We start from the raw sequence: 144,179 nt of genomic DNA, 5'->3' as shown, positions 1-144,179 counted from the left end.
AAAGCATGTAAACAGTGTCACCCACATGTTATAGGCCTTTTTTTAAAGAAAGTCAGTGAGGCAGGCTGTCCCTAATGTCTTTGTAGGCCCTTTCTGGACCTCCTTCCAGGACCAATGACTCCTAAGGGCAACCACCCCCTGAATGCTGCTCCTGTGGCCCAAGTGAACTGGTGGTGTGGCCATGCTGAGGCTCAAGAGCAAGGGGTGCTCTGCAGGAGAGGTGTAAGGATGCAAATTCATGGTGTGAGTAAGGGGACATCAACCCTGATGTTGGTAGACTCAGACCACCTCAGATATGGAAGAAGTGACAGCAACTGGAGGACCCCTGGAGATGCACTGTGGGGAGTGCAGATACTCAGGGCTCGTCCCCTGGTGTACCCAGGCTTCCTAACATGGCTGGATGGAACAGGCAGTGACCTGAGCCCCCACAGGGACATTGGCATCAATCTCGTTAGGCAGGTGGCCAAAAACACTGCTTTACCCCCAGCTGAAGACATTTCAGAAACAAGCATAAAAAATCACAAGGCAGCACCTCCCACTCCTATCCCCCAAAGACTATTCCTAATCTCTTCCTTACAATTCAGATGTTACTATCTTTAATTGTGCAACGTCTAGCTATCAGAAATCTGGAGAGCCTTGTTACTAGACAGAAATCTTTCCCTTCTCCAATCCCACTGAGTGCCTGACCTCCCCAGCACCTTGCAGCAGAGAGTTCCATGGTTTTATTATCTCCTGTGTGAGAAAGGTTTTATTTGATCAGTCTGGAAATTGCTGCTTTTCAATTACTTGAGTATTTTTAGCCAGCAATGCTACAATAGACAGGATTTAATATATCTTTATCATACTCACCTTCATTGGTTCCCTTTCTAAGATGAACAGTCCTAGTACAAACTTTTTCATATGAAAGGTTTTCCAGGCCCCCAATCACTTTCATTGTCCCTCTGTGAATCTTGCCTAGTTTTCCTTAAGATAGAGTAGCTATTACTGTTCATACATTTGAGGTAAGGCTGCATTATTTTTTCTTGTTATTATCTTTTTATTCCTCATCTATCATGTAACATCTTGTTTGTTTTTCTGGGCTTCAGTGGCATACTAGCAAGGTCTAAGTGAGCAGTATATGGGGTACGAGCTCCCACCTCTAACCTTCTGTGGCTGATTTAAAACACTGTAAACCGTATAAACTTTAAAGAGTGTCTGAATTATCACAGCATTGTGAAGCTCCCATTTGATACCAATGATTAGAACAAATCTTTTTGCAGTTTCTAAGTGCACTTTGCTCTTTTGGGGGTATTTCTGCAGCCCATCACTCTTGAGGTGTGTAAAACATTTCCAGGTGTGGAACAGGCCAAATGGGAGACATGTGGAAGGAAAGGTAGGCTCTCTAATGCAAAGAACGCAGTATAAAGAAACGGTAGCTTCCCATGACATAGGTATGTTTGGGCAGTGGTGGTGTAGCCAGGTACATCTGCATATACTTGGGACAACAAGAAGAGTTGTCCCCACTCAACAAGCTACTGTTATTAATTATTGTTATTATCTTTGTTATTATTGTTATTAAGAAAAGTAAAGTAAAATAAGATAAAATAATAAATGAAGTGCTTTAAAAAGCCATAGAATTCACTGTGTGCACTGCCCTAGTCTTACCTGTTGTTATCAAAATTCTGGTAATCACCATACTATGTTTGCCCCAGGTTCTTTTGTATCCCCTGGAGCAAGAGCCAGGGAATAAACGGGCAGGCTGCTCAATAAACTTGCAGGTGACTGCATTATTATGCTGCCCATGGCCACAGAAATGAAGTCCAGAGCCCACAGCTTTGTATTCAGGACACTAACCCTTCCCAAGTGATACTCACATAGCTCACATATTTTGTATGAAGACATGAATGAAACAAATGTGTTGCCACCACAATCTAACGTGTCTGGGAGAGTATGAGACAAAAGGAAAAATGTAGGTTGGATATTTTTGTATAACTCCAAACAGTAGCCATCTGGGAGAAATAATGAGGGTTTTTCCCAGCAACTCATCTCCTCCAGAACTAGTTTGACTCTCAGCTAGCTGATAAATGAGAACAAAGTTATTTATAGCTCAGTCATAAATGAGGTTCAAATTCATATCTGCTGCCAGTTTATAAGCCATGTACTAACACTATCCTTGTGTTCCACAAGCTAAAAAGTCTGGTTTTGTTTCAAATTACCCATATTCCTGAAGTAGCAACCAGATCATCAATGGAACACCAGGTAACATTTTCCTTCGAGCCAAGAGTAAACCTGAATTAAGAAATTTCAGGGAGACCTAGGCTAAGTATCTCCACAGTCAGTGCATTAGGGTAAGTTCCATGGCTTTACAACTGCCAACATGATGCCAGCACTTAACAATATCTGGTGGAAACAGAGGGATAACTGGAGCTGAAAGGAGAGCGTATGGGCATCTGCTTAATTCTTTGTTCACAGACCAGTCCTGATAACTGCCTTCTGCCCTTTCAGCTCAAGTTGTAGGGGAAAGGAAGGAGGCTGTCTGTCTGTCAGACATCTATTTGGCCATTCTTTGTCTTGACTCCCTTTTCTTTCTCCATCTTTTTCTTTTCTCAGGCAGTTGTGAGGATTTCTATCAGTACATGATAATCTCTTGGCAGCTGGTAATGAGCTGGGCTGGAACCAAACAATGTCAACAAGGTGAGAAGAAGAAAAATAGGAGGATTGTAGATTACATATGTGCAGTACCATAAAATGGTGCTCTGCACTCCCACAAAGACACATATACACCCACATTGAGGAAGCTCACCATAAGAGGAGGCTGGTTTTGCTCAAGAGGGAGGCTCGAAGGTCAGAAAGTCACAGAGCCAATCACCTGAGAGTGAAAATGGACTAAAAGTATTGCACAGAAGTTGGGAAGTCACTTGCATCATCTTTTCCATCCCTTTGCCAATACTTAAGGGTACGAAAAACATTATTCCACTGCTTGCTACTCCCGCTGAAGGGAACTCCACATCCTCCTTGGGATTTCCTTGTAGAGGAACTACGGTGGCCTAAACATCCTTGTGCTGAGCCATATGTAGTCCTTACCTGGCTGTGCAGGGAGAGAGAAGCACAAGAAAACTCTGAAAATGAGCCAGTCCAGGAAAACTGGCCTCTCACCATCACTGCTGCTAATGCTGGGATTCAAACAGTGCCCTGAAGAGAGGAGAGGAAATGAATTTTGGAGCTACTGTTTCTTCCTCATCTCTTCACTCTTTACTATTTGTATTGTGTCCAGGTTGTCTTCCACAGACCAAACTGGACCTTGTGTCTGCCACTGGCATGTAATAGTGTATGTACACCACCTCTGAAAGGCAGGCTTCAGGAGATCAGAGGCCTTTGCAGGCCCAGGTTGAGTTCAGACACTGCAAGTCCTACCAGCTCTTGCAGCAAGAGATACCACGAAGGTGAACTGATATCTTAGTTTCTCTTGGGCAGCTCCAGGGTTGAAGTCCCTTGACTATGTGTCAAAAGAAATCCTCTGACATGTTATTTTGTCCCTGAGTTTAGAAAGAGTATTACAGAACATACAATATCTCTGTGTACATTGCGCTGGGGAGGTGCCATTTCCCAGTCTTCCACACTGAAGCCACAGCCTTCCTGAGGAACCTGATGAGCATGAGGCTAGGAGGTACGGGGCGTGGATTCAGTATCTGAATAGGTCTGTCAGGTAACCTGATGTGTGAAGAAGGGAACAACCTGTCACAGTCTCACATGGGGATCATGTATTCTGAGTACATACTCTGCAGTATTTCCACCAGGGCATTTGAAGAGATGTGCAAGACACCATTTCTCTGTGCCTGGTATGAAGTTCAGGGCCTGTCCACCTATGGAGAAGTACATTTTTGGGATCTCCAAAATGCACCTATAACGTTAGCCCATGTTTTTCTACTCCTTCTGAACAGCCAGGTATATTGTCTACCAACAATATGTCTACCAACAACGGACTACCCAACAGCCACCTCTGTTTTTTTGTTTGTTTGTTTGTTTGTTTGTTTGTTTGTTTTTTTCCTGCAGGTGAACTTTGGCAGTGGCCCTAAATCCATCCTGGAGGCCACTTCAGAGGAGGTGGTTATAGCAATGGAAGTGGAGCAACTTGGCAGTGCAAAGACAAACCCATCTGGGCTGCTGCATTGCAGAAAGGTATTTCTGCCCAGGTAGAGAACCTGGTTGTAAAAGTACATCATGTAGATGTTCATATACCCAAAAGTCAGGCCACTGAAGAACACTGAAACAACCAGCAAGTGGATCTCAGGCTGCTAGAATTGAAGTGGCTCAGGTGGATCTGGACTGGTAAGTTATTTTTAGCTCACTGGTCCCATGACACCTCAGGCCATCAAGGAAGAGATGCAACATATAGAGGTCTCATGGTGGACTTGACCATGGAAACTATGGCACTTGTTACCCATGATTGTGAAACATGCTGCACTTAGGCAAGCCAAGCAGTTAAAGCCTCTCTGGTATAGAGGATGATGGCTAAAATATAAATATAAGGAGGCCTGAAAGATAGATTATATCACACTCAACAAAGCCCTACAATGGCAAGTGCCATGTGCTTACAATAGTGGAAGCAGACATTGGCTGTCTGAAAACATATACCATGACCCATGCCACCACCTGGGACACTATCCTGGACCTTGAAAAACAAGTCTTACAGTGACACGGCACCCGGGAAAGAATTGAGTCAGACAACAGGACTTATTCCCAAAAAAACCTCATAGATACCTGGGCCAAAGAGCATGGCATTGAATGGATATATCACATGCCCTCTCATGCACCAGCCCCTGAGAAAAACTGAATGATACCATATGGACTGTTAAACACTACACTGAGAGCAATGGGTGCTGGGTCATTCAAACACTGGGATACACAATGCAAAAGCAAGCTGGTTAGTCAACATTAGGGGATCTGCCGATTGAGCTGCCTCTCCCCTGTCAAAACTGTTATATACTGTAGCAGAGGATAAAGTCCCTGTAGTGCACAAAGAGCACAAAGGGGAACAATGCTTAGGGTCTGGCTTTGCATCAGTCAGCAGGTGGTGAGCAACTGTATTGCTCATCACTTGATTTGTATATTCCTTAATAATAATAATAACAATAATAACAATAATTTCCCCACTTTTTTCTGTCCTATTAAACCATCATTATCTCAACCCAAGTGTTACTTTTTTTTTTTTTTTTTTTCAGTGTGGAGGGGTGAGTGAATGAATGGCTGAGTGATGCTCTACAGGCTGTCTGCTGGGTTAAACCATGACAGCACAGCTCTGCAGAACTGCCTATCTGGCCCTAAAAATCTGTAAGACCTGAATCAATATGACAGGGTCAGGTGGATCTGACATTGAGGTATCCCATGTTCATATTTCCAGGAGCATAAGCTTACACCAAAAGCCAAACTTTCAGAGCCCAGAGCCCAGAACAGAGCCCATATTTCAACAGTTTCCTACCTACTGTCTGAGCACATTTCAGGATCCTCTCACAATCTGTTTTTACTCATTACAGAATGATTTACAACATCACTGCAGTGTGTTTCAGAGGATTTCCTCAAAGCTTCATGCCTTTGGTTGCCAGATACTCAGCTGTACAATGTTCAGAGTTTAAATGGTTTCCTGCTCTCAGTTTTGGGAGTTCTTTATTGTGATCTGTGTCTGAAAGTCAGGTGCAGAAAAGATAGGCACTACTGCTAATTCAGAGAGTGTGACACTTTTTTTTTTTTATTTCCTCCCTGCCCTCCATAACCTTTGCCATTTACCATACTTCACTCCTACATGCTATTATCCAAATTGAACTGCTTTAGGTTCAGTCATAAAGTACCACCTGTCTGATGGTTTTCAGTATAGGGTGTCTCTCGGTGCATGTTCTGTTGGCTTTTCATGTTGTAAAATAATTGTGCACAATGATATTAGGGCCCAGATGGCCGTGATAGATAACTAGTTGTTAGTTCAAGTTTTCCCAGCTAATTTAGCTCCTCCAGCAACATAAAGAAAAATGCTTCGAAAGACCATATTCCAAACAACCAGTGTCCCCTGTTGGCTTTCTTCAGTGCTGCAGAGATATTTATTACCTTTTCCTAGAACAAAATACAGTGTTAAGTATAAAAGCAATGGTTCAAAAGGCCATAAAATGTATTGGGGCATAGTATGGATTCAATTGATTTCAGAGCTTAGATTTAGGGAAAGTTTATGGTCAGGGACTTTATTTTTTTCAAAAGCTTGGCTTAGTTATTTAATATTGATCTTAAGATTACTATAAAATATATTTCTATTGATTTCTGGGGGGAAAAATTAATCACTGTGGGAATTTCTGGCTCTATATATTGGGTGGGTGAAGCTCTTTCAAGTCTTTACACACTGCAGTTACAAAGTACTATAGGAAAGTGGGCTATGAGAGGGTGGAGCAAACCCACTGACATCACATAATTCCACATCTCAAGATGAAGCCAAGTGACCCAGGAAAAAAGGTAGATATCATTCTGGTGTGGCCTTTCTTGATAAAATTGGATTGAATGATCTTCATATTAGAACACAGAATAATAACCTTTGCATGTATTTTCATCAGCCATCTTACCAATCTATTTTTAGCAAATGGAAAATCCTACCTTAAATATGCACTGTTGCAAGGTTAAAAATAGTCCTATGAAAGGGTTGTCATTTAAGGAAGTTCCTCTGAACAAGGCTGTAATACTCTATATATTCACTCAAGTTTTTACTTAATATAAATTAGGATGTCAAGTTCCTGCATTTCCACTTCTTTAATAATACTTTCCACTGGATGCCAATTAAATCTGGATTCTTACTGGGTAACACCTGGCTATGGAAATTATTTTTATTTTATTGATAGACTGGCAAATGCAACTCAACATGACTTAAAATTTGTTTTTCTTTCTTGACAAAAACAAGTGTAAAGTGAATTAAACAGAGAGTACAATTCAGCAGTGTTAGGCTAAGCCTAGTGAGGAGGGCATTCTGACTTTGAAAGCCAAATATATAGATGTATAGATGTAGAGTTGTGTTTGCTTTAAAAGAAGCCAAAACACTAAAGGGGTGGCAGTGCCCAGATTATACGTTCACAGAATCACATAATCACAGATCCTGCAGGTTCATCCCTCTTATGCATGAGATAGAAAGAGAAAGGAAGAAATATTAGAAAAGATGAATTATAAAGTCATGCAGTTGCTGAGCATATTAGTACATTATGTTTTGTTTTGTTTATCCCATTCATTCCTTAAGGAAAAGATTCAAAGTACACACTTGCAGACTTAGTCTGACTTCTACTGACTTTCTAGTCCTAGAACTATTCACAAAATAAAATAAATAAATAAATAAATAAATAAATAAATAAATAAATAAATAAATAAAAGGACTGAGTGGACACTACTCACATTAAATTCACCTGTTGCCTTTGAAGACTGCAGTCACAGCATTATTTCCCAGTGTACACATAGGCTGCAAAATAAAATCAATGTATTACCTTGTGGCATGTTGTCTTGGGTATACGTGTAATGCAGTGCTTTTCTACATGCAATATGCTCAAGTCTACCATAATTCCTCCTGGTAGATAGTAGATAGTTAATGAAACAGTTTCATTGACTTATGATGTCCAAGTCGGAGTTCTGCGGACTTTGCTTTTCTGCTTTACAGGCTCTGTGTGGCTATTTGACAACTGGAGGAAGTGTACATTACATGCAATATCAGAGCACTGATCGTTAGCACTGGTGTGTCCTCAAAAGGTTTTGTTTAAAATTACCTGCTCTTCTGTGCTTTCAAGTAAATATTGCTGTTACTGATATTGATTTCAGATGTCATAGAAATCTAGTCTATGACTCTTTTAAGATCTGAAGGTTAAACTTTATGCCAATGCCTAGAAATCATGATAGCAGTAGCACAAGCATGAGCAGAATGAGTTAAGACCATCAGGGACTCCAGAGCAAATCAGCAAGGAAGGGAGGCTCCAAGGGCACTCAGCACGTGGACAAGGAAAGGCTTAAAGAAGCACTATTCTCCCATAGCTGTAATTCACTTAAAAGGCTTATTGGTAATCAAAAAGCAAGATTATCCACAGAGCTGAGAAAATCTTAAAGCTTTACTAATTTCTAGCAGAGTAGCCTGATCCAAAGCCTGTTGTAGCTGAGGAAGGAATCCCACCAACCTCCATGAGCTCTGGTTCACACTGCGCATGACTTGAGGACTCCAGAACATTAACTGCTAGGTGGAAATATCAGTCTGTTAAAAGTCTGCCCTTGCAAATCCAGAAAATACCAACCAATCTACTGGTAGCTAATATCTCAGCATATCCCTCAAAATCCAATTAGTGGCTGCAACCTTCAATTTTACCCTTGTCCGAAAATACATCTTGTTCCTTTTCACAGTGGGTTTGCACTCCAGTCCCTCCCCAGCACACACACTTCAGTAGATGACTTTTCCCATCCATGCCAAATTGCAGACTCTTTTCCATGAAGTAATTTTGTCTGAATTGCCTGTGCAACCACCCATCCCTTCCCAATTTTAGTCCAAGGCATCTTGTTTTCAAATTAGTTGCTATCTTAAACAGCTTACTCCCTTCAATCTGTTCCTCTCAGGATTTCGTTTACCTCTCTGACAATCTCCCATTTTACCTCATTTCTTCCTCAGGCTGAAGAGGCCAGCACAGGCTAATCCCTCCTCATAACTCAAAGTCCAAAACTCTGGAGTATTTAAGATTTTCCTTCATAACACCTTTTCAATTTCAAACCTCTAAGCAATTTTACCGGTGCCCAGAATAGTATATAATATTAATATTTCTCAAGTTCCAGTACAACAAAATAACCTTTACACATTTATTGTAATACCACTCACATGGACTCCTTGAGCAGTACAAATTTGGGGTGCTTCCTTTGTAGCTGCAGCTCTGTTACTCTGGACAAAATACACACAGGTACCCTTTTGCTGCCTGCATTCCAATAGCAGAGCTTCTTCTTGCCATTGCAATGGGAAAAAATCAGTTCACAGAACACTTCCTCCCCCATCCCTTTTTCATCCTGTTTTTCACGTTTTATGTACAAACGTCTATAGCTCTTTCCAAGATACCAAGACAACCCTGCTTTGTCCTTTACAAGCACCAGAGACAATAAGTGCTGATTGCAAGTGGGTTGCCTAGTTGAAATGAATCATGCATCCTACTCGTTTAGTCGTTTTCTCTTCTTAGGTGAAAAATCAAAGTCCTCTCACATGTAATTCACAGTGGATGAAATTCACTGCTGAACAGAAGGCCAAACCAAAGTCTGTGCAATGCTGAATTGCTTTTAAAACTCTGTTTTGAAGGTTTTTGAAAGAAGAGAGAAGAGAAATATTTCTGTGCCAGCCCCTGTCTGGGGATGAATTTCACTCTTCGTGAACTGTCTAGGAGAAGAGTTGATTTTTATTCATGTGCTTATTGTTTGAAATTATTTGAAACATGGTTCATGCTTATGCATTTCCTAGATGCTTTGCTGCATCACTAGTAAAAACATGCAGAGATGCCATTATGCAGTGGGTTATAGAAACAAAGGACTCAGTTATTGATTTACTCATTGATGGTTATCAGAGATAGTGATTTAAGATTTAATTGCTGCATTTTGCTGTGGGAGCAATAGATGCAGGTCATTCTCCTGTTTCTCTTTTCTGATAGGAAGATTCCCAAATCTACTGAGAGTTTTAAAACTGAATCATTTGAGAACGACATGCAGGGCAGAAATGTTGTTTGGCATTATTGTTGTTCCTATCATTTTTCAAACAAAGATGGAATTTTTGGGTGGAATTTTGAACACATGAAAGTAATACTGGTGGATAACCCTGAAGCTGACAGTCTGTGGTGGTTTTACACAGCTGGACAGCTGAACTCCACCACAACCTATCTCTCGAATAATCGCCATGTAAACGCAATACACAGTCACAGCTCAGTCCACAAGTGGAAGGAGAGAGCCCTCAGGGATCAGTAAGCCTAAGGTTTTTCTTGTTCTTCCCATGCAAATGTACAGACAGCAGGCATTGTTCTTTGGGATAATATTACAGGATAAAATCCAAACTGGGACAACTTTGCAGTTTTTCTGCTTCCAGCTCCCCTATCAATGTTTGCTAAATATTTGCATCCATAAAACAGCCATCAGGAGCACTACGCAGTTTACATCATTATTGTCTGTTAAGGCACCTTTCATAAATCAAGATGGACTTTAACCACGTCCATCTGAAACACTGCAAGGTCTCTTGGTAATTTCTCCACCCATTGCTCCATTGGCCATGAAGATGCTCTTTACTGGGGTGAGTGCTCCCTTTGGTTATTCAGTTCAGTGCCTCCTCCCTTTTGACTGCTGGCTGATATATTAAATCTTGCTGCAGTGTTACAGAGTATCAAGCACCATCCCAAATAGTTTGTTTATACAAGCAATGTCCCTTCATCTTTAGTTTTCTAGTTTTATTTTTTAGTTTTCATTTGTTATCTTCAGAAAAATAAAAAATAAAAAAGCAACATAGCAATGGTGCAAGGTCATAGGGAAGAAATTTGATGTAGAGACTGAAATTCAGCAAATTCGAATCCTAAAATGCCATTGATTCTTAACACTTGAGAAGCTCATTTTGCAAATCTTTTTGTAACCAAAACCAGACAGGGCCATGCCACTTCATCACAATTTGCTCTGCCAGGTCACAGATCCCCCATTTCTGTGGCACAGGAGGCTACCCTCATGTTGCAGAGGGTTCAAAGACAATGAGATAAGGAACACTACTGCAAGAAACCAGCCAAGGAAAAGGCCCCTGCTTTCATTCCTGTTTACAGCACATAGCAGAAACCCACATGCACACATACCACTCTGCACACAATTTTCAGGCTGTCAAGAGAAGTTAGCTTCTCCAGTCAAAGGCAGGCACAAGAAAGTCTGTCTGGCAAATCTGGATGAGGACAGGAAGAGACTAGGAAGAAAAAGGAAAGTGGTAATTTCTCTGAGGTAAAATCAGAATAAAAATTGAGGTTTAGTACTCATTTTGTTAATACAGATTGGTCAAAGTTTTCTTCACAACAGACAATAAATGAGCTATAGCAGCCTCCCTGAGCCAGTGTATTCTGTGAAACTTCTAGACCAAATGTGGAGAGATGGCAGAATGGAGCAAAAGTTTCCATTTTTATTTGCAATTTTTAATCGATTTCCCATCTCTTGTGATTTCAGGGTATTTTCGTCGTCCTAGAGACAAAAAATAGCCCTTCTGAAACTATCACTGAGACATAAAAATGAGCTGGACATTTGCTCCTCTCTTTATTTATTTATTTGTTTGTTTGTTTATTTCCCATGCATCAGATATTACCAATCAGCATACTCCTGTTCCTGGCCTAGACTGTTGTTTGGTCTGCTCTGATACGTCACTTTCTTGTTAGCAGCTGCAAATAAAACAATTTAAGTACAATCATATATTTGAAGCTAGAACTTGATCAAGTGTCCTTGGAAAACCAACAGAGACTGGTTTTAGACTTTAGCTGGCATTGGGTCAAGTTAGCATTCCTCTTAGTGTTCATTTTATAGTAAATATTGCATATTTAAAACCATCTGGTATGTTGCTCCTAGGTTAAATATGTATTGCTTTTTGCAGTACAAGCATTACAACATTCCTTGAGGTTTTGATACACACTACTTTTAGACACTGGTGGGGATGGCAGGAAGAATGCTGAAAATATTTGTTTGTTTGTTGTATTGATTTCTGCAATAAATGAGTCACTAAAAGCAGATGAAGGAATACATATAGGATATGTATGAGTTATAGACATTTCCAGCATTCTTCTTTATAATTCACACCTCAATAATATTGGAGAAAATATATTGTGTCAGTTTCATTAGTCTTTGCCTTCTCCTTGCAGAAATATGAGGCATATATTGATTTTACCAAATTAAAATATAATCAAAATCTTAGGCAATACAAATTTATCTAGATTTTTTTTTTTTTTTGAGTGCACTGATTCTAGCTATTATCAATTTTCTTTCCTGACCTGTATTTCATACACAAATATATTAAAACAATCTCCTCGTTTCTTATGGTAGTGATTGTTCATAGATATGCTATTGTCTCTAGAGTCTGGAACTTGGTTAACTTTCTCTTTAGGTTGGCTATGCCTCAGCTCCATAAGTCTGCTGTTTAAAGGGGGTTGTTCATTTTCTGGCAGTAAATAATGAAATGAAACAAATACAATCTGTAATAGAATCAAATGTGAGTACAATGAGTCTACAATTCAATTTGGATTTAATATAGTAGTTTAATCCTATTAAGGGGTGCCCTCATGAGAAAGATTCTTTAGCAGCCTGGAGCAGAGCTTGATATGTGGGGAGAGGCAGTTAAAGCTAGCTTCATGGTACACTAGAGGGTGAGAAGGGACAATATGCTTTCACACCATGCCGCCGAGCTAAGTCTGATGACACCTTTCTGGATGGGCTAGAGAGAGCAACTGGAGGGATTATTTCCTCTTCTCTCTGGGTATCCTGAACAAGCTGAGGGGCAGGAGAAGTATTGCATCTCTCTGGCTGGATATACGTAACCATTTTTTTTGTTTTGCTGTGATGGGAGTCTCTCAAAAGAAGCCAGACTCGTCATCACACAGAGCAAAGGAAGCTTCATCTGTGGCAACAAGAAGGGAGAAACACTAAAAATTAATTGTCACTGCACAGAAGTTGAAAATGTCCTTAATTTTTGTGGAGCCATTGTTTCATCTAGAAATAATTAAGTCCTGCAAGAGACAAAAAGAAACCTATGAAGCTTTGTCATAAAGTAAATTCTATTTTGCAAAACAGTCCTCAAACATAAATCCCACTTTTCCTGCAGTAACTTTATTACCAATAAAAGGCTCCAGCTATTCTTGCCCTGTTTGTTTCCACTCTGTTGGGATAATAGTTTCCAATATTTATTTATTTTTATGTACTGAACTCTAAAACACTCCCCAGGGGTGTCCAGCCTTTTTCTATAGTGATCACAAATCCATTGACAATGTCCTGTTTTTTACTTATTTTTTTGTTGGCCTCTTGAACCTTCACGTGCCCAGAATTTCAATGGACCATGCACTGGAAATCACTGAGCTACATTGATTTCTAAATCTGGCTTTCTTTATGGGACAGTACTTATCTGGGGTGAATATAATGTGGAGCAGAAGTTCACTCCCTGCTTGTTAATATCCAAAATAGGAAAAACTACTTCCTCACCATGCAAGTACAGGTAAGTACTGATGAGCAGAGCATTAGTTAAACAACAGGTATGGTCCATGAGTATATTGGGGTCTCCCTTACCTGTGCACTAGCCTTCTGAACAGCCTCAATCAGTTTGTGTCCAGTGCCATAAATGTTCAGTGTGCAATTGTTGCATGGTGTGTAACACTAACCATGACAAAACTGATCATTTTACTCAATGCTGCTTGGACAAATTGCCTGGCCAAGGACAGGGGTGAACTCCTACCTCGTGTGCTGCTATTGGAGAGCTCTAAAGGCTCCTGACTTCCAATTTAGACACTTAAACTAGATGCCTAATGTTAGCCTGTGTGAATACCTTGTCCACTTCCACTGCACAAGTCAGAAAAACTTTGCTAAAGGTCAGGTCTGCTTTTGCACTACCCTTATTTTTCACACGTCTTTCATTTTATTTGTGGATGATGGTGCCGTATATCTAGAGTAGAAGACAACAAAGTGTATCAGCAGAATTGCAGGTTAGTTACCAGGAAAGTCATGCACTTATGATGATTTTTTCCCCCCAGTTATACACTGAGCAATCTGAAAGGGTATTCACTGAGGTAGAATTAACATCAAGCTGCAAGCTGCCACTTCTGCAATGTCAGTTTTCAGAGCAAAGTCACTTGTCAATGCCACTTCATTTTAAACTTTGTATTGGTGAGAAGGTACACGTGAAAGAAACTGCATCCTTCAGCCTGGAGAGGTCATGGTAGAGCTGTATTTTTGTACCTTTTATACTCAGGTGACCTGATCCTCAACCAAGTTAAAAGCTCCATAGAAATACAACTTGACATTATCATTACATTTAGGCACCTAGACAGCACCATAAATATACACACTGCTTAAAAGAATACAGATAGACATGTTCTCTGCACTAAAGACCTTGCAATCTGAATAATGAAGTAAAATTATAACTAGCATTTAAACTACCAAGTATCTCCCATTGCATTGCAGACCCTCAACTACTTTAAGCACAGGGTTGAATCTCATTAGCTCAGGTTTTGAATATTTAGCGTGAAGTTAAAGAATTATAGGTACTTACTTGTTAATACATTTTCCTGTGCTTCTTCAGACTTTTTTTTTTTAACCTAGCTGCTGACTACATACAGCCCTATTGACCTTGTCAGATCATGGCCCAGGCTCCCAGCTGAGTGGAAATGATATTTTAATCCATGTTGCCAATTGTCCAGGGTGGGGGGAAGTGAATTTATCTAGCTTCTCTGGACCCTTTGTTAGAGCTATTTTATATCTGATTGATTCTAAGAATGTATTCTATTACTGAGCAAACAGCCTGTTTACTTTCCTACATGTCATTCAGTATCACCATTAGAAGAGGGTTAAACAGAAGGAAACAGATTGTAGGAAGCCAGAGATTTCAACATGTTTAATCTGAGAGAATATCAGGAAACTACCACTTGCTTTTTAATTTTTATGTCCTATATACACTTAGATCATTCCAACATGTACTACTGGACTAAGAAATATACTTAAAATCAGATTTCCAAGTACAGTTTTCTTTGTTATTATGCACAACATACAAGTATTGAGAAATACATGCAAAATATTGGTGCTGTAACCAAAGAAAGATGTTTGTGGTTTTAAGACTGACAGAAAACAGGGAACAGCTTCTTCCTGGCTCTTGTCTTGCCATCCGTGGGAGCAAAACACAATTCATCTGTTCTGAGCAACAGGACTGAGATCCTGTCCTACCCCCCAGTATCAGACCTCCAGCAGAGAACACCAAACCTCCCCAAAGAGTCTCTTCCTCTGGGGTGAAAAAGCCAGTTCTGTTGCCAGCTCAGATGTTGCCTTTAGGAGAGAAAATAATGCTGTTTCTGTCTGACTCCAGATTGCTGAAACTACTAATTGTGCTCCAGTCAGCATCCATTAAAAATACAACTACATCTTTTAAGGAGGATATAATTAGAGTTGAAATGAAAGTGTTATACTTAGCCTACCTTAAAGGAAGAATCCTAGACCACTCCATTCCTTGTTACCACTGCCATTAATGTAACAATAGAGAACAGCTGTTGTCCCAGCTTGGATGTGATTATTCTGCTAAGAATGTACTTTCTGGTGGGCATGCTCCACCCCTTTGAATTTAGTTTCTTGACTTGAGTTGATGGAAACATGTAATGTCTAATGAATTTCTCCTGGGAGAAGAGTTTGGGTGATTTTGTTCTGCATCCCCAGTCCTTGGCAATGATAAGTTTCTATCCCAAATCAATTGTATTATTTAATGTCACTTCCCCATCATAATTGGATTGTCAATTCAGCCGGAAAAAATGAGTTCATCAGAGGTGCTTCAGGTATTTATTTATTTTTTTTTTTCTCTCCATGATTTTCACCTCTTTTTTGGGAAACAGAAAGTAGCTTGGACTGTCTCTGAAAAGGAGAAAGAGGCAATCACTTTTCTGAAGTAGCTAGTTAATCATCATTATCTCCACTCTTTGACAGCATGTTTGTGGAGATACAGTAGGTAGCCCCATATGTATTGACAGCGACATAAAATCATGGAAAAATGGTTTAAACTATATTAGATCTCTCTCTCATCCCATGCCTCATCCTCCCACTAGGATAGAACTGTAGCAGAGCAGTTCCCCTGGAAAAAAAAAAAAAAATTAAAGGCCACATTGTCCTGATTCAGTTATCTTCCCTTCCCGGAATATTCCTCACTAGAATTAATTTCTGAGAAGGTGTTTTTGGCCCATTTCAAATATGCCTATTATAGAATTTCTGTTTGGAGAGTATTATGAGTCTCAGAATAACCAAAATCTTGTTGTGATGGTTTAGTGTTTCCTAGAGTCAGAGAATATTGCTCATCAGTTTTCTGATGATGAGTTTTATCTGTTGGATGGAACTACTTCATGAAACAAAATAATGAGCAATATCAGTTCCCTCACTAGTCTTTGATATCTTGATGGAAAATTTCTCAATTCCTGGTATTCAGGAATGTATAAACATATCCTGAAGGGCAGGTCCTTCAGACTTTTCTCCAAAAAACACTGTATCCTGAAGATATGCTAATTTGTGACTGTAGTGTGTGATAGGGTAGTGTTTATTGCTTTCCAGGGATACGAACAAAAGAAATGTTTAATGATAAAACAGAACAAAATTGTATTAAGATAACAAGTAAAAAACAAAAACAAAAAAAAAAAAAAAAAAAAAAAAGTGATCACTCTATAGCTAAAAACTGGAAATCATTTTTGGTTTGTTAACATCTCTTCCTAAAAATTCTTGTTATCTTTAGATTTCAGAGAGTAAGGATGGCTGAAGTTTTGCAGGAATGCCCTCTCCTTTTTCTTTTATTTTTCAGGAAGTTAAGTTAGTTAGGATGCATTTTTATGGCTCTTTTCCAGCTGTGATGTGACTAGGGAGTTACTTCTCCTTAAGCAGTCAAGGGGAATATGAACTATGTATATGCTCTTTTGCAAGTTAACTGGCTCTTTCTGGCACCCATATGTAAGATATTTAAAACATAGGCCTTGTTCATTCTTACTCAGCCTTTTAACCTTGCCCCTAGTCCATTTAAAAGTGTTCCTTATTAAATATCGTACAATATTATATATCATATATTGATTATACTTACTTTCTATTAAGTTTATGGCTGCTGGCAAGAACAGGGTTTCTCTGGGGACAATGTCTGGTACAAAATTAACAAGGTGATTACTTATAGCTGCTTCTGGTGATCTTAATACCCACTGGGATGTGGGAGAAGGCAGGACATCAAGGTCTTCTGCTGCTTGTAGGAGTTCCCTAGTCACACTGGACTATTCTGCCACTGGCAGCCACTTGTCCACTCCTAATTAAAAAAACGTCAGAAGATCTTTTATTCCCTTCAAGCATATATATATATATATGTTCCTGTCTTAGGTCTGAATTCACCTCACTTTAATACATTTCACTGAACATAGAGCCTACTGACTCATACAGAGGATCTGGGGACAATCTGACATGAAGGAAGGTACCTCTGTCAGATACATAAAGTTAAGAAGGAGTGGGGAATCCAAGCTCTGTATTGAGACCTACTGCGAACATACCGCTGTGTAATGTAAGTTCCTACATAGCCAGGACCCAGCTTCTCCTGGTCCCTGTTACAGGAGCAAAAGAATATGCCTTTACTTTACCCTTGCAATTTCTACTATGTTAGGGTCTGCTTTCACAAATCAATTCAGAACTCTAAAAATGCTGTGATGGTACCATGTCTACCTGGCTCAACCAAAACCAAGTGTCTCTGCTTCTGTTTAAGTAGAAATGCAGGCAAGAGGAGGAAGAAAGTGACACAAATGCGTATTCCAGTAACGAGGACACTACACAAGTGTGTCAGGGAGCATGTGAGGGTAGCCTTACTACCGTCTCCTGCTATCCCATCTGAAAAATAGAGGCTCAGTACATATGTCATAGCGCTGGCTAAATAGTTGCAATTCCACCCAGAGGAAAGCACGGGAGTTCAGCTTTTTGCCAATGTTGGAAGCTTGCCAACCTCTTTGGTATTTAAGCAGTCATGACTTTGTCTTCATCTGAACAGATTAAATATGGATGTGTATATTAATTATGTAAATGTGAAACTGCAGATCTCAATCAAGTAGAGCCAAGGATACACTATCCTTTGCAAGTGCTGATTGATGCCATACATGCAAGAGAAACAGAGACCATTCAGCTCATTGCTGTGTATACTGGAGAGGAGAGGGAAGGAAGAAAGGAAATTTGGAAGTAAATAGTGTTTTATAATTGGAGTGAAACTATAAATGCTGTAACTTTCTATAATACCTAATAGCTTCTACTCAGCAAAACAAAATGCTTACTTAGCAAGAGACAGCTCTAGAAGATGGTGAAAACAGATATTTAGAGTGAGATGAATGCTATCAGCTGTAATCAAGACACTCGTAATATTTTTAATCAAGGGCTGAAACTGGTCTTTGATGCAACACAGTAGAAGTATCTGATTTTTCTCTAATTCCATGTAAATCACAAACAAGTGCATGGAAAGCAGTGGTACTATGTCAGTGTAAACTTTATGTTCTGGGGCAGAGGGTGGATAAAACTTCCAGGTTTGGATTTGTAAGTAGGTAACATCAAAAATTTTATCTATTTGTCTGGATATTTTGTTTCAAGTAAATGAACAGGACACAGGCTTTCAAGGAAGCTGAACTGGATTGTAAATATGAAATTTCCAGATTACTCTCAATGCATACACAAAAAATTATGTGTTGTCAGAGAAACCTCACCCTGCAGCCTGTGCCTAGTACCGACCTCCATTCTTCCCGCCAAACTCAACAGCTGAATGCTCCAGCATCCACTCCTGGTCTGTCAGCAGGATATTGTTAAAATGCTAGAAAATTAATTTCTCTGCAAGTCTGACAAGATCCATAAAAGGGAGAAGTAACCTATCCATTTGTCAGAGCTAAGGAAGACAGAATAAAGAAGAAGAGGTGTCAGAAAGAGCAGATGGCCAAGTTGGCCAGTAGAAGGGGAGGGATGGACAAGAAGATAGCAGGGCAAGGCAGAAACCAAACACTCAGTCATCATCCAAATTCACTCACAAGAAAAATTAGAAGAGCCAATCCTCATCACTTCCACATGACATGGGCATCATTTTCACATCTGCGCTGCCGTCATCAAAGACAAATATTGAATGCTCCCCAGCTCAGCATCACTCAACACAGGAAGTTGAAAGACAACTTCCCCTACAGGGACAGGTAGTTTTAACTCCTATTTATCTAGCACTTCCTTCCAAGGGCTTGGAATAATTTAATTTCAAGATATCTTTGCACTGTTTATGAAGGGTTGTTGTGGTTTAACCTGGCAGGCAGCTAAACACCACAGAGCCATTCGCTCAGCCCCCTTACTAATTCATGGGTTGAGATAAAGACACTTTAATAGGAAAGAAAATGAAAAAAAGAATACACAAAACAAGTGATGCCCAACACAATTTTTCACTGCCAGCCAACTGATGTCCAGCCAGTTCATGAGCAATGGTAGGCCCCCTGACCAACTCTTCCCTGTTTTATTGTTCAGCATGACACCATAAGGTATGGGATATCCTTTTTGTCAGTTGGATCAGCTGTACTGGTTCTGCCCCTTCCCAGCTTCCTGTGTGCCCCAGCATACAAGTGTGAGAAACTGAAAAGTCCTTGACTCTATGCAAGCCCTGCTCAGCAACAACTGAACTATCAGTGTGTTATCAACATTATTCTGCATGTCAATTCAAAACATGGCACCGTATCAGACACTATGAAGAAAATTAACAGTATCCTAGCCGAAACCAGGGCAAAGGTGTATTGAAATGGTTCCAATTTGGTAATGGAATTCTAAATCTGTCAGTAATTCTTATCTGTCTTTTTCAAACTGACTATGAGTTTGGTACATTTTGACTGTTGGCATTAAGGTGGCTGTCATTTTTATTAGTGAGTTGTATTGGGGTTTTCTGGTGGTATGAATTAAGAGTGATGTGTATGTGAGGTGAGTGTAACGTATTCAGAACAGATTACTCAGGCATGGGAGGGAACTTCAGGTGGTGTTCGTTTCATCAGTTAGGATCAGCGTCCAGGCCTCTGCTGGTCTTGTGCTGCTTCCATTTGCCCATTAAATCCAAGCCTGGAAGATGAGGCTACCCTGCCCCAGCTGGCTGTGACGACCATGGGAGCTGCTATGGGGATGTTCTGCCATGTCACATGAGGTTGTACAGTTCTGTGTGCAATTATGATACTCAGAAAGCCCAGGAATATCTGAGCAGACTGATAGCAAGTAATGACAGGTAACAACTGATCTTGCACATGGAGACCACCTTTCTACACACACATCCTATTTTTCAAGTCTACCTTAGCTGGCTTTATGTCAGACAGCTGAACTTCTGCCATGAATGGGTACATGTCACTCCAGGAAATAGGTTTCCCTATTGTACTAGCCTGGGGACTGACGGACAGCAGGTATCTTTACAAGTTTTCTGTCCTCAAAACGTGTGAGCTTTCTCTGTTTCTAATTCAAAATTTTTTTCCAGGGCGCATGTGAGAGTGGAGCTGGAGAGATAGCAGTCCCTAGAAAAAGAGTGGGAATAGAAAAACTGCATCTACTGACTGCTTGGTACCCAAACAGCCATGCATACCGGTGTGGAAAGTGCCCTGTCAGAGCAACTCAGGGCCAGCTAATGCTGGATATGTCATGCTGGATAAACGCATGACAACTTAGTGTGTGATGCTGAACTAACTTTTCAAAAGCTAATCACTAACTGTGCTGAACAAATTTTGGAAGATTTCCTGAGGTGAAAGAGTATGTCTAAGTAGTTAATTAGTGCACTTATTTCATTAACAAGAGAACTCATAGAAAATAGCAAATGCTGTCCCTCTGCACTTACCAGATAGCCCACACCCTGTCATTACATTGAACAGCTCTTGAAGACCAATCTACATTTGGTAGACTTCTTGAAAAAAATGCTCATTTTTATTAGGTTAAAAGTGGGCTATCTTACGATTTACAGTGGTATTTGCACGCTTTCAACCAGATAAATTAAGTTATTATTCCTCTTCTGAGCCCTTGACAGCTATATTCCCCTGCAGTGATGTCAGGTATTCACTTGGCCCTAGAAATTCTACTTCAACTCACACTCAGTGCCATCAGCATTCCTGGCTTATAGGATTCAGACCACACCTATTTACCTAATGCAAGTCCTCTCCATGCTTGGTTTCTGTTATGAATTACTGATGGCTACTTACTTATAAAACTTTAGCTACTTACCTTGAAAAAGCTACATTCTGAAATACAGATCTCTGCTCTTGGAATTAACTTTCTATTGATTTAAACCTGCCCCCATATACTGCTAACTGGGGTTTCAGTTTCATAACTACAGAAAGTGGTTCTCTACACCAGGAGCTCCAACCTTCGTTTGATTCTGTATCACTACCAGAGCCTGCACTGGCAGTTCCCACATACATTTTTGTCTAGCAGTTGGCATTTGGATGCTCAAGCCTCCAGCTGCACGCTTCAGGAATCTTTGCCCTGGATTAAATTTCTGCTTTTGTTGTGCTAGGTCAAATATATGTGCACTCACCCATTCATTCCCTTGCAATTCTCTTATTCATTCACATTCTTATAACAGAAACTTGGCTGTCTTTCATTTGGCTAAAATGAAAATTAAATTCTGACAAGGAGATAAAACAACATGAAATAGAGAGGTATGGATTACTACTAAAGATCTAAGGCTTTAGCATTGGCATTTTCACAGAATCACAGAATTTTAAAGTGTTCCTAAATCTGAATATATTCCTTTTAAAATAATCTGAATTTAGCAATGATGTTTGGACTGTAGCAGAAGCAAGCCCTTCAAGGAAACAGAAAGCAAGTTACATATATATGTGTGCTTATATATTCATATACCTTTAAATTCACCTCTAATTTATTTGGACCACAAGCTTTAGCTTAACTGTTACTCCTAGAGTGTGCAAAACTTTATTCAAAGGTCAACATAAAAAATCATTAGAAAATTACAAGTCCTCTCTTCTGATCCTATGATAACCTTGCAAGTATCTGAATAGTGTATCTCTTTGACCTCTGCCCATGTTCCCCGCAAACTTTGAAACATCAAGTCAGGATTGAGATGCAAATGTACATTGAGTGAAGTGACAGTCAGTGATGAAGAAAAGTGTGACAGGCTTCCTTATCAGTGGACAGCATAACAGATGAAGGCTTTTAGCAATCAGGTTTCCTCAAGAAAGGACAAGCTTGTTTAGTGTGTTAACCAAAAGCACATTGTGGGGTCTCAGCTCTTTTTTGATATGTCATAACCAATTCACTGATGACAGGCTAGGCAGGGCTCTCTAGATTAAAGTGGCCTGGTCACATCTACTGTGTTTTTCATATAATCAAATTCTGCCTTCTCACTTTGGCTTTCCTGATGTAGATGTGATGTTTTGTGTTATATTTTGACTGGAAATTATAGGGAAAACTTGAGAGCAGAAATGATTAGATCAGGAGTAACTTTAAGTAATTTTCTGCTCCCACATCCTGCCTAAAAGGGTTTTGAATTTTAAAACTGAAACTTTAAATTTCAATTACCAGCCTGAAGAGTCCATGTTGTATGAGTGTCCAGCTTCCCACACTGGGCCATTAGCTCTCTGTTTTGGATCTATAGTCTACTCTTTTAGGGGCAGACTCTTGTTAACAAAACATGAGCAAGAAACAAACCATTTTGATTAGAGCACTGGGGCCCTCATTCACAGTGCTGATAGAGAACACAGAACATGGGTAGAGAAAAATCAAACTCTTTCCTCTTCCTGTCTTTTCCTCCCAGGCCAAACTGTCTTAGGTGGCAGATGCTGGGGAGAAGTTATGTCTGCTGCTACCTCTGTTCTTCACATCTTCTAAGGAAACAACATTTCAACTTTCTGTGCTGTTAGTCCGCAAAGCAGCTGAAGATTTTTTCCATGAAAATGTTTGGGAAAAATGGAATCTCACAAGATCTACTTTATATGTTTTAACATATATTACATGTCGGTGTGTAATATAGCTTGAAACTACAATATTAAATATTATAGCACTAAGAAAGTCCGAGTTGTGTTAGGAAACCACACATACACACACAGAGAGACCTGACTGGAATCCACATCACAAGAAAGTTTAAAACATTTACCTAGGAATCCTGGAGAAAAAAATGAGACATGGTTGTTTTGTTTGTTTGTCTGTTTATTGCCATGGAGATATAATCATTTTTTAAAGCTTTCATTTAGCCCTGTATGTAACGAGCAGGGGACAGGTCAGACAGCGAGAGAAAAGAGAGAGAAAAAACTGTAAAGCATGTGAAGAGTAATAAATGCTCTGAAAAAAAAAATAATAATAATAAAATATTGAATACAGTGATTTTGTTTTCATATAATAAACAGTAAAAAAGTGGAAATGGAAACCCAAAACCCACTAGTGTTCCTGAACATATCTGAACAGTATCATTGTTTTTCCTTAGAGAATTGTAAAAACTAAAATTTGTTTAACACATGGAAGTAAAAGAGAATGATTATAGGAAATATACAAACAAATAGGTAATATTGATAACGGATATCTGAATAGGTGAATAAATTATAGACATCTTGACATGTCCTGGCAAAGGCACATATGAAAGTGACTGGAAATCTTGTATATCAAGGTTACCACTGCATTTCAGTACTCAGTTTGAAAGGTATGTCTACAACTTCACATTCATATTTTGCACATATATTTTATAAAAGTATCCTGGGAAGCTTGGAATTTCCCCTCAGGTACATTTGTGAAAATCTTTACAGGGACTTAAATTAAATTGTCATTGGGAAAATCAAGTTAATCAAAGATAAAATTCAATCAAGATTTTGTGTTCTTGGAGGGTGTATCTTGAATTACGCAGTTACACTTGGGAGGGTATTTTTTATATCAATAGCTGTTTCATTGCCAAGTAAACCATACAAAACATGCAAACAAAAGACGTTCTTAAACAATGTGATATTGTTTCATCGCATGTCATCACATAAATTGAAAATAAATGTGAAATAGTAGGTAACATCATAGGAAATACAGGAACATCACCTCCAAGTAATGAAATACCTTTCTTCTGATGCGTTTAAGTTATAAATCACATCTATTTCATTTGCTTAAGGTCATATAATGAAAACAAAAAAATGTCAGAAACTTTTGCTATGTGGAACTCAAACCTAAAGTCTGTTAAATGCAATTGCTGTTATTTATGTCGACTTGTTGATTTCAAATCTACAGTTCTTGATGTAGAGTTAACTTTTCAGAAACAATTCATAAAACCTTGATCACCTGTCTGTGGTTGTGTTCTGCTATTTTCACATGGCTTCTCTTTGTAGAAATGGGACCAGAAGAACATTTGCACCATGTAAATCACATAATGGAGAAAAAAAAAAAAAAAAAAAAAAAAAGAAAAGAAAAAAAAAAAAAAAGAGAGAGAGAGGGAGATACCACAATGTATCCCACTTTTATAGGAACTGTTATCTCTTATGACCACAACTAAATCAAGGACTTTTTTTTTTTTTTTTTTTAAACTTTGCTCCTAAGAATCCTCTATGTTGGATTTCATTCTGTAGTCCCAACATCTCCTAGAAATAATACTTACAAATTTCATTATTTTGTCTTATTCAGACAGACTAGTTTGACCTTCTCCTCTACTGCCACATAGAATCATGGAATTGTAGAACCATTTAGGTTGGAAAAGACCTTTAAGGTCATCAGGCCCAATCATCTGCCTACATAGCACTAAACCATGTCTCTAAGCACTGCATCCACACATCTCTCAAATACCTCCAGTGATGGCATCTCCACCACTTTACTGGGCAGCCCATTCCAATGCCTAACCACCACTTCCATGAAGAAATTCCTCCTGGTATTCAATCTTAACCTCCTCTGGAACAACTTCAGGATATTTCCTTATATCCTATCACTTGCCACCTGAGAAGAGACCAATACTCACCTCGCTATAACTTCCTTTCAGGTGGTGGTAGAGAGTGATGAGGTCTCCCCTCAGTCTTCTTTTCTCCAGACTAAACAGCTCCACTTTTCTCAGCTACTCCTCGAATGTCTTCTTTTCTAGACCCTTCACCAGCTTTGTTGCTCTTCTCTGAACATTCCAGTAACTCAGTATCTTTCTTGTAGCCAGGAGCCCTAAATTAACCCAATATTGGAGGTGTGGTGTCACCAGTGCTAAGTACTGAGGGACAATTGCTTCCTTAGTCTTGCTGGCCATGGTACTTGTGATGAAGGCAAGGATGCCATTGGCCTTCTTGGCCACCTGGGCACACTGCTTGTTCATGTTCGAAGGTCTGTAGATCAGAACTACCCCCAGGTCCTTTTCTGCTAGGCAACTTTACAGCCACTCTTCCCCAAGCCTATACCACTGCATGGGGTTGTTACAACTAAAGTGCAGCACCTGGCATTTAGCCTCGTTGAATGCCAATACAATTGGATGCAGCCCATGGATCTAACCTATTTAGATCACTCTGCAAAGCCTTCCTACCTTCAAGCAGATCAATACTCTCACCCAACTTAAATGTCCTCTGAAAACATACTGAGGGGGCACTTGATCCCCTCATCAAGGTCATTGATAAAAATATCAAACAAAATTGACCCCAGTACTGAGCCCTGGGGACCACCAACAGATTTCAATCCATTCCCAATGACCCTTTGGGCTCAGCCACACAGCCAGTTTTTCACCTATTGGAAAACACATCCATCCAAGCCATGAACAGCCAGTATCTCTAGGAAAACACTGTGCAAAACAGTGGCAAATGCTTTGTGAATGTCCAAGTAAACAATATCCACAGCCTTTCCCTTGTCTGCTAAGCAAGTTATCTTCTTGTAGAAGGAAAACAGATTAGTCAATCAGAAGTGCCTTTCACAAACCCACGCTGACTGGTCTGATAATCCTACTATCATACAGTTTGGGGTCCGTAAGAAGTTGCTTTATCTTTGTCAGATTATTCCCCAACCTGTGAAGTAAATAGTTTCAGTTCATATGTTCTCATCCACACTGAGGCAACAATGATTGCTATGATTTTCAAGTTTCTAATCATTGGTTAATTATTCAGATTACCTTGAAAGATTGAAGTGTTATTTGTGCTCTTCTAAATTATCATAGCAACTGCAGGTTTGAAAGTGTGTTTGTATACGGAGTCATGTGAACTTCAAGTGACTATTGCTTTAGAAAGTGTCTGTTGGTCGCTTGTGAGGAACATCACTTTTACCAAACTGATAGAACATCAGTACTTCATAGCAGGGCTTTGTATTTTCTCCTCTGTTCAGACATTAGTAGGTTTTAAAAGACTGGATTTTCTTGCTCTACCACTACCTAACTCTGTGAAACTAGCTGTGTACAATCTTAAATCCTCTGTAAATATAGCTTAGCTCAGTGGGACTAATAAATTCACATCTATTGTCAGATGTAATGTGCTTGAAGTTCAGGCATGCTATTAAATGCAATGCAACTTCAACCAGGATTTCACTTCTGAGGGCATAAAGACACAGCACCTTGTTAAGATATTTCCAATATACTATTAGGTAATTGAGATCTCCATCTCTGCTTGTTTGCATGCTGATGAGATTAATTTGAACATCTGCAATTAGTTCATTAAAAGACAGAAGTTTTACCTTGCTTCTTTCTCTTTTATTTTTTAATGTGGTCTGAAAGCACTCTTACTGGTAAGCTCCATATAAACTGAGATATGCTATGATAATATCTCTGGAGTTATTCTCATATAATACTTGGTTTTAAATCATTCTCCATTTCAATGAGGCTTTCATGTCTGATGTCAAGGTATGCTCTGTGCAAAGGTGATAGGTGATAAAGCTCATCCCAATGAATATAGTATTTTACAGAATCACAGAATTTCTAGGTTGGAAGAGACCTCAAGATCATCGAGTCCAACCTCTGGCCTAACGCTAACAGTCCCCACTAAACCATATCCCTAAGCTCTACACCTAAACGTCTTTTGAAGACTTCCAGGGATGGTGACTCCACCACTTCCCTGGGCAGCCTGTTCCAGTGTCCAACAACCCTTTCGGTAAAGAAGTTCTTCCTAACATCTAACCTAAAACTCCCCTGGCGCAACTTAAGCCCATTCCCCCTCGTCCTGTCACCAGGCACGTGGGAGAACAGACCAACCCCCACCTCGCTACAGCCTCCCTTGAGGTACCTATAGAGAGCGATAAGGTCGCCCCTGAGCCTCCTCTTCTCCAGGCTGAATAAGCCCAGCTCCCTCAGCCGCTCCTCGTAGGACTTGTTCTCCAGGCCCCTCACCAGCTTCATCGCCCTTCTCTGCACCCGCTCAAGCACCTCCATGTCCTTCTTGTAGCGAGGGGCCCAAAACTGAACACAGTACTCGAGGTGCGGCCTCACCAGAGCTGAGTACAGGGGGACGATCACCTCCCTAGCCCTGCTGGTCACACTGTTTCTGATACAAGCCAGGATGCCGTTGGCCTTCTTGGCCACCTGAGCACACTGCTGGCTCATATTCAGCCGACTATCCACCATCACTCCCAGGTCCTTCTCTGCCTGGCAGCTCTCCAACCATTCCTCTCCCAGCCTGTAGCTCTGCTTGGGGTTATTGCGCCCCAGGTGCAGGACCCAGCACTTGGCCTTGTTGAACTTCATGCAGTTGACCTCAGCCCATCGGTGCAGCCTATCCAGATCCTCCTGCAGAGCTTTCCTACCCTCAAGCAGATCGACACACGCACCTAACTTGGTGTCATCTGCGAACTTACTGAGGGTGCACTTGATGCCCTCGTCCAGATCATCAATGAAGATATTAAAGAGGACTGGCCCCAGCACCGAGCCCTGGGGGACGCCACTAGTGACTGGCCTCCAACTGGACTTGGCTCCATTCACCACGACTCTTTGGGCCTGGCTATCCAGCCAGTTTCTAACACAATGAAGTGTGCGCCAGTCCAAGCCAAGAGCAGCCAGTTTCTTGAGGAGAATGCTGTGGGAAATGGTGTCAAAAGCCTTGCTGAAGTCAAGGTAGACCACATCCACAGCCTTTCCCTCATCCACCCAGCACGTCACTTTGTCATAGAAGGAGATCAGGTTCGTCAAGCAGGACCTGCCTTTCATAAACCCATGCTGACTGGGCCTGATCGCCTGCTTGTCCTGCAAGTGCCACGTGATGACACTCAAGATAATCTGCTCCATGAGCTTCCCTGACACTGAGGTCAAACTGACAGGCCTGTAGTTCCCCGGGTCTGCCCTCCAGCCCTTCTTGTAGATGGGCATCACATTTGCTAGCCGCCAGTCAACTGGGACCTCCCCCAATCGCCAGGACTGCTGATAAATGATGGACAGTGGCTTGGCCAGCTCCTCTGCCAGTTCTCTCAGTACCGTTGGGTGGATCCCATCCGGCCCCATCGACTTGTGCACATCCAAGTGCCGTAGCAGGTCACCAACCTGTTCTTCATGGATAGTGAGGGCCACATCCTGCTCCCCATCCCCTTCCACCAGCTCAGGGTACTGGGTATCCAGAGAACAACCGGTATTGCCGCTAAAGACTGAGGCAAAGAAGGCATTGAGCACCTCCGCCTTTTCCTCATCTTTTGTAACTAGGTTTCCCCCCGCATCCAGTAAAGGATGGAGATTCTCCTTAGTCCTCCTTTTTGTGTTGATGTATTTATAGAAACGTTTTTTGTTATCTTTAACGGCAGTAGCCAGATTGAGCTCCAGATGAGCTTTGGCCTTCCTAATTTTGTCCCTGCACAGCCTCGCAACATCCTTAAAGTCCTCCCTAGTGGCCTGCCCACTTTTCCAAAGATTATAAACCCTCTTTTTTCTCCTAAGATCAAGCCACAATTCTCTGTTGAGCCAGGCTGGTCTTCTTCCCCGCCAGCTCGTCTTTGGGCACGTGGGGACAGACCGTTCCTGCGCCAATAAGATTTCCCTCTTGAAGAGCACCCAGCCTTCCTGGACCCCTCTGCCCTTCAGAACCGCCTCCCAAGGGACTCCACCAACTAGTGTCCTGAGCAGCTCAAAGTCAGCCCTCCGAAAGTCCAATACAGCAGTTTTACTGGTCCCCTTCCTGGCCTCGCCTAGAATAGTGAACTCCACCATTTCGTGGTCACTCTGCCCAAGACAGCTCCCGACAATCACATCCTCCACCAGTCCTTCTCTGTTTGTGAAGAGAAGGTCTAGCAGGGCACCACCCCTGGTAGGTTCACTAACCAGCTGCGTCAGGAAGCTATCTTCCACGCTCTCCAGAAACCTCCTAGACTGCTTTCTCAGGGCTGTGTTGTGCTTCCAGGATATGTCAGGGAAGTTGAAGTCCCCCATGAGAACAAGCGCTGAAGATTTCGCAACTTCTGTCAGCTGCCTGTAGAATTCCTCATCCGTCTCCTCATCCTGGTTCTATAGCAGACCCCGACCAGGACACTAGCCTTGTTGTCCCTGCTGAACCTAACCCAAAGGGACTCGACCTTGTCATTCCCAGCCTCGAGTTCTACAACCTCGAAAGACTCTCTAATATAGAGAGCCACACCACCACCCCTTCTGTGCTGCCTGTCCCTTCTGAAGAGCTTATAGTCAGGCATTGCAGCACTCCAGTCATGAGACTGGTCCCACCACGTCTCCGTGATGGCAACCAAGTCATAGCCTGCCTGCTGCACGATGGCTTCCAGCTCCTCCTGTTTGTTACCCATGTTACGTGCATTGGTGTAGATGCACTTCAGCTGGGCCATTGCCTTATCCTCCGGCCTTGCCATCGTTCCCCCTGGCACAGCCCCAACAATCCTAGCTTCAGCCCCATCCCCCTTCCTACCTAGTTTAAAGCCCTCTCAATGAGCCCTGCCAGCTCCTGGCCCAGGATCCTTTTTCCCCTAAAAGATAGGGACCCGTCTGCGGCCATCAGGCCAGGTGCCGAGTAAAGTGCCCTATGATTGAAAAACCCAAGATTTCTGCATTGGCACCAGCCCCGGAGCCACGTGTTTAACAGGTGGGCTTTCCGTGTCCTCTCTGTACCCCTCCCTGCCACCGTAGGGATGGATGAAAACACCACCTGCACTCCTGCTCCATCCACTAACCGACCCAGCCCCCTAAAGTCTCGTTTGATAGCCTTCAGGCTTCTCTCTTCAATGTTGTCACTGCCCGCCTGGACTATCAAAAGAGGATAATAGTCAGAGGGGCGTACCAGGTTGGGAAGCTTCCTGGCAACGTCCCTGACCCTGGCCCCAGGGAGGCAGCAGACTTCCCTACGGGTAGGGTCAGGCCGACAAATAGGGCCCTCTGTTCCCCTAAGAAGAGAGTCTCCAACAACAATAACCCTCCTGTCTTTCTTGATGGAGGCAGTCCTGAGGCGTGGAGTCGACCTCCTCGCCCTAGGCATCCTCCTGGGAACACTTGCTACCTCTTCCTCAGCTACTGGTCTGTCGAGCTCCAGGGCCTCGAACCTGTTGTGTAAGGGCACCTGGGAATGCGGGGCCGGAAGGGGAGGGCGTCACCTGCGATGTCGAGCAGGGACCTGTTTCCATTCCTCCTCAACTCCCAGATCCCCTCCCTCTGCCCGACGGCTACAGGGCAGGGGGTCCACCCCCATTTGAGGAGTCTCACCTCGGTACCTCCCTTTGAGGCCCTGCAGGGAGTAGCTCCACAAGTCTATCTCTCGCTCACACTCCCTGATGGCCCTCAACCTCTCCACCTCCTCCTTGAGCTCCGCCACCATGCGGACCAGGTCATCCACCTGCTCACACCTCACGCACGCAGTTTCTCTGCCTCCCACCGATGGCAGGAACAGGCTCAGACACTCCCTGCACCCAGTGACCTGAGCTGCTGTATTTTTGAATGGGTAGTCGGTCTGGGTGTGTACTGTCTTTCTGGAGAGCACACTGTGCCTGGTGGAAACCATTGCAGCCTAGCTAACAGGAGGCTGTCATTACAGGGGGTGTTTGTATGGGAGGGGGAAAGCGCTCTGCCCTGCCTGTGCGAACTGCTGTGCTAACCGCCGCACCACTCCCTTCTGACGCGCCATGCCCTGTTTGCCCGCCCTGTTCGCCGTGCTCCCTAGGGGCTGCTTTTGAATGGTTGGGGAGGGGGCGCTGCTGGCTCCGCCTTCGCCTCATCAGCCTCCCTCACGAGGGCTGCTGGGTCCTGGCGGCTCCCTCAAGTAGGCTCGATGCCGGAAAAAATTAGCCCTGCCTGGCCCGATCCCCCGCTCCGCTGCAGAACGCGTCTGCCCCGGAGCCGATCGCCTTTTTATTTTCTAACGCTCTTAATGACTAGAGTTTGTACCCTATATAAATTTCAGATCTCCTGAGCTGTAGTAGATCTAGTACTTTTTAGTTGAGAGGAACCTCAAAAGAAAGTTTTGCAGTAGGTGTGTGCAATTTATTTGTGTTTTTCTGTAGAAAGTAACAGAATTTTAAAAGAATTTTCTACCAAAGAACAATGTAGGTTATTCATTTTCAAGTAAATACTAAAAGAGGAGAATGCTCAGCTGTAAAACAGTAAAGGCTTCTTTTCTTCCATAAATATCTTGTAATTTCTACTATACATCCCTTTTTGTGCCCTGTGTAGGTTGTCACATGTCATCTCTGGAAGATCTGGGGTGGCCAGGTAAGTCCTGGTTCAGGACACTCATGCAGACCCAGGGCAGCTTGGAAACCTGGTAACACATTTAGGCCTTAGTTAAAACTAGCATAACTTTCCACATATCACAACAGGCTGTTACATGCTATAACAAGTTTCTACGAGTTGTTACTTCATGCTACCATTGTACTTGGTCATTAAGACCGGATGGCAAACAAACATTTTAAAGAGCTTTAAAAATTCTACTGGGGCTGAACCCGCCATCCCTTCCTGCTCTAAAGTCTCCCATAGAGAAGGTCTCTTAGGTTTGTTCCTTGTCCTGTTCTACCTCATGAATAAGCTCATTGTAGTGTTTTCCATATAGCAATTCACAGATGCTACAATTCTTTAGGTTTGGAAACTGAAACTTCTTTTGATTTCATGAACATTTCTTTCATTAAATTTGTTGTCATAAAAGACATCATTTTAAAAGAGCTACTTGAAGAAGGGCAGTATGGGAAAGAACTCCCGGGTATGTGTGCAGTTAATTCATCCATGCTGAAAGTCTATTGTGATGAACTCAACAAGACCAGATGCATACTGCTTTCATTCTACGTTTTGAGATATGCCCAGAGAGAATTGTAATTGCTGGAGTTCACTGGGTACATGTGGGTTAGTCAAAGAACAATCTGGTTAAAAGCTGTTATTTCCCAATTCTGCACATTTTGAATTTATCTGTAACATATACAGACAAAGAATTTAATTGCTGGAAGAAAATCGAACTGTGTATCAAACTACACAAGATCTGAAATAAATAATTGCAAATCAATCCCTTTTCCTACTTCAGACAGACAATATATCCATTTAAAAAATGGCAGCTGGTTCAATTTTAAGGGGAAATGATGTTAATGATGTTTGTATACTGCCAAGTATTGATGTGGGAAAGGCTAACTAAGCATTTTTCGTGATCAGTTCAGAATTATTCAAATAACACTTCATGCTTGCTTGTCTAGGGGATCTCATCTTGCTGTGGTCTGCTATGGAGTGCCAGGGTACAGTAAACTTGACAGATAGCCAATTTATACTGGTTCTTTCTACTGCTTTTGCTGCTCTTACATATAACAGGACAACGCATGGCAGATGAAACACACAGGAAGAAATGCTCACTTCTGCATACAGCACAGCTAGGGTTGTTGCTGCATCTTCAAACTATAACATTACAAATCATTGGGGTAAAATTTTCAGGCATTGGTATCTTTAAGTATTGTATGCGACGTTTGCTCTTTTACATTCAATATACCTTTACTTTTATTCCCTTGCAGTTGCTGGGAATCCTTCACTGGCCAAGGGATAGGTCTTGTATACAACAGTAGCAGTGAGGAACGAGGAAGACAGGCTTTCTTCACCCCTTCTATTGTGAACCAGGGTTGGGTTTGGCTCATGTGCCCTTGAGGCTGGGCCCATGGCGGGGCAGGACCCATGGCCAGGCAGGGCAGGGCCGTGGGGAGCTGGAGCCTGGGTCTGCAATGGTCTCACTGGAGAAGGGGCTGGCAGCCCTGGGCTGATGTGGGGACCCAGGCCTGGGCAGGTGGGGGAGCCCCAGAGGGCTGCCAAGGGGCAGTCAGGGCTGGGGGTACCCTCATGGCCCCGAGAACATGGTGCAGCTATCAAGGGGAGAATCAATGTGAAGGCTGTGGCTGTGAAGAGGAAACATTCATGCTCGATACTACAGAATAGAGGAAACCAGGAACATGTGTGGTGTCCTTCCTTTTGAGGCACCGTGTGCTTGTGTTTACCAGAAGCACTGTGTTTACATAGGGCTTGCAAAAGATTCAGGTAGCTTTTTGTTTCTGCCAGCCACACCCCGCGTCTTTACATAGTGGCACTAACTTTATCCAGTTCACGGGTGAAAGGACATTCATCAGCCTCAGAAGAGAAGCACTTAGGCTGTGGGACAGCCTCATGCATGACACAAGTAAGGAGCTTCCACAGGAGACACCTCACCCTTTGAAGGCAACAGAACAGGCTTTGTGCCCTGCGCTGAGCAAGGCAGTTGCTGGGATAACATTTTCAAAATTTCAAAATGCTGGCACTGAGGTGACAGATCCCCTTTGACTGTGGCTGGAGAAGGAATTAAAGTCATTATAGTTTGAGGTCATTAAAAGTCATTTATACTCTTGAAAATGCAATGCTGACTCCACAATTACCTGGCCAGCACACAGGGATGAGGGAGGCCATGGATGGGCTAGCAGATTTCTTCTTCCTCAACACCTAACTCAGAGGCTGGTGAACAGATTTAGCACCTCTGCCTCAGACACTACTCAGACATAGTGTAGGATGGAAAGTTAGGATCACTGGACCCAGAGAACAGCCACTCGTAAAACCAGCAAAGCATGTCCATTTGGCTTTTAATTGACTCCCTAGTGTATGAATTATGAGATTTTTGTGTCTTTTCCTTAAAACAATGCAAAGAGAAAAGAGAGAAGGAAAAGAAAAAAAAATAACCCCAAAGCTATATACAATCGGATAAGGAAAGGTGCCAGAAAGTATTAATATCAATGAGGAAACTCACCATATTTATACCATCAGGCTATTTCATTTTGTGCTATGCACATTTCTATGATTATTATTATTACTGCTGTTGTTATTATACTTTCCCAGGAATCCATTTCAGATACTGATATTCTGTGCCAGATGTGAATATGGTTTTCACTGTGTCAGTACGGGGTATTTTGTAATTATAACATCTATATTCAGTGTTACCAACACACACTGGAATAGATTTCTTGCTCTTCTGTACATTCAGACCTTCCTCCAATGTGTTTGTGCTGTTCCACTAACAAGAGCATCAGCAAACTACGCCTGTGCTGAATCTCTCCAGCTTAACTTCCACGCAAATCCTGTGTGGTGTAAGAAACTGTATGTGCTCTTCCTCCCTTTTGTCACCTGTTAAGGTTTTACTGACCAAACAGAATCTCATGATGCTCTTTCTAACTCATCTTCCCATTGGCTGGGAGGTCTTAAAGCAATCAATCTTTCTTTCTCTCTTTTCCTTTCTTTTCCTTTCTTTTCTTTTCTTTTCTTTTCTTTTCTTTTCTTTTCTTTTCTTTTCTTTTCTTTTCTTTTCTTTTCTTTTCTTTTCTTTTCTTTTCTTTTCTTTTCTTTTCTTTTCTTTTCTTTTCTTTTCTTTTCTTTTCTTTTCTTTTCTCTCCTTCCTTCCTTCCTTCCTTCCTTCCTTCCTTCCTTCCTTCCTTCCTTCCTCCCTCCCTCCCTCCCTCCCTCCCTTCTTTCCTTCTTTCCTTCTCTCGCTCCCTCTGAAACCTCTCACTCTCTCTGAAACATACAATACTTAGTTTTCTAACTGATAGATCTACCTTATAAACAAAATAAAGAAAATACAGATTTCCATATATAAATAAAAGAAAGCAAGACTTTGAGGAATATTTCAGTGTCAGCAAGAAATTCATTGCATCAGTGATGAAGTTAGTTGAGAGAAGGGAGTAAAGAGAAGGTGTAAGAAAAAACATAGAATGGAGAGAAGACTACACAATTCAGTGCCACACAGAGATTTCTGAAAGCTCTTAGATCCTACTTCCTACCGCTAAGCAGTGCAAAAGCTAGAATATGAATCTGCCATATGTTTTTTCCTTTGTCTGTGAGGGAGTTGACAACTGCACTAGGAGTTACACCAAAGCTGATGAAAATTGTCCTGATTGCATGTTCAGCTTTCAGCTTGAGAACTGCATCCTACTAATTCTTTATAGAGTTTTGGTTTTGCATCACAGATTTTGTGTCTACTTTATGGACCTTCTACTATAAGAGGTAAGACAAATGCACTGCTATTTCCACAGTACAAAATGCAAAATAAAGTACTGATACGAGTGTCATTCTGATTATATTAATATTCTAAAAACAGTTTTCATGGGAATTAATTCATTTTGCTGCACAGTGATTCCAAAGGCTCTGTAGATCTACAGTAACCCATAGTTCCTGCCCGCTTGGCTCAGTAATTTTTCTCAGGTCACTCAGTATGCAAGCCTATGAGCTTACTTTATTTATTATCAGTTTTTTCTTAAAATCATTTGTTTTTGTATTTTCCCGTCCCCAAGATAGCTGAGTTCCTAGGAATGGCATAGCCATGGTATATTAGTTAATTTTTCAGCTGTCAGTTTCCCTCAGCTGCCACTTTAATGTGAAAATTCCAGAAGATGTATTATGTATACAAATATGTTACAAACTATGCCATGACTTAAGGAGAGTAAGATCTGTCTGCTTGCCTGTGGTTCAGTCAGCTAAAGTTGTTCACTTCCTCCCAGCTCTTTCTGGTTCTTGCAGTGTCTTTAACCTACACCCAAAACATCCATTTGTTCCAATGGCTTCATTACCTTAGTAAGGAATGTCTCTGTGCCTCTTCTCCTAACACTGAATGACAAAGTAAGGAAACAAAACTAAGGCTCTCTGAAGACTGTGGAATTAATCTGTATCAGTTTATGAATATTGTATGAGACCAAGTAATGAGAAATGTTTATTTAGACATATCAGACTTATTTTAGTAGCTGGTCTGTTAGGAAGCAACAAGAGAACAAATTTGGGTAAAATAATAAGGAGGTACTTGCTGGTCAACTCAAATGACTTGAAAATAATATTGAAACTCCCAGAGAGCTTCTTCTAACAGGCAGCACCTCAACACCTGATGGCCTGAACATTGCAGACTGAATCAGTGAAATTAACTGAAAGAAGATGGACAAACAGGAGTTAATTGTAATCCCCCAAAATGGACAATTGGATGTACCAGCCAGCAGAACTTGTGTTTTCTTCATGAAAATAAAAGTGGTACTTTTAGCGTGCTTTTCTGAAATTTGGAAAATAATACTTTCCAAAGTTTAAACATCTTATTAGCCAAATAAATTGATAATGCATATTAAACATATAAACATTAATGAACACTAAGAATCATTTGTCAACAGCCAACTCAATATCCTGCCAAGAAGCTGTCTTAGTGCAGACACAAAAAAAAGGTCTGTTTTGACCCAGAATTCATCCTTGTTATGCAAAGAGAGGGAAACAGCAATAAAACATCTAAATAATATTTGAGAAATAGAAGGGAAAATAGAGGCAAATGCTCATTAATACATTTTATAAGTTTAACAATATAGGAGAATTATAAGGGAAGAGAAAAAAAATCAATACAGTATCAATAATAAATAATCAATTCAACTGTATATAATAAGAATCCAAAAATCAGGAACGAACAAAACAAGCAGGCTAGGTAAAAGCTCGGGTTAAAATTTGATAATAACATTGTAAATATGTGATACAGAAAACACCAAATCACCACTGCCTGTTTTTCTAAACCTTGCATGTGAAGTAAATATATGACAGCTGGCATGGTCCCAAAACAGAGGCCTGACAGCTGCAAGAAAGAAAGGGACAGAGCAGTCACACCTAGGTTCAGCATTTTAAAACAAACCGTATCTGATAAGTTAGTTTCAATGTGATTTAAAGGAACCCTATAGGGAGCTGTAATGATCTGTTGCTATTTACTAACTCTTGGGAAAATAAGGAATTCCAAAAGACTGGAGAACTACAAACATTCCTAATATTTGAAAAGGGCAAAAGGGATGGCTCAGGGAACTAGGGAACAATTATTGTGACACTCATCCCAGCAATAATACTGGAACAGTTGATGTGGGAGTCTATTCACAAAGAACTAGAAGTTAAAAATATACTTAATGCCAGGCAACATACGAGGTAGGTTTTGTCAAATAAACCCATTGTCTCTTCTTGAAAACAGGATTATAGGTTTGGTTGATAAAGACGATTGTGTTGATATAATACATTTAGATTTCTCCAAGGCATTTGACTTAGAACTGCATGACATTTTGGTTAAAAAGCTTGCATTATATGGAATTAACAGAGCATGTATTAGATGGCTTGAGAATTAGTTCATGACACATCTCCGATGGTAGTTGCTAAGGCTCAGATATCAGCAAGTGAGACTCTTCCCTGTAGTGTCCCAGGAAATCAGTTTTTGTTTTAACACTGCTATTGTCATCAGTGACTTAGCTCAAGCTTTTATGAGATTTGTCGTGCTATGAAACACATCCCACCCCCCATCCTGAAACTAAAGCTGGCTGACAGGAGGAATGCTTTTCTCGGTTATCTTTTTTGGCCCCTGGGAAGGACTACACAGACCCACAGTGGCCATAAGCCACAACTTTAAGACTTCTGACTGGGAAAACATTAAGTATTCATTGCAACATTTGCAAACAGCACCAGAATCAGTGCAATATTTAATAATGAGAGCAGACCATTAGCACATTCCAGTCCAGTTTGTTTGGTTAAATAATCAGGAACCACCAGAGAACATCTAATGCAGTCAGATGCAAGGTACAACTGCTGGGAACCAGAACACAGGTTAAACCAATAGAGAGGAGACTGCTCTGGAAAACCTGGATGCCTAGGTCCAAATTTAGAGACCATTAGCTCTCATTGCAATGCTCTACTGAGAGAGTTGACCTGATACTTCCTTTCATAAAGGAGCTGGGAGGGCAGCAAAAGGAGGCGGTACTCTTGATTAACACGATCAAATGACTTTCTGAATGGGATGGCTGGTACTATAGGGTGCTACAAAAAATAATGCAAAGGGTCTGGTGGGTACATTTTGCTGATATGATCAGGGTCATACTTATTAACGCAGTTCAGAGGAGCAATTCTAAAGTAAAACTCTGCTTTCTCATATCCTTTGTAGTTTCTATTGTTAAATCAGCCGACACCTTAATACTGTGCTGGCGCACAGCCACATCTCTTCCAAGGATGATTTACAAGTGGCAGCCCCAGTTGGTTGGCTGACTGCTTTACAGGAAGGCCCATTGAAAGACTAAGAAAATGGCAAGGACCTCTACAAAAGGAGAGATTAATGCTGAATCTGTTTCCTGTCATCAAGAATTCATAAGGACCTCACTTGAGTCAAAAAGACAGCCCTACACCAGGACTCATGTTACAGCCAGAGCATCCGGCAGGAATCTTAAACCACTATTCCACTTCCTCCTACCACCCCAGGCTGCTCTTGCAGACTGCAGGCTTTCCTTGATAGCTTGACCAGCGCCTCACATGGCTTGTCATTACAGCCTGATGTAGCCTATCTTCCCCCCTCATATTTCCTAGTCCTGTTCTTGGTCACCTGCTGCTCTTTTCCCTGTCCCGTGCAGGAAAATGAAAGCTTGTCACAAAGAGCTGGCTCCCTTGTAAAAATATACTAAATCATAATCTAACTCATGGCTCACTGAAGCACGGACACCCAGAAGTAACTTATGAGGTAGATCTCTCTCCTAAACCAAGGAGCTCTTTCATCCATCTCAAACAAAGCTAGATAGCCAGCCTCCCTTTGAACTGATTGCTTCGCTTATGTTAAGTGCTGTCTTTGATCTCTGAGAATCTTTCTCTACCTCTGCCTACCTAAGTAATTTCCAGGGAAATTTGTTCAGAAAACAGGTATAGCAGCCAGTGTTTTGCTCATGTCATACAACAACACAGATGCACTTGCCTAGGCTGCTGGGCTTCACATTGATCACTGATTTCAACCACTGTATGTACTTATGTTTGGGAAATAGATCTAGCACATTGTAATTCTTTCAGGCTCTCCCTTTTAACAATGCTTTGTATATTTATGAGGTTAAAATTAATCTATCATTTGCAAAGACTTACTCTAAGTCAATAAAGTTTTGATAGGAAAAAAATCTGGCTGTAATATTATGAAAGAAAAAGGAAAAAAAAAAAAAAGGAAAAAAAAAAAAAAAAAAAAAGAGGCAGTTTCAGGCAGGCCAGGAACCCAAGGTCTTTTTCTGCCAAGCTGTTTTTCCTGGGCGCCCCCATAAACCCCCGGTCTGGTACCCGGGGTTTTTCCTCCCCAGGTGCAGGACTTTGCACTTCTCCTTGGTGAACATCGTAGGGTTCCAAACAGACTTAGTGCCCTTGCTCACCACCCTCTAGGCCTGGTCATTCAGCCTTTTTTTTACCCACCTCAGTGTCTTCCCATACATCACTGTGGTCTGAGACCAGCTCTCTATGACTGTTTGTGCCAGGACCATTAGGCATGTCAAGGATGAAAGGATATCCTGGGAGGGTGCTGCAGAGGCCCTGACAAGAAGCACTGTGCAGAGGTGCCAGGGCAGCCTCCTCCCTTAGAGGTCCTTCCAATGTTTGGGTGTGTGTGTAGGGCTGCACAGGGCTGAGAGATGGGAGAGGCAGGAATCACTTTGGTGCTGGGTGAAAAAAATTGCTAATGATGCTAATGTTCTGCCTAGCATCAAGGCCGAGGGTAGGCACATGGGGCTGGTGCACTCACAGACCTGAGCCACGTCATCCACTTGCCTGCACATGCTGCAATGGCAGTGCTGGGGCTCAGATGGTAGCTACATCCGTGCCTGTGCTTAGTCTGGACAGTAAATCTAAAACACTGGAAGAAAACACTGATCAGCTGGCTGCCTATTGTAAGTGGGTATTAGAGACAAAAGGTTGGTCTGGAGAATGATGCTGGTCTTTTATTCTAGCTGCAAAGGCCACCCGGAATTAAAGAAAGTCTGAAAGGGTAAGAGAAGCAGGCAGGCTTGGGGCAGTGTAGCAAAGACTCTCAGGCCTACATTATAGCTCAACCAAATAACCAGTGGTATTGCCCAGATTTGAAGTTACCCTTAAGAGTTCATCTAGTGAAACCGAAACCATATGTTCTCTTTAACAAAGATGTATTCAAGAACTGAGGAGCTTGAGTCAGAGACAATGATGTGCATATTAAAAAGTAGTATACTGCTTGAGTATTACCAGCATTGAAAATAACCTTGCTCAAGAATATCTGCCAAACAATGCACAGATAAATCACATCCATGGGTCAGTAATGACCGTGTACTGATGCTGACTCAAATTCTGAAATCAAACCTGCTTTTCTAAGCAGTAATTAAGGTTGAACCCCTTGGAAGCCTCTAAGTATGTATAAATAGACAGGTACAGACTAACCTTTTGCCTGCGCTCTGACCAGCATAGGAAAGTAAAGCTGTGAAAACAGGAATTGTCAGATTTCGTATTACCTATGAGTACTTCATCTCTCCCTAGGAAAGTGTGCATCAGGATACAGCCTCTAATTGCAGGGTCATTTATTATTCTTTTTCTAGGATCCCTGCCTTACTTGGTACCTTAGATGTGTGTTGCTTATTTAACAAGCAGCTCTTCACACTTTACTTTTCGTCTGCCTTTCAGTATGTTCTCCTAGGCTGTTATAACATGAACACTTTTCCAGGCCTCCTTGGAAGTTAATCCTCAATTATCTCATGAGGATTTCTGTTTTACTCTTTATAACTTCATAAGCTCCAAAATCTTCTTCTTAATAACCCCTTTTTGTAAACCATGATTTGAGTCAAAATGAGATGACAAAAAAAAAAAAAAAAAAAAAAAAAAAGCCTTTGGATGCCCAATTGGTTATGTCTAGATGGCAGGGTGGGCATGTTCCACCTCAAGGTTTCATTCTGGCTAGATGATTCCCTTTAGATCACAGAGATCCATTCTTTACCATCCATTCAGACTGTTCAGACCGCTTTTCAGACAAGACCACTTGCCAACAGAGACGCATCTGAGTCTTGTGCTGATGGAGAGCTATGGCATGGATGGGGTGCACAGCATCTGGAATATAGTGATAACCATTAAGACAAATTACTTTTGGAGTGATTGGACTTAACACACAGCTTCAGACATTTCAGGATGTCTCTGCTGGCTTAACTGTTGTTGCTGAGAGTCCACAGGTCTCCTGAAAAACAGACTTCAAGGCCACAACTAAGCAGACAGCTGGGAAACCAGGATCTCACACTTGATGACAATCTGATAGAGGAAGGAAGAAAGGAAGAAAGGAAGAAAGGAAGAAAGGAAGAAAGGAAGGAAGGAAGGCAGAAAGGCAGGAAGGCAGGAAGGAAGGAAGGAAGGAAAAGAAGACAGGCAGGAAGGAAACTTCTCAGTTATTTGGGCAACTAACATGTATGAAAAAAATACCTAGTGGTTTTTTTCAAAATCCTCTTGGCAATCACTACAAGCAACTATCTCCAATTTGCGGCACCTAAGTACTCCAAAATCTGATCCAAAGTAGTTTGCTGGCATTATGTATGAATTCTGAATCACTTCCATGTTCCTTAAGGCAGTGTTGAGCTACTCTAACAATAATGGAACACATGTAAAAAGAGCTTTGGAAGGGTCCTTGATTCCTATCCAATTCATTCTTTTGCCTCCAGCATCTCTACTCCAGGGCAGGAGCAACTACTTCTAAATCATTTCTGATCGCTGCTTTTCCAACCTGTTCTTAACACAGAAGGATTGCAAACCGGACCTGTACAATCATTCTGAAGAACAATGAGATTAAATAAAAGGTGTAGGAGCAGAAGCCAGAAAAACATTTCAGGTCCAGTCTTGCAGACACCTTGCCCATGAAACATCTATGTTTATAGTTACAATCTAATGAGGGCATGAAGAGAAATCTAAACTATTTTTTTGCTATGAATCTGTCTCGGTAATCCATCCAGTTGCACTAGGCTTTGAGTCTGATTCCCAGCAGCTTAAAATTATATAATACTTCATCCATATTAGCCCCATATAGATAGGACTCAGAAATTGCTCAGCATTTAAAATACAGTGTTCAGAAATAACCCAAATCCTGTGACTGGAAATTACCTATGCTTAGTTTAAAGTTGCTAGAGCATGAAGTTTATTTTTATAACTGAGACAGCAAACAAAGGAATGCAAAAGAGAAATCACAATGGTTGTATGGCAGGGGCTGATTCAGGTTGGGAGGAAAGGAACCAGCTGAGTCCCCTCTATTAGCAATGTCCAACATGGTGGGTGATCCGTGTCACATAATGGGAGATCCGACTGCTGAGCAGCTTCCCACCCCCCATCCCATCTTGTCTCTAGCACTTGTCTCTAGCTGTGCTGCAATATCTCATCAGTTTTACTTGCAGTGGTTTGGCTGACTGAATTACAGAGATGCTTGCAGGGCACCTAGCTACAGGGTAGTTGTATGCAGCTGGGGATAACAGCCTTCTAGTGCAGAAGTGCCAAAAATCAGCTAAATGTTAGGATATAAAGATGAGCACTGAAGCCTTCATAAAGATAGTAAGGAAAGTCATATATATCCATACATATGTATTTATATATATATATATATACGCTCATACACATACATATATATTGATTCTATCTTACTGTCTGCACCAGATAAATAGTGAACTATATTTCTTCCTGCATTTTCATTCTACAAAGTGCCTTTTCTGTTTCTATAGCAACTTCTGTTGTTTGTAACTTGTAGTCCGTGCTAAAAATATCCTGGTTTAAAAGGGGGAAAATTCTAAAAAGTTAGAATAATTGCAAAAGATGGCAATTTTAAAATGAAATAAAGTCATAGACTATGCCTAATATGTAGCCTGTTCACTATAAGAAGCACTGAATGTGATATCCATTATTGTGACTTATAAAATAGAAATGGGGCTTTTATTAGTATGTCAGGTTCTTTGTTACAACCTGAATTACTACCATTTGAACGACTATCTTGTATTCTCCATCAGAAATTCAGCCACTTGGTAATGTGTAGAAAAGAGTTCCATCTCTAGACATACACATACTCCTGCCATGGGAACCCTTCATCCAGATTCCAGAACAATAAATGCAATTAATGTGCTCAATTTTCAACTTCAATGGTTTCAACAATAGGTACCCCACACCACATTAAACCAGATTTTGTGAAGAGAAGCTTTACCAATGGGCAACAACATAAACTGTGATGAGCACTATTCTTTTCTTCCCTTCCTTAAATGAAAATTAAGTTCTTTAATGTGTTATCCTTCAACTCTCTCCAGTTGACACATATCTGAAACAATCCCTCCCCTAGCCATTAAAACTTTATGAATACACATGGTTTCTGAAAGGCAATTTGTCTTCCTCTCCATGCTGTGTTGCCGTAGTTCGGGCAACACAGAATGTTTTATAATATCATGTTTGCACAGTGTGATACCCATTCAATATGAAAACCATAGCTGCAAACTTTGGCTGCAGCATTGCACTACAGTGAGCAGGACAGGAGGGTTCATGGCTTCCACTGATTTCTTGGCTCTTATGTCTGCACCATGTCACAGTAGCGGCTCACCTTTGAGAAACAGAAAAGGCTTAGCATGGGACATGGATAAAGATGATCCTCCCCAGCCTCTGGTCTGTGCCTAAGGGCTTCCGTCTGGGGAGGAAGGTGAAAAAAGAATTGCAAGGAAAATGGGCAAACCAAGAGGTCAAACGTGTTAATAAGCAACTTCCTTCTTGCATACAATAGCTAATAAAATCAGTGAATGCAAGAGAGTGACTCTGCAACACCTCTGCATTAAAATACACAGAGGGCACTCTGAAAGATCTTAATTAATCTTTTTTATAGCTAAACTGAATACTTGTGGGGACAGAGACTGCACTATATTTGTTCTGAATAGAACACATTGTCAGCAGCCAATAAATTAAACTGTAATAAATGGAGTCATCTTGCTGCCACACGGTTTTGCACAGACATTCCTGATGGGACTGTTGCATACTGGTGTATGCTTCTCCTTGAGCTTATTCTGTTATCTACATCTTTCTCCAGGCTGATGATTTTCAATTATTTCCTTGTTGTTCTCTGAATTTTGCCAAGGGAGGTGCAGAGGACATCTTTGCTTCCCTCCTTTCCTGATTATGTTCTGAAGATCACTTTGCCTTACCTTCCCCTCTGCTGCTCACAGCCATCTTTGCCCTTAAAAAGTTTGTTGATTCTTTTTAAGTTATGCGTCCCTAATTTCATCAGGAACAGATTTGTCTTGCAAGGACATGTAGTTACAATAAGAGTTATGAAATTGTCTAATTAGTTATTACAAAGGTTAAAAGATCAAAAGTTTTGGCACACAGGAAAATAGTTTTCCTGCATTTCTACTGATTTTCCAAGTAAACTTAAATCACATGAGTTAACCAAGACAAACTACAGGATGGCTTTCCCTCTTGTTCCTCTCTCCTCCTGCCACACTGCAGAGGTCTACTTAGTCTCTTCATTGTTCTCCTTTATGCTATCAGATTTAGAAGAGGCATGGGAATTAAATGGATGCAAAGGTCTCATGTGCAGAACAGGCATCTAACTGCAAATTTGCTTCTCTGACTTCAAGCCATTGTGTTTTTTCTCAATTTTATTTTATTTTATTTATTTAATTATTTTATTCTGCAGTGCCAGAGGCAGACAGTTCATGTTAGATGCAATTAACCTAAGAATTACAAATCCAAAAGGTGCCCAAAGAGTAAAGGTGCAGTTGTGGTGGTATTGCCCAGCTGGACAGCAGAGCTCTACCACCACCAATCTCTAACTTTCCCTCCTCAAAGGGAAATGAGGAGAAAATATGATGAAAAGGGCTCAAGGGCTGAGATAAGGATAAGATCACTCACCAGTTATTGTCACGGATAAAACAGACTCAAAATAGAGAGATTAATATAATTTATTGCCTATTACTAAAAAGTTAGAGCAGTCAGAAACTAAAAGGAAACCAAAAACACCTTCCCCCATCCACACTTTTCTACTTTCTTCACTCCAGCAGGCTAATGGGCAATAGTGGCTGCAGTCAGTCCCTGCCCTTGGTCCCTGTGGGGTCCCTCCCACAGGATGCCGCCCTTCCCGAACTAAGCCCGCGGGGGCTGCCCACAGGCAGCAGCTCTTCAAGCACTGCTCCCACACTGCTACATCCCACGGGGTCCATCCATCCCCCAGGAGCAAACTGCTCCAGCACGGGTCCCCCACAGGTGGGCGGCAGCTCCCCCCAGACCCCCTGCTCCTGCAGGGGTTCTCCATGGGCCACAGCCTCCTCCAGGCCACATCCACCTGCTCCACGGGGGCTCCTCCACCCTTGGGGGGGCTGCAGCGTGGAGATCTGCTCCATGTGGGACCCATGGGCTGCAGGGGGACAGCCTTCTCCACCAGGGGCCTCTTCCTGCACAGGCCACAGGGGAACTGCTGCTGCCTGCCTGGAGCACCTCCTGCTGCACTGACTTTGGGGACTGCAGGGCTGGGTCTCACTCCTCTCTCTCCCAGCTGCTGTTGTGCAGCATTTCTTTTTTTTTTTTTTTTTTTTTTTCTTAGATCTGCACTCACAGACGTGCAAACAACATTGCTCATTGGCTCAGCTCTGGCCAGCCGCAGGTCCCTTTTGGAGCTGGCTGGAGCTGGCTCTGATCTGACATGGGGCAGCTGCTGGGCTCTGCTCACACAGGACAGCCCTTCAGTCCCTTACTAACAATTGCCACGTAAACCCAATACAGCGGTATATCTGTTCCACCAACCTTTGAGCAGTGACTTCTGCTAGATGTTCTACTACTGAAGCTAGCTTGTATAGCCACTCATGAAGTTCTTAACTGAGTGTCAGGGCCTAGCAGCATTTTGTTTCCTCACATCCTCTGCTGATGTAAAAGGATACAGTTCTGAAAAAGTAGATGTAGCTACTTAAAGTAGGTGATGTTCCTCCACATACAAGAATCTGAAATTTCTTTGTATGCTGGAGGACTGATGGAAAATTCCAAAGTTTATCTGAGGTGTGCAAGATGATATGGCAATGCATGGAACCAAATGCCTCTTAATATCCACTTTCTTGCAATGTCATCATATCTTGCAATGTCATCAAAAAACACATGTTCAGGATAGAAAGTGCGGTACCTGATGCCCTCAGTCACTCCAGAAGGGTTTGTCTTGGTAGGGGGCTTAGGGTCTTTCCAACAGAAGGGCAATTACATCTTCTGGGAATCCTTGCCTGGAATGGTGAGGGCCAGTTCTGTGGCTCTAGGACAAATGCAGAAAGCTGTTGGAGAGTTGTGTGATGAAAGATTTCAGGATTCCATTAGGAATCATTGGCTATTTGCTCACAAGCCAGAGATCTATGAAAGCCTGCAATTTATTTAGCTGGCTATAGGCTGTTAGGTAGGTATTTGTGCCTCGGTGTCTTCAGGGTGTACTTGCTTGAAAACAGCAGTTGGCTCCATTTAGAAATAGGAGATTTTAATCAGCCACCTTCTGTGTTACATCCTTCCTGTGAGAAGTTCTACCAACCTCAGTAAGGAATAAACCAGTTATAATGGAAACCACTCCTCTCCTCTTGGTTGCCAGTAACATACACATATTCATTAGTTGAGTGTTTGGCAGGCTGAGGTTCAGCTCCTTCTTTTCCCTATGCTTCAGCAAATCTTTACTCTCTTCAGTCTACATCAAAGAAAAGCTTTTTAAGTGCAGGTTGTAACCCATCTAACTTTAGCCCTAATGAAATCCACATCTGGAAGATATTAGGAGGCATTGCAATTTTTAAAGTGTGGGTGTTAGGACTCTTTTACTTTATATTTTTTAAAGTGATGTGCATGCAGTGTTTCAGACCACTCCTGGTGCTTTGTTCTTATATGTGTATTTTAATTTGTGTTCCATTATGTTGCATTTTTCTTTTGGGAATGGTTTTCTGCTGGCCTGTGATCTGCTTCATAATTCAAGTGGAAAGTTTCTGAAAATAAAAGGGGTTTTAATGCAAGAAAAAAAGTGGTTGTAAGTTTAAAAAATAAAAAGGATATGTATCTTTCTCTGAAGTGCAGTGATTTATAAGCTTCTGAGGGGATGGGTAAGTTAAAATGTGAGATAACTCTTAGAAATTGCCCTTTCATCTTCTAATATCCTCATGAACATATATCTGGAAGATTTGAAGCTGAGACCTAGGTCACATTTACTTGTAGAGGAAAGTACATGTATCTGAGGGCAACTTCTGATGGATCATTATGTCAAGGTGATGTAACTTCTACATGTGTGTGGCCACTGGATTGCCTACTGTAAGGATGAATATGTGAATTTTAAACAGTATGCCCAGGATAACAGGACTATATGTTTCAATTCTGTAGACCATGGGGCTCTATGAAAAGGGACTGCTTTTGCAGTAGGACCCGGGGGGATTCTGCAGACACTGTGGAATTTTCTCACTGAAAGCTAACTCAACAGAGTGAGCTGGCCCTGATTCCTCTCCATAACCAGATAGAAATAGAGAAGTACACGGCCCAAAAGAGAGACACCGTGTACTCTGGGTAGATACCAAATCTGCATAACTGGAAGAACAAAACTGTGGAGAATGCCATAGAACACCTCTACCCCACAGCCTATAGGTAATCTTAGGCATTTTAGCTTCAGTAAAAGTTTAAGTACAGAGTAGGAACCTAAAGAAACTGGGTTTCTAAAGGAAAATAACACAGAGAGAGGGCCACAACTGAGCATGCAGAGGATACCAGGGCAAGACAATGGGAAAGGTCAGTGTGAGTACCTGGAGGTTATCTCCTGGTGGATTAGAGTCCTCTTTGTTGAACCTGGGGCCATGCTAATCCTTCATTGCTGAATAGAATCATAAAGAAACATTCTTAAAACTAGAAACTTGCTTGGCATCATTTCTGACCAGATCAGTTCTTTACACTGCCTTGGCTGAGGGCTGTGAGCTAGAATCCTTTTAAAGTCAGAAAACAACAGGGAAAAGAGCTTCAGAAATCATGTCCTCCCAGGATGAGTGAGAGTGCTGTGTTTTTAAATTGTTGAATGCAGTGAAGTTAAAAGGAGAGACCATTTCCATTGTTCCTGAGGCAAGAACCACTGGCAGTTTCCTTTGAGCATAGTCCCTTTGCACAGAGCGTGCAAAGCAGCTGAGAGTGTCTCTGCGTGACCTCAGTCAGCCTCTGAACAGACTAAACAGGATGTATAAGAAGAAGCAGCCACTGGGTGAGTCTTAGCTATAAGAAATTCATAAGGCTAAATATGGCTTTCAACTGCCTTAAAGCCCAATATAAGAAGCTACCATATCTAGTTTGGCAGGCCCCTCATCATGCAGTAATTACCTCCCTTTTAGTAACACACTGACGGAAAGCACAATGCCACTCTTGCTACAGCCAGTGGCAAAACTCCTGTTGAGTTCAGCAGGAGCTGCAGCAGTGAATGCTAGCATCCTCCAGGCCAGTCCAAGAAGGAAGAGGGAGCCTTCTCCAGCTGGAACTGAAGCCTAGTAGAACTGAAAGTGCAGGTTAGTGAGATACTTTCCTTGTAAGAAACCAACTATTTCCATATTTTCTTTTTTCTTTAAAGTTCAGCACCTTAAACAGATTTCCTTTCTTGAAAACTTCTCTCAAACAAATCCTTTGGATATAGAATATGCATGCAAAGACCTAGACAAGCTGATGAATTAGAAACTCATCTCTACTGCTAAAACACTGACTCTTCTAATCCTCTGAAATGTAGAATGTGTTGTGAATTCAGCTTCTTCTCTTTTAACTTTTGCATTTAATTAATATTTGTCTGAAGGGCATGTTCTTGTTACTCAAAAGCATGCCTCAGTGGTGCTAATGTTCAGTGGAGTGACCTCAAGTTGGTTAACAATTATCACCCTAAATTTTTCCAACCAATTATCTCTAGAGGTACTAGAATGGATTATTTATTATCCCTGTCTCACTTGGTATTAAAAAAAAAATAAAAATAATAATTTAGCTTCCTTAGGGAAGATTATAAATCTGTGATATAACATTATGAAACGGCTGTGAATTTTAGACATGGCTTTAATCTATCTAGATATTCATACAGATTCTCTAGTACAATAAACAATGATGTAGTTGTGAAGTGTTTTGGGTTGAGCTGGTTTCTTTGCTGTGTGAAAGGCAGCGATACTGGGTATTGAAAGTGCTTTTGATAAATTAATTTTATTATAACTAGACTACACAGTGAGCTTTAGGGATAAATCACAGCATATTATACTTGTGAGTATTTTTGTATTGCTTCAGCATGTAGAAAGCCATCTAAATATAGGACTTCAGTGTGCTATGTTGTGGACAGAGACCAAAAACGTAGCGTCTACCCAAGAAAACATGCACTTTAAATATGAGGCAAGTCAATAACTGACTGGTGGTCAGGAAATATGAGGCAGGAATAATGGGCCTAAATGAACAGGATTATGATGGCATGGGTTGTCAGTGAGAGATGTAGGTCAGTAAGACAGGTGTAGTAGATCGTACATGTGCAAAACACCTGGGTATTAAAGGAAGTCAGAATATCACATGGACTTTAAAAGGAAAAAATATACTCTCAAATAGTCAAAATAGAGAAATGCCAAGGGACATTTGTTCCATGTGAACAAGACATTTTGATTGCAGCTCAATGGGAGTCACACAAATTGCTACTGCATCTGGAAAAGAAACAGTTTAAAAATGCACTTCTGGCCCCAAGGCTGTGGGCCTGACAAGCCTGGGAAGCACAGGCAACAGCACAGGCCTTGAAAGAGGAAGGATCTTTAGGAGGACACCTAGCTCCCCTGAGGAGGGTTCTTCAGAGAATGCATGCACTTTCTGTAAGGAAGGAAGAAGATCAAGACAGACTTTTGCTGTGAATTTGCCCCAAAGTCCTAATACCTGAAATGTCTAGGCATGACTGGTAGGCATTTGGCACTACTCACTGTACAAACCTGTCTGCAAAAGGACCCATCTCTTCATATGCGTTTGAAATTTGCTCAGTGTACATTGAGGAATGAAACAGGATTTCTCCTCTTTGCCCCTGTGTAACCTGAGGATCAGCTATAGGATTAGTGTCTTCCAATTTTTATTTTTTTTTCATTCTCACACCTCTTTTATTGGCCTAAATTCCTCATCATTGGTACAATTTACACATTTTCTTTTTGTCCAGCTGCACAGCCCTGCTTACGTGTAATTAAGGGGTCTAATGCAGAAAGATAAATGAAGCCTCTGTGCCTTCGTGTAGGCAGGATGTCCTTAGTTTTAGCACTGGAGAGGAAGTAAATGAAGAGGCTAACTTTGCTGCATGTCAATATGGTCCATGCAAGCCAGCCAATTTTCTCTATTATTCTATGAGGATGTAATTTCTTTCTGGAGTGTTGTGAATCCTTGCTCTCTCATATGGATGGTTTAATGGATCATTTCTCTAGGAACAGTACACAATACTACAGGGCACTTGACATTTATATCAAGGATGTAGGGCAAAATTCTATTGTACTTCATAAATAGCTGTAACTATGCTATTAGAAACCGAGGGACAGATTACATCAAATGCCAGAGCATTTTTTCCCACAATGGTTCATAGGGTGTGACTCCTAGGAGCAAAAATGACATCTGTAATGTTTATAAAATCGATGAGATGTGTTTGATCTCCATCATAATGCTGTTTGTGCTTTGTTGGGCTGTAAACAGCAATCCATGAGTATCAACCATGAAAGTATCTTCTCTTCAAAGCTCCAACAAAGAATGAAAGCCAATAGCTTTGGGGCCCAGGCCATTAAATTTTCCTGAGATTTTTTCCAGTCTGCCCTTCATATATTTAACAGTTTATAAATTGTATTTGGGACGATTGTCCTGGAAACCAGATTCTCTCATATCTAGGTTCTTATCTCACCATCCTTGTCTCCTAGAAGAGCCTAAAGCAATACAATAATAGTCTATTCCTAAAACATCTGATCTACACATCCGATTATTTTAGAAAGACAACGATAAAAATGTTTCTGAATTTGCAGTCCTGTCCTTGAAGGAGCAGAAATACAATGCTAGTATACAGAGAAGTAAATTTTTAAAGAGAACTTGAATATTTGTGTCTAAAATGCCTTCTCTTACCAAAAGTGTAAGAGTGATATATTTTGATGTGTGTGAAAGATGTGCTGTTTGTTGTAAATCTTCACCTAGCATGCTTATAAACCTAGCCATAGTAAAGGCTAATCACGGTTAACAGTGAATAGTGTGGGAGAAACAAACTAAAGATAAACTGCCAGACAGTAAACTGCTCACATTGCAGAACCCTCTTGAAGAGCTCGTACAAACATCCCTAGACTCCTAATTTATTGGATTCTCCTATTTTATTCACTTTCATGCCTCTTATAAATATCTGTCACATATCTACTTAGTTGCATTAAGCCACTGTGAAAGGAAAACTTTGAAAGAGAGAATTTAAAATGTTGAGCAGACCAGTGATCAATGGACTGTGTAACAAGCTAAAACAAGTAATTATCCTCTATGACATTACATGTAAAATAACTCACCAGTGGTATTAAAAAATAAAATAAATAACAGCAAATGGAAACAAGGCCCAAATACCAGGAAGACTGGCAGAATATGGAAGTATTTCCTTTCCCAGAGAACTGTGCTCTCTAGTTCAGAACAAGTATCAGGAATGAAATCTTGTGAGAAAGGCACCTATACCACCACATCTTTAGACCAAGATGTGAAATGGAAATTGATATTGTATCTCTTACCAGGGATTTTGGATATCTCTCCATTTTCCTGAAAGGACATGTTAGGCTTAAGCTAGGACATTAACAGTCCCTGCCACGCAGGCCTGAATGCTCATCCCTGCTTCTGTAAGAAGGGACCTCAACAAAGCTGCAGGATTTGTCATCTACCAATTTTGTATGTGATACAGCCTAGTCTCTTTTTTAACTTGCACCATATCTCTTCCAGACAACGAAAGCACTAAGAACCAAAGCCAGCTAAGCCATAAGGGTGACTCAGTGACCAAAAAATGTTGGTGAGAGTGGCCTTGTAGAGTGACATACAGCGTCTATATTGCCATCACCATCATTTCGTGCTCCCCAGAACTAATTTCTGAGGTTGAGCCCAGGGACAGCTATCTCCCTGGGGCTGGTGTCAATGGTATTAAATGAGGATAGTGCCTTTGCAGGTTTTATCTTCTTTCCATCTTTCTTGAATATCTGTAGAGAGATAGGAGATGGGAGTTTTTTAACCCCATGTATTGGGTCTCTCTGCTTGAGTAAAGAACAGAGCCCTGCTCAGCCCTGCTCAGATTCAATCAAGGGGCTGCAGCTGCAGCTGGAGCTTTTATGGGAAAATTTATGTTATGAACCTTTCATTTCTTTGAGAGGGTTGTGTTGTGCTTGAAAACTCTTAAGAAGGTCTTTTTTCGAGGGTCTTTTTTAATGGAAGATAGTGCTGTCTCAATCTTGATCTTGCAGCTTATGACAGTGCCAGAAAACAAATAAATTAATGCATAGGATGTCCAGTGACATTGAATATCAAAATATATCATGTTCCATGATGGTGTTGGGTTCCAGATACACGCAGACTTAATGGAAATTGTTGTTTGTCAGGGGTGGTTAACACTGTCACCTTTTTTCTACCTCAGCAATCTCTCTAGCTGGACAAACTGTAACTGCATAACGCTGGCGTCTTAATTAGTTACATCGAGCAAGGTGTCTTTTGGACCAATGCTATTACTGAATTTATAGTGTGAGTCAGCCAAGAATGGTAATTCTTTCAGCCAAGACAGAGATTTTGAAATGATCACAGCTGGGGAAGGGATTGGAGGCACATTGAAATGTAGAAATAATGTTTCCTAGCTTCCCTTTCCAAAATATTTTACGAATCCTAGGTAATGAACCCCAACAGCATGTCGTTTCATAAGGAATAGTAATTCTTCATTTTACACAAGGGAAAGGAATTCATCCTGGCCATAATAAAAGCCAGTGTCAGAATTAGAGCCTACAACGAGCAGTGCTAGCTTCCAAGCCAGAGAGCAGCCCATTAGATTTTGCCTAATTACCAGTCTAAATTAGCCATTAATGACTTCTCCAACTCCCATTTGCTTACTGCAGCAGGATAAAAATCAGAATGAGAGAGGCAAGAAAATGCCTATGCTGGGACTCACAACATCTGAAAGAAAAGTTATTTTCAAAAGCTATTTTTCTTCTCAGATGTGATGGTGACAGCTACCCTCAGAAAAACACACAGAGACAGACAGAGAGGGAATTCTTGTGTTATGAGCTGACCCCAACATGTATCTTAATAGCATTAAGTCAGGTCATAGTCTTCCACAGCAAAAGAAACAAAACAGAATAGGACAAGGTAACAAAATGAATTTCCACAGGATCTTTCTCTTGAGGGATGGGGAAGAAAATGCTGCAGGGATTGCTGCATCTCTCTGCTCAGTTGCTCTTGGAGAAGGCTTCTAGCAACATTAACTTCCTAAAAGCATCCATTTGCGTATTGAGGGGATATAGAGGACTGGTGTCATGGACCAGAGCCAGAGCACTGTTCCAGCCTCCCCTGCTCTGCCACCAGCTGCAGAAGTCATTCAGGACAGTGGCCCCATGGAAACCAAGATGTTAGGAATGGGAACACATACTTTCCCACAGAGACAGAGGAATATCCAGCCACAGATCTCTTCATAACATAAGGGATATCAAGGCCTGCTGCTAGACTCTCTTAAAGGCTAATTAGACTGGAAAGTCTTGACAGGTCTTTACAGGAACGGTGCTTCAGGGACTGTTCAGTCATTTCAGTGTTGCTAATAAGGAAGCTCGACATACAGTACCTGCAGAATTCATTATGCCATTTCTCTGGATCCCTTTCCTCCCTGCTTGTATGCCAACATCACTATTGCATACATGAACATATATTCTGTTTTTCAGACTTCTGCTGCACCTGAGCACAAAGGAAGGCGGACCTGCCTTCATATATCTGCTGCTTTGCAGCTGGTCTATGGGAAAGTTTAGAAGAGCATGGTTTAATTCCTGTGTGCTCCCAGCTGGGCCAGCAATCATAATGCGAGCTGAAACAAAACCTCTCAGCTCATTGTGCCAGGTAAGAGGTTATTGCAGCAGAGTTTTAGGGTGACTGCTTGTATTTAGGCGTGCTGGCTCCCAAAGCATTGCTGATGTGACAGCCTGGTTCTTTAAGAACCGCTGCTACAGTGCGTAATAACACAGCTATGCAATGAAATTGCTGCAACTGAGCTACTCCTGAATGTCTGATTTCTTGAACTATCAGTAGAAGTGCTCCATCTGTGTCTTCCCATCTGTGCTCACGTTTTGGCAAGCCAGCATGCCAAAACTTCTTCTTTCCTCTACCTCCCTTCTCCCCTGCAGGCCCTTATTCCTCCTCCCACTCTAGCTCTTCTCTTTCTTCAGAAACACTGGGGAGAAAATAGCATCCAATGCAGGAATGCTGTTTCTTGTTCTCCCTCTGATTACCCTAGAGGGAGAGGATAAACCTAGTCATCTTCCCACTCTGCCCTGCAAGGACTACGGTGACTACAAAATTCAAAGGTTCCAGATCCTGGTATAATCTGTGATGGAGGTGGGGTAACTCCCAAAGATAAATATTATGCTGTCTTTAAGCTGCAGGGATTCACAGGGAAGAAAGCCAAAGTTACAGTAGGAGGAGACAGAGCCTGAGGTCGGAGAGAGAGGAGAAGGAGCATGGGGAAGCCCTGCAGAGTCAATCTCATGATGCCAGGGGAGAGATGGGGTCAGCAGCACTGCTGCTTGTCTCCCCCTGTGCTCTTGGCATCCCCAGGCATCCTGGCCCCCTGTGCTCTCACAGCATCAGCCTAAGTCTGCAAGGCTGTGCCATGGGCAAAGAAAAGCCACAGCCAGTTTGATCCTCCCAAAATCTGCTGCTGGAGGAGCTGTCTGCGCTGCCCATGTGGCTAGCTGTCAGCATGAATTCTCGTCTGAATACTTACAAAATCACTCTGGGTTGTATTTTTATGTAGTCTGCTGACTCCTGCATACCACTATCTCTGCTAACCCTAAAGTTATCACTTAATTTATCAGAGGAAGGCTTGTTTGTCTGGATAATTTTGGCCTAACAGGGGCAGAGGAGGGGATAAGATTGAGTTTTTTGAATATTTGTGGATGTTTTTTAAATATATGAGAAATGTTCTGGGTTTGTATTTTTCATTTTTACACAACTGTGCCTTCCAAAGCATTCCAAAAAAAAAAAAAAAAAAAAAAAGACTAACTTTGCCACAGACAGCAAACAAATAATAATGAACAATCAAAGCAAAGCAATTACAAGCAACCCAGAGGCAGAAAACAATTCAGTACAGCAGCTCATATTAACTGTCACAAGAGCAAGGGGAACAGTCCCAGACAAAGCAAAAATGATGGTTTAGTGCACCCACCTGTACACACCAGGTAATCCTGAGAGGAGTCTGACCTGTAAGAGCTCTTAAAGCTCCTTTCTTTCCTGGATTCCAGACCAATAAATCTTTCCAGAACATCATTACATGTGAGTGTGAGTAGCAGCAATGGAAACTCTCAGAAGCCTGTAGTTAGGCATGTGCTCATATACCGTGATGGATCCACTGTGCAAACATGAATGTGATTTAGTATTTTACTGAAGGTAGCTGCAAGCAGGAAAATGAGCAGGAGGCACAGATACTTTTCTCTGGGATTTCTGGAGCACACATGGTATTTAATTGATGGTTATAGTTTCTCATTCCTGTTTCTCCCTCCCTCTTCCTCTGCAAGCATGAAAAATTTACACGCACACGCACAGACAATCTCAGTGTCCTGGTCTGACCTCGCCACTAGAAGCAATAGCAGACAGCATTTAGCTATGGAAAAAAAAATATATATATTAAAAATCCATGTGAAAACAACCTCAGTGGGCTTTTCATTAAGAATGAACACTCTGAAGAGCAACTAGCTGTGTTTAGCACTGCTCTGGCACCAGCTTCTCTGGTGGCACACCTCGCCCTGCATCCCTGCAGGCAGCCCAGGCAAAGGGCACCTGGATCCCTGTCCAGGGGAGGGAGCCGCCACGTCACGGTGGATATTGCTCCTGTGCAAAGGTGCTTGGGTCCTTTCTCCACCAGTCACTTGCCCCTGGGGTTATTACTGAGCTGCAGCATGTGTACCATAAGGTGTCGTTTTCATGCATGAGTAAGTAACAAGTCACTAGTCAGGCTTGTTATACCAGTGCTTAGCAGCCTGCTGCTGCTATAAATAGGTTCCATGCTCCCAGTTGCTCCCTGGCGTGTTCACACCCTGGTTAAGATACTGGTGTCCAACAGTATTGTTTAGCTCAGTTTAGGATCCCTGAACTCGGCATTTTTCTTAGGCTGGCACAGCAGGCTGTTTATCATCCTAAATCTGGAAGGAAGAGAAAAATGACAGCATTTCCTTAGGGCTAAGCTGTGCATGTACTTAGTGTGCTGTGCTTTGAACTTGATGCTCTTGCAAACACCTGGCACGTGTTCCTACCATGTTTCACAGACAGCTTTTTGTTACAAGAGTCCCCCTTTGCATGAAGTGCTTGCTGGGCATTTAAGGCAGTGTCCTTTGTTTCTAATAGTTATTGATTCCCTGAATGCAGGGGAATATGGATTCAATTAGCTGGTCACAGCACTGTAGTTCAGGGCTTGTCAGCATTTCCAGTATATAAACTAATGTTTTCAAGGTTTATACAACATAACCATAAAAATTCAGCCTGCATTAAAGCTGACATTCAAGGTCCTTTTACAGATGATTACCTTATAACATACACTAATTACTTTTGTTATTTTATACCCATACTTTCATTATTTTGGAACCACTGATTACTGCAAACATACAGTGAGTTTCCAAGAAGTGATACTTAAAGATGGGCACTTCTGCTACATCAGAGCACAAAACTTCTCCCTTCCATGGAATGAAAATGATCCAAGAGCCCCTGAAACCAATGCCCTTTTAATGTAGGTCATGACCTATCCCAATGTTTTTGGTTAAGCTTTATACTACTGTGTCTTTTCTCCAGAAATATTCACCTTTCCAAGTTTCTTCTTCATTCTCCAACAGAAGTTGTGCAGTAGTGCTCCAGCAGGGTCTCTAGGCAGCTCTTACATCCCTACCTTAAATTTAGAAATGGGGACTTTCCCCCTTCTGAGAAAAGGACTCCCATCCACACACCTTCAGGCTGTGACTGCACTGCAACCTGTGCTGTCTCGTTGCTGGCTCTGCAATGCCCCCACCTCCTGCCCCCAAGCTCGGTAGGTCTGTTCCCTTTGCACCCTCTCCAGCATCTTTGCAGCCAGGTCTGGAGAAGGGTCAGGCCTGGAGCCACTGACAACCGCACTGGCTGATGTAGTGGTTTCCTCTGTATCAATAACTCTGTGTCCAAAAAGCCAGCTTAATCAGCATACTTGCACAGCTGCAAGGCAGCTTGATTCCAGTGATACCTTGCCAGAAAAGGCAAGGATGTCCTGGGTAGAAGTTCCTACTGAATTCAGGGCTTAGCAGTTACTGTGAGATGCCGATACTCACAGGGACAAAATCTTACTTGGAACTCACCAGAGGCTGTGATCCAAAAGCCCTTGGCTCTCGGCGAGGTAAGACACTGCCAGCCAGCCAACTGGTGATATCTCGGTGCTGTGAGAGGCAGACAGTGCTGGTTTCCTTGCTCCAGCTGAGCTGAGAACTCAGCAGAGTCGCTGCTTCTCGCTGTGGCAGGATCATGCTCTTGTGGGAGACACTGCTGGCTTCTCCCTGCTGCTGTGGTCCCAGGTCAGAGCTGAGAGGATCCCTTTGTCTTGCTGTGGTGGGCTCTTGTTCACATGAGGAGCAGCTGCTCTTAGCTCCCAGCTCCTATGAAGCTCAATGGAAGCGTGGTGAGTCTGAAACTATGACCCCATCCTTTTCTCTTCCTTTTATTCTGGGCTTAGTGATTCAACATATGGAAATGAGAAGTTCCTACTGTCTTCTAGAAATTACTCAGCCCTCTTAACTATATTTTTTGGCTGTTCTAGCTCTCATTTGCCTTGTCATTCTATACCAGAGCAACACTTCCAAACATTTTCACCCATTAAATGTGTAAGGTGTGTTGCAGCTGGTCCTCTGAGCTGAACGGCATGGGGACAGGATGGTATAACCTTCAGTGCCCTTCAGGATACATGCAGCCTGGATACCTGTTTTTGAGATGTTTGGTTTATTTTTTACTTTTCTTGTTCTACAATGTAGGGTGGCTTTTCTAGCTGCAGTAGGTCTGCTACTGTGGGTATTGCTGAAACATATCAACTTCTAAAGTGCCTAAAATAGCACGGATGTTTATAATATAGTTGCTATAAGGCTGGCATATTAAAATGTATTTACATCTCAAAAATTTTAACCTGGAGCAGACTTGATATTATCTAAATAATTTGTTTAAGAGAACGTAAAATAATTTCCTCCTCTTCCAGAGGAGATGTAATATTTACGAAATCTTATCTTCACAAACAGAATTTGTATTTTAAGCTTGCAAATTAGAATTTGCACACTAAAGAGAGTCAGGCTAAAAAGGAATTAGAAATATGTGATCAGCAAAGGAAGAAAAAATTGCTGAAATGTATCACCATTACTGCATTAATATATGGCAATCTTATGACAGGTAAATGTGTAAGGACTTATTTGCTAACTCAGAACACTGTCTATGGAACATTGATTTAAATATAGCTATGCCTTCCTTTCTTCAGGTCATAATGTAGTAGTAGTTGCATGTCCTCTGATGTCCTCTACTTTCACGGCTGATACAGAGACCCAGTTAGAAAGATTACAGAAAATGGGTGGGAAGTATAGCAGCAGACTGCAGCCATTGCCTTGATATATACAGTACCATGGGACAAGTGCGCTTCTGGAATTGGTAAAAATTGCTATTAACATCATAGTAGGAATATGCATCCCCGTAGTCATTCAGCCAAGGATTAAGGTGACATGCATTCCAGCAGCACAAATTGTACTGGTATACTTAAGGCTGAGATGTCATTTCTATGCCACGAATGGTAGCATCTCTGTCCTTTTCTTGTATGTGTATACGTATTGGTACCACCATAATGACAACTTTGTATTCACATTGCCACGGTAAGAGCAACCTTAATGGCTATAAAGGGGCTATAATGCTGTGTCAATTAAATAATACGCATTTTTAAAGTACTTAAGTATAAGGCCACATAATAGCTTGCAGTCATTCAGAGGAGCTTCTGATAGCATATTACTTAAATCAATCTGTGTCAACAGTCCTCAGTCCACTGCAGGGAGAAGGACTTTTCTGCAATGCTCTTGACTGGATGTGCATCCTACTTGGTTACTGCAGGTTGCCAAGAGCATGATTACTTTCTTCTCCAGAACTTCCCCCGAATGCTTTTTCCCAGCTGTTATGTAGGCTCGTCCCCTTTTCGGTGGCGTTTATTACTTTCAATACATTTTCAAAAGGTGGGCAGGTAAATACAAAGTTTTTTTAAGAGCTGCCATAAAGAACTGAGATATATTTCTGTAGTGGTTTTACCCAGCTGAGCAGCCAAACTCCACCACAACTGCTCTCTCACTCCCCCTCCTCAAAGGAACTGGGGAAGAAAATACGATGGAAAGGGCTCAAGGGTTGAAATGAGGACAAGGAGATCACTCACCAGTTATCATCATGGGCAAAACAGACAGCATAGGGAGATTAATATAATTTATTACCTATACCTAGCAGACTAGAGCAGTGAGAAACTAAAAGCAAACCAGAAACACCTTCCTCACATCCCCACTCTCCTACCTCCTCCCCCCAAGTGGTGCAGGGGAATGGGGGAATGGGGCCTGCAGTCAGTCCCTGATGCTTTGTCTCCACTGCTCATTCCTTCTCCACCTGAGATGAGCTGCACTGCTCCAGTCCAAGTTCCCTGAGCTAGCACATGCTGCTGAAGGTAGTTTAAGCCACACTTTTGTCTAGGAAGACACCTAAAGTTTTGTTCAAGACTGCACCTATGAGCTCAAAAGAAAACATTTGTGAGGCTGCCAGGGCTGGGGTCAGCCTGGCACATCTCATCAGCCTCACCCTTGGGCCCATTCCAGCGCAACACCCACATTGGCCCCGTGCTCTGCCACCCTGTCATCCACCAGGTTATATAAAAATTGTATAAAATAGGCCTGTAAACCCACCAGCATTTCCCTATGGTTATGGAAGGGGAGTCATGTTGTGTGGTGGCTTTGCCATCATCCCCTCTCCTCAGCCCCTGGACTCTGGGGCATGAGGACATGTATCCTGCAGGGTAGCACCTTATCTTGCTGTTTTATTTTTTAAAAAGCCTCTGGAGGCTTTTTTCTTCTTCTTCTTCTTTTTCTATTTTTTTCCCCACTTGATTTTATTGAGATGATAATGGTGAGGTGTCAGACTTTTTTGAATAGTTGTGAAGAGCATTTTTCTGGATCTTCTGTCTAGGCAGCCTGTCACTTTATGACTTTATGTTACAGAAGAGGTGAGAAAAGACAGGAGCAGCTATCACAGGCAGCTGATGGCATTTTATGGGGTCAGTGGTTTCCAGCTTCTGCAAAAGCACATAGAGTGATTAAATTCGAGCTCCCCTACCAACATGCTCTCCTCAGGAAAGGCAACAGCAGCAGCTCTGTTGCTGCTTTTGCTGTGCCTGGGTCGCTGCTCTTCTTACTCCTGCTGCAGAACATGTCTCCCTGAGTGTAAATATTGAGCAGCCCATAGCATGGAGGTTGCTGTGTTTGGTAGTTTGGTAGGTTGCTGTGCTTGGATAAGGAGTCAAGCCAAGCCTATTTTTCCTTTCTGTGTTGTCTTCTCTCTCCACATATCCACTACACAGTTAACTTTGGAGAAACTCCAGAAGAGACTCAGCATTGACATGGCTCAGGCTGAACCCAAGCTGACCCATGAAATGTCAGAGAGAAGCTGCTGATAAAGGGTATTTCCAATCACTGCTCATGAAGCCCACAGAAAGGCACTGCTGCCATTTTCAGTTAAGTGCTTATTACGGCTGGCCAGGCAGCTGCTCCCAAAACACTGAGGGGTCACGAGCATGTGGCCATCTGGAAGTGTAACCTAAACCATGAGTTGCTCAGTATCTGCAGCACTTTTCATAAGTGCTTCAGTGTGAAGAGTCACCACTAGAGCCATAAAATTGGATATTTGGATAAGGAAAAACAGGCTTCAGATGTTATAGATTTGAAAGTTCATGATTCTGATTCTCACTGCTTTGATTCTCATTGTGCTAGAAGATAGGTTGACAACCTTGCGTCTATCCAGTGCTGGGACTTGTACAATACTGTGCCTGATTTATGGGATTGCAGAGAAAAAGGGCTGGTGCCAGATGAAGGAGAGTCTATTGACCACTTCCATTAATTTCCTGTAAGTCAACAGGAATATTTTCTTAACCTTCACTCATGATACCATTTATTTGCTTTTTGTTTTCTGCCTCTCTGGATTCTTTCCATGATTTGTGTTTCCGTATTTTCAGCTATTTACTGCCTTCCATCTTCCCTTTCGAAAGATTTCCCAGCATTCTTTAATTTTGCCATTGTAAACCTTTATCTGGCAAATCCTGCCCTCCATTTTGTTTCTCCAGAGGCATATTTATACACTAAATAGGTTCAATTCTTCTAGAGAAAATGAGAGCTCAGGCACAGAAGGATGTGAAAGGCATCATCTAGCACATGGCTCAGTTTCACCCTCTCTCACAGTGCAGAGGGTGAGGTAGTCATCTCAGGAGCGTGCCATGGTGAAGTGGAGACACTGCTGTGAAGCATGCCCCCACCTTCCTCTGGTCCAAGTCACAGCTGGAGGAAGAGAAATTTCTCACCTGATGTACACAAGTCTTCTGCTAGCATCCAAACTGGGTACTGACACTGAGGGAACCAGGATTTTCTTTTAGGTGCACCAGTTAGATGACACTTTGATACAATAGCATGGCAACAGGCTGCTTGGTAGCTGTGCTAGAAATGAAGCACTAACCATTTCTCTGTGTTGCTGTCTCCAAGGAGAAGTTCAATATAAGTCAGTCCCTTAACATCAGTTTGACATCAGCCTGTATCTTTGCCACATTAATTCAATTTATTACCCATTTTGATCCACGCTTTGCATCCTATTTAGAATGCCAGGGGACCTGTTCATCCCTAATGATTGAGGAAGCATTTGTGTTTTATAAGCTATTTGGGACACACCATAAGGAACTTAAAGTGTCTGGTTTATTTTCATTGTTAAATTTACCATGTACCCAGTTCTGATGCTGTCGAAATTGATGGCAAACTTAGAATCATAGAATCATAGAATATCCTGAGTTGGAAGGGACCCTTAAGGATCATCAAGTCCAACTCTTGACACTGCACAGGTCTACCCAAAAGTTCAGACCATGTGCCTAAGTGCACAGTCCAATCTCTTCTTAAATTCAGACAGGCTCGGTGCAGTGACCACTTCCCTGGGGAGCCTGTTCCAGTGTGCAACCACCCTCTCTGTGAAGAACCCCCTCCTGACGTCCAGCCTAAATTTCCCCTGCCTCAGCTTAACCCCCTTCCCGCGGGTCCTGTCACTAGTGTGCCAGGGACCACTGCAACTGCAGTGCTTTCTGAAATTTAAGGAGCCTATCAAAGGTGCATCTACCATGTTCTCCTTAGTAAAAAAGGCCTAGTGGTCTTTTCATAAATAATGCATAGCATATGTTATCAGGGTGGGGAGGAAATTACAAAATGTTAGTTTGTTGTTCTCTCTTTTATCTCTAGCTAAACTTTGATCTCTAGAAAGTGTTTCTACTGTCATCTGTAAGAGTTTCCTTAGTCTTCAGTCAGTTACATATTAAAATTCAGCTGACTAATTTCGCTGTTTTTCTTTGATCTTTTTTTCTTCAATGTGAATTACTGTAGCTAAAAAGTTCACATTTGCCTGAGCAAAACTCATATTCTTTTCTCTGTACATTCAGACATTTGGAAGTTTCTCTGTGCTGCATTTTTGCCCAACTTTCCTTTCTAATTCAGGTATATTGTTTCTCTTCACCTGTGCTCTTCTTTCCAGGAAGTCTTTTGCTATCTCAGGTATTCAGATTGCTACAAGCGATGGGTCTCCAGAGCACTGCCCAGCCCCTCACCCACCTGCCCCTATGGCTTATTCAGCTATATAGGACAGTTTCCCCAGTGAGGAAGCTATAAATTATCCATCAGCATTGCTGAAGTCTGTGCTCCTTTCTTTGAAGACTTTATTCATTTGGGAGTGAAAGAGTCAATGCATTGTGGATTTGGGGGTGTGAGGTAGAGGATCAATAATATGTTAGAGTACAATGGTAAGACAAGTTTAGAAACTAATCAAGAATAAGTATATCATGTTGTTGCCTTCTTGCTTACTTCTGGCTTTGGGCTTGTGTCATTGCAATGCTAGTGATTATGTAGGTGCCTGAACCACACACTTTGCCCAGACCCAGACTAGGAAAAAATGGACGAGCCATGGCAGAAAATGTGCCAGGGTCACTTTGACTAAGAAGTGCAGCACAACTTGTAAATGCCAGGCCATGGAAGCAGCAGCATCCTTCCCAGCATACTCCTTCAGCCACCCAGCACATAGATGATTAGAGACAGATGCACTCCCTACATCTCCCACCCACTCACTGCTCATTTCCTCCTGAAGGGAGCAAAGAAAACATGTTTTCCTTGTTCCCATATAAATAGACCCTCTTGTTGTCAACCCCACAACCTATGAGCACCATGCACATATGCTTGTGTACACACACTTGTGCTCCACCCGTTTCTTTCCACACAAGATCCATGTTAACTCTCCACAGAACAAAAAGCATTTTAAGAAATCCTTAGAGATGAAATCAGGATTGACTGTTATGCTGTTAACTTGTAATTCAGGATTTCACTGTTGTGAAATCAAACTACCTATTATGGTCCACGCTGTTTTTCTTGTAAGGAGTGTACTATCTATCCTCAGGACAGATTAGTTTTTTTTTCATGGGCCCATGAAGAACTTGCAGCATAGTGCTTTATCTGTATGCGTCTTCATGTATGGTAGTTTCACCTGATGTGTCTGCTACATGATACTTGATGCTTATCTAGAATTATCTGTTAGAGTTATAGATTACACTTTGTCAGACAAGCAGTTGTTAGTATTACATCCTAGTAATGAGGTCCTCATGAGCTGACATATATCTGTGCTAATTAACAGAGGAATGAATCTGCAGGGTTCTATGCTGGTGGGTCAAGGTGCTGGAGAAAAACTTGAAGATTTTCCTTTCTGAACAAACCTCAGTATCCTGGGCCAGAACCACTAAGTGGCACTGAACCACACGAATTATTTTCATACATCTCCATTTTTTTTCCATTATTATCAAACTATTGGTAACAGATGGAACTTGAGCTGCAGAGGAAGGTTATCCCAATTGATTTTTTGAGACACGCTTATCCAAGGTATCTATCTATTCAGCTGGGAAGAGGGTCTCTCCCCTCATTGTATCACACTTAGCCTTCTGCTACAGAAGAACTGTTTGTGCATTACTTAGTTGATGCACCAGTAATAACCAGTGCAGTTGATGCACTCCTAGCTAGCTATGACCTAGGCAGCTCCCCATGATACATACCAGTCAGGACTGCCTGATGTTAATCTTGAAGGCTTAATGCTGTTCCCTGCTATACTTTAGTTAGCTTTAATGTATACCGCGACAGTTTTTGTGTGCTGCTGGCTTAGTTCTACAGATCTTCAAATTATGCCTTGCTCTGTTCCTCCTCTTCTCCTTTTCTGGCCCAGGACTTCTTTGGCTATACTGGATTCCAGCCCGAGTTGGAAGGGTTTTAGAAAGGTTTCTCTCCCAGAGTAACATCTGGGGCAGAAACACCTCAGACAGATGCAATGTATGAAAGCACAACAGCCCTCACCCACAGGGCCATTCTGATCTCAGCAAATCAGTGCTGTCTCTGCTGAGAAGCAGGAAGAAAGTCACCACCAGTAGAGGAGGGGAGAAGCACATGCTAAGTTGTCAGATCCCATCATCTCATGAATGCATAATATAAGGCAGCCCCTCTGAAAAAAACAGTTTAACTCTGCTTCACCATCACGTTGCTGATGATACAGTAATATACCATTTTGGTACCTGCGTTCTTACAGCGTCCTCGCTGTGGGTCCTTCAGACCAGATGTAGCTGTCAGCTGGTGTCATTTCACGATTTACTACAAACTTGACAGGTATTTAACTTTTGTTACTTTGTGCATGTCTTTTCTCTTTGTACATTTTACCATGAAACTGCAGCTCCATTGTTTTTCCCACTAGCAGGCAGACACCACAATCCAGGACACAGACTGCTGTTAAGACAAATGTGGGGAAAAATTATAATTCTTCCTGCTACGACTCCCTGCATGCATGACAGGAACTGCAACCAAAGACATGAGCCCTCTTTGCCTCAAATTTGCCTTCTCATTTCCATATATTTCCTCTCAGTTCTGACATCCTTCCCCATCTTCCAACTTTGCTTCTGGAGATTACAAGAGCTTTGAGGATTAGCACTGTTTCACAGCTCTATAGGTATTGACAGCTGTTTTCTCTTATTGAATGCAATGAATATGTGCATCCAAAATCTTGTATTTACACTAAAGCTTCTTATTCATTCAGTGGCCAGGTAAACCCACTGAGGACAACCAGAAAAGTGGAAGCTTGATGTCCTCAAGCCTCCTGAGATGTTTCTGGAGCTTGGAAAGCATGCTCACTGGTATTTATAGGATGTCATCAATATCTAGGGGTGAACTACAAAAATAGACCAGGGAGAAATAAGAGGGAAGAAAGCACTTTGTGCAAATGCAGTCAGAAAGTCTTAAGCACTAATTACTCGAGCTGGCTGGGTCCAACCACAGTGGAGGTTTCCTGCCTGCTTCTCAATGGAAACAGCATTGATTCATTGGGCATAGAGAAGCCCCATGCCTGATGAGCAGGTAAAAAATTGTTGCTAGCCCTAGAAAATCACTTCTGGGTAGACACGCTGAGTGTGCAATAAACTACATGATGTGGTGCCATTTAACATACTTAAAAAAGGAGTGTGGGCTCAAGCACTGTACAGTGTGTCATTCTCGACATAACCATGACACATTATGAGAAGGACGTGATTTAATATCTTTTCTCCCTGTGTGGTAGCACGCGTTTGGCTCTGTGATTCACATATTTCTGAGACTGATGGAGGGAAACCATCCGCTGTAATCTGCTATTTTGCGAGAGTGGGGAAAAAAGCAAACTTGCAACAGCAGGCGCTGGTGTACACAGCATGGGGTAACCCCAAGGGAATGCTCAGGGTGGATGGGGCTGGATGGCAGGTGCCAATGTGGGGCCTGGAGAAGCGGTCATTCTGTGGACAAGCTCATGGCTCCAGTCCTGGATTTACCTGAAGCTGTTACAGCTGAGCTGCACTGGCTGTAAATCCTGCCCCATGGTGGCAGAGAGACTCCCTCCATCAGTAAGACCATCTGGAATAATTCACTAAACTGATGCTCCTCACATGTAGCAGTCACAGGCAACATAAATCACAGGCAGGAGAACTGGTGATGCCTTCCTCCTGCCTCCTTCTTTCCCCAGACCTCACCTAACTTCTGCTTCATTGGGAAACTTGTAGACTGTGCATCGCGTCTTTTGCTTTAATGTATTGCAAAGGTCTGAAAGGCAGCGCCAGGTTGTGAATTTTTCAAACATGGTGGTGGCCATCTCTGGCTAGGCAGCACAGAGAGTTGCTTTCAAACCCACAAAAATATAGGAAAAGGCAGGTGTAAGTCAAATTTCTGGGGAAAGTGGAGAGTCCTCATCTGGAGCGGCCACGTGGCCACTTGCCAAGGAGGCCTGCCCTCACTGCGGGTTGATGTGTTTCATGGCACTGGTAAAAGAGCAGCCTTATATTTCTTCCAGCACAGACTGCTCCAAGAGAAGCACACACACTGAGCCTGGGAATTGAGTTTGCCTGCAGGCCTTCACGTCCTTGGCCAGCCCTGAGGGCCAGTGTCAATCAACAGAAAGTAAAGACCCCTCCAGCTCTGCATTGAGCCTGGCCAGCTCTGGGCCTGGGACTGGGCAAGGGAGAGTGGACCAACAGGATGCTTGTCCCTTACTCATTTCATGCTCCATGCCAAGCACTGCTGTGCTGAAACCACAACCAGGATGCTGTCTTGTTTCCTTCACTCCTGTCATGCTGCTAGTCAATTCAGGACCAATGTTACTGACCCCTGAGAAGAGTAATGGGATGAAGCTGGAAAAGAAACCACACAAAACAAAGCGATATGTTATTGTCAGTGCTCTAGGCTTTTAAAAACCAATGTTCCAGGTTACAGACAACCCTTTCAAAGTACTTAAATTGTTCCATTATCAAAATAGCTACACATCACTTTTGAGACAACATAACAAAAGGGTTTCAATGCAGGAGAGAAGAAAAAAAAAAACTGATATGTTATGCTGAAAGCAGAAAGGTTTACTTTTAATTGCAGTAGTGTCATATATGAAGTGAAACAGCAATTTCATTGCATCAATATTTTGCATTCATATGTGTGAAAAGCATACCCACATACAAGGGAACAGGCACATGTGCAACACAGATTAATATCACAAGATTTGCATCAGCCATACAAAGCATTTTAAAACTCTGCAGACCTTAACATGTCAGCATAGTTAATCTCCTCTTTAACAGAAGTGAGATCCCAAGGAAGAAACATAAGTCAGCAGCTTCACTCAGCCAGATTAAACAAACAACAAGGATTACGGAATTTTACCTCTGCTTCCTCCTCCTCCTCCTTCCTTTCTCACTTCTGTAACAGTAGCCAAAGCACCAGGCTCCCCAACCAGCTCCATCTGTGCCCCAAGGCCATAACCTACCCTCTTAAGAATATAACTGGAAAACTCTGGGTACAATAACAAAAACAATAATAAAAGATAAAAACATCTCAGTGACAGAAATTGTGCCTCAAGTAATACTGCAGTTTGCCCTCTCTTGATGTTTGCTCTAACATAATACTTCTCCAAGACTGCGTGTTGTCCTTGCAATAGCTACTTAGGCAAATGTTATCACAGTGTGTGGAGAAATAAACAGCACAGAGCACCCCAGGTTCACCACAGATAAAAGAAAGAGAGAAAGAGGTTTTGCTATAGAATCTTGGAGGTGAATTTCTTGCCAGAGTAAGGGTAGCATCACATTTGGTCTATAGCAATGAAAAATTATTCATAAATCAGAAGACAGTGGCATTTCATGAAGTAATTCACTCCACTGCTGCTGACCTGGGAGAACTTTTGGGTGTACTTTTTCTTCCCATTGGCTGTAAAAGAATTTTAAGTCTTTTGTATGTGCCTGAAGTTAGGTGGGATAAACCCAGATTCTCAGTTCTGGTCCATAAGGAGCTCCATCAGATCCTTCAAGCCACTTCATAATATGTCAGCACAAATACGGGCTTCCTCTTTAGTGGCTTAGAGGCTCACTGGAGCAATCTTCCCCTCATATTTCTTTAAATATACTTCCTTGTCTCTTATAAGAAGCAGTGCCAATTTTAGTCCTTCCTTGCCTTGCTTTAGCAGAAACCAGCAGCTGTGGAATCACATGATGTGGTGAAAGGGTAGGATGGGACTAATCAGGTGACTTCATTAAATGAGTTTTAAAATAACTCTGCTGAGTCTTCTGATAACTTCACCAATACCGATCAAGTCATATTTGACTTTTAACTCTGAAAGTAGCATTGGTCTTGTATGAAAGCCAAACGTATACAAAAACCCATGGTAATAAAGCCCTCTGGTAGGAGGAAAGACCCATCTTTGCTGCTTTGTAATTCCTGCTGTTTTTTTCTGTGAAGCAACACTGATTTTCCATAGGCCAGATGCTCTGCTTCAAAAGAGGGAAAAAAAAACTCATGGGCATTTTCTTCCTCTCTTTTTCACAGTTTTCCAACCCATTCTGGACACAGCATCCCACTAGAAAATGTTCCACCAAATCATTTTTCTCCTTTAGGAGGAAAATAACTGAAGGTTTCAGGCATCTTAGCCTCTGTCATATCAATCTATAAGGTATGGGGAAGAGAAGCAGGCTACAGAAGGATCTTTGAGAATTCACTGAAGCACAAATGCTGAGCATTTTATATACCCTCCATGAGCGTATTTTGTTCTTTGCCAATATATACAGAAGCTGAACACGAAAGATACACTGCTTTTAAACTATCCTGAGCTTACAGACATGTAACAAAATGATAAGAAGGTTAAAGCAAAGCCTAATGTAGGAAACATATGCAAGAATATCCACCTGTAAAACAAAAGCAACATCCTCAGCCACTCCTTCTTGTAAAAAAAGATGTTCTGTGAACAGCAAGTACTCTTGAGCCTTCCTGCAGGTATATCATGGTAGTGCATAGCTCCAAGTTTCCCTAGCAGCTTTTATGTTATTTCTTATTGAAGTACCATCACAGCAGACTATGTCACATGTTTTTGCCTACATTTGCCAAGGACCAAAGGTGGCCAGTCCTGGCAGGTACAGGTATAAAGCTGGATCCATCAGCAACTGCTGCCTGGCTGATGGGCTGCCGCTCTCACTGTTGGGCAGACACTGCTTCCAGATTATTTCCAGAAGAAAGAGGCCCAGACATAGAAGAAAGGCTGTTATTGGTTTAATGTGTGGCCATACTCCCTTGAACTCAGTAACCCAACTCTTTTCTTGAGGAAAGGCTGTTTTCATGCAAAATATAAAGCATAAGGACATTTCTCAGTCCCTGAAGATAAACAAACTATTTTAAAGAGAAATACAGCTGTTAATGAGATTGCTGGCTGTCATTTAAACATTTTATGTTGTTCTGCATGTCTGTTGTGCATCAGTTCAACTTATCACCTCAGCATTCCCCTAGAGAAACCAGAGCTTTGTGGTGGCTGTGCTGAGGTGTCTCCAAAGGATGTCACTGGAGTGGCTGGGCGGATTTGCATCTGCAACCAGAGGAACTCACTGTTAGAAAACCACTCACATGGAGTCCTTGTTATAGCATGACCATGGCCCTGGATACAGCCTATGGTTGTGGAGTCACCAGCTGCATGGCTGTACAAGCGTAGGAAGGACAAACAGAGCCTCTGTAGTTACTCTGATTTCCACAAAGAGTTGCAGTTCTGCTAAAGCAGTGCTGCTTCTCAACTCACCTGACCCCAGTCTCCCTGTGCTTCTTGGAGCTATGACTTACCCCCAAGGATTTAACAGAGGTGGAGGTTTCAGAACTGTACAGGAAGCAAGGCTTTCCATCTCTGCTGTGCCGTGAATCACGCCTTTCTAGAGAATGTGTGTCATCTCTTCCCACAAAGGCATCTGCAATTGATTTGCAAGCGCTCACTTAGCAGAACGGAGCTCTGATCCTGAAAGTGCAGTGCAACACAAATAAAGGATAATAAATGGCAGGCTTCATAACTCATCCTAAAGCATGTAGATTTAACCTAGTCTTCTAAAAATTTGGACCAGGTTATCAGCTTGGATGTGTCAAGCTGTCTATATCCAGTCCTTTAAAAGCACAGTTAGGAAGGAAAGGAAGATAATCCTGTGATTAATCTCAAGAAGTGGGTTCAAGGGGAATCTCAGGCCAGTGGCAGAGCTGGAGATTGGCTTACTCAGTAACTGTCAGTTAATATGGCTTAACCTGTCAGTGCCTCCATTCTCCGTCAATGAGGGGCAAAAAAGAATTCATGACTCTTTGGTCCTGTCTGTCTTAAATCTTTCACAATTTTTAAGGGCTTTGGGACAGCTAGATGGAGACTCCATAGCACAGTCTGTACAGTCCTTGTTATTGTGGTTTACTTGCCATTTAAATAGTCCCTCTGGTGTTCACATCCTTAGGGGCAACACTTTTCTAAGATACAGAAAATATAATGGTTATTCCAGGGGCATTAGGAGGGAACACATAGCAAATGTTCCTTAAAGGAAAATATTAGACCTATACAAAACCAAAATCATCCCTTTCTGTGGATGGATCCTCAGTATTTCCATGCTCATTTGAAAATGACAAACCTTTAGTTTTCCACTGATTTAGCTTACTTTTTTTTTTTTTTTTTCCTTTGTTCCTAGACAAAGGCAGTGAGGTCTAAATTTTCTAATATCTTCAAGGAAAATTGCTCTGGGCAACACCCAGTCACATCAAGGAGAACTGCAAAGCTAAAACCCTGAACACTGGAAAATCCTGAAAACCTAGTTTAGTTATATGCCATAAAAATAAGAACTTGTTAAATGCAGTAGTATGAATACAGAACTAAAAAATATGATATATAGGGAAACTAAAGGGAGACACTGCCTGTCATTTTGTTGGCAGACTGTTTTCATAGCTAAACCTGCTTGTGCATGCTGGATGATAAATGCTTCATACTTTCAAGGAGTCCTTAAAAAAAAAAAAAAAAAAAGGATCTTTGAGAGATGCCTACCAACTCTGTTGCCATGGCAGCTGCAAGCATCAGTGATAACCCAGAGTTTCTAGGTTATTATGTGCACACAACCCTAATAACAAGTTCTACAAAGTGCTCCACATTAGTGATAAATGAGTTGTCTAGTTTGTCTAGTGGTCCAACGTGGAAGGCAATGAGAAGATCTAGATCGAAGCAAGGTCTCTTTCTGATACACTGTACTGCTGCATCTTACTGATACTCATCTCTTAACGATGCATAATACTTTTCAGAGAAAGATTTTACCTGAAGCTTGCAGGTTGTCTGTGCATTCAGCTGCTGTAGTCTGCATTTGCAAGTTAGGACACCTAAATGCAGAGAAGCTGGGCACAGAGAACTCAAGATCACATGGCAGGAGTCAAGAATAAATATTGTTGGTTTTTTTACAGTCCCTTATCTGCGTGAATTTTGTTTTCATTACTCAAGCACCAGCTCTTCTAAAAAAATGTTACTGACAGATTCTTGTTTCCTTTCACTTCAAATCTGTGACATGCCCATCCTTTTTAAGGCCTCTCTGTAAGCAAAGGAGACAAGGACAAAGCATAGAGGGGCAAAAATTACATTTTTTCCCTACTGCTTAGCCCCAGATCCACCACTGTGAGAGAATTTCCTACCAGTCATGGGTGTCTGGTGCTGTCTTGCTCTATGCTGTTGAGGGCAATGGTACATGAGGCTATCTGCTTGTTAGTGCTTACCTCCTACCAAAACCCTGCAGATTGTCTGTTAGCATCTCCAGAAGCAATGGTGATTCTGGAGAAAAGGCACTACTATCCTGCCCCTCGAAAAATCAGACCCAAAGCACTCAGATTCCCTGTTACTTCATCTCTGTATCACCCTTTCTTGTTCAGGAAATAGAGATGATCCTTCCTCTTTCCCCTCGCTATGTGTTCCCTGTCTGCGGCTTGCTATCTCCTTCAAGCAGGAGCTCTCTGCACTGACGTGTATGTATGGCATTTAGCACAACCAGGCCATTTTTAAGTTGAGGCATCCTGTAGGTACGATGGTGATACAACACTGGCAATAAATAATCACACGAAACCAGTGCCTCACAATTCCATGGGATTTATGCTTCCTTCCCCTTGCATACCTGAATGAAGGAGAAAATTTCTGTGAAAAAAGAAAAAAAGAAAAAAAAAAAAAAAAGAGGAAAAGCTGCTCTGGTTCTGACTCCACAGTTATTAGTATACCATACACGCAGCTTCCCCTTCTGTTTAGGTAACGTTGTTCCCCAGGATGTTCCACCAGTAATTCCCCAGGTCCATTACTTTTGTACATATTTTCAGACCCAAGCAAGTAATTTATTCTTCTGTTAGATACTGCTTCAAAGTACATGAAAGCATTAATATGCCACTATATATTACCTCTTCTTTTGTTTAAGGCATCTGGAGATAAATGTTCAGATTTTTTGAGTGAGGGAGAAGAGTTCCTACTCAAAGGTAATTGAAACATCTTGAAATATATACCACTGAAATACGTTGAAACATTCAATATATCTGAATACAATTTTCACCTCTTATAATGGAGATTTCTGTGAATGGACTTGATCATCTTAACAGCTAGACTAGAGAGAGAAAGATGTTTATTTCACAGACTTTATTATTCCATTACTTTTATTTCAGAGATTTCTGGAGAAACATGGCTACAAAATTTGTTTGTATTACAAGCAATAGAATCTAATTCATAATTTATCCAACCTAAACCAGTCAGTCTTGCCTTTCCACAGTCTGTCTTTCAGGAACACTACAAATCAGATCCAGATCAGGCTTGGGTGTGCAATTAAATTTCTGCCACATTAACCATAGTGCAAAGGCTGATGCACTTCTGCTAGTTTTATGCTAGCAGAACACAGATGATACCTAGTTTCTTATAAAGATTACTGTCACTACAAAATTAACCTGTAAGACTTTTGAGCAAATCTGAAGGAGGGGAAAGGGTTTTATCCAGACCAGTGCTGCATCATTTTTGATGTTGTATTAGAAGCCCTACAGCGGGAGTTATTGAATCATCCAAGCTCAGCCTAAATAATTTCTTAAATACGCTCACAGGCTTAGTGGTATATATGTTACCCTCTATGATCTTACTAAGGATAGGAAAAAAAAACTATAATAAAAGTGCGTAATATATGCAGAAATGTAAAGGCATGCCAGCAGTTTTCAGAAATGGATCCAAGATTCCATTTTGGTTAAGATGAGAGGCAGAAACTTCAGTCATCCAGCATTGCCCTAAGGCAGAGCTAAGAAAAAAAAATAAAGATGCTGTGTGATTGCTAAAATGCACAGGAGGCAATGATGATTTCAGTTCCTCAAATAGCTAGCTACATTGTAGAATAGTACAGGATAAAGATAGAGTGCTCTGAGATCCCATGGTGAAAGGTATTATTGGTGGGCTGAGTATTTTAATTGCTTTTGTACTGTTGATTTCAAATTTGAAATCATGGATGCCACATCACTGTTGGTATAGCAGAAAGGTTCTGTAAAGGAGAGAGAAAAAGAAAGAAGGATATTCTTCACCTTTCCTGTCATTTTCTATCCCTTCTCTTTAACACTTTTCCTTCCTGCTGCCATTATCCTCCCTGCCCCTTTCCATGAAGGGCACTAAACTAAACTAAATAATAATAATAATAATAATAATAATAATAATAATAATAATAATAATTTAAAACTTTGCAAAAAATATGAGTGGAAGTTTTAAGGCAAAATAAAAACCCAGCCAGGCCTCTTTTTTTTTTTTTTTTTTTTTTTTTTTTTTTTGTTAACATCTAAATAGTACAGCACACAAACCATAAAAACAGTCCAAAAACTTTTTTTTTTCCTTATGATTATTTTTACGTTGAGTTCACTAAGGTGAAGAGCACAAGATTTCAACAAGCTGCAGTGCTCTTCAGGGCAACAGCCGGTACATTTTATGCAGGTAACACACCTTAAGGGCTCTTTCCAAGGACAGAATACAAGTTTCTGAAAGAGTTTATGAATTTTTGCGCTGGGTGCCCTTTCTCTTTTACCAGTGGAAGCTGGGAAGACCTGGACCAGCAAAACGCAGAGCTGATTTTGCAAACTGGACAACTTCTCCTTGTCTGCCTCTTCCTCAGAATAGGTAAACCAAACAAATTTGAATTCCATATCCAGAAATGCATTGAACACTGTTGTCCCCTAGATGCTGCTTGCTAAAAATTATGTATAATAGTAGGATTGAACTTGAAATACCTCCCTTCAAGACCCTGTTTTGTCATGTGTTCCGCTGCCTGAGTTTCCTTTCATACACAGCTCTCTTTTTGTTACTTAACCTGTATTTTCCAGGAGCAGCTTAAACCTATTATGTTGGGCTTTGCCTTTGATATCTAATGAGAATAATAGGTTTCCAGTATGCAGGGAAGACAAGGCTGGTGTTGAGCAAGGCCTGAGGGCTGCCCCTGAGAGTACAGACACAGCTATTATCTTTCCTGTGAAGACATTACTGCTCCATAGCTCCAGGAAACATGCAGCAAAATGTTCAATTAAAGTGGATTACATGTTCTTAGCTGGTCAGTTGTAATACCTAGGCTTGGAAATGTATTAGGAGATCCAAGAAAGAATGCTATTTCTTTATTAACCTCAGAGCTCTGCCCTTTATGCCTGTGGTTGTATTTTGCTTTCATATTCCTTTGCAAATTTGCCTAGCTGCCATCCAGTTTTACAGAATGGCTGTTTTTTCTACAAACACTGTATCCTGCCCCAAATCTGGTCTGAATACCTTTTCATTACAACAACATAAGCTGAGTAGCGGTGTTTATTTAATTCCATGCACTTCATTTTTATTAGGTAAATCCAATTCTTTCTTTGCCTGCCAGTACCATCCCAGCAAATATCTAGGCCTTAAGTCAAAAGTTTTCAATAATGTGTTATCCAGGTAGCTCAATTTCCTTTGTCCTTATGCAAGGTTGGTTCACTTCTAACATCCCATAGGAAAGCCATAAGCTAACTAAACACTACTACAGTGGATGCCTTTATTTCCTGCTGTGGCTATGTGACTATGGTCAGGGTTGTAAATGTTGTACCCTGCTGCATAGTGGGGATTGCTCTTCATTGGCTCCCATAGCTATTATTACTGGAGGGAAAGACCATGGTGAGTGTTAGGAAGAAATAAAGCTCTGTTGGAGCAAGTCCCTGAGGGCTTTTCTATTTATTCAAGTTCACTGTTTTAGGAAGTCATTACAATGAGCTATCCCAAAAACCAGCTCAGCAGAAAAATGTATTTAACTGAAAGCCATTGTATTTGGATCTCAGGGCAGGCACAGCACTCTGTGTTAATTCATGAATTACAGCTATTTGTTTAATCCCCTTATTTCCTCCTTTCAGCCTGGTATCATTCCTTCCCTCACTCCCAGATGCACAGGGCTAGGCAGGTCCATTTCATCCACACCAAGACCCAGCAGAATCTGCTAGCACATCCCATCCTTCCACTGCTCCAAGCCATCTAAATGCAACAAGTGGCTGTAGATCTTGCCTCCAGAAGAACTGCATGGAAAAACAGTTCCTTGCTTTGCTTTATCACTATCTGGAAAGCCCTCCCTGATTCACAACCTGACATGGAAGTTCAACTGAATTCTTATCCAGTCTGTCTCTTCATCATTTTTAGTGAAAACCCCCTCAAGAGTAAGTAAGTGTCCTCACACTGAAGTAAATCTATCAGCCAGTGGTGCTGTGTCTCAGCATGGAGTGATATACAGAGCTGGCTCCATTTCCTCCTCCAGACTGGAATCTCAGCTGGATACAGGAAGACATGAGCTTTCTTTAAACCCCCTCAGCATCATAGGTGCACCCTTTATTCAGAGCTGGCAGTTGCTCCTATATGACTACTCATACATTTAAAGATATCTTTTGAATGGTACAAAAGGGGTTTTTTGTGTGTTTGTTTTGTTTTAAAGAAATAAAAAACACGTAACTAATTCAAGGACTCTCTAGACAATCATTACAACTTGTTTCAACCAATGTCTTTTCAAATGGATGTACCACCTTCCATTGTAAACCTGCACCATAAGGCTGAAGGATGCAGCTAAAAAGACCAGCAAACATAACGTAATCAATTATGACTCTGCTTAATGGAGTGGTGGTAACAAACACATAGCTCTTTGCTTTTCAAACAAAAGAGTTACAACTCGAATAAATAAGTGTGCATGTAGGAAAGGCAGGGAGTACTCTCATGGGAGGCAAATGGGAGGCATCACACTTATTTTTAAGTATTGTTTCTGTGAGTAACAGTTCTCAAGATGTTTAGAATTATTTACTCAAACCCAACAAAGAGTAATTAAATAAAATATTTTCCTTTCTTATACTCTAAGAAATCTTACTTTTACTCTTCCAGAGTGAACTTTCTGCATATTCAAGAGTGGCAAAGAACTGAATTTTGTACTCTGTAGTGGTCAATAGTGGACCACTAAGTTGATAGATGACAGTTCTGAAAAGTGAGAGTTATAAAGATGAGTAGCACGATGCATGAAGTCAGAAAATGTTATCACGCTTAGGAAAAGAAGCAACAGCTGCTGAAGAGGATTTCTGCTGCTTTCTTCAGCAGAAGAGAGTTTGTCAGAGCTATAAATGTTTGCACTGACGAAACCATGGTGATGGTGTTGCATAGCCAGCAAACCTCTCTTATAAAGTTATGGCTGAGCACAGCTTTCAATGCCATGACTTCGACTGAGTTTGTGGAAACCCCCTTTAATGTGCATGCCCTGGATATGTGGAAGCGGGAGGGAGAATTTATACAACCTTCATCACATTGGTTCAAGCTAATAAAATACCTTTCAGAGATCCTGCTGCCTTTCAGAAAGATGTAGCAGCTCATGATTCGCAAAGTAACTATTTTGCTAGAGAATGATGCGGTGCTGTCATTGCTGACCTTAATATGAGAAGACTTACCTTAATATGAAAAGTTGTAGTGCTGGGGTCAGTTCATCCAGGGGAGATGAACCAGGTTTTCTGAGGACAAAGATAGCTGGGACATAGGGCACATCCATCCAGAAGAGACTACATCTGCAGAAAAGTTGTTAGCATCTAGTTCAGTAAGGAGTTATATTACAACACTACAGTGAGATGTTATTGCAGCATTAGTTAAATACTGAATTTTCTCTTACCATGAATTATCACAGCATCAAGCCATTAGTATTAGTTAATTGTAGCCAAGTGCTATGGCACCACAAGCTATCGTAACATTTCCTGGAAAACATATACGATATTTCCAGAAGGCATCCTAAACTAATGTTTTAACTGCTTTGCATTCCAGGAAAGTGACGCTGCAAACAATAAGCCCTTGTAAACATTTTTAATAGCTATCATTTCAGAATTAGGAAGAGAAAAAAAGAATAATAAAGAAAATAAATGGTCTCAGTAGATGAGCTTTGCTCTTGAGCTGAGTTCTGCTGGAGGGCATAAGGTCCCATAGATCCCCAAAGGACTTCTGTTACTGTAAGCCATGTAGCTGAAAGGTAAGGTGTGGAAGAGGCTCTCACTGGGCGGTCACAGAGACACAGTCCACAAGAGACTATGATATAAGGTGATACTTAAGGCAGCCCCTGGTAACACGAGCTATTAAAGTCTTGCTTATTGAAAGCATCATCATTATTACTCTGAAACATCCAGTTCAAGCTTTCTAGATAGATTGCTGAGAAAAGGAGACTTAGCCCTGAGAAATGCTTCTGCATATCAGGGACTTCCCTGGGGAAAGAATTAAGGGAAGTCAGTGGTGGCTGATTCCCTTGCCCTGGTTTTTGCCTCTTGAAGCTGTGGTAGAGCAGATGTGTGTAGTTACACTGAGAACTTGTCAGAGTCATGAACATTGGTCAAAAAAGTGGGAATAAGTCAGAAAGTAGATAACAGGGTTGGGAGTTTGATGACAAACCAGCAACCTGCACTCATAAAATGTTAGATTTAAAAAATGGATGGTTGTTCCACAGTCAGTGTGACTCATGAGGGTAATAAAGCCTTCTCTGGAGTGGCAGGAAGAATTCAAATTCCTGTTAATGCCTAGCAAGTGCATACTGGCATTGACATAACCAAAGTTATTCAGGGAATGTGGGCAGGCTGAACTGAAGCAGCTGGAACATGCAGGTTCAAAAACAATCTCAGCTGTCATCAGCCCTGAGCTTGAAAGTGATGAGGTACGTGACCTACATGAGGGCCAAGAGGACATCATCCCAAAGACAAAAGATGATGCAACGCCAGCCTTTGGTCCTGATCAGCCTGATCAGAATTATTGCAAAAGATGCAACACCAACAGAAATGGTTAAAGACAAGATTCATCAACCTGTATCAAACTTGGCAGGAGATGCTTTGCAAAAAGGAAGTATTAGGAGGACTTACTGACAAAGGTGTCTACATGGTTGCAGCATTTCAATAGACCCGTTTTACTTTCAAAATTAGTGATATGATAGTATCAGCCCATGAGTTATTTTCATGGAGCATAATGGCTCTGTTTGAAACCTCTCTCGCAGCTCTGAGCAAGGTCGTTTCCTTCTCCAGGGGTCTTCTCCCCTCACCACATTTCATCCATCTTCTCTGCATAGCTAATAAGCTGTTTGTGCCAGGACTGTGTTGTTACATGACCTTGCCAAAACCATTTTCTGGACACCGTCCTCCTATAAATTGTGGAGCACAGTACAGCACAATGCATGGGCAAAGCTGCAAGGAGCTTATGCTTAGCTCTGTAATTAAGACATATGGAGCCTTATGCACAGCTTAGAGAAGTCAATGGAAACACTGTCTTGTAGGCTGGATGACAAAATGGTAATGAAGCAGATGTTATTTTAAGGAATCATTTTTTCTACTTGGGGATATTGTGATGCTTCAGGGAAGAACTGTGCTACTAAAAAGCATAAAAATGAAGAAGGGGCAAAATTAATAAAGTTGTTTTTTTTTTTTAAAAAAAAAGAAGTGTATCAGTGTTATAAATGAGTTTAAGAGGAAATCTGGAAAAAAAAATTACTCAAAAACAGTACAAATGAGATATGAGTTAGTGTGTAACATTTTGTTTCAGATTGTTTTTAATGATCTATTAAAAAAATAATTAAAGACTGTCCTCTTGTTTATACGGAGATATAAATTAACTTACCGAACAGAGGATAGTGATCAAAGTAAGAAAAAGATGACCTGACTCCAGACAAATTAATTTTAGGTGAATTATAAGAAATAATTAAAATATAAGAATAGGATGGAAGGTACTTTTTTATCAGCAATCTAAAGAAGAGAAAAATGCCAGTATGGCTGTGGAGTGAATAGCTGGCAGGGCCACTACATGCGGATATTTAGTAGATTTGTTTATGTGACAGTTTGCCTGTTAACAGGAAAATATTGATTCCTCTGGCTTTGCAAATCAGTGCCCTTAAGTGTTCTGGCCAGAAATTCATAATGGCAATACAAAAATGAAGTTCTCAAGGAATGAGTCTGGCCCTAAATATTTGCTGGGCAAAGGGAAGCATTTTTCTTGCTTGCAAAATGACATTCAGGCTCCCAGTTTCCTGCCTTGCAAGGTATATGGTAAAGGCCTTAAAAATAAAACATACAGTAAGCATGGTCTGTTGTAACCCAGACAATTATAGGCATCACAACAATAAATTTTTAAACAGTTAGGTAATATATAATAAATAAAAGATGAACAGGAAAGCACTCACAGCTACTCCCCTAATGCATCTGGAAAGTAATTACCTTTTTTTTTCTTTTTCTTTTTCTTTTTTTTTCTTTTTTTTTTCCCTCCTTTAAGAATGTAATGCATTATACGCTGGCAAAGGAGGAGCCTGGCCTTGCATTTCCAATAAGATTTATCTGGGGTCAGGCTCTGAGGGAGCAGCCCTGCCACCCACCCTGTGGGAGCGCCGTTTCTATTCGGCATCATGCCACTGCGAGCCAGCCTCAGGGAAACAGCATCAGGAGGGCTTCCTGGTCAGCAATATCTCACAAAAAGCCCTCACAAGAGAAATTCAGAGCATTTTATTAGTACAGAGGGCTCCCCAGGGACGCCTGTCCCACCACCCCAGCCATGGACAGTGTCGGGGAAGGCCTAGTGGGGCGTGCTGAGAGGCAGTCAAGGCTGCCATGAAGTTCACTCTGTTTTCTGGAGCCTCTGGGTGCCTGTGCTGTTGGCTCCCTGAACACAGGAGTGTGAGCCTGAGCAAGGTTTTCTGAGGCCAAGCAGTTGTAGACTGCTGGGTCATTGCATGTTTTCTGCAGTGGGAGTGGGAAGAGCTCCTCAAGGGTGTGTTGCCAGAGCCAAGTTCAATGGAAAACCCCAAGGCCAGTTTAAAAGAAGGGAGTTTGCCAATGTGGGTAATGCATTGACTTTGGCATTTACAACAAATAGCACAAAAATGCTGTGCTGTGAGGTATATTGCAAAATCAATTACCGCTGGGAACTTTTGGAGAATTGGAGATGTTGCTGAGGGGAAACTTTTAGGATAGTGGGAAACAAATTCATTTATTTTTTCTTAGATGATCTCATTGAGTGCTTTGCTTTTAGGATTAACCATGTTTGTAAACCATTGTCAAAGATATCGGAGTTCAAGGTGGGTGACTACAATTCATGCAGATTAAAAAATGCATTGCATTAAATACAAACTAAAGCACAGATGGAGCAAAACTCTAGGAAATGTTTTACAGCAGACAACCTTGCAGTGGTAAAGGTAAGTGAACAGACGATTTGACAGGTGTTTTTTGCTGTCTGATTTATGTGGTTATAGATATAGGCAAACACAGAAAATGCAGGCTTTCTAGAATGAAGAACTTCACATGGACATTGTCCTGCCTAGGAAATAGAGAGACTGTTTTACGTCCTGTGCTAGTTGTATGAATATCTATGTCCACTGCTGTACGGTTCCCCACTTCCCTGTTTAAACCAGATACCATCACATGTCATTTCACTTCTATTTAAAGAAATCAAGCCACAACCAGACACATTTTTGGCTGATTAATTCCTGGAAACATCTGTTGGAGCCAGACTATTATTAGATATGGACTTTTGACATGATTTGCAGACACGGCCATATACAGAGATTAACCTCTCTTCAATAAGCACAGCCCTGGTTTGCATCCTGAACAAGATGCCATGACCCAGATGCCCAGCTGGGCTGAGCAGCAGCACAGTGCAGCCCTAAATCAGTTCAGCTCTCTGTGTGCTAGTCCAGTGCCAGCTGCCAACAGATTGAGGTCTTCAAAGGAGGCAAATGCGCAAACTATGACCCTTCCTTTCAGTTGTGCTTTTGAAGTAAAATGGGGGAAAAAAGGAGTTGGAGAATGTGCTAAATCAGCTTTGAGCTCCTGGGATACATCCCCTTTGCTTCTTACATGCACTCTGCAGTCACACCGTGTTTGCAATATGTAGCTGAAGCTGTAGGTATGTCTGTTTTTTAACAATGCAGATGGATGTGAGATAAAGTCTTTTGTAGACAAGACCCTTGCAAAGTGCAATGTCAGAGTATTCCAACAGCTGTGCATGAGGTACATCTGTTCTTCTGTCTGTGTTATCTTTTTTCTCATGTTCGTTGTGACACTAAAGCAAATATATACAAGACTATAATTTGATCTTAAAACAGTGTGTGCAGGATTCATCCTGAACCCTCCACATGACTCGACCCGTGAGACTCAGAGACAACTGTCCAGATCTAGCTCTGCATATCCAACCTGCATATAAACATACCCTTAAGAAGAATCATTGAACCATAGAATGGCTTGGGTTGGAAGGGACCTTAAAAACTATCTGGTTCCAACCCCCTGCCATGGGAAGGGACACCTCCCACCACACCAGGTTGCCCAAGGCCCCATCCAGCCTGGCCTTGAGCACCTCCAGGGATGGGGCATCCACAGCTTCTCTGGGCAGCCTGTGCCAGTGATGCACTGCCCTCTGAGTGAAGAATTTCCTCCTAACCTCTAATCTAGATATTACCAGAACACTGTTAATGTTACAAAATTCACTTCCAAAATGTAAATAAATAAATAAATAAATAAATAAATTAGAATGCTTAGATTCATCCTCTCACCTCTGCTGTTATGTGTTTTAAGGTACGGGCCATAATCATGTGATCACATACCATTTTCTCCATGGGGCATGGTCTAATTCAGCCCCACAAAGATGGAGTTGTCCTATGACTCCTTTGTTCATGTACATGGTGTTATTATCTCAGATTCCTTTGCCTGAGCATCTTGGGTACATCACATCAACATTTCTGACAGTAAAAAGCCTAACTGATGCACTGAATAAAATCTCAGAATACTCAGTACCCATTCATTGTGCTTACTACTGCATTTAAAAATCAATCCCTAATCATGCCTAAGTGACACAGAGGAAATCTGTGGCCATAGAGTCTCCAGTGTCTTTCCCACAAAGCCTTCCCACCACTTCCTTCCCTTCTGCCTCTCAGCTCCTCCGCTGCGCTGAAAAGGTTGTTTTGTCTCAGGCTGATTTTTCCCTTTTTGAGAGCAAATGCAGCACTCTAGAAAATGAAAAGCAAGTGAAGTTCGTCAGTGTACTGTTGCATTAGGCTGTTGTTTGGCCTTGTAAAGGAATAACCCCTTTCCAAGTATCTTTTGTTAGACTATAATTTTATTTACTTGTTTATTTATTTATGCTTTGAAAATATTTCCTGGTTTGCACTTTATGCACCAATTTGGTTGTAACTGAGTAAAAAATAATTAACATACAGTAAGTGTCTTCTCTTCCCTACTGTCACAATGTCCCCTGGCACTAGTGAGAATACCAGCAAGGAAGTTTGACATTCTAAAATCCTTTTTATTTCACAATGAAGAAAGGTATTTAGGCTATAATTAAATTTGAAAGAGCCCACAATGGACTCCAGAGGCCACGTTTACTCTTCATGTACATAGGTCTACTCCCATTGACTGAAATCTGCACTTGGATCACAGATTCATTGATTTCAGCTTTGATCTAAGCCTGCAGTGGCTTTTATTTTCTTTATTAGGATGCAGCTGATTTTCAGTAAGTTTCTTTGCCACAAGTGTTGCAGATACCTTCTGATTTGAATCCCTTTCTGAAAAGCACTAATGGTATGATTGTTTTCTGAAAATAAATAAATAAATAAAATAATAATCAATTGTTATCCCTTTGAAACTCTTGAAACATGCAACTCCATTGTAGTTCTTTGGCAAGCTGGAATAAAGAAAATTGGTTCCAGAGTTCCAAAAATACTTTCATAACTGCATATGTTCCAATTAATTCCCCGGAGCATTAGGAGGAATTCAAATTTTCCAGTGGCCTGGGAGCACTACTGTCAGTTCCTTCTCTTCTGCATCAGATCACTTCCTCCTGAGATTCCAACCAAATTCAGGAGTGATGCACAAGGTTGTGGTAAATTCCGTTTGATCTGTTTATATTCATATGTATTTCCCAAAGGCCAGGCTCCTTTCCAAATACTCTCAGACTCTCCTGGAAGTACTTAACTGCAATCTGCAATCTATAAAGAATAAAAGCAAGTCTTGCAGAATTGTAAAATACGGAGATAAGGAAGAGGTTTCCCCCACCAGCAAGTCAGTGGATCAAGAAAGGGAAAAGCTCTAATTCTACTTCTGCTGGCAATCCCATATTTAAACGATCTTCTCGCATCCTCATTTCACTACATCTCAAGCAAGACCAAAAAGAAGGTTATATTAGGCCAAACCAGAAGTCCATCTTTGCCTGTATCCCGTGTCTGGCGTTGAACAGCAATAGTAACTGGAGGACAAAATACCAGAACAGGACAAATGTGAAATGGGGACTTTTTAGGCCTGAGGTGGATTGACATCTTCATGTTAGTAACCATGGATGGAGTTTTCATCTGTGAGCTTGTCTAATTGCTTTCTTAACTAATTTATACTCTTGGCTTCCGCAACACCCTGTGGCAATCAGCTCTGCTGTTTAATTATGCACTGTGTGGAAAATGCTGCCTGTAGTTTCTTTTAAAGCCTTAGCTTGAGAGTTTCATTTAAAAGCTACTCGTTTTGTAGTATAAGAAATAATAAAGAACCTTTCCCTACTCCTCCTTTCAGCATCACCTACGATTTCAGAAATCAATTGTATCCTATCCTTTTTATTCATGGATAGGAAGAAGTTATTTAGTTTCTCATTGTACAGAGGCTATTCCGTAACAACAGGCATTTCTGTTGCTCTTTCAGCTACCTCTGCTCATTCTTTTCTGGTTCCAGAGAAGACAAGACCAGAACTATAAAGTTTATGTGCATCACTCCTCTATTTACTGACCTGAATACTTGTTTTGCTTTCCTTTTGTCTTTTTCCCTGTTCACTTTGGTTTCCTTGTTTCCACTTCCTTTGCTAACAACTTCTAGCACTCTGTATGACTGCCCCTGGGCTATTTTCACAGAGCAACCTGCACTGATCTGAACATCTAATTCTTTAAATGAAAGATTTAAATTCTTTAAATGATGTTTAAATTAAACATCTGATGCAGACCTCATCACTCTTTATATATAGGCAGGATTATTTTCCTACATGTGCATCAGATTTTCAGCTGACCAGAAGACAATTTCACCTGCTGTTTTATTGCCCGTCACTCAGCATCATGCAATCCTCCTCCAAGTCTTCACAGTCAATTTCAGCTTTCATTACCCCTCAGCAAAGGTTCCCCTTTTCTTCTGTGTTCTCCTTTCCAGATCATTCATTAATACATTGGAGAGCACAAGTACCAGCACAGATCTCAGTGGTAACCCCTTGCAGCATTTTCTGCACTGTGAGAACTGAGCATTTACACTTGGATTTATTTCCTGTCTTTTAATCACGTATCAGCCCATGAGAAGAACTTGACCCTTCTACTCACTGCTTAATTTCTTCATGTATTTTTGGGGAGGGAAACTTTCAAGTGTGTTTTATGAATGGACTCATCACAAAGTCATTGATTTGCATTGATTTTAATGCCTGCCTGCATCACAATGGGGCTATAATTAGGAAACTCCTAAGATACATGAAATATAAAATTTGTTAGTGCTCTCACAGATGTTCATTAGCTCCAGAAGTGCTCATTTGTATGGAATGTGGTGCCTCTGAAATGTCTTAGCCTTGTTTTGTGCTACATAGGTTTGGATGTGCGTGTCTATGGGAATGGGCATCTGGCACTCAGAATGTTTCCCATGACAAACAGTTTTTGAAATTCTTGGCTTATTTCGAACAAATTTGACAGAGGAAGAAAGGTTTGGAAAAAAAAAAAATAAAAGAAAAAAGAAAAAAAAACAATCAGGGAAGGAGACAGGAAGAAAGGATGGCTGGTAAAGGGCTGAGATCTCGTAGTGATCTGTCTCACTGAAGAATGGGTTTAACACAAGCACATGTTAGAGCACCTTGGTAGACATCAGAGACAGAGAAATAGAAGAAGAAGAATAGGAGAAACAGATGGTATGAAAGCTTCAGCTGTAGTAAAAATCTTCAGTCAGATCTTATGATAAATTAGACACCAGAGAATCCAACCAGCAGTCACAGAAGGCTTCCAAAACAAGGCTTTAGTCACTCATGGACCATCTTGTCTGGTGGTGATAATTGTGGGAAGGGAAGGGAAGGGAAGGGAAGGGAAGGGAAGGGAAGGGAAGGGAAGGGAAGGGAAGGGAAGGGAAGGGAAGGGAAGGGAAGGGAAGGGAAGGGAAGGGAAGGGAAGGGAAGGGAAGGGAAGGGAAGGGAAGGGAAGGGAAGGGAAGGGAAGGGAAGGGAAGGGAAGGGAAGGGAAGGGAAGGGAAGGGAAGGGAAGGGAAGGGAAGGGAAGGGAAGGGAAGGGAAGGGAAGGGAAGGGAATATTTATTGTTTGTTTGTTTTTCATTTCACTTTCTGAAAGAAACTGATGCATGAAAATAAAACTGCCTGCAAAGCCAAGTCAGTATTGTAGGAATGTGTATTATATGAATAAGATAAACAAGAGAAACCAATCATCTCATTGCCTGGTCACATCAACATCTGTTTTATTTGAGCAAACCTGAGCCATGTAGGCTGAACTAGTAAAGGAAATTACTGGTATAATTGTGATGACGACTGTAAGCAAGCTTAGGGTAACTAAAATCTTAAGGTGTCTTCCCTCTGCTCTAGTTACTTATCTGGTGTATCTATGACTTTGTTCTAATTGCTTATATAATGAACTACAGTACACCACTGGCAAAACAAAACAAAACAAAACAAAACAAAACAAAACAAAACAAAACAAAAAAACTCTTTTTAAAACCTTAGCCTGATGTTGATTTTGCAAAATCCAATTATATACGCAAATAATTATCTCACTTTAATAAACCTTTTTCAGTCACGTCCACTGTAGACTGGAAGGAACTTGGTAAATCTAATACTTCTTAATGAAATTTTATGTCAGTGAAAAAATGCAGATTCTGTGACAATGAAACATTTACTCATTCTTCTCAATTTCATTAAAATATCTCCCTCTGTATCTAACATCCAAATATTCTGTGACAATGAAACATTTACTCATTCTTCTCAATTTCATTAAAATATCTCCCTCTGTATCTAACATCCAAATATTCTATTTAAATATTTTGAAACAAACAAAAAAAATTGTCAATTTTAATACTACAAATGGCTTCTCATTTGGAAAGAAATATTCTTTTTTATTGAAACTTTTTAACAGGTTTTAACTTCAAAATTGCTAGTTTCATTTTCAACCAAGCTATATATATGTGTGTGTGTTTGCTAAAAATATCAGCAGCTGGAGACGATATGTTTTACACTTGCAGGGGGAAAAAGTTACTTAGCTCTAGAATTCAGGGCTCTTGAAAATCATGCCATTTTTGAAGTTCTCATTTGAATTTATAAATTTTAGTTCAGACCTCTCTAACTGAAATAAGAATATGCAGAGTCATTAAAATGCTCAGCATTCCCCAGATACCCACCCAACACATAGGGATCTTCCTAAGAATGGATTTTCAGCTTATAACTAGGACTGGATTGAGTGCACACTAAGCATGTTTTCTTTCTCAGTGAATAGCCTGTTATTTTAACGTATTGGTGTAAAGAAATTGAAGTGCTTCTCGGCACACAAATACAACTACAGTGTTCTTGTATGTGTATTGTATTCTGTCTTCATAACACCCTAAAACATTTTATGCTGAGTGGCTGTGAATAAGACTGCAACCCTGTCCAGGCACCTTAAAAGATTTCTTGCCTCACAAAAAAAAAAAAAAAAAAAAAGATTCTTTCAAAGAATTGATCTTATTTCAGCTGGATTTTCCAGCACGGCTGGCCAGCTTTGCCCACATGTGACCTCTCATGCTGCAGGTACAACTACCAAGCTACCTGCCGTACAAGTTTTAAGATTTCTGTACCAGCACACAATGACAACAACCTGTTTTGCCTCCTGATTTTAGCGTGCCTCTTCCTCTTCTGCTTTCTGTGTGAGCTTGGTCTTTTTTGTTCTGTCCTTTTCTCATTCTTCTCATTCTTTTTCTGCTGAGTCTTTGGCTCTTCAGCCTTGATTTCTCTTGGGCTGTTGCTTTTGCTACTAAGCAATGAGGCATGTGGATTTTCTCCTCATTGCTGGTCCTCAACAACTCTCAAGAAGGTGTGGAGAAGCTGCCATCTTTGTTGGGCATTTGCTGCCCCTGCAGCCAATGACTCAGACATAGGCATCTGGGGCTTTTATAGTATGAGGGAAAACTCCTTACCAAAACATATTTACCTAAGGGTTCACAGACAGCTTGTTCACCCAAAACTGGTTTTCATTTTTGATACTTTTTACCTGCTTAAAAGCAGAATCCTACAAGGCATGTAAAAAATCCTATTCTTCACCAACAGAATTTACAAGGCTTTAGCTGAATGGCACACTGCTGCAAACACACTGAGTATTTGCTATCAGCAAAGGGAGCTGTGCTGGTGACATTGATTATATCTGGGCAATTACAACCATGATTTTCAGTATATTCAATGCAAAGAACACATTTATGATTTTGTGCCTTTTTTTTTTTTCCTTAATTTTTCACTCTATAGGTCATGGAGTTCTTAGAACTTCCACCTATTTTTTTAAGGAGAGTAAGTTGGTTGAAGAAGTTGGTGTTGGAACACAACCAGAATAATCTCTCCTGTTGCCTGTCCTCTGCCTGCTGCAGATACTGAATAGCTTCATACTGCTTTGGATGCTCTGTACTCCTCCTCACTGTGCTGCTGTATATGTTGAAAGTGAAACGAAACGATTTTCAAACATTTCTCTGCATCTTAAAATAGCAACGGTAGTACGTAACCAAATTGGGAAAGGACATGTTTGGGGTGGTGTTCATTTGTGCATTGTTTGCCACAAAGAGGTCTTAAGAGCCTTCCTGCCAATATGCTAAGTGCTAATAAAGCATCATCAGGCTTTATGCTGACTCCGATGAGACTAAGCTAGCTCTCCTATAACATCTTAAATACATTTAGCAGCTGCATGCACAAACTCTGACTAAATTCCTCTGTTTTTCAGCAGACTTTTCTATCTCACACTCATACAGACTGGTAAGATTCAGCCTTGACTCCCCGCCAGGCGCAATATGAAGGATTCTATAATTATCAATCTAGTGATGGCATTTAAAAGCAAATGCATTATCATGCACAGAAATCATCTCATGTCCCCTACAGCGAGTTCCACAACAAGGACTGTCACTTTGTTTGACTATAACTCTGGTTTTATTACATTTAAGCCTCTTCCATCAACAGACTCCCCCAACCAAAAAAAAAAATATTCTTTTAATCATCAAATAGCATGTAGTCTAGAGTGTCTGTCAATGTACCTAAAGGTCATATAATGTCAGAGTCATTATTTTCAAATCATCTGCACTCATGAGTCCTACTTTGCAAAGCTAGCTATCAAAACAATAATAAACACAGAGCATGTGTGGTTCTGCATGACAATTTATGCCCTATCATTTCAGCAATGTGGAAGAGAAGCAGCAAGATTCCTCCCCAGTCCTCCCCTCTCTATTGCACAACCACTGTACTCAGCAGAGCATTGTATTAAATGAAATTAATAGCCTGAGCACCTCCTTACCAATACCTTTTTCTCCTTGACCCACTTGGAAATCCAATGCATTCAGGAACCAGATTATCTGTTACAGAGTCACCAGCTCTCCCAGAACCCGGTATTTTACCCTGTCATGGATCAGAAAGATAAAAAGCAACTTTAAAATGCACATGTTATGATACTGAGTCCAGTAACTCTAGCCTGTCTGCCTCAGCTCAGGCTTGGAAACAGAGCAAAGATTAATGTTTTGAATGGTATCTGAATTAATGTCCTGTCAACCAGCCACAGGGACAATGCTTGCTGTTTTCCATTTGCTCGTGTGGGTTTAGTTTCCATAATCCAGGTAGGTTTCAATCACTGTTTGCAGCATCAGGAAGGCTTTGCTGAATCTGCAGTCCTGGGCATTGTTAAAACTAATATTTCCAGCCACACTCAAGGCAGGAGCCACGGGTCATTGGTTCAACAGGTTAACGTGACTGACATAGATCTCACTAACTCAAAGAATGATTACATTTATTTGCTGACCTAGATCTTTTGTAGATTAAGACATACTCCTGTCTTCACCTTCTTTACCCTCCCATTTCCTCTACCTTAAAAAAAAATAAATTGGTTAACAGATGTAGGCAACTGGAAGGCCTCACATTTCACCTCTCTATTTTCTTCTTCTCAATGACAAAAGCAGCAAAGGCAGAATAAGGCTGAGACACAAGAAATAACTGCCCTGTACTTTCCTCAGCCTGCTATCCCATACATTACCCCACTCTGTAATGGCACTGGCAGTGGTGTTAATATACTGTATATGACATCAGTCCAGGGATAAAACAAGAAGACAGACTTTAAATTTCTGTATCCAAAGCAGACCATGTTTATCCAGTCTGAGCTACATGCAATGCTCTGCATGAGCTCCAGTCAACAAAAAGCAATTTCTCCTTATATTACTGTGAATTATTTACTACAACGTTTTGAACTGACATCCAGATTTTCCCTCTCTGTTGAGAGTTTTATTGCAATGGAAAGAAGAGAAGTAAATGAATAGCAGGAGAGGGGAAATAAATCCCATTGAAATGCACTGGCTGATAAAATAAGTGTCTTTGAAACAGCGCCTTATGCAAGAATAATTGTATCATTTATTACAGTGCTCTACTGATGTACTTAGGGCCATCTCTGACTATGACAGAGATATGGGAAGCAGAGCTCTGGCAAGAGCACACGTGGGTCTGTGGGACTCTGTTTATAAGCAGTTAGTGAAGACACTGGCCAGCCAACTGGCCAGCCCTAAAGGTTTTGAACCCTTCCTATAAACTGTGTAGAGTTTCAGAGCCAGGATATTGACCAAAGGGCTACAGACACACACATACATGTACGCAGACCGGAGAGGAAAGTCTTCACCTTTACCAAGCAACAAAGGATCTCGTGTCTTTGGCACAGAGGATAGAGCAGACACTTTGCATCTTGTGTTCTGCCCTGAATACAGAAACATGCAGAGCTGAGAACAGGTCCCTGTCTGTCTCTCCCACATGAGCATTAGCAGGGAGGCCCAGCTAGATCCCAGACAGAAGCATCACCTATTACTGTCTCAGCACCAGAGGTAGCTCAGGGAAAAGGACATCTGAGCCTTCTCATGGACAAAAAGGCTCCGTTCCAGAAGTAGCACCTAGCTCTAGTTCTGAATCGTAGATGTGAGCCCCCCTTCATGAGTCCAGAGTTTAGGAGTTTCCAGACCCATTGCTAGCTTAGTTTTCATCTTAAGCAGCACCAAATGAAGTTCAGGAGCTGAGCATAGATCTGTAGAGCCTGGACCAGCTTATCCTTTCTCTTCCAAAGCTTGCATTTTCTCCTGATCCAAACTAAAATTTTCAACAAAAGTTTGTGTTGATTGTGAGGAGCTTTCCCACAATCTTCGGCTCTTGCTATTAAAGCTATTGCTGAATCTCATGTAAGCGTTGGTTGAGTTGTTCCTTCACTGCTGAGGAAAACAGCATTTTGATCCACAGCTGTCATTCCCAGGTTTCACTCTCCAGCAAAAGAAGCTAAGGAAAATGGCTGTTACAAATGTTCTTGCATAAGATTCTTCCTGAATGAGTTTTTAAATGAACAGAGCATCCATAAATTTTTGACAGGATGAAAACTTATTTGGACAAGTCAGAAGAAAGCTTGGCTGAATGATCACCACAAGCAACCCCATGAGAAAGGAGTACAGGCAGAGAGAAAGCTGAAGTGGCAGACAATCAGGAATGAGAGGCCAGTGATGAGCTGAAATGCTGGGCTTCACACATACACAGCTGAAGACGGGCACTTGACAAGCTGGTAGTGCCACACTTGCCAAGAGTTCTGGTGGAAGCAGTGAGAAAGCTCGGGAACACATTTTCTGCAGCTGATTTGCTTGTCCTTAAATTATAAAGTCTAGGCACTGGCAAAGCAGGCAGTTGCTGATAGCAGAAGTGACTCCACCACCAGTTTCCCCCTCCAATGGTCAGGCTGCTTCCAAAGAAGATGTCAAAGTCCAGGAAGTGTGATGGGAGAGCCCCTCACATCAACAGCATATCCCCTCCTTTCCCCAGCAGCAGCAGGAGCAAAAAACCTGATTCTCTGTGGCTCTCCCCTGAACTCTGCTCTTTTTCCACAGAGGACCAGCTTCACCTTCATCTTCTAAGTGGTCAAACTCTGCACTGTCTCTGGGTCAAGTACTTTTTCCAAGGTGGAAGCCAAGGGTCTGAGTCTGAGCCCTGTTGTACTGCATCGGCCCTGACTGGCTGCAGTTATCTTGTCAATGGGAAGATACATGCACGTGCTTGTCCCTTAGCTGTATACCTCTTCTCTTGGGAAAACAACTTTAATGAATTATTTTCCAAGTGGAAAGGGGAGAATGGAAGATAAGACACTCAGGGAGTAAGACTAGTGAGAAGAATGGATGTAGACAGTGCAATCAAGCGTGTGTTTTTATTGTTTGTTTGTTGTTTTTTTGTTTGCTTGTTTGTTTGGGGGGGGGGGGGGGAGGGGGGGATTACCTGGGAAGGAAAGTAGAAAACTGTGTTTTTCTCTGTGCATGATGAGGCAAATCCAGCCTTTTGCCTGAATAGGTTTGATCCTGCATCATTATAAGAGCTTTTGGCACTGCTATGATGCAGAAGTGGCAGAGATGCACCTCTGCAGGTCAGTCCCAAGGCACTGGTGTGGTGGGGATGTAGTGGTGGGACAGGAGCAATCCCATTCCATAGCAGGATGGGATTAGTGCCTTGCAGTCTGCTTTGGTGACTGCGCTGCACCTGGACACCAGCCCCAGAACTTTTTTACCAGACTTATCCACATGCAAACTCTGAAACCGCGACCCTCTCCAGTGCCAGAGCCACTCACAGTGGCTCAGGTATTCACTGGATTTACCCTTGAGTGTGGATCAATAAACACTACCACTAGACAGTTGGGATGTTGGGATGTTACATGTGCAGGCATGCCTAGTCTGCCTCCTTTGCTTTGACTAGCAAACAGCAAAGGAAGGACTGAGCCTGTGTCAGTTCACAAAGGCAATGAAAACCTTCAACCATTCATTAACAAGGTTCCTGTGAACAGGCATGTGAGCCTGCCTTGGGTTATGTAGATAAGCCAACTTGGAAATACAGTAAAAATGAAAAAGAATTGCCAAGCTGATAATTAATGTGCAGTTCAAAAATTATGCCTTGTTGATGCTGTCCTGGTTAAAGGAATAGCCCTGGGGTGGAGTTCTGAACCAGCTTGTACTCTTACTCTGAATTTCCATCTCTGTTATGGTGGACACTATGCAAGTACTCTTTCTCCTGTTTGAAATGAGATGGAATAGTGTGTATTTTATATTAACCTGTGACCTCAGATTCAGTTTCTTTATTAGGCTTCTCCTACCTGAATGAGAGCAGCCTCATTCTCTCCTTATAGAGGTAGACACAGGGTGCAAAAGACACCCACAATCACCTGCCTGCTGGTTCTGGCACCTCCACTGGCATCCATCGTTTGTCCAGGACTCCCATTTGTTTTCCTAAGAGAAAAAACAAGGATCCTCTGACACCATCATCCCATTCAGTGTGAGGTGCAGGAGGTCTTAAAGAGGAAGTATAGTTACTCAAGGTCTTAGGCCAGGCAACAACAAATCTGTATTGCTGTTAGTAGATCTATTCTCTTCCTCTCCCTTTCTTCCAAATTGTTCCTGTTCACAAAAATTCAGAAGAAGAATTCATAGGACTGTCTTCACAGGCAATAAACAGAACTCAATGATCTGAAGTAAAGACCCTGGAGTGAGAATATTTTCATCTGGCCAGAAGACACAGGACGAGGAGGCAGAAATACAGCCTTGCAGGTGCCGTATGACTTCATACATGTTACACAGAACCTGAGTGCTTCTTCCAGCCATTAAAAGGGATCATGCTCAAATTTGAAGTCTGTAGAACAAAGAAGTTTAATGACTCAATGCGGAGGTGCTTTGAAGCAGAACTGCTACAATAAGCAAGAATAAACAGCCTTGCCTTCCCATTGAAATTAAAAGTACACAACAGAATTGAGCTGTGGTTAGCAGGGCTGCACCAAAGGAGGTATGTGGTTACCTTCTCAGCTGCTCCACGTGCAATGAAAGGAGCACACACTCCCTTTTTGTTAAGGAACACGGACAGTCCGTCGCCTCCTGAAAGAAATGCTGCTGCGCCTTTCCAGATATGTTACTGGTACATCGGAAAGAATTAACATCCTGCCTCCACTTACACAAAGAGAGGGCTCTCGTTTGATGCCAAATGGCCATGTGCACTGATACAGAAATAATGTCTTGGCAGACAGTGGGAAGGAAAAGGAGCCAAATTACATCATTCACTCTCCTTTCAGTGGGGATAGAAGACTCTATTTACTACTTTGGCAATAGCCGACACCACAGCTGCCACTGGTCACATGTAACAGGAACAGAGGGAAGGCAACAACAACAAAAAAACTGAATCCTGAGAGCCTTGAGATCCTCTCTGCAAAAAGTCCCATGCCTTGTGCAACAGGGTGCTGTCCTAGAACTTAGGCAACCTCTGACCTAGTCCCACCACTGTCACCAGTGTCTGCTGCGTGACCTTGGCCAGTCATTTCTCTTCTTTCTTCTGGCTCTTGGTCCTGTTTATTTGGTTAGCAAGCTTTTGAGGGCAAAGAGTGACATATTGTGTAAACTCTGTGCTCAGCTCAGCCCTCTGCCAAGTCTCATCTGGGTCCTATAAGCACTCCTGCAATAGAATAGAAACAACAGAGGCTGTATTTCTAGTAAGAAAGAGAATGCACTGCAAGGGCCGAAAAGGGGTTGATTTCCAAAGACAGGATGAAGATGTAAGGTAAATGTTAGTAGATGGGCAATTCTGCCACTCCAGAGCAAGTTTAGCTGCACAAATGCTTGATGGAGTACAATGATGAGAAGTCACCAGTGTGGCTAGAATGAGAAGTGGAAGCAGTTAAGCAGCTTAAATATTTCTTTAAGCAGAAATTATCAGAGAGAACAGTTGAATTAATATGAGAAAGCATGGATAAATGCCTCTGAAAGACTGCCAGATTCATCTTTATAGGAAGAAGCATATTTCACAAAGAATACACCTATAGGGTGTAAAAAAAAAAAAAAAAAAAAAAAAAAAAAAAAAAAAGCTGTGCAGCCTAACAAGCTTAAGTTTTGTCCAGTTTCCACTGCCAGAAAGCTCAAGCATACCTGACAACATCTTATACACTTCAAGCAATTGATAATTATCAAGCACAAAAAAAAAAACATCTTAATTTCAAATGCATGCTCAAGTGACACAACTCATTTCTTTTTGCTCAAGCAAATCCCTGCAGAGTAGAAATGTGGTAAGTGAAAGCTAAAAAATACCCCCCAAATAACAAAATCCTTTCATCTCAGGATGGAACACAGCGTCAATTTATGAAACCTTTGTTACATATAATTCAACAAAACCTGCTGAAAAACTGAAGGAGTTGGTGCCTCAGAGAATTTCTTTTAAAATGACCTGTAGTAGCCCTACAGAACGATATTAAGGAGGCCCTCATCTGTTGTTTGCTTTTTTTTGTGTGTGTGTGTGTTGTTGTTGTTGTTGTTGTTGTTGTTTTTTTTTTGTTTTTTTTTTTTCCTGCAGAACATACCCCCAACTTCGTTAAGAGAAGCAGTGTATTTTGTAACTAAATGAGGTTCTGTCTCACTGGCAAGCATATCCTGCTCACCCAACAAAGAAGCCACACACAGAAGCATTCCAAAGGGATATGTCCTTAAGAAAAATAATTAAAAAAAAAAAAATAGTCATTGTAACACCATCAGACTGCAGAGTCTGCCAGAAATTGACTTTGTGGAAGAAAAATGACTGACAGGAGTTAGGAAGCAAGCTAGATGTACGTGACAAAAGTCTGTTCTCTTGACCTTTTTATTTTTCGGTTAATGTCCGTGAATTTCTGCTCATTACAAAGCAATTGCTGAGCTGTTTTGTTTGCCTGCATTCAAGTATTCCCTGTATTCAGTCATACTATTGCCCTCCAACCCCTGTAAAGAGGATCTGGGTTTTTGTATGCAATGGATTTTCACAGTACCGCACCAGCATCCAGAGCCCTGGAGGATAAAGCCTTCAGGGCTTTCCCTCAAGGCCAGGAGGTCTGCAGCTGGGGTGGTATCACTTCCATGGGCAGCTGAGCTCCAACACAACTGCTCTCCCATTCCCTCTCCTCAGAGGGAAAAGGGCAGAAAATACAATGGAAAAGGGCTCAAGAGTTGGGATAAGGAGATACCTGCTCTGCTGTGGGACCTGTGGGCTGCAGGGGAACAACCTGCTCCACCAGGGACCTCTCCACAGGGGAACTGCTGCTGCCTGCCTGGAGCACCTCCTGCCCTCCCACTGCACTGACCTGGGAGGCTTCAGGGCTGGGTGTCTCACATGTTCTCCCTCCTATCTCCTAGCTGCTGTTGCATGGTGTTTCTTCCCCTTCCTTAACTTTGCTCCCCCAGAGGCCCACCCAGTGTCACTCCCTGGCTCGGCTCTGGCCAGTGGCAGGTCCCTTTGGAGCTGGCTAGAGCTGGCTGTGGTTTGACATGGGGCAGCTGCTGGGCTCTGCTCACTTCTGCAGCCTTCCTGCCAACCTCGCCTTTGTCTGCTACCAAAACCTTGCCATGTAAACCCAATAGGGCTGCTAATCTCCTGCTGCTAATGTCCTAACTGTCCCAATTAGGCTTGAGATGAAGATCTTGTATAAGGAAATACTCAGACACGCATCCATGTCTGGTGTTCTTGCTCAGAAACTGATTGGGAGTGGAAAGGGATAACAAGAACTCAGATCTGGCAAGGAATGTTAACAGTAGGCAAGAAAATGGAAAAGAAAAAAAAAAAGGAAAAAAAAAAAGTTGAGAATGAAGAGGTTGGTCTGATATCCAGCATATTTCTATTTGTCATGTTTTTCTTCTCCCCTTTATCAAACACAAAACCAAGACAAACAAGGGAACTGGAGGTAAAGTTCCATACAGGGTTTTTGTGAAGGACTTCTTTTTTTTTTCCTCATCATACATGACAGATTGTTCATTATTTTATTTCAATTGTCAAAATATAAGAGCTGGAATTTTCTACACTAGATGGTGAATGCTTCCAACAATATTTAAATTCCAAAGAAACAAAATTTATCCAAGGTGTCAAAGGTGAGCTAGGTGTTCACTTCCTTCACTCTCAAGGTAACACCATAAGAATTTCTTCCCAACTTCCTTAGACTGCTGTTCACTCAAAAGAAAACAATTGAGGTGAAATGTTGAACTGTGATACATCTGTAGTCAGGGGAGATGAATCTCTCGTGAGGTTGCTGCCAGCCCATACAATTACAACTCGCTCTGACCCTACGGCTTCATTATAGCTTGCAAACAAGCACCTATCTCAACCTGGCTCCAGACTCTCTTCAAATGTCTGAATTCTGAAAAGTGTTTGCAGCATTTGTAGAGAGATTAGCTAACCTGAGTTCTGAAATTCATGGCAGAAGGAAAACACTCTGCAATAAAAAACAGGCCTCAGAAAATCCCTTCTTGATGTATGTCTGCCTTTTATACAAGAATATCTTTGTCATGCTGATAACCTCAGCTGTGAGTAGGAAAAGATGGATAGGAAGAGATCAACTGTTTTCAGGCAATGTAAACCTAAATCTGCTGGAGATGTAATTCTAATTTTGAGAGGACAAGAGACATCGGGCGGTTTCCTGTTTATTTTGGCTGTTTATAGAATGTTTCCATGCATATGAAATCAATATAAAGCTGTGCTCAGAAATCAGCTGGTAGCTTGTTTAGTCTGTAGCACTCTGGCATTATGTGATACCAGCATAAAACTCCATTAGTAAATGCGCTGAATCAACCTGAACAAGGTTCCTGGGATGTAAACATATGTGGAACATATGAGTGGTCTACTCTACAAGTGGCAAAGGCATGGATAAGCATACCATCCAAGCATAAGGGTGTACTTGCCTTATCAAGCCCAAAACATTCTTTTTAATTTATGGACAAGTCCAGAATTCTGCTTCATGAACCAAGTCACACATTTTGTTTAGACTCTAGCTAGTCTCCCAGTATGCTTCATGGACTTACAATTTTTTGTTAAGCCAATTAGTCCTCCTGAAAAGTGAAAGCCTGTACTGGGTAGTAAAGGGTTACCACAGTGCTATGCCAGTGGGCTATTCCATTCACGTCATTTAAATATTTTCTACATGCTGAAGATGCTGTGATATTGGAGGCAAATTCTGTTTACAAGTCCTGTAATCATGTCAACTGCTGAGCAAAAGGAGTTAAAAGAGAAGCTTTATTCTTTTCATTTCTACAAGCATTGATTTCAGAGCTTTTTTTTTTTTTTTTCAAAGTTATAGTTTTGCTACATGGCATTCACAGAAGGCCACAAAGACAGCTCAAACCTTGAAACATCTTTAAACAACCTGAATAAAGGGCAATTAATTGTGTTGACACTAAAATATTACTGAGGTAAAGCAGTGAAATTTTTAAAGGAAACCGTAAGCTGAATATCAAAAAGAAATTCATTTATATTCACTCCCTGGACTCATTTTCCCTGCACACAGTGAAGAAAGAGCACCACAGCTTCTGGGGGTGAATGTCTAGGGTAGAGAGATGTTGGGGAACATAGTCATGGTCATCAAAGAAGGTCATCTTTGCTGGGGGGCAGCAAAAATGACCGTGAAACACCCTTTAAGACGGGCTCAGTCTCTCACCCCCCAGCACTCCCTTGCCTAGTATGTGAAGGTTCATCGAGGAGTCAGCAGGGTCAACCCTGCAAACTTTTCCAGAGTTTTAGCTCAGGCATCTCCACAGAGAATGTTGATCTGTCCCTATACATTGATGTTTTTCAAATGACAGTCATCCCCTCCTCTGCAGATGCTCTACCCAAATTAAAACTATGCTGGAACCCATGGAGGCTAGAAAATTCATTAATGGATTTGAGTGAAATTGCTGTTTTATGGATTGTAATTTCACATATGGGTAGCTACACTATCTGTGGAGTTCATGGTTGAAACAATTTAAAGCACTTCTCACCCTCACACAAAAGATACACTAGTTTTACGAGCTTCTTAGCTTCCTCTCACCCATATTAAGCACAAATACATAATGTGAACAACAGAGTCTTGTAAGTTAGATCATCAAGAGGAGCTGAAGATAGATTTAATGTTATAGAAATACAGCCCTCTTCAGGGTGATATGTGGTACCCTGTCATTTCAGAAACAACCTGAGGCACAGCAGCTTTTCAATGCAAACAATATTTAAGAACTTGGTTTTCATCAAGCCCAGTTTAAAGTTTGATCTCCCAAAGTGCTGATAGAAGTTGACCGGGACTGGTGTTTCACAAACCCTGATACTTTGCAGGAACCATTATATATTAGGCAGACTGAGCAGAAAGCATTTGATGAAGACTGCAGCTTGTGGTTGACTTGCCAGATACCTTCTGCTATAGTGTACTGTTTTTTTAAACATTTAAGAGATACACTTTTACTCTAGGGAAATGTTTCCCCTTCTCCAATTGTTGTGGAGCATGGCTGGCAAGTAAAAATTTATCCTCTCCAGAGAAAATAACACAAGTGTGCTCCACTGCAAAACCACAAAGATTATATGAATAATTTTCAGACCAAAATTCAAGGCACATTGTAGTGTGGTATTAAAAATAATGGGGTTTAGCTTGCTTTTGTTTATCAAAGGTCTTAAGTTTCTCACTTCAAGTCAGTGTCTGGAATCCAATACCTGTATTTCAATCATTCTTTCAAACCAGGTTTCTACAAAAAAAAAAAAGTATTTCTACCTGATTCACTTCACCACTTGTACAGTGCATTTAGAAGATCCTATCACAAGACATGGGCATATTTAATATTATTGAAATTACACTGCTAATATCCATGTCAATTATGTTTTGAGATTTATGTTTAGTATAGATATTCATGCAGTCTGGCTTTTCCATTTTTACTTCTGCAAGTATAATTTATTGAGACATAAATAGTAATATTAAAGCTATCAAGTATAAACATCAATACTTGACAGTGCTATGTAATTTAAGAGTTACACGCATCTAAATTCAGTTACAGTACTTTCTGAATGCATACATCTTAGCTGCAGACTGCACCTCACCAGGAATACTGAGTTTAGGAAGCAGCAGGCTGTTAAGTAATACAGTTCTAACATCTTGAAATAAGTTTTTCAGAAGGACTGGGGAGTCAGCAGCACATGGCCAGGACATTAAAAAATGAATGGTTTTCTCTTTTCAATAAACACTTCCTGTTTGCACCCAGTAACCCTTTTTTACATCTTCTGGTCAATTTGGATTAACTATACTATTGGTGTTTTAGTGATTCCAGAGCTAGAGAATACAGAAAAATGGGCTGGAAAGAATCTCAGTAGGTCATTCATGCTGTCAGTACTCTGAGGTATATTCAGCTACACTGAAACCTTTCCTCACTGACCAGCTGATGACTAACGTCCTCCAGAGATGGGAATGCTACCTTCCATGAGTAACTTATTCCTTTGCTGTACTGTTTAATGTGTTAGAAAGTGTTACCTTATAGCATGAAACCAGAAGTAACTGGTAAGCAATGGTATGTGGTTAGAGAAAGAAAAAGCATATGTGACAAGGTTTGGCTAAACAAAAACTTCTTTTATTTCAAACAGACATTTTCCTGGTGAACCTTGGTGAAACAAATAATTTCATCAAGGTGAAAGCTTGCAAAAAAGGGATACCTATTTTCCAGTTAAAATACAGCATGCAGTAAAGGTAGGATTATTTAAAGGCTCAGTAACTTATACAAGCTTTTCATCTCAGCTCAACATAGACACAGACAATGTAAACTTGAAGGACTTGTCCTCTAGAAGTGGTTTTTCCTCTCCATTGAGACCTCAGTGACTTAACATAAATGCCTAACTTACATGAAGCTGTACACAGGGAATGCCAGTGTCAGTGCATGCAAAAGAACAAAAGATATTTAATATTTGTCAACATAACAAGGAACCCATATTTAGATTTTTGAATACTGGGTGGATGTGCAGCATTGCCTTTGATTTTAAGCTCAAAATACTAGCATTTTATTATGTTCATAGTTGTTCGAAGTAAACATCAGTACTGAATTACCATTGGCATACTTTGAGACAACTGTTACTTGTGTTTTGTATTAATGGCTGTTTTTAAATTTTAAGGAACCCTTCCAAACTGACACTACCCCAAAGCTTGCATCACTCAGTTCAAGTGAGGTGTTAATATTATCAGAGTCCATGGCATCCTTCACACTTGATTTATCTAAAGACCAGGGAGAAAGCACCTTTAAGATGAAACAATCTGAAAAGGAAGCCATGAACATCATGCTGAAGGCAAAAGTTTTCTGTTGCCTTGGTTCAGTGAGCCGCCTGATAGAGACAGATGCTTGTACTTACCAAGAGGGGCTACCTCTAGCAAAAAGAGCTTAAGACCACACTTAGCACTGTCAGACACATAGGAACCTTTTGGTACTTTAAAGTGAAAACCTGACCATGCTCTGTAACTAACTCAATAAGTTCTTAAACTCATAGCCTTTTCATCTTGAATAACTTTTTTCCTTTTTCTATTTGGTCTTGTTTTTATTGGGATATGCCAGTGTAGTCAAGTGTACATCTGAATAACCTGAGAAATTTAATGTCACAAGTAATGGAGAATCATTTCCTGGTGCATCTGGAGGCACCTACCCTTGAAAATAAGAGTTTAGTCTGCCATGTGTAAAAATTGCTGTCTTTCTATCAGAAGACTGTTTGACTGTTTGACACAACCCACCTTTGCACTGAAAAGACTAACCAAACAGTATACTTATTTATTTCTGTGAGTCTCTCCAGGAGAAACATTGCTACAAACTGAGTTTAGTATTATTTCTTATTTAAATGTCGTCTGACAGAGTGAGGATGAAACATTTCTCACCAAAAAAAAAAAAAAAAAAAAGGACTCCCATCACTACCAGTGCTACAAAAGTGACAGTACAGTGTAAAGGATCGCCCAGATTGCCCACATCACTAGTGGAACTGGGGGTGCTTTGAATAAACCACATTGGCCTCAGGCTTACAGCCTTGTGCCTCAGGGGAAATCTCAGCCAACAATTTCAATGGTAGTCTATCACTGTTTCCCAGATTTGGGAAGCCTGCAGGTCATGGAGGTATGGTCAAAGAGGACAGATACCTGAAGGATCCTATCAAAAGGGGACTGTTGGCAGCACAGATGAAGGAATGCATGTGTGGGTGTCCAATGTTTCCATAAATTCCATTTTGGGAATATTTGTGGGATTGGTTGCATTTTTCCCCTCTTATTTATATTTAACATTCCCTCGTTGGTGGGGAATACACTAATATTTTAGGACTTTCTTTTATCTTTTAACATTTTTAAAATGCACTGGCAACACACTAATCTGGCTAACTTTGACCTCCTTCGAATAATTTAATATTTCAGTACTACTCATCCAGTCTTAGCCAATCTCAGTACTGACCAAGTTAAAATAAACGTGGCAGAGGCTATGAAGGGAGCAATTCACTTACCAGAAAAAGGCAGCTACTTTGGGGACAGATGTTTATTGTGGAAAAAACAATGATTGAATGAAAATGTCAGGAAAAAAAAAAAAAAAAAGAAAAAAGAAAAAAAAAAAAAGCAGGGCATTACAGTCCCTGCTGTCAGGAAATGTATTAATTTCAAATCATCATCACTCATGCACAGAAATGTGAATTATTAAAAAGTACACAAAGATTCTCTTTAACTTATATTCTCTCTAAAAACTGAATAATACTCGGGTGTTGCCTTCAGCTGTGTAGGTGATGTGGCCATTATTCTCTCAGCCCTTATTCTCACCCACCCACACCCTTTTGTTTTGCCTGATGGCTGGAAAGGCAGATTCTGCTTTCCTTTGAAGTCTCTGGAAATTAGAATAACACCTTTGCTGCTATTTAGCCCTGCTTGCTGGCAGGTCTCAAACTGCTTTACAGTAGCCATCGGTATTATTACCCCCATTTTACCACTGTGGAGATCAGAGCCCAGGAAACAGCAAGTTGGGTTTGAGGACACCCAGTGAGCCAGAAGGAGAAGATGGAGGAACCCAAAGCCTCCATGCCCTGGTGCTGGGTTGTTGCCTCTTATTTTCACAGCCTCAGTGGCTCCCTGGCTTTCTGCTCAAGTTGCAGAAGCAAAAAGGTTTGTTATCATTTCCCCCATTTCAAATCTGGGGGCTAACCTACCTCTGTGTGTGGTGTTACTGCAAGTACAGCATGATGAATGATACTTTGCATACTCTCAGAAAAGGTTATTTTCTTTGCCATGGTACTCTAGATGGAAGTTCCCGAAAGCTTACCTGCCTATCAGCTAAGGAACTTCCTTCAGAAGTCCTCCATTTTCTTCAGCCTCCATTTTCTCACGTCAGGTGCCCTATTTGCTCTGCTGCCTAGGCAAAATAGCTTTATCCCTATTTAACATTCACCCCACTGAGGTATTTATCAGCAGAAGCAATGCTTCTTCTCACCTCCATTCAGGTAAATTAATACAGACAGCCTCTTCTAGTATCCCTTCATATAATATGCTTTCCACTTTCCTAACTATCTCATGAGCCCTTGTCAATCTTATATTCTGCTTTTATGCAATCATTTTTGATCCTGGGTGATCAAACTATACCTGCCAGTGGTGTATGTGTGCACTCTTCTCTCTGCAGGAGATAACTTGCCAAATGCAACCTGGGATTCCAGGGATTTTGGCTTTTCTGTCATGTTGACAGCTTATATATGATGTTACCTGTGTTTATCTTAGCCTTTCTCCTTCTCTGCCATCTCAGCAGATGAGCACCTAATGACAGCAGGGGTTCTTGTAACTAATATGTCCATATATATCTTATTTTATACTGCGTGTTGTGAAACTAACCCAGTTTCTACACTGTCCTTGAATTCTACCTGTAAAAGATTCTGAATGCCCTGTCTGCACCCAGGATGTCATCAGCTAACCATATTAGTACACTCTCACTTTTTGTGTAAAATAACCCACATCTCTTGCAAAGTTGGTTCTTGAAGAAATAAATCCATTTCCCCCAGCCTAAGGTGTCTCACTATTTCATTGATCTCATAGGCAAAATAGTCATTTTAGCCACCATTAATGAGTCCTGGTTTTGTGCATGCTTGTGTGTGAGAAAGGGGGAAATGAGGTAGAATCTGGAATAGATCTGGAATAGTTGTTTTCACACTGAAAATCATTTGGAACTAATGGACAAACATTCCCAGTGAGAAGCATGATAGAAAAGGTAACTGTACTGCTGCAGCCAGGGCAAGGTGGAAAAGTAAGGTGACTTCAATTTAGGCTAACTGCAGCAGTGCATGGCAGTATTATCATTATCAAAGGACATTAGCAGTCTATACATAAAGCAAGAGAGGGAATGAAAAGTGAGAAGGCAGGAAATAAGCAATCATTTTAGAAAAGATGTTTTTTCCAGAGAATTGCATCACAAGAGGAACAATATCTGTAAAGAAAAATACAGTGAAATACTTGAGGTCCCAAATAAACGAGAATGTTTTTACATACACTGAGCTTATCATCAATATGGTTCACTACCTCCTGGATAGAGTGATTCTTGACATACATAAGAACAAAGGAGGCACTGCTTCAAATTAAAGTGTCCATAAAAGAGGTTTTAGAACAACCTGATGAATTGAGATGTTAGGGTGGGGTTCATTTGGCTGTTGCTGTCTGTAGGTTAGGAAACTGGACTGAGCTTATCAGCTAAACGTCTGAGAGAAAGAGAAAGATCATATGAAGAGACGAATATTTTTAAAAAGTAAGAATTTTCCCCTTGAAGTGCATATCAGTCTCCCTTGACCATAGTGCTAGATAGTACACACACATTTTATGCAATTAAAATGGATTAAAATAAATTTGGGCATATGATTTTAAAATAAAAATATAAATGAGAAGAACAAATTATGTGCATAAGTCCTAAAATAAATTCTGTAAATTACTGAACTACTAGGGGCTAAGTTAGTTTTGGTACCTGCTGTAGTTTAACCCCAGTGGGCAGCTAAGCATCACACAGCCACTCACTCACTCCCCATTGCCCCAGCAGGATGGGCGAAGAAAATCAGAAAAGCAAAAGATAAAAACTTAGGGGCTGAGATAATAACAGTTTAATGCATAATACATAATCAGTTAGAGGCTGTAGCGAGGTGGGGGTTGGCCTGTTCTCCCATGTGCCTGGTGACAGGACGAGGGGGAATGGGCTAAAGTTGCGCCAGGGGAGTTTTAGGTTAGATGTTAGGAAGAACTTCTTTACCGAAAGGGTTGTTGGACACTGGAACAGGCTGCCCAGGGAAGTGGTGGAGTCATCATCCCTGAAGGTCTTTAAAAGATGTTTAGACGTAGAGCTTAGGGATATGGTTTAGTGGGGATTGTTAGCGTTAGGTAGAGGTTGGACTCGATGATCTTGAGGTCTCTTCCAACCTAGAAATTCTGTGATTCTGTGATTCTGTGATTTTCTTTTTTTTAAAAAAAAAAAAAAAAAAAAAAAAAAAAAAAAAAAGATGAGAATAATTGTCAGTCTTCACAGCATAATGCTGTCACTCATGGTACTGCTAATAGATGGGATCTGGGCTCCTCAACGTGTTCCTAAATGTTTCAGGAAGCAGAAAGAAGGACACTGATAACATTAGCTGATACAAAATTATACAGAAAAGACTAACCTAAAGCAGACCATGAAGTATTACAAAAGATAATACATTTTTCTATTTAATTCCATATTAGTAACTGCAAAGTGTTGCAGAAGGGTAATGTTCTGCTTATAGAGAGACAGGGAATACAGATATACATGTGCATGTATAGGCATGCATGTATGTACAGGCTATTATATAGAGACAGACAGGTGGTAAATTATCTAATGTTACTTAAGAAGAATAGATGGAGTCTTCCAAAATTCTTTGAATACTTTGAATACAGTGGTTCAATGCTCAGGAATTATCTAAGAAACATAGGCTATTACGAATGTTAAGGAAAGGAGAAGAGAAAAAATCAAATGACATTATGATACTGTAAATTATTGCTGTGCATTATGTATGCATTGTTCACCTCACCCCACCTCTAAAGGGTATGCTGGAACCAAGTTACAGAGAAAAGAAGACCAAACTTGGAGAACTGTTTTGTTACAAGAAGAGTGGATAGTTTAGATGACAGATAATAGATAATGGACTACATAATACATGACAAAGGGGGAATATGACTGAGTAGAGATGATGAATAGCTAATGATTTATTCACTCTTTCTCACCTTACAACAGCAGGTAGACTGATAATGAAATTATCAACCAGCAGTTTGAAAGCAAAAAAATACCTCTTCAGACAAGACTGGAGAATTAATTCTCATCGGATGTGGTGGAAACCAAAGCATAAATTTGCCCTCAGGTGTCAGTGAGATTCATTGAATGTAGGGCCACTGACACCTCTGGTCTAGAAACATCAACAAGATCAGAAAGTTTCTCATCAAGAAGTTCCCAAAGTTGCATATGTGTGTCAGAAGAAGGACCCCTGTACATTTGCCCTGTCTCTTAGAGAATTAGAAATCTCTCTAAGAGAATTAGAAATTCTCTTTCTAATCGGGTAAAGTTTTAGATACCATAAAGAAAACTCATGGGGATATGTATGCATTTGCAGCTTTAGTACACTTGAATGAGGCTATATCATACTTTTTTTTTTTTTTTTTTAATGTTTCCTACCTGTTTCCATAACTCAGAATTCTATCTTAGAGAAAGGAAAAGAAAAGAGAACAATGCACTGCTTCCCTGTTTCTGTTTTCTGATTGAGCTCTTTTCCCCACAAAATATTGACTGATAACTTTCCTGGTTTTGTTACTGGTACCTTCAGTTTATTTGCAGAATTAATCTCTTCATTCTCTCTATAAATACAGAAATCTGCTTTTTTTTTTTTTCTTTTCCCATTTATTAAAAAATAAATAAAAACAGCAACACAATAACAACAATTAACTAAGGTCAGGGATATGCTGTAAAAATCACACCCTCAGATGGAATAAATTAGTGTAATATTATTGGTTTCACTGCAGCCATATCAATTTGCAGCAGCTGAATATTGCTCCAGCACTACAATTCAAATTATCAAGAATGTGAAATGCTGCAATATTGATTCAGAAAAGTCTATTTGACTTTATTTTTCCAAATTCATTTGCTCCCAGATCCATTAAACATAGTAGGGGAATATTTCTAGGATGCATATCAAGTACAAAAATTTAAACTAGGGTCCAAATTTGCCAATGCATTTAGGAATTTTGAGGCCTTCTTAGTCTCTCAAGTACTTTATGAGTCTGACCCTCGTGGCATAAGACTGCATAAATAGCCTGTTTAGAAAATGTCACTCGTGGATCTTTTTTAATGTAGTCCTAAATATTATCCTGGTTATTTTTTGGTAATGACAGTATTCCAGTAACAGTCACTGGCAGTGTTCTTCAACAGAGCTATAGACATACCCTGCCTTGAGATCTCACAATTTTTGAAGACTGTATGGGGAAGTGTCCTTAAAAATTCTCTCTTCAGACTAAGGTTGCCTCAGTGACTCATCTGCCCTTCCCATTGTAAAATGGCTAATTTCCTCCAGGTACCTCAGTAAAAATGGTTCTTGAGAAGGTTTGTGAAGGAGTAAATGACCTTGTGGGTCAGGTTTTGTCAGACAATCCATCCATAAAGTCAAGGTTGAAGAACGTCTAAAGGGTTGTATTCAGATTGTCTGTTATAAATGTGCAATTTCCTCGTTATAACTGATTCTCTTCCATGACCATAAAGTCTGGCAGCAAAGTTGGTGCCATGATTTGCTCGTTTCTCAAAAAACTTAAATGTCTTGACAGCAGCAACACCTGATTTATGCACCTCGTGCCTATTGCCTACATATGCACTAAAGACAATTGTGGATAAAGGACAGACAGGCAAATATAACATCTGTAGCAAGGCTGAAGGAGCAAGGCACAATGTGGTGACACAGTGGACAAGAAGATATTTTTGTTGTAAGTGTCTTAACAATGAAGGCAAGTTTGAGCTACAAACAGTGGTTCAGAGTTCCTGTGAACAGGGAATGCCACCATGAAAGCAAGGAACAGGAAAGCTGCTGTTAGCAGCTGCTGTCTGTAAGGGATGACCTGGGGCCAGGACAGGTACAGCCAAGGAGACTAGCACTGCTCGAGGGCTGAGACAAGAAAGCTGAGATACAAGGTTGGGTGGAATTCAAAGGCGAGCTACGTAAAATGCTGTAAAAGAAGTTGCACTAACAGAGAACACCCTACAATAAAATTGGAAAGCCAGACACATGCGTGTGGTGCAAAGGAGAAGGCATGGCCCAAGATGAGGGAGCAGGAGGACCTTGCAATTTAAACACAGGATGGGGTCTCAGTCAAATGGTTTGTTATCAAGCTCTGCCACACCTCTGCCATGTGATTTTGGATACGTCATTGCATCTTTCTCCCAGTTACCTATTTATGAAGTGTTAATCATATTTCATTTCTAACACTTGCCTTGTACCTACCAGTAAATTTGCTGGGAAAAGGATAGCCTTTATTTGTGCGTATATGTGTGTGGGGAAGCAGCTTTCTATAACAGAATCCAGTTTTCAGTGGAGGTTCTAGGAACCACCATAAAATCAACTTTATTTTATCAATAAAACATAATTGTAAAATTGCAGGCCCGAATAATGTGTTAATTTTAAGATCTTCAGCCAAAAAAAAAAAAGAAAGAAAAAGATGGTAAAAATAGAAAAACAGAGGATGTATTTGAGATAGATATTGTCTTCTTACTTTTTACCTTCACCAGGTCCTCTAAGATATTTATATTTTAAAAATGTAAGAATATACATCATAACCATAAGCAGTCTGCATGTGTTAGCATTATAAGGAGTACTGGTAACCATTTTTTTCCTACTTACAGTGTTTGTAACTGGCATCTACATTTACTAGCATTATAAACAAGTGAGAGAGGGGACAGTTTTTCTCCACACTCTGTGTATTTATCTTGTGTGTTTGGCAACATTTGGAACCAGACCAAAACCAATTTAAGTCAATACTCAGTTTCATTTGTTCCGTTTATAGCCCATTTCCCCTCTTGGTTTGCGTGGGTATTTCCAACAGCAACAGAGAAGAGAAAATATTTCAAAGCAAAGCAAAATGAGGTTATATAACAGCAAACAAAGGCAGGAGGTTTCAAGGGGAAAATGTGACTCCTGAACATAATTTTAAGAACTTATCTTTACACAGACTGCTACACACACTAATATAATTACAGAAGTACAAATCCCCCACACACATACCAATGCACAGGGTAAATACAGTTACATCAGTGCTTATATCAGCATAGCTTATTTCATTATAGAAAGAGGAAGATGCTGTGCTGGTACTAGACCTAGATACAGCTTACATCCATGTTACATTTATTATGATTTTTTCCTTAAATATTTGCACTTCTAATACATATAGTCAGGCTGGTACAAAAACTGGATGTAGAGTAATGCTTTTCTTTTTCTTTTTCTTTTTCTTTTTTTTTTTTTCTCTTCTTATTTTAAGGTTCTTTGTCTTCTGAGCACCTCCTTCAAATTATTATAAGACGGAGAGGGGGCGGAGGGAGCAAATTATTATAAGACTTAGGGGGTAGCCACCTACTGGAGAGAGACTTCACTTTAGTGATAAGCTGTTTATGAGTTGTTTAACCCAAGAGTGTTCTCTGCTTCTCTGTGACAGCTGCTGAAGGTGAATAACACAAAACCCTAGCAGCAGTCAAGGTAACCCACCCAGCATTATAATAGTCAAGGAAAAAAATGGTTTGTATTAAATAAAATGTGTTGAGTTAGAAGCATTTTTTTAATTCAGATGTTAGAGGTGTGTGTCTTTTTAATGGCTCACTGGTTTCTATGGGAACAAGGGCTTTCCCCTCTCCCCCAGGTTTTGCCATTAACAGAGTGATGTCACTTCATGTCGTTCTCTGAGCTGGTTCAGACAGCATCATATATTTTTATTTCAATATACAAACAGCCACCTACAGAGAAAGAGAAGGTTGATTTTTTTTTTTTTTTTTTTGTCAGGCACAGTGTTAGATAACACAGCTAACTGATTGCAATAGATGATTTTTTCCACTTAGGTTTATTGACTTTTTTGCTCCTTTTTTTCCCTTCTTTTAAGTATTGAGGATCTTATATCTATCACATCTTTTGATGTCTCTTTAAAAATACAAGATAGAAAATCAATTGGCAGTACAATTAGTAATTGTAAATCTGCACAAATTGAAATAATTTCACTTACTGCTTAGCAGCTGACATAAAGAATGCAAATTAGAAGGTGGAACTAAAATTAAGCTATTGAATCTGGGAATCCTCAAAAGAAAAGACCCTGGGTTTCAGGCTGTGAAGAACATAGGCTTCTTTTAACACGATGAGAAAGAAGAGAGAGCCAGAACATGAGTTTAATGAGCACATGCTTTTTTGCTTCCTTTTCAAGAGACATCGAGACTGGCAGCACTACAGTGCGTGGCTGTGTGGATGGCTATGAGGGCACAATAAGCGCTCTTGCCCTGATTTCCTTCGGCTCTGATGAGCACTCCACTTGCTGCTTGGCAGAGAAGAAGAAGAGCACAACAACTGCTGTGTCGTGGGCCCATGCCTTCCACCTCCACCTCCCACTGAAGGAGGGGAACGCACATACCTCATGTCCCTGGGTGGCCAGGCAGGGCTGTGCCATCTTTTGATGGGATATCGGACCTGAAAAAGGACACCAGAGCACCTTATCCCTGCGGCGGGAATGTCACCTCCTACATCTGACAGTGAAAGGATGCTACAATAGTGGATTTTTTCTTCCTCTTATCTTTTGTTTTAAACAATGTCATAACTGAAGGATGTACAGAACACGCTGATTCCTCTGAGCACTGCAGTCACGCACAGTTGCACTCTATGTACAGTATCTCCCAGATGCAGTCACTTTGCTTACAGCTTTAGGGCTCTGTTTTTGTCTCCTTGTCTCTTGGCACAGAGGCACACACCCAGATTTCCCAGTTCACTCTTAATACCTTGCAACTTGAAAAGCAATTATTTTCCATTGGCATTTCTTATTTCATTTTTCCCCTCTATCTTCCATCTAATTTTGCTATGAGCACTCTTTCATGGGGAAGTTGAATCAGATCAAATGAGCTTTGCATTTTGTTCTGAAGTTAATGTGCTCATTGTCTTCCTCAGGCCTTTCCAGGCCTCCTAAATCTGGGATATGTGCAGAAGAAAACTATGTCCTTCACATCTCCCTAGCTCCATCACAAGCCTTTCACTTCTTTCCAGGTTATCAACTGAGCTGTTGAAAATAGCCTACATAGGAGAAAGGGTGGAAGTGGACTTGATGGCCAGAGCCAGTGCCATGAGAAGCAGTGTGGTACTCTGTCCTTCAAGGGTTCAACTCAGAGACTGATTTGGGTTAATTCAGATACCCACTAACAGACCTTAAGGGTTTTTTGTTTGTTTGTTTCTGAAATAGGAATGGAAGAACAAAAAATTAATGACAGGACTGCTTATTGCCCTCTCATGTGAGTTGCAAGGTAAGAAGCAGTAAGACATGCCAGCAAAAGCAGTTTCAAGGCCAGATTCACTAACTTATACTAATGCCCTGTCAGAGCATTTCTTTGCTGCCCAAGTGACCAGGGGTAGCTGGTAGCTCTGGCTTCTCCTCTGGCTTCTCTAAAATCTTAGAAAGCTCTTGTGGATGAACTTGCGTGGGTGTTAAGATTCTTTGTCGGTCCCAGCCTTTGCCATATACCCCATCTGGTTTCTCATGATACCACATAACCAACATCACACATACAAGGTAGATCAGGTCCTTCCTACAAGACTCTGGAGTCACCCACTGTAAATCCACAGAGAGCTTTGCAAGCAGCCTAAATCCAGGTTCAGCTCTTGGGAGCAAGATTTAAGATGCTCCATCAGCTTCAAGTCCTGGGAAGCTGGGAGGAAGATGGGTGCAGCCCAGGAGATCTCACTGCCTTCCTTTTGCTTCCTGCAGAACTAGAGACCATCTGAAATCTTGTGCCCCAGCTCCCCAGAATCTTTCCTCTAAGGCAGCAATGAAGAAATCAGTAGTGGTTTGCACTCCATGCTTTTTCCTACACAATGTGTAGTTGCCACAGATACCGTGCATACAAAGGCTGCATTTCAGACTGTAACAGATCAGAGGGAATTTCAGAGCCAGGCTAAGCAGGTGCAACTCCACTGATAACTCCCACCTGCACCCCTATCTCAATTTGTTGCCAGTGTAACTCTATCACGAAAAGGTACGCTCGGAAGACGCGTTCTGCGATGCAGCCTGGAAGGCATTCTGTGGAGAAGAAAATGTCTGTTACATTGTTCAGTTATACACGACAGACCATGGAGGAGATTCCCCGTACAATGTTTTGAATGAAGAATTCAGTGGAGAGGGGGCCCTTTCTCAGTTTAATTTGTTTATAATTCTTCAGGAAGTTCCTGCTAAGGAATACTAATGTCACAGTGGAGAACAAATCACTCTGGTGTGTCACACAAAGTCAAACCTTTTCATCTGACCTGGGAGATAATTTCTCAAAACAATATCACTATAGTCAATAGGAATTATAATTAATTCATTGAGAATATGATTAGCATTCATAGAAAAGAACTGACTGCAGATGTGCTTAATGCCTTATGAATTTTTTCTTAGGAGAGATAGGAATAAGGCCTGAAAATCTCTTGTTATTAGTCTCATCTCAAAATAATCATATTTACCACTTGTCAGGCTGCCTTTTGGAAGTATACTATATTAAAAAGCTGTACATCAAATAAAAATAGAGGGTTGACTATTACAGGAGTTGTGTCCTTCAGTATTAATAGCTAAAGAGCAACCTCTCCTCTCCATCTTCATGTCTGTCTAAGCAGTCAAGTTGCAGTCAAGTCAAGTTGCCTTGACTGCAACTTGACTGCTTACAATTGAATCTTAGACTGATTTATAGATATGATATTTAAAAAGTTGGAAGGTTGTTGCAGCTACAATGTCATCGACCAAGTCTGTATTATTTTTTCATCAGTGACGATATTGCTTACTTAGTAGAGGTAGTTCTATTCATATTCCTAGTAGTCACTAATTTCTCCTTGGAAATGTTTAAACAGTTATTGAGTGAAGACAGGCAAAGAAAATAGGAGTGGCAAAAAACAATCTGGTAAGACTTCAGTAAGGAATCTTATTGACTTACAAACTACCTAGCTCTAATTCTGAAACAAAACAGCAGTAATAAAATAAAATAAAATAAAATAAAATAAAATAAAATAAAATAAAATAAAATAAAATAAAATAAAATAAAATAAAAATAAAAATAAAAATAAAATAAAATAAAATAAAATAAAATAAAATAAAATAAAATAAAATAAAATAAAATAAAATAAAATAAAATAATATTATTAATAATAATAAATCTTAAGGAATATAAAACAAGGAAAAGGTACTAGTTTTATTAGTAGTACCTTTTTAATATAACTTTATTGTTGTCTCTGTTAAAACAACAACAGGATGATGCTACTTTCTTCACCTAAAATATACATATGTAATTTATCGAATTTCTCCAACTGCTTTGACTAAAACTACTGTGTTTTTTGTTGTTTTATTTTTTTTTTAAATAGAAAATATTGAAATAGTTATGCATTGATCTAGAATTTTGCATTGACATTTCAGTTTGAAAATTACTCTGAAATACCATTCAGAAAGGTGAAAAAATGTAAAGCAAAGAAACAAAACCAGTTTGTCTGATTCAAAAGCAAATACCTTGTTGGACTTGGATAAAAATTTTTAAAAGGTTGCTCTGCTGAAGCGTGAAAACAAACAAACAAACAAAAAAGGTAAATTTAAAATCAATTTTTCCCACAGTCGTTCACTTCATGAAAATTCAGATATTTACACAAATTCATTTTTGACATAATAGATTAATCAGGCCTCAACAGCTCAACAGACTTAATTGTTCTGTAGTTTCTACACTAGAAATAACTGCTTACAATCATACTTTATCACTGTGTTTTGTTTTTTTATGAGTGAACGATGCAATTCTGTAGGAATGTATCTGGAATCCTCTTGTCCACAGGTTACAAATAAATGTTTATTATTTTTATATTACTTATGCATACAAGTTGACTGGAAAGGAGAAAAAAGTACCTCTGTACCTATCGGATGATCTAGAAAGAAACCTACTGGCATGTTTGAAACACTGTTTAAAAATGTATTTTATTTTATTGTGACACCAAACAACAGAGATGTGTATAAGTGATATGAAGAAATGTAAATCACAGTAGAGAGCCCATGAAAATTTTTCCTTGTTTAGGAGCTCAAAGGAATGACTTAGTTTTTTGTTTTGTTTTGTTTTCACTTTAGACCTTAGATTTTTATTTCTTTATTTATTTTTAACTTTAGTTCCTCTAGGTCAGTGCACTGATTATTTATGGTTCTGGCAACTTGCATGAACACAGGTCTGGGCTCTCTTCTCTTTCACAGGGGGACACTGTAGTAATTCTATTTCAACATAAATTTATGTTTCATTTTGAAAAAATATTATTTTCTGGACATTTCAAGTTATATTTTCTCATTTTTCTCTGTTATTTGGTGTTCCTCTCACCTTTTATTTGTCATCCAATGGTCAGCTCAAGGATTTTAGGCCCTGAATATGCAGTGCCTGAAACCTAACTAAAACTTGAGTATGCAATGCAAGAAATATCTTTTACATGTCCTGTCAGGTAGAAGTCTCTGCTGTTGAATAATTGTACTTGTTTGCATTTGCATTTGGGTCTCTCAGGATGGTATGCACACTGCCATATGGACAAACTGCTTCAAAGTGGTGACACTTTGACGTATTACGTGGTTCATCAGCATGGCTGGGCCCTGTGGCCTATGATGGTAGGCCTTATTTTGCTGTAGCTCTCTATTCAAAAAAGGGCTTGTATGCTCTTGCTCTGGGAGATCTGCTTGTGCACAATGCTCTATTGATCATTCCTGGGGGGAAAAAAAATAACCCTATAAGGATCCTCATAAGGTTGAGTATAGATGAATGGTATAGGAGAAGTCAGGAGCACTCACTCAAGGAAGAGCAACCAATGTACAACAGAAAGTTTCACCATTTAATCCAATAAGTGTTTGTCCTTGGGTCCTACATTGTTCTCTAAATTTCCCATACTTTTCTGAAGACATATAATATCAACATTCATGTAATCCTCCACATTCCTTTCTTTCAAGGTGATCTTTGTATTCATAACTTAATCCTGGGAATGCCATCCCTAACCTTTTGTACAAAAGTGATGAGAAAGAATAGCTACATATTTTAGTTTAAAATGTGACACTGAAAGTGATGAGTTCTAGATCAAATCAATTATTTTGTGAATGGTAATATGGTTCACATACCAAACAGTTAATAGTTGGCTTTTGTAACAGCAATAATTCTTGGTGTTGGTGTTTGTTGTTGTTGTTGTTGGTTTTGTTGTCTTTTGTTTGTTTGTTTTGTTTTGTTTTTCTGGGAAAAAGTAACCAAATCAATAAACACTAAGGTTACAGACTGTTTTTGTTGATTGATCTAAGACCTCAGGAACTTCTAAGCAATACAGTTATTGGTGCTGGCCATTAAAAAAATATATGTATGTTTGGAAGATCTGCTAAACAACTAAAACAATACTATTATTTTTTAAAGCCACGTAATTGGGCCATTTCAAATTAATTTTAATCACTGGAGATTGTTGCCTTCATGTGGAATCCTTCAGGGTACATTAATGCACTTCAGCTTGAAAATGTACTTGCAGCCTGGAAAGACATTTAAAAGTCACTTGACTCTGTGATGCTTTGCACAAGGTTTTATTACTTCACTGTTATATCTAGTTTATACCATGACTTAGCAAGAAACCACATTTCTAGTTCTATTCTATATATCTGTACAAAGTGTGTTTGTCATTGCATTGGTTATAAAGGTGCACATATTGCTATAAAAGTAAAAAAAGAGAGAAAAAAAATCTTCCTTAATTGACTGCAGGGAGAATTTAATTGATAATGGATAACAGATATGTTTATACTGCAACCAGGTATTAGGTCATTTCCTAGATGTTGCTTTCACATCAGTAAATGGTTTGTTTACTGTCTAACCAGGTAGTAACTCCATACCAGTATGCCTGAGGGACATGAGCGTTTCGAGACTATTTCTAGAAATCAACAATCCTTTGTGGGAGGTATTAAAACCTGAGATCTTCAGTAAGTATCTGGTTTATGAATTGTAATAAACCCTCAAGGGGACATTTACGTCTAAAAGGAAGCTGAGAGAAAAAAAAAAAAAAAAAAAATTGGGAGAAGACACCTGTCTCCAGCTCTGTATACTTTTTGGGAAAAGCATTTCTGCAACCAGACTTTGTCAGAGGATCAGTTCCCATTTGAGAGTGATGAAAATTGCCAAATAGGTTTTCAGTTGAATGGTATTGGTACAGACTATCTCAAGCTACAAAAAGGATAAATACCTATAAATAATAGGTAACAATAATGGTTTTATATTTTATTATTATTTCTTTTTACTCTTTTTTTTTTTTTTCTCTACAGCTGTCCCCAGTATACCAAAGTTACTGTCTGAAGTATGCTGTATTGAATTTTTTTGTGTGTTTACCATAAGATCTCACTAGCACCATGCATGACCATAGTGTGTCTGGCAAGCCATAACATCCCACTTTAAAGAGAAAAACCAACAAAGCTATTGGTGTTCAAAACCTTGATTCAAAACCAGTGCTAATGCACAAAGGAGCACTAAGCTGAGTCAGCTAGAAGCATTTTTTGGATCTTTTACACAGGATAATGTTCACATTCAGATGGATCAGATGATACCCCCCGAGCCTTTCTTCTGTCTTTTACTTACAGAAGGTGATGATGTGACCTGCATCCTGACTGGCAATCACCACCTTATCTCATCTGCTTCATTTTGTAAGCCCACTGAGCTGTTTGGCAGTTGACTATACAGAGCAAGGATTTCATTCACTGCAAGGAATACACCAAAGAAATTATATTTAAAGTTCACCCGCTAAAGCTATACCATTGTACCAGACACAAATTCCTGCTACAGACATCTCACAGGTCCTCCCTTCAGCTGTAATACACAGTGATAGCCAGGAGAGATGAGTTCTTCTCTCTTCTTCCCCTGAAGAGGAGTAGATCTGGCTAGGAGGCACTGATTATCTGAGGTCTGTGTCTGAGCCCTGAGGATCCTGTAAACGTTCATACCATCCAGTTTTGGCTGTCTAATAGAACATGGCAGTGGTACATGAGCTAGCAGGCAGGTTTCTGAGCTCTCTCTTAGCTGTAGTGAACACCACCACTGAACAGAAGAGGGGAAAAAACAGAGAAGTGTGCTTGGGTAACTGAAGAAAGATCCATCAACATATTGTTCTGAATGGATTATCTAGACATTTCCTTCGAGGATAATATAGATTTGGAAACTAAGCTTAGTTAACCATATGCATTAACAAAGAAAGAGAGTGTCTGTTTCTTCTGGCTGGTTCCTCCTGGAAATACTTTAATATTGTCTAAACAATCATTATGCTACATAATCTCCCTTAAACTTCAGACAAGGTTGTATTAACTCCTTGCAAGGTGAGGAAGGCAACAGAAAAAAATAGTCCTGGTGCTGATCACTGATTATCCTTGAGGAACTACATTTCATCATGGCAGTATTTTTGCCATTTGAGGTTCTTGCACAGAAGTGAAATCAGAAGGGTGCTTGTCTTATATGTGTCAAGAACAATCTTCTGAGAGCAGCTTTCCATGCAAGGCATGTAGCATTCACAATTGGCAGGCGGATATAAAGGCTACCAAGGGCTACTAAACCGGTTGGTTGCTGATATGCTGAAAGGAAGCATTAGAGAGACACCGTGATGCATTTCCACATTTTCTATTGTTCTAAGCTATGTTCTCTGCTATGGAGACATTTAAACAATTTGTTTCTTTAGATGTCCTTTCATTCCTTCTGCTAGTACTACATTTGAAACCATGATCTCTTTGCAAAGAAAGTATGATCAGAGAGGTGTGAAAGTAATTAGAACTTCAGATTTTGGTCAAAATTCAGTCAAAATCAGAATTTATTCTTCATTGTTTTCACCTATTTTATAATCAATCTAGACATTACCAAGAACACTTATGATAGAAAATAAAAATCTGAGCTAGATAAACTCTTCAAAAAATAAGAGTTTCACTTTTAGGATAGGGGCGTTAGTGTTTGTTTTCAAATAATCAACAGAGCAAGTATGCACTTTATCTGATTTGTCTCTAAAGAGAAAGCATCTAAAATTTCCTCACAGCATTGATTAATATTTAATTCTTCAGATTAGTTTTAATCAAGTAACCAATTAAAATGAATTTTCTTCTGACTGGTCATACTTGAATTACATCTGATTTTAGTAGTGTTGATAGCAGAAATGCCTGTTGAAAATTCCTGTTGTTTCAAACGTGTTCAAAATTGCTTTAGAATATATGACTCCTGCTCATGAACTGTTGGAGATGGACCTAAAATCTTCAGATAATGCTTGATATTTCTCACAGCCAAAAATAATACACCCTTAAAAAAATAATAATTAAAGAAAAAGGCACCATGGATCCTCTTCTTGCTTGTTCCCAAATGTCTTAAATTTATTTCAAGAATTGTAAAACTGAATGATATAGTAGAAAAGACTCATACGATTGCTATTGATATGTTTAGTAGTCCTCCCCAGTGTTTGTACTGGCCATACATCAACCTTCATCTGTCATGGTCCAAGCTCCCATGGAGCAAAGTATGGTACAGGCTCTGAACAAAAGGAGACTGCCTTCAGTAGGAGTGAGAGTGGTTAGATGCAAACAGATGGGTGAACATAAAACAGTAATGAAACACCAACAAGCAATGGAGCTTCTAAGGATTTTTACAGAGCAGCAGTCTAAATGGTGTTCTGTTTTACAGGCACACACAGGAAAGGAGAATTCAAGCAAGGTTTCTGAAATTTCTGGGAAGTTCTCCTGGGTAAAATGGACAAAATAGAATCAATTTGTCTAGAAGACTACAAAACGGGGCATGACAGGGTGGCTGGCAAGCAGGCTTGACTTTACAATTCCAAATTGAGAGCTGGTTGGTTGGAAGAATGGCTGTAAAAGTCATGACAACTGCAGTAAGCCTAAGGCAACAAAATGAATCCAGCATAAATTTTACATGGACAGAGAAAAGGAGAAGTTATGGTCAGTGTGATCAGAAATAGATAGCATTGAGTAAAGTCCTTTCTTTTAAAACACATTTTAAATCCCAAGTAAAAGTGTAATGAACACAAGTAAAGGGTCAGAAGAGTCTTCAAGCTGTCACACTCTACTTTGTGCTGGTGCAGCCTCCCCTCAAGTACTGCGTACAGTTTGGGACTCCACAGTATAAGGACTGTTAGAGAGAAGGCCTACAAAGATAATGATAGGTCTGGAAGACATATGAGAAGTAGCTGAGGTCCCTTGGTTTGCTCAGCCCCGAGCAGAGCAGGCTGAGGGGAGGCCTCATGGCGGCCTGCAGCTCCCTCACGAGGGGAGCGGAGGGGCAGGCGCTGAGCTCTGCTCTCTGGGGACAGCGACAGGACCCAAGGGGATGGCATGGAGCTGGGACAGGGGAGGGTCAGGCTGGGGGTTAGGGAAAGGTTCTGCACCCAGAGGGGGGTCGGGCACTGGGACAGGCTCCCCAGGGCAGTGGTCATGGCACTGAGCCTGACAGAGTTCAAGAAGCATTAAGACAACGCTCTCAGATATGGTTTAATGTTAGGTAGTCCTGTGTGGAGCCAGGATGATCCTTGTGGGTCCCTTCCAAGTTGGGATAGTCTATGGCTCTATGATTCTATGAATTTACATAAGATGATCATGAAGGTTTATAACGTGGAAAATACAGAGTCAGGAGTTACACTTTGGCAGTAAGGCTAAATTGGAGAGGGTGGGTCAAAGGAAAGCAATACGTAACTTCATTATGGTAGGGGAGAAGAAGAAAAGGCAGTGCTGAGAAAATGAGGAATTCTGCAGAGAAAATGTTAAGCAAGGGATCCAGTTCTCTAAATACCAAAAGTGAAACAAACAAACAAACAAACAAAAAAACTCAGATATTTTCTTTGGCCAAACTTCTTTAAGAAATGGTGTGGTCAACAAAGGAGAGGTAAGAAGAAGCAATATGGAGTAAGGAATGGCAGTCAACAGGGGATGCACTGGCATGCAATAGTAAAAGCGCACAGAGAGAACACATGCAAAGGACGGATTGCAGGGGAATGAAAGCAGTAGAAATGTTGTCAAAGGAAAAAACAGGCACACACTAAAAAAATGTGTGGATATGAATCATGACTTGTATGGTGGTAGAGGGGAAGAGACTGGAAGTCTAAAAGAATGGAGAAATCTCGTGGGAAAATCTCCAGATTCATGAATTTTAGGAACATGAAGGGGAAGCAAATAGAGACACTGGAGAGAAAAAGTGAGAGGAAGCTGGAAGATTCTCTGAAAAAAATGCAAGTAGTGGTAAAAACTGGAGCTGGAAAACATTGCAAACAAGGAAAACCAAAAATCTCCAGTGCCCATGAACAGTGCCTTCACGTTGTTTCATGGGAGATGAAGGGGATAGAACTGTTTGGACTCAGATCTCCCTTGTTTTGCCTACAACTGCCATTCTTCCGTATGCAGTGCAATGCTTATTTCAGAGAGGGGAAAATTCCCTTTAGAATGGAGATGGCCTTTTTCTACATTTCACAGGCGGATGTGCTTCTCTGTCAGCCAGTTTATAAACAACAGAATCCTGGCTAAAAGGAAACTATTTTTTCTTGGCAGAATTATTAGCACCAAATGACTTTTGCTATCTTTCATTCAAGGCAATGGGCAAAAGAAAACTTCAGAAGTATTCATATGAATATTTAAAAGTAGGGAAAATAAACAGTCCAGATATGCTGCAATTCCATCTAGTTCCCACAGGCAAAATGATGCCAATACATCTCTCCAAAGAGCTGTTACATTGGCATTTATTGGTCCTTGTCAGCTGCTGATTGGAGGGGGAAGGAGATAATGTTCAGGAAACAAGCATACCAGAGGGGCCCCATTTCAGGCTTTGGGATTTGGATTTGCTTATAGTATTGCCAAGTCCCGTCGATTCATTTCTGTTTGCACATGTAAGTTCCGTACTGCATCAGATTCATCTGTGCCATCCCCTCCCTGTGCTCCCATTACTGAAGGAGGCAACACGGTAAGAAGTGTGAGCAAAAGGTGATTTAGGGGATTCCAGTTCCATGCATCAGTGGTTCCTGAGGACGGCCCTTTACTTATTTGTGCTTGTCTGTAAGCTATTTAAAACTCATTTAACCCTCCTTTCTTACAGAAACAATATTGTGCTCAATTCTTGCTGCACAACTGAAAGTGCTCTTAGGACATATGAGGGCAATCCACAGGTTTTAAAAATACTGTATCTGTTTTGATTTTTTTGTTTGTTTGTTTGTTTTAGTTTGGTCTGAGCAATTCTTGCTTTGTTTTCTGGAAGGCTGAAAGTCACTACTTAGCTGTTCCCAATACTACTTTTTTTCTTGCGCCTTCTAGCTCTGATAGCACAATAACAAACACCACTTATTGTGATGTTTTGCTGGAACCCCTCCTACTTCTTACCTGTGTCCTGTAGCTCATCAAATGAGATGAAGACAAGAAAACTCAAATTCTATCACAGGAGACAAAGAGTGTTTGGCTAGATGCAGCAGAAAAATCTTACAATTATTATCTGCTGTTTCCTACTTTTGCTTTAATAGGTAATTGCATGAACTCACATAATATATCTAGTTTGTCCTTTGGATAGACAAGATTCAGAGCCCAGCAATGGAAAGCCTGGGAAGAGCTGGATGCAGGCAAGAACAAACTATCATCTGCCAGAGACCTGCAGCAGCCCTGCCCCACGGTGTTTCTGATGCAAGCCAGGGGACTATGTTGGCTTCATTAGGGGAAGCTTTGATGACAGCAATATGCATCTCTTCCTCAGGAAAATCTTCCAGGACAAGATAGTGGTACAAAACCTGTCTGACTTCCTGCAAAAAGCATTCCCCAGTCTGCTATCAAGACTACATCTGCTGTTATGCAACGTGGCAAGTTGATAAACATGAAACCTGTCCCCCACCATCTTGCCAGCAGGCATAAAACAAGCTCAGTAATTTGAGAGGCAAACAGCAGCCTCCTTATTATATGGCTGAGGTAACTAAAGATAGGTGAATAACAGATGAGATGGCTTGCTGGCAAAAAATAAAAATAAGAAATTAACTGGCTTTGGTCAACCTGATGGGAGAATTTATGCTTTGTCATTTTTTCTTCCACCCCACCAACATGGTTTATTTCTTTAATTTCCTTTTTAAATGTTGGAAAAATCCATTTCAAAAAGGAATATTAAATGAGAAAACCCAAGACATTTCCTTTTGAAAATGCTTAAAGGAAATATTTCACATTGACCAAAAATCACTCACCAAACATTTCCATTAATTCAATAGCTTTATATTGACTAAAAGATGCATTTTCCTTTGGAATAAAAATTAAGAAAGTCAGGCTGTTACATGCTTTCTGTCACTAAGTATTTCTGAATCAGAGCAAATCTCAGACCATGTGAAACAAACAAAAAAATAAATAAAGGAGGCAGTTATGAAAGAATTTATTGCAAGAAAATCACTATTTCTACTAATGATAGGAGATTCTTTCAGAATGTGCCATTTTGATGTTATCTCTTCTTTAAACTATTCAGTATTAACACATAAATACCCTCTCTGATTTCAACAAAACCATCAACAAATATTCCAGGGTTAAAAGTAGAAACACTGAACAATTTATTCACAAGCTTAGCCTCCTTTTTTATTTGCAAAGTACTGGTGAATACATTTAGTGTTCACAAATGTTATTATTGCCAAGAGTTTTTCAATTAATCATTCAGTATGTGTAACAGGTATTTATCAACATTTTAAGTTTTGAGCATCTGCTGTGTGTTTTCCTTTAGTTGGAGAAGTGGCTGCCTTCTGACTCCCTGACACATGCAGGATTTTCCAGTCCTGATGCATACCTGTGTGCACATACTTGCATATGAATTCATGTAGTTATCAGCCTACAGCTGATCAGCACTAAATTAGCTACTCTTATAAATAATACTAATGAAATATATGGCAATACCAGCTTTAGCTAATATTTTAGTGGTAGATGTGTCTGTTATCTGCCTTTTTTGCAGAATGTCCTAAGTACCTTAATACTGCCTTTCTGTGGTAGACTTATTAAAGGTCTTTCAACATATCTAGCTACAGAATCACCACAAATAATGCATTTGAAATGGCTAAACTCATCATGGTTTCTTCAGGAATAGAAAGAAATCACAAATAATACTAAACATATGCCCAACATGAAAATATTTGTTACTTAAAGTATCTGGAGAAAAACAACCACTTCATATAACCCAAGAATAAGAAGCATTTGATGCTGTGCAAAATACACCTGTAAAATATATAGCAAATTCTCAACTCCAAGGAAGACTTCACATGGACTGTTAAAATTTAAAGCATGTTGTTCACATGCATTATAACATTACCAACAACTTATTCTGAAGTGACCTGTAGCACAGCTCTGGGCTAAGCCAACTTGGCAAGCCACATGCCTGCAGTTAGCGGCTCACATAAGTCCCTTTAGGTTTCTGCTCAGGGGTCAGGAGTTGCCCTGACCAGAGATACTTCTGAAGCAGGAACTTCACTGAGTACATTGCATAACTCCAAACTACATGCTATGCTGGCACTTGAAGCAACCTCCCGAGGGAAGAAGGTTGGGCTCTGCTGGGCATGAACAACATCCTTGTGTGGAGCAGCAAATCCAGAAAGCAAAACAAGGAGAAGGTGACAAAAAGCAGCAGGAACAACAGAAGTCTTTTGCCAAAACTTTCCTCGGGTCATGGGAAGTATTCAGGTCAAGCCAGGCTTTTTTTTTAGCCTCTTGTCTTTTTTGTTGCTCTGTATTGTCATCCATTCCTTGATCCCTCTCCCCTTTTTATATAAGTGATTTGCCCTGACATCAATATACCACAGAGTAAATGAATCACTGCAGTAGTCATTATGAAAATATAAATCACTGGTTATCTGTTCCTGCATGTGTAGGCAGACAATATATTCAGCAATAAACCATGTGCTGAAATGAAGAGATTTATCTGGTGCATAATCTTTGGGAAAATGCTTGTGCCTAATATGAATCTGTGGAAGCATGATCTCACCTGGTGTCCCTGGGAGGGGAGGCAGGGTGTGGAGGAGCAGCATTGGTTGGGCTTCTTACAAAAGAAAAAAACATTGCTGAAAATGCATCCAGGCTAGTGAAAAGAAAAAATACTCCACAAAGGAAGAAAAACAAGACAAGAGAAAGAAAAAGCAGTAACTCACAGAAGGAGGAAGAGACTTGTTAGTAACAAACAACTTCTAGGAGTGTTCCATTTCTCAACAAGAACCAGGGGCAATAACCAGGTATGGTCCTATCAGCTTTATTATTTCTTATTCCCAGCAGTGCAGATAATCCACAGAAGCAGGAAAGGGACCAAGATGAACAAAAATTATTCACGAAAATTGTATTCACAACATTGTCCGGTTCTTTTTACCATATCCTCTCCTGGAAAAAGCCAGACAGAGGAAGCCAGCAGTTGATGAAAACCTCAAATACATTTGACAAAATGAAGTATCAGTTTGATTTGGTGATGATTGTGGTGGGGATAAGATTCACATGCTGCCCTGCAGGGGAAGACAACACTTGCAAATGACAAATATAGCAAACAGAGGTGGTAAATACTGTCAATTGCTACATTAGCAGTGCAAGGGTAAAAATGGGTACAATCTAAATCCACCTCATCGCACAGAACACCACAACTGGGAGGGAGCAGGGTGATCTTTGGTGTGAGGGGTTTTCTAACCCTAGACAGAGACAGCCCTCATCGATACAGCTTGCCCTTTGCAGTGAAAAATGTCAGTGAAAGCAAAATGCTGGGAACATCTGCTGTAGAAAGCCCTGTAAAAAATAACTTCAAGCACTGCGGCACACTGCGGACGTTACAGAAAGAAGAGAGGAGAGGGTCCCACTGATAATTCTCCCAGCTTTTTGGGTGTGAAGTGCAGACTGGAAATTAGTGTGAAGGGAAGACTGATAGACATTCTGACATACAACTTAACTGTGTGATTGCTCAGAGTAATACTTCAAGGTGAGATAAAACCTCTTAAAACTTTTCACCTACATGTAAATTCCCTGCCTCAGATCCATAGAGGAGATGTCAGGAGACTCTGCTGAACCACACTTTGCCTCAAACAAGAAACATTCTCCACTTTTTTAAAGTTAGGATCAGAATAACACCAAGACCTCTTAGTTGTGCCAAATTTCTGAGTTTCCCCTTCCTCTTCCCCACCAACCTTTTGGGATACCTGAAACTCAGGCAGCAGCATGGACCTACTGTTAGGTTCAGACCTGCAGCACAGCATTATCCTGCCCTTAGGTCAATGTCTTTGGTGCCACAGTAACAGTGGGTTATGTTGTTAATGAGAATCTAATGGCTTTGTACCTTGCTTTAATTCAGCAGTGTTTTAAGGCAGATTTCCCATAAATTCAGTGTCAGCTTGAGTCAGGTTTATTGTGCGTGTGCAGCAAACACAACAAAACTGCCTTTCATGTGCATGTGTGGCACACATGTGTAATACACATGCTACCTGTGGGTGTCTGAAATTTTTAATAAAGCCCTCCTTTTATTTGATTATCTATCTGATATTTTATGCAAATGCGGGGAGGTACTTATATTAGCCCCTGCATGAAAATCCTTTACTCATTTCAGTGCCTCATTTATAACCTATCACACTTCTTCAGAACAATAGAAGGGGTTTACCCCTCTACAGGTTCAGACAGAAACTGAACATCTGGGTCTATGAGGTGCTGTCCAAATGCTATTGGTATGTACCTATGTGAGTCCTATCAAAATCAGCTGGAAGACTTTATGTGCACTCCATTTTCTAAGCAGTACTTTGAAAGCTGGGAAAAGCTGAAGTGGTAGCACTTCCTTGATATCTGCACAGTGGAATCATCTGGTGAAGTTGTAAATTCCTCTCAAGCTGTTTTGCAGAGACTGGACACAAATAAGCATACTGAGTGATGAACACCCCACCACCACCACCATGACTCCATACACACATACAGAACAGATTTCATTTAACTGTAGAAAATAAACAATTGGAGAAGTTTGCTGAATCAAAAGATGATGTGGCCATCAAGTGCTGTGTATTCAGAGGATTTCTGAGATCTTCCTGGGCTTCATCTTTTTAGTTTAGATCCTATTGATCCATGGAGCTGTTCAAAAAACCTACCTGAGACTTAATCAATTGTACCCAGGATGTGTTTGCTATGCTTTGTGTTGACCTCCCATTGCCTGATACTACGGACTGAAAGATTTTTTTTTCCTAAATAACCAGAACTGCCATTTTGCTTTAACTTAAAAAATAAAATAAAATCATATTTAGCTAAGGAATAGTTTTCAAAATGGACCCAGGAAGACACTGATGGAAAAATGCAGATGGGTAATTTTGGCACTGAACACATACACTTAAAAATTGTTATAAAGTAAATTACCTTTGCCCTAGGCATGTTTTCACTTAGGATTTTGTTGTTCAGTTCAATGAACTGGTTTGCTTTTATTGTCTTGCTGAAGTTGTGACTGCAATTGAAATTACATTTAATGCATCTAGCAGATTAGTTAACCAGGCAATATCATTTAAAGTTTTATGTGTATGTGTGTGCGTGTTTGTGTGTATATATACATATATATATATAAAGGCTTTCAATTTTTTTCTTTGTGGAAGATCTTTGTGGGTTATTAATTCTTACAGACAAAAAGCAAGTTTCTGGAGGGTTTAATTGGTTTATAATTATACTTTGATAGGGAATAATTTTTTAGAAATAGATTCTTTTGTTTCTCACATCCAGAGCTGTTGAAATTGAATACAAAAGACATCTTTTAATGCTAGGAGAATAGACAGTTTTAAATTTCCACCTCTTCTGTAGTACTTTGATTTCTAGCAAGATGGAATTTGTGTGAAGATGGGTAGCAAGCCACTTGTTTTCTATACACTAAAACACAGGAACAAAGAAGGAGTTTCTTTGGAGGAAAATCTTTTTGAATACCTGAGGAGAAAAATGGTTCTGTTTTTGAAGTACTTGATCCTATTAAGGCATCAGATCCACAACTTCTTTATCATTTGATTTTTCAAGCTGTGGGATAAAATGGAACTGAACACGTGCTATATCCTTCAGCATGTTTGAGATAACAGAAATCACAGCTTCAAAAAACTAGACAATGACGGCAGAATTCATCTATGCCAGTTCTTTGAATGGTTCTGAGTTATCAAGAGGGCAAACCTTGGCAGCAATCTATAGACCACCCTAGGTGGCTCTTTTGCCAGCAGTTATCGCTCACCAAGGTTTCTTCAGCCCTGCCATTTACTAGTTGGCTATCTATTCTGGTAATTATTTATTTATTTATTTATTTATTGAAGTGCAGTGGCACAGGAGGAATCACAGAGGTCAGTAAAGTTCTTAGGGATAATAATAACTAAATTGCCTCATTACCAGTTACTTCAAAAGGAGGTTGATGTGGGGATATAGCTCCTAATTCATTCAAAGTACCAGAGGCAAAAGGACAATGTAAAAGTACTGTCAGTATCACAGTAATGGTTCTAGGGACTTTCAGACCCTTTGTCTAGAGAAAATGAGGAAGGATGCAGAAAAAAAAAAAAAAAAACTCAAGGCTTTTGTGGAGTGCTGAGATTCCACACCAAGCATAACAAGGTATGTATAGATATCCTTTCTAGTTGTAGCTCTGAAAACCAGCCCTGCCTCGCTTCCAGGTAATGTTACGGACATCAGTAATTTCATACAAAGTTGTAAACTGCCAGGCATCGGGTGTCATGCCATATAGTCCAAATAAGAATGGCCTGTGGTAAAGCACTGCCACAAATGCTGGCTGGCCCCATGAAACACCCAGTGAAATCTAAGCTAGCTTATTAAACCATGCAAGATATTTCTGGACACCACAACAGAAGCACCTCTACCAGACTGGGGTGAAGTTGCCCCTTGTACAACTGAAGCTTGGACCAGCTAGTACTATCCCAAACATTCACTGGGAAAGAGCCAGGGACCACTCTAGAAAAAAACAAGAGTTTTAGAAAATAAGAGAGCATGTAACACCACAGACATGGACCTTTCTGTGCTGGTTGGTCTCAGCACCAGGAACGTTCAGCTTATGAGATAGAGGTACATCAAAAGGGGCAATCTAAGAATGAAGAGTTGAAGCAGATGGTTAAATTTTCCATACACAAATGTGTTTCTCCTACGCCATTCTCTGAACTAGTCATATGTGCCTATTGACATTCTGTTTTTTGTCTTTGGGATTGCTTACCTTTCCTGTAAAACATAGAAAATGTCATATTCTTTGTTGTCTTATCTCTTCTGACTTCAACTGAGTTTCATTAAAGGGGCTTGGATCAATGGAAAGTTTCCTCAGTGCATATAATCTTGAATATTCTTTATCAAGATGCCATTTACCATCAAAATGTGGGAAGTCATGCTTAATAGTACCTATGTGAAACCACTGAAACATGTTTTATCAAGATCAATTACTCAAGCAAAAGTCTTCTGAAAAAAAAAAAAGAGAGAGAGAGAGAGAGAGAAAGAATGAAAAATGTATACAGTTTCACATAACAACTACGCATGTGGCAAATACTTGAGTGAATACTTCTAGTGAATTTATATTACTTAGTCTGTAACAACAAGCTTTTCTCTTTTCCCCATTCACACCATTTCACATCCAATTTATACTGTAGTCAGGTAAGGTAACCTGTCATCTACCCCATATAGTGTAGACAAACATTTGCTTTCAAACAGCTGTGCTGGTGGTAAGGTCATCACCCCTGCTCATGTCCAATTTTTTCTTATCTGTTAGCAGTGCTGCTTGTCTGATTGCTCCCTAAGCAATTTATTTAAAATGACCTCTATGAACAAACACCTGCCACTTGATTTCTTTAAGCTAACCAGTCCCTCCTGGACTGACACAAGCTAGGGAGTGTTCACAAGGGCCCGTGCTGGCAGATAATAGAGCAATAGCCTCCAAATGCAGGGTATGATGAGAAACTTAGGGCAAGCTAGGGTAAGCATCTTTTTCCTACAGCAGAGTTCAACATGGAAGGCAGTATCTGTCCACAGCCTGACTGAAAGGGCATCACATCATTTTTCTTTAAAAAGTGATCATGTGCAACATTGTACTAAATAAGAACAATTGTGTTTGTTTGTTTTTCACTACAGAATGCTATTACTCTATGAAATGTTGGAGTGAAATATATGCCTATTTCCAGATGTTATAGAACTGCAAAAGTTTAAGATATGTTTGGTGGTTTTTGTTTGTTGGTTTGGGGTATTTTTTTTTTCATTTCCTTGCTTCTTTGGGAAAAAAAAAATAAAAATAAAAATAAAGCACTTTATTAAGTGACCAATTTAGATAGTTTTATTTAAGTGTCAACTTTAAAAGTGGAAAAAAAATCTGTCCTTAATTCCACCAGCATCTACACAGAAGAGGTCATGAGTCCTGTAGAGCGCATTTCCTATTTGCATTTTAAATCAGTCTTCGCTGTCATTTTTCTTCTCCACAAAGTGACAAAGGAGGTCTGTGCTTTTTTTTGCTTTTTTTTTTTTCTTTTAATACAGATTTTTTTAAGTAAGTCATTTCAAAATGAATTTTCAAAGATATCAAAGTGGTCCTGTCTACATTAAAGGCAGCTGGTATAATCAATGGGTTGTGTACTAGAGCTCCTTAGTCCTAAGACCTTGCTGCACTGCACTTTTAAAAATTATGTAGGACTAATTGATTGTAAACTGTAAAATGAATGGATTTATACCATCCTGGAAGGGTTCCAAATATATATGAACTTTTTTAGCAAAATAAGAGAATGACACCTTGCAGGACCTGGTGTTTGATTCACCTGCACGTAATACATATGCAGGCTGATCAGAGGATACTTAACCTTAATTACAGCTTTCAGCACAGACCTGGAGGAATTATATTCATCAGCCTGTACCAGTCCATGCTTTCTGCCACCAGCACCTCCCACTGCTCTTTTCACGTGGTACATTAAGTTTCAGAACTTAAACAGTGGTGCATGACTAGAAGACATCTGTTAAACTGGTCCTGCTTGGCTTCTAAAAAGATGTTTTAGTGATTTTCTGCCAAAATAATAAAGAATATGTACTTTTGGGATATTTCAAGATTTTTTTGCCACTGAATAAAGAGCTTATTCTACAGCTGTATAGATGCAAATTACTTTTCAAGATAGAGGCCTGCTTTCATGCTGCGCTTGGTGCAGAAAGGAAGGAACTCTGAAGGATAAGTCTTGAATCTTTAGTACATGTTATATATCCAGACAGAGGTGGCAAAATGAAGCTACTGATATTAACTGGAAAAATATCTGTGCGTTGGAAAAAAATATTACCAAAAACATTCCTATGATGGCATGCCCAATATTGTAGCCTGCCTTCAAATATTTTTGTAATTACTTTCCCTAGTTACCCCAAAGTTCTGCATTCTGCAAAGAAGGGCTAGTGACTGCCTAGACTGAAAGACCTCTGCCCTGAGGAAATTAGACAAAAGCTAGGGAGCCAGTGTCCTCTGCCCTTATGGGAGAGTAGAACCATTTATGAACTTTTTGACCCATTTTTCTCCATTACTCATGCAAGGATTTGGATATACTAATTTCTAATTCCCAGACAGAAAATGATTATTCCAAAGTCTTTCTCCCAGACCTTAATTTTTAAGGGACATTAAAATTATGGAAATGGAGCTTTTTCTCATGGGAGGGAAAGCCTAACATCCTTGGCTGTTGTCCTTTTAAGCCTGATATAATTCAGTCCCAGGAAAGCTCCATCTCAACAGCGGTGAGTTTGATTTTAATGAATAATGCTTTCTCTTTAAAGACAGAAGTGTTTCTGAAATAGAACTCTCTGCTTTACAAAATGTGGTCTTGGAAAGCAGAATCTGCTTGAACCACAACCTCACCACATGCTATAGCTGGATGAAGTGTTAGTACAAGAAGGACAACCTGTGTAAACATGCTCACTTTGTACTTCTTGATCTATTTTCCCCTTTTCAGAAACAAATCCTGTAACAGACCCAGACACCACAATGCTCAGAGCCAGTAGAGCTTGGGGAGCAGTTACACAAGCTGCTCAAGACAGATCCAACAATCTGCCACAACCATGACCTTAAACAACTTTTCTTCCTATGCCAATTCAAGCCATGGTTTGACTACACAGTAAATCTAACTTCAGGGCTGCTAATATAGAAGGAGAATGCCATGGCCACATCATGCAAAGCATTGATCTAATATAAATGCACTCAATGAACTCAAATCTTCTGAAACAACATCAAGAGGTCAGGTTCATACCGACAGACTTCACACCATGGCATGTATTCACACCATGCTGTGCTTCTGAGCAGGAATCATCAGTCCTGCCAGAGCTGGTAGAAAGCCAGCGTGAACTTCCTATCATGTGCATTGTCTCTCTGGACAGAAATGCAGCTATGCGCCCATGCCTGACCCACATCAAATTCACATTACTGAATGAATCAGCAGTATCTCATCCAGCATTACAGGTCATAGGGTCTCAGTCTAATTCCTCCTCTGTCCTGAAACCCTGACCAGAAGGAACAGATGACTGCAGTGCTGGTTTTCTATTCCTGCCTTCTCCTTCCCATTCCCTTTCCCTTCCCCTTCTCTTTCCCTTTTCCTTTCCCCTCCCTTTCCCTTTTCCCTCCCCTCCCCTCCCCTGTCCTTTTTCCCCTATTTTAATTTTCATTTTCTTTCAGTGTGTCTGTATTTATTTATTTATTTAACACAAGACCCTGTATCCTCACAACGTGGTTTGGGACTCATGTCTGACTGATCTGACCAACTTTCACACTGTCTGAATGGCATCCATGAGGACAAAGAGGAAAGATTCAGATCATGATCTTCTGATCATTTGCACTTGGACTAAACCATGGACCTGAAGGATAAGGTAATATTGATTACAGGAATGGTGTAGTAACTAGAGGATATTCATGAATATTTAAAGGTCTATCACTTACAGAAGTTTTGACTATTATACATAAACAGGAGTACCCATCAAGCATATAGTTCAGTGCTTCCATTTTAGCAACTAAACTGTTATAACCAGAATGACATTAGCATAATTTCTTGGAGGAATAAACCCAGTAGCATGAATCCAAAATAAATAAATAAATAAATACATACATAGAATCCCTAAATAAATCATAAGATATGCATGCTTCTGCAGATGCAAGCCTTTGTACAAATTAAATAAAATTTGAGCACTAATGTGGACACATAACTCTATGCCTGAAGGCTGCATATTCCTGATGAATTATTTAACTGCAGAGAGAATACAGGTCTGAACAGGGTTTAGCAGATCTCCTCATCATCTTTAGGGGTTCAGCCGTCCTTGCCTCTTATCTGGCACAGGCACTTTTCTCTCTGTCACCTGCCGCTGCTCTTTCTGTCTCATTCCCCTTTAGAGGAAAGGCACATCAAACACATCTGAGAAAAACAGGTTCTCAGTGCATCTTAGAAGGAAGAGCCCAGTAGTGTGGATTAGGATCACATAGTCTTGTACTTTCTCATCACAACAATAGGTATCCCACTGCTAAGTCCAGCTGTACAGTACTGATTTTTACCCTTGGTTTTAAGAAGAAAAAAATGGAACAAAATCAGTCATAACTCTCAGGAAAAAATTACTGCCATCCCTCACAAGATATTAAATCCCTCTTCTGATGGCAGATGTGTGTCCAGTTGCATTGATCTTCTTCCATATAGGCCATTCCCCTGAATAAATATTAACTTTTCTGATCAAGCATCAAGCAATTATTCACATAAGCCTCATTCCCAACATAATGACACTGGCAAAAAAAAGATAATGCACAGAACAAGTATTCTCAAACCTACCCTGGCAAACCTTTTGTGTTCTTTATGGGATGGTTTGTTGTGATATGTTACATTACTATAATACTATTACTTGTTAAATTACTATGTTGGGAACAGACTGTCAGCAGCAGATGGACTATTACTGATATGCAAGTAGGTGAGATGCAGTGGCTGGGCAAATAAAACCATTGTTTGCAGATCTCTGTGGCAGTTTCTCCTCAGTAGAGGGCCATAACAAAGTGTTTAGAATTCCTCAATATTAAATCACTGCTGATTTTTTATATTACAATGTAAAAAGTAATGCAAACAAAAATTACTGGCAAGTCATGGTTGTGAAAGCCATTTCTATGCATCATTAGTGTACGTATTTACAATAAGATGTAAGATGCACAGGGATTTAGCTGTGAAACTCCCATAGGGGAGCCATATGTGGAATAAATCTATGTACATCTTACTGCAAATTTACTTAAGCTTTAAGTATTTGGGTAAGTTTATGGCTTGAATTTACATGTAAGGTTTTAATGGCTAGATTTGGCAGATTTTAATGCTTTCAATTAGGCAGGAAAAAATCTTTTGTCTCAAAAGTGAGGTCTAAATGACATTTCCTCTTACAGCTGGCTTATAAACAAAACGATGCAAAAAAAAAGTCTGTTATGTGCTTTATTCTTCTCTAACTTCAGTGGCAATGGGGTCCTCCGGTCATTTCCAGTCTACAATGATGACAAGATTGGATCAGCCTGTGGACAATAGCATTCTCACAGATGGTAAGGAAAGTGGCATCACATGAACAGACTGTGTATCGTGTGTTTGCTAAGACGAGGTACCCATCCAGAATGCACAAGCAGCCCCTGCTGAATTAAGTCACTTCCAGGGAAGGGAAGGCCACTGGCTGCTCCAGCTCAGTGTTCATTATTGCTGTTTGTGGGTTGCCTTCACAGATGCTCACACAAACTTATTCACTAGGGGAGGGTGCTGGCATGTAGAAAAGTCAGTAATCTCCTTCTGCCCCTTCCTCCTACCTTTGTGCCTTCGAGGACAGCACCTAAATAAACTTCATGGAGACTGTGCCTTCATGGCAGCTTAGCTTGTCTTCTGTCCACCTCTCTGAATCCCTTGCAATTTGAACGGTGTAGGCAAAGAAAACCTGGCAAAGGGCACCAGCAGGTCATGGGATGCAGGGACAGGTGCTTATGTAGATAGTGCAGACACAAAAAGAGCTGTGAAGCAAAAGCCCTGCTCATATTGGAAAGCTGTGGAAGGACCTCATCACCTGTAATGCCTGCACTGCTCATCTGGGTGTCAGCACTATGCCTCTCTGCTGCAGATGGTATAGCCAGGAGAACATCTTTTCCCTCTCCTTTCCTTTCTTTTTTTTTTTCCTCAGTTAAGAAACAGACCAACCATGAAATGAAGTGTTGTATATGTGATTGCTCAGGAGAAGGGTGCAGACCCAGGACTGAAGCACAAACAGAGGTGGGTTTAGATCCCAGCTTTGAGAGTCTGAAGTAGAGAGCCCAGAATAACACACAGAGGCATGTGTTGAGCAGTGACTTGCAAGCATTTTGTTTTGTCTTCTCTAATTGGCAGAGATGACATGTAGGTCTTCTCTCTCCCACTCTGACCACTAACTCAGTCATAGAACTGACTATATTATCATAGAATGGCTTGGGTTGGAAGGGACCTTAAAGACCACCTGGTTCCAACCCCCTGCCATGGGCAGGGACACCTCCCACCAGACCAGGCTGCCCAAAGCCCCATCCAGCCTGGCCTTGAGCACCTCCAGGGATGGGGCATCCACAGCTTCTCTGGGCAGCCTGTGCCAGTACTTCACCACCCTCTGAGTGAAGAAAGTATATTGGTCTCCTGCAAATTTTATCATGGGGGAATGGTGACAGCCACCTCCATGATAGCTGAATTCTTCACAGAGCCATGGTAACAATGCTTCTAATTAAGGGACACCAAAAAATGAACAGCTTCCCCTCCCTCTCTGTCTCTTTTTCACATGCACAGGCACACACATACACACAAACCCCTGAAGTAAAAGATGCAGGCTCACCTGAAGGGTATGCTAGGTCTGGAGAAGGAGAGTGTAGATATGGGACACCCCAGCTTTCTTCCCCTTGCACTATCTGTAGCATTCCCAGACCTGCCTGGTAGCAGGACTGCATCAATAGGACTGCACAGACTGCACTACACAGAATGCTTCAGATAGGTTTGTGACAATAAGGTTGCATCAAGCTGTAAAATTAAACATCTTTGCCTTTGTAATTTTACATTTATTTAAAGATAATTTCCTTTACCTGCAAGGTACTTAATCAAAGCATGGCTGGGAAGAGACCTGTAGGTTTAATCACTGTAAGGGGCTGGTAGAGTTTGTTTAACTTCCAGCCAAGGAAAGATGCTTCTGAGTCAGCCAGGCTAAGCTTGTTCTCATGCCTCCCTCCTGTCCGTGGATGACAGGGTTCAGCCTGGACAGAAAATCCTACAGAGTGTTTCAAAGACTTCAGCTCTTCCTTTCTAGTTAATGCTTTTTACCATTGTTTCTACTGTGACACAGTTGGGGCTCTGTCCCTGCTGTAACGAGCTACACCACATGGCACCATGCACAGCCTTCTTCATCTTGTGCATCACAAGAGTGCATCACACACCTCTTGCACTCCACACAGAACTCAGGTTATGCCTTGTTTTCAGCCATTTCCAGACAGCAAATTCCCCTTTCCCAGTTTGAGCATCCTCAGACATACCTTGTCCCTTCCTAGGGTGGATAATTAATTTCACCAGCAGGCTTCTGCCTGTTTATGCTGTACATCCCAATTGAAATTAATTACCCATATTAAAATTTTCAAGCTAAAAATGAAACATCCCTGAAGATGCTATCTATGCCCGTAAAACATTATTTGTGCTGCCATGCAGAAATTCTGAATGTCTTTTTTTTTTTTTTTTTTTTTTTATCATGAGTAGCCAGTGGGCTCACTTCCTCTTGCACAGTCTTTGCCTTTGCCTTTTGCCTCAACATTTGCATCACTGCAGGAGCCCACAGGCCCTGGCCCTGTGCTGCCTATTTAAAACACTGTGAATCCCGTCAGCTAAGGCCTTGGTCCAGTAGAAGATCCTTGAGGACCTCCTCAGCTCCTGAAAGTTCCAGTTCCAGAATGAAACTACATGGTGAAGAATGCAAATTTGTGCTGTAGTGTCAGTCTTGCAGTAAAAGCAATCATTTCCTGGTAATAGTTTTTGTTTGTTTGTTCATTTGTTTCCCTTCATAAATAAATAAATTAAATGATTATTTGTAACTGTTGCTAAAACTAAACTGTTCTCATAAGTTCTTATTTTTAAAAAGAACTGGTAATGTCTCAAAAAATGCACCACATTCTGGCTATTATTAAAGGTTACTACCATTCCAAAGCTAAAAGAATACCAAGCATTTCAGTATTGGCTAATTAAATACCCGGAATTTCTGAGAGAGGTGTTCAGTCCTAAATGTTGAGGGAAAAGTGCACAGCTTTTCCAGAAAATATACCAAAACTGGCTTATGAGATGAAATACATAAATAATTTGACATTCTTGCTTTAGTGTTATGAATTTGGGTTGCTTTTTACAAAAAGTACATGTTATTTACTATATGAATGGCCATTCTGCATCAGATCAAAAGACCATCAAGTCCCATCTTCAATAGCTGCCATAAGCAAATCCCAAAAGAAGAGCAAGAAGAGGACAAGAACCTGTGATATTCTCCTCTCATATTCTTCCAGTGTCCAACTGTTTTCAAGTGGAGATATTTTCTGTGCTAGAAATGGTTTCTGTGTAATTAGTAACACTTGATGCATTTCTTTCCTATGGATTTGTCCAGTCTTCCCTGAATATATGTCAGCCTTTGAACTCTCCTGTCAAGTTTTCTCCCACAAATGGGAAGGCTTCTTTCTCCCTCTTTTTTTTATTCTTTGTTTTGTTAATTTGTTTAATTGTTTTAATGGAAGCTGAGAGATTCACAGAAGTGAATGGTCAAGGCTTCAAGAAGGAGACAATGTACTGTGAGAGCTGGAAACACCAGAAATTGGGAATAAACCTTTCATGTCAAGCAAGGCATAAGCCAGCTTCTGACTGGTGATGGTTAAGAAGAAACCAGCCTTGTAATTTATTTCGTAACCCTGTACTAAGCTGTATTTTGCAGATTTCTTTCAGGCTTTTGGTGCTGGTCATTGCCAGCAGTAGTGACTAAACTGTGTGGACCTAAAACAAGAAAGTTTCTGTTTCCTTGTTCCAACAGTTCACTTTATTTATTTCTTAACTGAAGAAATGTGCAGATTTGACAAATGGTTGGTTTCCTTCCAGAGCTAAACTTCTGTCATCCACACTAACAAGTGCTTTATCCATTGATCTAAAATACTTTCCTTCTCTAATTAGTCTGTGGCAGGGACATGCTCATGTTTTCCCATACTTGCTCCTTTGCCTGTATGCTTTTAAGCTTTTTCCATGCCTACTGTCTTTTCTGCCAGAACAGTACCTCTGATAAAGCATTTTTAAATAGTGCTAGAGTTCCTTTGGCCTTTTTCCCCCCTCTATTTTTGCTACCTTGGGACCGACAACTGCCCCAGAACCCACAGAAAAGCATAGCTTTCCTACTGATGACAGCCATAATGTTTGTACCCCTTGAAGTCAAGCCGAGGAATGTCCTAACACAAGACATTGGTCTTTATTGTTCCCTGCAAAGTCTATCTGGCCCATGAATACACTATAACAAGTCTACACAAACCTCAGACTTCATTTCTGGTGAACAGCACAGGACTCTAGGCTACAGGAAAGCCATCAGAAGGCTGCACAAGCAAAGCACATGCTACAGTATTTCTAGCAGTGTCAAACACCCCAAGTAATGATACTGTTCTCCTCAGTCCTAAGAGGTATGGATGCTACTGTGCCTGTGTCAACCAGTGGGCTGGCTTTGTTGAATGCATCCAGCCCATTCAATTGGAGGTGGTCAGGGTGGGAGTGCAGGCACTGGACCTTTGGCCACCCTCAGTGCTGATTTCTCTGTGTCTAGCAGGGAGCAACCTGACTCCATACCTGCACAAAATACCTGGCCCTCCATACCTGCACAAAATGCAGCAGCATTTGCCACTGCATGTCCCCAGGCACAACCTCACTCAGTGTAAGGAATGGGGGGGAGAGCAGGGTTTATAAAGGAATTTGGCTATGACCATGGGATGAAGAAGATACGTGGTAGCAGAGAGTAATCGTGTAATCACAGAATAACAGAATCACAGAATGGTTGCTGTTGGCAAGCACCTTTGGAGGCCATCTGCTCCAACCCCCTGTTCAGGTAGGGCCACCCAGAGCAGGCTGCCCAGAACCATGCCCATGTGGCTTGTGGAGATCTCCTAGGAGGAAAGTTGCTGAACGAGTCACCCACTGGTGACTATATATGAGAAAAGTGACATTAAAGATACCAATCAGGTTCTGCTCTCAAAACCATTCATCTTGTATCTTCATGCAGCCTTCAGCTGTCACATAGCCCACTCCATCTGAGTGCAGCTTAGAGGGTCAGGACAGTAATGATTGATCCAGCCCTCCTGCAGGGTCACTTCAAAATGATTTCTGCTACAAAAATTAAAAAATCAAACCTTAACTCTTCACCTGTCTTTCATCTTCATCTGGAGTAATTTTAAAATGCCCATAAAAAGGTAAATAAAGGACATCACTTGGTGTGGAAAGCCAGGAAAAATGGCTGTATCATGAATCTGTTCAATATGACAGCTGCTTCCCTGATGCTGCATGGCCTCCAGCAACACAAGGGTGTGTTTTCAGAAGTATTTTATGTGGATGCCCACGGACTCAGGTGTTCATGGTGGAACCTCGGATGCAAAATGTTTTGAGGTGCCACAAATCACCCCAAAATCAACAGAGGGTGCAGAGGCTTTTCAGCTGCCGGGAGTCTCCAGGTGGGCACTAAAATATAGAAGGTACCCAAAGTGAGGAAGTTTTATCAGGTCTGCTCCTTAATTATCTCTAAATTGGCAGTACTAAAACTCAGCTGCTCCACCGGGTTCCTGTAAAGGTTAAATAGTGGCATTATTAAAGTGCTTTTAAAAAGTAATTAATCTGCATTTTTATTTTTAGAGCCAAAATTAACCATTAAAAGAAATTTAAAAGATATGTCTCACTTTCCTGGCACTTGACTACCATTTATGCTCTAGGAAAATCCATTTCTAAGGACCACTGCTTTTTTACCTACATCAGAAATTCTCAGTTAATGCATGCCATATCATAATAATTACATTTTTGTGTCATTTAACACATTATGTATCTGCCAAACTCTCTCCTGGGCTTATTTTAAGTGCGACTGAATTCAAACTGAAACAGTGACCACACTAAAGCACTTCAATTTGGAGCAATTTCTCTTCCCTTTCCAAGAGAATAAGAGAGGGACTGAGTGGTAGTCAGTTACAAGGAGGCCACAGAGCTGAGGGGAAACCACGATTTCTCTCCTTTGCGAAATTCCAATTGTTTGATTTTATTTATTTATTTTATTCCAGATCAAAGGAAGGGCTAATTAACAGAACTTTCTGTGATAAAAAATTCTTTAAAACTCTAACCTAGCATCGAAGAGAGTTCAGTTCATTCAATTCCTGAGAGCGAAAAAAAACAGGCAGTTTAGTATTAGAAGAGAACAAAAGGTCCCAGGTAAGTTGTATACCCATAAGGAAAGCTGGGAACATGAATTATACCTCCTCTGAGGCACAGCACACAATGGTAAACCTCCACTTTGGTGCTAAACACAAAACAAAAAAAGTGAAAATTTGTGATTTCATCTGAATAGTGACACAATATCTCATTTTGATGGCTTAATGAGAAACCAAATACTTTGGTCTTAATAGAAAATTCCCTTTGGATATCTTCATTTTTCTGGAGAATCTTTTTTTTTTTTTTTTTTCTGACAGCAAAAGGACAAACATTTGATGGAAGATTCCCACAATCAATCTAATGAAAATTCTGAGTGACTGCCTCTTCAGAGCTACACAGGAGGCTCCCCCAACAACACTGAAGAATTTTAGCCCCTCACCTTTAATTTTATTCCCTACAGTGTTTTTAACTGAAAGTTATTGTCTCAAAAAATAACTGTTTGCTTAGGCATGCATTATTTCTGGCACAGGTAAGTGCTGAAAAGTGAAACTGTGCAGGATCTCTGCAGTACAGGAAACAGCAAAAGCTACAGACATGAATTTTCCTTTCCTTAAAAAGAACTGTGGATTTGACCTTTACATGTACCATGGATCTCACTCAAAACCAGTAAGATTTCCACTGTAACAAAAATCATTGATCTTCATCAGTAACTAAGAATAATAGATTACAAAATCCTGTTGATTGTTTATAGGAATTTTACAGGTGTTTCAAAAATCATCTAACAGAAAATCCAAATATCTTTTACCAAGCCCTCCATCCCTGAGATCAGAAAGGTCACTACAATGTCTCATAGGGCCTGTACAGCCATGGCTTTGTGCCCTCACTCAGCTCTGTGGGCCAGAGTCTTGAACCAGATTCCCACAGTCTACCAGATTCCAACATTTTGGAGAGAAGAAGCAACGTGAATTAGGAATAACCCATTCTAGAATGACAACAGGAGAGACAAACTGGCCATGGTGGCTCAGCTCACCACAAAGTAATGATCTTAGAAAAAATATCAGTTTTGTTTAAAAATCTCTGTTTGCAAACATGAAATTTTACAAAATGAAAATGAATAACCCATCCTATTTTCATGTGATAATAGTTTCAGTGTGGTTAATATAAAGATCCTTCACACTAGTGCCTTCACTTTGCTACCCTGATCTACTTCCCATAAACAGATAGCACTCACTAACAACAGTGAAAACCACAAAATGAATTATGACACTTTTTCCTCTAGGAGATGACTGTGGGTGCTTAGTACCAGTCCATTCATGAATTTGGTAGTAATACACAATATCTTGGCCATTAGAAAAGCACATATGGGAGCAATTCAAGCTGCCCCAGCTCCCAACACATGCTGAGCTGCCTATCGGGTGCGGTTTCTGTATGGGTCAAGTGTGTGACTCCGTAAGACAAGGTCCAGAGAAAGAGCTCAGGAGGACATGGGACGCCAGAGCAGGAGAAAGGCATCAGAGCGTGAAATAGGAGCAGAAAAGAGCAACTCTTATGCTCAAAACCTAAGAGCTGCCAGACCTGTATAATAAACAGCCACTGGAGTGCTTACATTTGTTTTCTTTAGAGGTGGCTGAGAACATCATCAGAGATGGAGGTCAGCACTTAGATATAAACAGTCCCTCCCTTCCATGTCAAGAAGGGCGAAAAGCCAGACTCATCAGACGTGTGAAGAGATGTCATTCCACTGCAGCTCACAAAGGTGCTCTGATTTATTCCACTTGATTTTCCAAATGTTAATTTCATGCAGGAGATTATGCAAAGTCTTACTCCCTGCAGGTTGACAGAGGGAAACGTAAGCCTGGTTCATAGGGCAGTAAGCACAGCCCCATTAGCTTTCATTTAAGCTTGGTCAGAAGTGCTGTAAAATGTCTTTCCTAACAACCAGATGAAGCACAGTATCTTTTAAGCTCACTAAAAACAGTGATATTTTGCATGAGGAAAGCAGCAGTATTGAGGCAGACCTGAAATCTCCCCACCTCAATTCTGCTGCAGAGACTGGGCATCCCTCCAGTTGCCTGTCTGCGTCCAGCCATGTCTTTGTTCCCTCCTATTACCTTATTTTAATTGTTCAGTTACCACTTTCTCGACCCTCTAAATGGAAATTGCTGAGCCTCCTGGGTTTTGGTAGAGTTAACAGTATCAGGTGACAGTCTCTAAGCCTTCTCTATTTGCAAGTACCCCTGCATGAGCATGAGGAGTGCTCATGACATTCCTCCACTGGTTTCCTGTGTTAGATTTATTTGTATTGGTCCTCTTGATGTAGGAGCATTGCACAGCAGTATTCAGATATGAGTTCTGTTCTACAGAGACTGGGAGAAGGACAGATACACTCTGCCTGCAAGCAAGGACATAAGTGCAATTTGAAACAGAGATTGACTACCTCAACAGAGTGTCCTACAACCAGTTCTCATTTAAAATGTTTCCTAGCAGGAAACCATCCCACCACTTGGCACATCTCAGCCCCATGACAGAACCTGCAGAAGGGAGAATTAGGGGTTCAGAAGGCCAGGATGGAGGGATAGGGACCAAGCCAGCCAGCTAGGCCAACCACACAGTTGCCTGCTCTTACACCTGCCTTGAGAAAGACATGCATGCATGGAAACTTGACCACTTTGTAGTGTGGTGGTTTTTTTTGTTTGGTTTTGGTTTTGGCTTTTTTGCGTTTTGTTGTTGTTGTTTTGGTTTGGTTGGTTGGTTTTGTTGCAGTTGTTGTTGTTTGGTTTGGTTTGTTTTTTTAATAAAGGAAAATGGAAACATTTTTAAAAGGTTATTACCCCTTGCAGGAGGAGAAAGAAAAGCTCAGACCTGAGCTTGTACCTGCTTGCAGTTGTGGCAGAAACTGAGCCTCCACTGCCAGCCTTTGCCTCTGCCTCCAGCCTCTGACTTCGCCACCATGCCATGCCACAGCTTATGTGGCACATGTGTTTTATTCACTGTCTTATTTTGCTTACTGAAGTACATAACTCCTAAGAGTTTTGCTGGTTTGGCCATATATCTCTTGTTTCTCTGCATTGTATTGCCACTTTTGAAGCTAACAGAGATTTTTTAAGCTGAGCCAGAACAGCTGGCTTCTGGCAACACCAGTCACGCATCAGCCCATCTTCAGAGAAGTACTATTTACACAATCCTCTCCTGCTCTCCACTTGATAACTAGACTACCTCAAAGCAAGAGAGAGTTAGGGTACTGAAGTGGGAAGCAACCAATTCACCTGTGTTCAGCTGGCTGGGTGCAAGAGCAAGTGTTTCTCACAGCCTTCTTGCCTTCTAAACCCACAGATACCTCCCCATCAACCTGCCCACAGTCAGCAGACAATCTTTGACCAGGCTTACTAAATACGCAATATATTGATCTTAGAACACACTGAACAACAACAAAATCTTTAATGCCAAAATCTGTTCTTGATTAACTTGTTTTCACAAACTTTTCACCACTACTGTCAACAGAGCTGGGCTGACTTAGCTTGGAAGCGGAGTCAGCATCAGACCTAGCTGACCATCTCACTTTGATGTGTCTTCTTTCTCTTTGGTAATTTTCTTTGTATTGTAAAAGTCCACTTCCAACACCAACATCCCTGTTGTTTCAGTCACTTGCAATGGCTCCATTTCCAGCTAGAGAACTGTTTTTTCCTAAAGCACAGTCCTGTATGTACCCCAGTTTACTCGTTACAACCTACAATTTCCAGACTGCAGCCCTGGGCCAGTGCACAATATAAACAATAGCTGTGTCTTGAAAACCATCCAAAATAAATGGGTCTCTGTGCCTGTGCTGTTCTTAGATCTGTAAAGAGAGCTTACTGTATATACAGTTGGTTTAATCCTGTGAATAGTCTGGAAAGTATGATATAATGTTCATTTCTAACTGATGGGTTCTTTGTTGGGGTCCTGCTATAGAGAACTTACCCCTGGATTATTCTTTGCTCTCTGTAGACAACTGAATGGTTGAGCTATGTTTCTAGATTTTTTTGGTTTGTTTTTTGTTTAAAATTAACATCAAATTAAAATTAACCATCTGTAACAAGGAAAGAAATAATAAAAAAGGGCAAATAATCACCCTACATCATTATGACTTGGCAAAGCAGTCATAATAAGTAGCTAGAGCTGGAGTCAATATTTGCCAATACTCTGAACATTCAGAGGCATGCTGTGCACCTGGGATTTTTACTAATATTTCCTAGATACTCATATTTTTCTTTTTGCCTCTAGCACAGTTTCCTGCTGTCTGAGTAAACTCCTCAGAGATGTGGTTTTCACAATCTCCTACATTTTATAATTCAGTGGCAGTTTATCACTGCTTTCAATAATCCACAGTGGCATATACTGAATCTTCTGCTACAGGGTTGTCAGGCATGGGATCTTCCCTCCAACACAGAGCAGCTGGTTTGCTGACCTAGTCATGACAGAATCTCAGGTCACAGTGGAAAGATCTTAGTAAGACAAGAGATTAATGTCTCCATGAAAGGGTAGGCTGTAATTTGGAGAAGTAGACCAAAGAGGATAAACTGGAAATGCAGCCAACTCAGGTTAAAGACTTACGTGTTTTTTTCTCATATCAGTCTGGTTCATACATAGTCATATGAATTCCTAAAGTCATGGCTCTCTGTTGTATATGACTACATCATTTTACGGTATTTCCATGATTCTAGTTGTCCAGGTTGCCTTATTCCTCAGCAGAAAAATCTTATATTTCTCTGATTAACCAAGCCTCCTATTTTTTTTATTTATTTATTTTCTCGGGTGCCAAAGTAATCTATAAAAGATGTTGAACATAGCTTCCCAAAACAGTCCTTAAGGACCAAAC

At 40.7% G+C, this 144,179-nt stretch overlaps 1 protein-coding gene and 1 long non-coding RNA gene across 5 annotated transcripts in view; one reads left to right on the top strand and one right to left on the bottom strand.

The window, feature by feature from the left end:
* LOC311429837 overlaps nucleotides 1-15,292 on the bottom strand; it is a 19,901-nt gene extending 4,609 nt beyond the window's left edge. The window contains exons 1-2 of the long non-coding RNA XR_014688400.1: nucleotides 15,180-15,292; nucleotides 7,393-7,456 (exon numbers count right to left, since the gene is read on the bottom strand). This is a non-coding gene — a long non-coding RNA (uncharacterized lncRNA). The remainder of the gene's footprint in view (nucleotides 1-7,392; nucleotides 7,457-15,179) is intronic.
* Nucleotides 15,293-57,527: 42,235 nt separating this feature from the next.
* LOC311429624 (uncharacterized protein) lies at nucleotides 57,528-136,790 on the top strand. Of its 4 annotated transcripts, none has more exons than XR_014688300.1 (5): nucleotides 57,528-57,698; nucleotides 131,626-131,783; nucleotides 133,387-133,470; nucleotides 134,091-134,179; nucleotides 135,668-136,790. XR_014688300.1 is itself a non-coding variant. In XM_084505713.1 (5 exons), the coding sequence occupies exons 1-5, from the start codon at nucleotides 57,545-57,547 to the stop codon at nucleotides 135,770-135,772; spliced, it is 465 nt and encodes a 154-aa protein (XP_084361839.1). In that variant the 5' UTR covers nucleotides 57,528-57,544; the 3' UTR covers nucleotides 135,773-135,970. The 4 variants fall into 4 exon arrangements, 1 of the variants encoding a protein (XP_084361839.1); XR_014688301.1 differs by having other exon boundaries at nucleotides 131,593-131,783; XR_014688302.1 differs by having other exon boundaries at nucleotides 131,593-131,783; nucleotides 133,321-133,470.
* Nucleotides 136,791-144,179: the final 7,389 nt, after the last annotated feature.

Source organism: Aythya ferina (genome assembly GCF_964211825.1).
Source record: "Aythya ferina genome assembly, chromosome: 1".
NCBI lineage: Eukaryota > Metazoa > Chordata > Aves > Anseriformes > Anatidae > Aythya > Aythya ferina.
The sequence above is the reverse complement of the archived record's forward strand: the minus strand, read 5'-3'. Positions and strand labels throughout refer to the sequence as shown.

Excerpts from the sequence above, each read along its gene's own strand:
- LOC311429624 (XM_084505713.1), top strand. The coding sequence starts at position 57,545 with ATGCTCTTGTGGGAGACACTGCTGGCTTCTCCCTGCTGCTGTGGTCCC. Across the intron at positions 57,699-115,811 it reads TGAAGCTCAATGGAAGCGTG|GTAGTAACTCCATACCAGTA; the intron begins GTGAGTCTGAAA and ends CTGTCTAACCAG. Across the intron at positions 133,471-134,090 it reads CAATAGCATTCTCACAGATG|TTAAGAAACAGACCAACCAT; the intron begins GTAAGGAAAGTG and ends TTTTTTCCTCAG.